Source organism: Euprymna scolopes, chromosome 2 (assembly GCF_053919585.1).
Source record: "Euprymna scolopes isolate OS-2025 chromosome 2, ASM5391958v1, whole genome shotgun sequence".
Lineage (NCBI taxonomy): Eukaryota > Metazoa > Mollusca > Cephalopoda > Sepiida > Sepiolidae > Euprymna > Euprymna scolopes.
The window spans coordinates 84,518,431-84,662,609 of NC_136483.1; the positions used below are offsets into that span (position 1 = coordinate 84,518,431).

General features: G+C 34.8%; 2 protein-coding genes and 1 long non-coding RNA gene across 6 annotated transcripts in view; 2 read left to right on the forward strand and 1 right to left on the reverse strand.

Moving 5' to 3' along the window:
• LOC145293200 (uncharacterized) overlaps window positions 1–2,657 on the reverse strand; it is a 9,812-nt gene extending 7,155 nt beyond the window's left edge. The window contains exon 1 of the long non-coding RNA XR_013869682.1: window positions 1,472–2,657. This is a non-coding gene — a long non-coding RNA (uncharacterized LOC145293200). The remainder of the gene's footprint in view (window positions 1–1,471) is intronic.
• A 52,340-nt stretch (window positions 2,658–54,997) lies between these two features.
• Window positions 54,998–117,303, forward strand: LOC145293201 (lysosomal phospholipase A and acyltransferase-like). Of its 4 annotated transcripts, none has more exons than XM_080139725.1 (6): window positions 54,998–55,342; window positions 96,610–96,763; window positions 97,264–97,382; window positions 102,154–102,252; window positions 106,165–106,392; window positions 110,607–117,303. In XM_080139725.1, the coding sequence occupies exons 1-6, from the start codon at window positions 55,270–55,272 to the stop codon at window positions 111,119–111,121; spliced, it is 1,188 nt and encodes a 395-aa protein (XP_079995851.1). In that variant the 5' UTR covers window positions 54,998–55,269; the 3' UTR covers window positions 111,122–117,303. The 4 variants fall into 4 exon arrangements, with proteins under 4 accessions (XP_079995851.1, XP_079995865.1, XP_079995842.1 ...); XM_080139739.1 differs by lacking the exon at window positions 54,998–55,342 and adding an exon at window positions 57,946–58,352; XM_080139716.1 differs by lacking the exon at window positions 54,998–55,342 and adding an exon at window positions 90,513–90,627.
• Window positions 117,304–136,547: 19,244 nt separating this feature from the next.
• LOC145239988 (uncharacterized) overlaps window positions 136,548–144,179 on the forward strand; it is a 104,008-nt gene continuing 96,376 nt past the window's right edge. The window contains exons 1-2 of the mRNA XM_080103571.1: window positions 136,548–137,241; window positions 141,649–141,738. Coding sequence (XP_079959697.1) covers window positions 136,987–137,241; window positions 141,649–141,738 — 345 coding nt within the window. The 5' untranslated portion in view covers window positions 136,548–136,986. The remainder of the gene's footprint in view (window positions 137,242–141,648; window positions 141,739–144,179) is intronic.

Consider the following 144,179-nt stretch of genomic DNA (forward strand, 5'->3'; position numbering starts at 1 on the left):
AACAATAATAACAACAACAATAATAATAACAACAATAATAACAATAATAATAATAACAACAATAATAATAACAATAATAATAACAACAATAATAAAACAATAATAACAACAATAATAATAACAATAATAAAAACAATAATAATAACAATAATAATAATAACAACAATAATAACAACAATAATAACAACAATAACAATAATAACAACAATAATATTAATAACAACAATAATAACAATAATAATAACAATAATAACAACAACAATAACAATAATAATACTAATAACAACAATAATAACAACAACAATAATAATAACAACAATAATAAAAACAATAATAAAAACAATAATAACAACAATAATAATAACAACAATAATAACAACAATAATAAAAACAATAATAATAACAATAATAATAACAACAATAATAAAAACAATAATAATAACAATAATAACAATAATAACAACAACAATAATACTAATAACAACAATAATAACAACAATAATATTAATAAAAACTACAATAATAACAACAATAATAACAACAATAACAATAGTCTATTTGGATAAACGTTCATTTTACATAGTGACATGTATTAGGCAGCTTTTAGAAATTGACTTCCAAGTTAACCTATCTCTGAACATACTGAACAGGTCTTTATTTATCCCTCTTTCTTTCAACTACATTTTTATTACTTCTTTCCATGTTTTCGTTGACCTTTTCCTGTAAACTGGACTTGCTATCTACACTGTTCTACATCTACCCAGGAACTCGCATCCATTCTTTCAACATGTCTATACAATTGAAGCCTCTTGTTCTGCACACATCTCCCTCTACTTTTTTTTTATGACTCTTTTTCATCCCAAACAAGACGTATCGTCACTTGGATGTAAGGATCTGTGTAGGGATGAGACTTTACTGCTTGTTGGGCTTGTCAGGAGTAATTACGTTGAGGGGATATAAGGGGTTGTAGTTCGTCAAAGCATCCACCATTAAAATACTTGCAAAACAGGCAGAGGGATTCAACATTTTGTAGATGGGACAGAGGTTGAAGCTTAGATGACAGTTTGGGATCTATCAGGTTTGCGATTCTCTTTTTAACACTGTCCAGGGTGAGAGACTAGTAGCAGATGCACCAACCCAAATGTGACAACAATACTTCATACATGGGCGAATAGTGACCTTGTAGAGGTACAGGATACCTCCAAGCGTAAGTAACTTTCTAGCACAGTAGAGAGAGAGCCCACTTTTTCTGCAGCAGCCTTGGCAATGCTCTCGATGTATCTGTTCCAACTCATGTTCCCTGTGAACATTAAGCCAAGGAGTTTGAATGAAGTACTTTCAGGTAATGTATCTTTAGCCATAACTATTGGTGGTTGAGAAGGTTTTTTGTAATTATTAAAGGGTCTACTATTTAGGACCATGTCTAATGGGACTGTGGGGAATTGAGCAACAAGATATTTGTTTACATTACATTTAAACTTCTGCATGTTAGGACAATCAAATTTAATACAACCCAGGAAATTTTTATCAATTCTTTCAATGTGCCCATACTATTGAAGCTTCTTATTCTGCAGAAATCTCCTGCTACTGTTCGGATTTAATTTTCCTTTGAGCTCACAATAGTATAGTTATTTTAGTATTTGTTTTTTCTTTTTTTTTTTTTTTTCTTTTTAATTTTTTTGCTCAAAGTAGCCATCTTAGTTATAAGTGTTCTCGTCAATGACATATGCTGAATGTAAAATCCGGTTTCACTTTTTTTGCCTTTGCTTATCAAAGCTGCACCTTTTTTTTTATGGAAAATCTAAGAAAATTAACCCAAACAATTTAAAACCATACAAAATAGGATTTTTGATGATATAATTTAAAACAAAGGAATGTTTTTCTCAATTTTTTTATAAATTTTGTTTGGTTTTTCCTATCCTCAAAATGCATGAGATTTTTTTTGTTTTTGTAATGTGTAGCACGCATTTTATTATGCATTTTATATTATTTGAATTTTTCACACTATTGTTCACATCTTGGATGTTATAATCACAACGTTTTAGCCGATGTAACCTCCTACCCTTTTTAGCTGCATCTTGTTGAACTCAGGAATCTTTATGTTGAACTTGGAATCTGTGCAGAATTTTGACCGGGACCTTTATTTAATTAACAAGGGTAGTTTGTTAATAATTGTATTCTTAGTATCGTACATACTGAAGACTGAACGTTTTACCTCTGAAAATTTGTCACACTTAGAACAAGTTATTATTAACATTTTTATCTGTTGTGCCACAGGTCCTTGTGAACAATTTTAGTTTCTTTTCTAGAACTGTCCATCTGTGGAACACAATGCCATGGAGCTGCTTCCTGGCTGACTATAGCATGGTCATTTTCAAATCTAATATGAATAATTTTCTCTTGAGCCGCCCTCTTCAATAATCTAGCCCTACCCAATTTCCACCTTTACTGATCATATTGTCTCATCATCTATATAACACTTAACCTTTATTCTAACGTGACCTCCAGGCCTTGATAAGCAGTGACCCTCCACCCGAGTAAAAATAAATAACAACAAAAAAAAACTATTCTTGTTTGAAATTCCATACAGATTCTCGAGTTTGCTAAAACACACCTGAAAAAAGCTCAGAAGTTACATCGACCAAAATGTAATACGAAAAACATCTAAGATGAGAACAGTAGTCCAAATAATCCCAATAATATAAATTATCAGTCCTCATCTAAAAAAATCCGAAACATTATACATTTTCTTGTAACTTTTATGGAGTATTTTATTAATTTATTGCATTTAATATTTGGTGAACCCAAAGAATCTTGTGCCTCCCACTATATTTTTTTAGTTTTATCTTTTTTTCAGTTCTTCCAGCAGATTATTATCATATGGACACTAGTCTACAAGATTAACAAAAATAAAAAAATGAAAAAAGTCAATATTTAAATATTTGTAGAGGTACTCAGTTTCTAGTAAATCGATCATCCATTTTATAACAACTCAAAGTTTTTAGGCCACATTTCGCGAATTTTGCCTTTTTTTTTTAAAGAATTTTAGCCTTTTTGTAGATTGTTTTAAAAAGTGAAATTTTTAAAAAGAAAAAAAAAAGGCTAAATTCACGAAATTTGGTCTAATAACATCAAGAGGTTCTAAAATGGGTTACTGATTTTTTGTTTTTTTACAAAGGCGTCACCGCTTATCAAAGTGTGGAGGCCACTCAAGGAGAAGGGTTAATGGGTGTAGAATGGTCAAGGGGAAATATCAGAGTCAACATTAGTAGTGGAAATTTGGTAAATTGGATTACTTAAGGGGATGGCTCATCAAGAATTTGTTCACGTTTAACTTGAAGACAACCATATTGTAGTCAGTTGGAAAGCAGGAAAACAGAACAGAGTTCCACAGGCGTGCACTTCTAAGAAACAAGCTTTGTTCATGGAATCTATGTTTAGGTTTAGGCACAGATAAAGAGTGGGAGAAATTATTGATAGTGGTTTCAGCTAGACGAGTGTTTTTTGTGAAAGTCAGGATGAGGGAGGACCATAGATTGGAGCTCAGATGAGAACTTGCCATGAAAATAATGATAAAGAAGAGACAGGCTCACAACATCTCTTCTCTGAGAAAAAGGTTGCAGGGAAGAGAAAAGAGCATCCCCCACTAAGCTATGAAGTCTATTTTGAACTCTGTCAAGGCAGGCTAAGCTGTTTCTAGCAGATTCTGCCCAGATGTGGCAACAGTACTCCATCCTTGGACATACTTGGCTCTTATACACGTGGAGAACTGCAACAGCAGTGAGATATCTATTGGAGCAGTAGAACAATCCCACCATTTTCCCAGCAGCCCTGACAATGGATTTGATTGATGGATTTGATCTTGTTCCATTTCAGATCAGGAGTAAAGGTCAAGCCCAGAAGCTTGTCAAAACATGGAATCTCCCCAAAATTGATACCAGGCAGGGATCAGAGCGATGATGATGGAAAGATAGAAGCTTGGTTTTAGATGCATTAAAATTAACCAGCCACCTTATTCCCCATTGCACCACGTGGTCAAAATCAGAGGAAAGAGAATTAGAGAGAAGTTGGTTGTTTACTACTTTTGAAGTGCTGCCATAGATAGTAGTGTTGTCAGCATAAGTGTTTACAAATGATCTTAGGATCTGATTTGGGAAATCATTGATGTAGATCAGGAAAAGAGGTGGGTCCAGGATGGACTCCTGATGAACTTCAGCATTAATACTGTGAGCTTCTGATTTCTGCCCATCAACCACTATTCTTATGAACCTATTAGAGTGAGATGATTTAATAATTCAAAAGACATTTCCAGCAATACCATAGCTGGAGATTTTGTGGAGTAAACCTTTATTCCATACCCTATCAAAAGCCTTTGCTATGTCAAGAGCAATTATCCTAGAAAGAAAGCTTTCGTCGAGAGATTTGCTAATCCCATGAGATATAACTGTTAGCACATCTGCTGTAGATCTAGCAGAATGGAAGCCATATTTGCATGTCACTGAGAAGGTTATTTTTTCTGAGGTGGTTGACTACTTCTCTATTTAACACAGATTGTAACAACTTACTCATGACGCACAGGAGACTGATTGGTCTGTATTGAGAGGAAGATGAGCGATCACCTGAATTTTTAAATACGGGACGTACTGATGACGTTTTCCAGGGTGTTGGGGAGCATTTTTCCTTAAGACAATGCTTAAATAGTTTTGTAATTATGGGAGCTAGTTCTGGTTGAAGCTTTATGAGCACTATAATAGGAATGCTATCAGGACCAGCTGTTTTGAATCGAGGTTTTTGATTAGCTTGGCATAAATATTTGTAAGTCGCATAGCATGTTTTCAGATACAGGGAGAAATACAGGGGGTTGGCGGCCCTGATCACATAGGGTAGAATTAGCTGCAAAGTTTTTGACACATTCTTTTCAAACATGGTACACAGAGATAGATCTGATAGAAATTTACAAAAGCTATTCCAGTCATCCATAGAGTATCAACCACTCAGCCATTCTATAGCATTCCTTCCCTCCGTTTTTATTAAAATGTATGGCGAAGACATATATTTTCTACTACTCACGTTTAAATTTAAAAGGAATTAAACATGTCCACCCCGCTGGCTAGGAAAGCTGTCAAACTATAATCCTCTGTAAACATAAAGTCCATAATTAATGCCATGTGGCACTAATGCTTGCACCATATTGAATGTTCCAGGAGCATCTCTTCACTCCCATTGTAGTCGATAAAATTCTCAGCAATCAGCAAAAACAGCAAAAACCAAGGCCCTCTGCCTTATCAACATCGACAAATCATTGTCCCTGGTTTTATAGACAATCCCCATCCTTTCACGGATGGCACCAAAAAGAACTTCAACATCCCAGGTCTTACACCCTTTGTCATTATTGACATTCAATCATACTACTAATATTGGGGAACAAAACAGAAAACCCCTTCTGCACTATCTGTATGTTAGCACTCTAATTTCCAAGATACCTTTTAGCATACAGATTCACTCAGATTTCACCAGATTTGAGAGGCCCCAACCATCCAACAAGTGTCCTAAAAAGGAAATAATCCATGCCCTAACTAAATGAATTTTGTTCTATCACCCCCCCCCCATGGAAGGAACTTAATTGGTCAAAACATGCACCAATTTTTTTTATACACCTCTTTGTAATATTCGAGTGATTGCATTGTGATGGACTTCAACTGCCATCACATTCTCTGCCAATCTGTTTAGGCTCAAAAAATTGATCTTTCAGCCAATTCGCCTTGAAGTGCACATTGACAAGAATAAGTCTGCCTTGTTCGCTGTGTGGAGCAATCAATACTCTGGCCGGTAACCACAGCAAGCTCTTTTTGGCTATCAGCATGCAGAAACACAGATCCCTAATGCAAAGAGATTCCTCGCTCTCTGTCAACCCTACCATTATCGATGGAATCTCAAAAAAGAAAATCCCCAAAAAATGAATCTTCGCAAGTCCCTCCGAAAAAAAAAATTTTGCTAATCGTAACAAAACCCTTCTATTTCCAATTTTAACCTATTGCTGACCTTTGCATCTTATAAACCCGTAATCTGTCTTTTTTCTATTTCCTTTCTTAGAATATGGCTTAAATATTTTGTCTTATTTCTTTTCTTTTTTTCTTAAGTATGCTTACATGTCATAGATCCTTGACTCGCCTCATCTGCACACTACAATGCATACATTATGACAAAAACAAAAAAATTGTACAAAAATGGTGTAAAAATACATACAGTTGTTTACATACAAAAAAATATTCTCGTCAATAAACATTTGGACACAATATTTCACCAAAGTCCTGTTTCACACGAAATAAACAGTTAAAAACAATAAAAAACATAGATCTGTGGATCACAAAATGTCCATGTCAGCAATTTTTGGGGGTCGGTTGAAAAAAATATTTTTTACTTTTCCAACAGAAAATCATAAAACATTTCAACAAATAAAATTTTGAACTCGCTTCTATTATCTAACACATAAAAACGTTCCGATTAATTAGTAACATAAACTTTGCTGGGCGCCACATCATCAGTGCCATCATCATATTAAAGATGCCTGTTTAAACAGGAATCCAGAATTTCTTGAAAAACATCAAAACACAATAAAAACATTCCAACAATAAAAGAACTATGAATTGCACTTCCGTGAGGCTCGTGTGTGTATAGCAATCATCAACATTCAACGATTCTTGTCTTTTTTTTTCGAATACACATATTTCATTAACTCAATCCCAAAATCGAGATCAATTTTTGTTCTATTAGCAAGGCTCGTCCTTTTTTTCTCTTTTTTGTTTATTTTTGTTCTCAGCCGAGTCAAGAAATTCAATTTGCAACAATCTCGGACAATATTTCTGATTAAACAAAACCACACAAAAAGAAAAGTGAACCATGCTTTGAACTGCAGGCCTGCGGTTTTGTTTTTAGTGATGTGTAGCAGAAACAAATAGAACTCTTTTCTTGTGCATCGGTGCCTCCCCTGACTGTGCAATATGGCACATACTGACCAATCAGAGGCATAGCACAGGAATCTTCCTTACCCCCTTAAGGAACTATAACTGCTTCCGTCCCGGACAAGAAAAACTCTTCCCTTTTCTAGCGAGACGTCAAAGAGAGCTGACCTGTTTCCCCCCCCCTCTCTCTCTCTCTCTCTCTCTCTCTCTCTCTCTCTCTCTTTCTCTCTGCCTACATCGGTATCGACTGTCCCCACTTGGGAATAACTACCGGGCACAGGCAGACGACGAGTTCAATCCCAGCTATATCCTAATGGCCTCTCGCCTTACTTCAATAAACCTTTTCCTTGCAAGTTTTACGAAGTCATTTGTTCGTTTATTCAGTAGCTTGTGTTGAAAGATTTATTTTATTAGGGAGTGCCCGAAAAGCATTAACTCCACTCCCTAAAGATGTTATATCTAATCAAAATAAACTTTAAAATTTTCTAAATAACGATGTTGTCAGAATTGAAAGTGATAACATATACTTTCTTTTTTTTCGCCTCTTATTTTGTGTTTAAATGTGTCAGTTCTTTTTCTTTTGCTTTTACTATATGTGTGTTTCTTTTATTTATTTATTTTTTTTTCACTACATTACTGTTTTCTTTGTACGTTTTTTTCTCCTTTTTCCTATGACTTCTTTCTTTTGCGGCATATCACTCCTCTCCCAATTGTGTTTCAAATTATATTTTCGTGTGTGTGAGTGTGTGTGTGCTTTCTTGTTCATTTTAGAAATTTTCTTTTCTTGTCTATTCGTGACTTTTTTTTTCCTTATTTACGTTTAGTGTGGAGTTATTTAAATTATATGTTGTTTTTCTTTCTTTCTAGGATCCTTCTAAACGTTGCGTCTTTTTTTTTTTTTCTTGGTAACCCCATTCTTTCCCTCCTTTTTTTATCAGTGACATAAGGTCACAGTAAAGGCCATAGGCACCAAAAAAGGCGTATGTTGTGTGTGTGTGGGAGAGATATCTATATGTCCATGTATATACTCTGATACTAAATAAACGTACTTGTATATATAGTTGAATTGTACCTGTTTATGTTTGTGATGTATTTACATCTATTATGTATATATAGTTGAACCGTACGTATTTGAATGTGTATTCTAATGTCTGTTGTTGACATTATTACATATAATACATGTAATAACGACATACCTGTTCTGCTATTGTTTCTTCTGAGAGGTTCTTCAGCCATCTTGGGGAGCTGGATTTTGTTTAGCAAAGAAGCTTCAAGACAGACCAAGACGCTCTGTTTTTATAAATGTATTTTATTCCTCCCAGGTATTCGTCATAGCAGAGGAGTGAGCAACGATCTTGGCTTGGGGTGGTTCTTCTAAATTTCCATTCTGTTACTTTTTCCCTCCTCGTAAGGAGATTCATATTAGCCGTCTGTCTCTCTTGACATCTCGAATAAGTGTTTTTTCGAGATAAGTGATTTCTATATTAATCGTACTTTTTATTTTTAGATTCAAATATTAATAACTACATTTTATTTCAGTATTTAATTTATGTATTTCTGTTTTATTAAATGCTAGCTTTTTTCTCGTCCATAAATATTTATTTATCTACCGAGTTGATCTTAAATATTGCATAGACTCAATCCATTATATTATCCTTTTCAGCCCCCACCCCTTAATTCCTGCTTCCATCTTATCTCGCACTTACTTATAACGTCACCAACTAACTTTTGGAGGACCCCCCCCCCCCATCGGCTTTTCTTTTATATCGCAAGTTTCTTAAAACGTGACTAGCTAAAGTTCAGAATAAAATCACGCTTTTCTTTTAAGGTTAATTAAAAAAAAAAAAAGTCTTTAGAACGCTGTTAAACTTAAATTCTTCTCTACAGTTTGCATTTTGGAGACGGGAGTGTTTTTGTTGAGATAAGTGATTTCTATATTAATCGTACTTTTTATTTTTAGATTCAAATATTAATAACTACATTTTATTTCAGTATTTAATTTATGTATTTCTGTTTTATTAAATGCTAGCTTTTTTCTCGCCCATAAATGTTTATTTATCTACCAAGTTGATTGCAAAAATAGATTACGTAATTGTACTCATTTTTAGCTAGTGAGAATCTATCACCATTCTCTCTCTTAAACACGTCTGTTGGACTTTTATTAAATAGAATATTTAATAATTTTTTTTTTTAATGGAGAGTAGAAAACGCATTGTGGATGTGTTATCGGCAGCTCCTGTTACTCTCGCTTCTCCTTATTATTCACTCAGTCCTCATTTTTTAATGAGTGATTTTTCTGACAAAGGGAGAAGAAAAAGCTGTTTTCTAGGTTGGCAGTATTTTGCGCGAACAGTTGGCAGAGATGGCGGAAATTTTCTGTTTCTAAGTCTATCCTTGTAGCCAAGTCACTAGTAAGGGTGCTGGAGGTAAATGTTTTATCTGGGCTGACGTTATCTGCCTGATAGTCAGGGACACGGACCTTGGATTAACCACTAAGGAGGCTGTCCTATCAGCAGGTGAAAAGTACTGGGGCTGCTGTATTGCTATTTGGTGAATGGATTCTGGACCATGCAGTAGCTTCTGGTGGGGCCTCTCAATGCCATATTAGTGGGTAATTGTTACGGCTTTACCTTATCATAAGCTACAAAAAAAAAAAAATTCTTCGTTTCTTTTTCTCTCTTAGTTTCCCCTCTCTGTCCTGTTCTAAGTAAATCTGATGACCTAGTCCACAAATTCCAAAATTTCATCATGACAAGTTTCAAGAAAAAATACACGATTAAACCCGGTTCTCCAACTTCCAACGTAGACCCCTACTACCATGTCTCCTTCTCCAACATCAGGGGTTTACGTTCTAACCTTTCAGAGGTTGATACCCAATTACAGGAGACTAAACCAGACCTTTTATTTTTAAGCGAAACTGGCACTGGACAAACTATTTCCCTAAATGAGTTTGCAATTAAAGGATACTCTAACTTAACATCTAAATCTGACCCCCAAGATCGCTATAGGCATGGAATATGTGCCTATATTAAAGATGGCTTTCCATGTGGTAGGGACATCTTCAGGGAAGATCCTAACTTACCCTATATGTGCTTCCGGGTTGCTTTAGCTCACACTACTGCATTTATATTTACTCTCTATGTCCCCCACAACAGCGGAGTTATTATCTTTAAAAGCATATCTGAGAAAATTGACAAAGTCCTATCTGCTTATCCTTCAGCTAACATTCACGTATGTGGAGACTTCAATGTTCACAACGTCGAATGGTTGACCTACTCAAACAAGACCGACGATGAGGGGAGGTTCTGTCATGATTTCTCCATTGCCTATGACCTCACTCAGATTGTTCATGAACCCACCCATGTGCACGACAATGACGGCCAGTATGCGAGCCTACTAGACCTTTTTCTCACAACTTGCCCTGAACTATGTTCAGTTTCTGTTCTGTTGCCTCTTGGATCTTCCGACCACTCTGTTGTATCAATTAAGATAAAAATGAAATGTAATAAGTCCCCAGACGTACCTCTCCATCGTACAGTATATCGATACACTAAGGCTGACTGGGATAGCTTCCGTACATTTATATCGGATCTACCTCTGCATTCCATGTTTAAAAAGGAGGTGTCCTCTATAGTATCAGACCTGACAGAATGGTTAATTGTAGGTATAGACCGTTTCATACCCTCGAAAAAGTTTCAGCAAAAACCTAACAGCCAGCCATGGTTCTCTCCAAAATGTGCTGCTGCCATTGCGCACAGAAATCACTTTTTCCACTGCTTCTAACGTAATTGATGTATGGGAACTTAAGCCGCTTTCAGGACTGCCAGCAACCATTGTAAGAAAGTAATAAAGAACGCAAGAGAGTTGTATGCTCAATCTGTTAAGTCCAAAGTAGCTGAGCAGCGGCTTGGTTCCCACCAGTTTTGGCAAATCGCAAACAGAATCCTGAACAGAAGCGTGTGCTCTATCCCAACTATCATCAATGGACCTGAGGTAATCTCGTCAGCATCAGACAAAGCCAAACTCTTTGCCAAGAACTTTGCAGCTAATTCTACCCTTTGCGACCAAGGCCGCCAACCCCCAATATTTCCTCCTGTATCAGAAAACACGCTATGTGATATACGTATATCTGTACGTGATGTTGCCAAGCTAATCAAAAACCTTGATTCCAGTAAAGCAACTGGCCCTGACGGTATTCCAATTATAGTACTCAAAAAACTTCAACCTGAACTAGCGCCCATACTTACAAAACTGTTTAAACGTTGTCTTAAGGAGAATAATTTCCCATCTCCCTGGAAAATTTCATCAGTATGTCCTGTATTTAAGAATTCAGGTGATCGGTCATTCCCCTCTCAGTACAGGCCAATAAGTCTCCTGTGTGTCATGAGTAAGTTGCTGGAATCTGTGTTAAATACAGAAGTAATCAACCATCTCAACAAAAATAACCTTCTTAGTGACACTCAATATGGTTTCCGTTCTGCTAGATCTACAGCAGATGTGCTTACAGTTATATCGCATAGGATTAGCAAATCTCTCGATGGAGGCAAACTTTCTAGGGCAATTGCTCTTGACATATCTAAGGCCTTTGATAGGGTATGGCATAAAAGTTTACTTCACAAGATCTCACAAGCTATGGTATAGCTGGAAATGTCTTCTCAATTATTAAATCATTTCTCTCTGATAGGTTCATAAGAGTAGTGGTTGAGGGGCAAAAATCAGAAGCTCTCAGTATTAATGCTGGCGTCCCTCAGGGGTCCATCCTGGGTCCAACTCTTTTCCTGATCTACATTAATAATCTTCCAAATCACATCCTTACATCATTTGTAGACATTTATCTAAGACAGTAAACGATCAAGTTCTCTCTGATTCTCTCTCCTCTGATCTTGAGCATGTGGTACAATGGGGAAAGCAGTGGCTGGTTACTTTTAATGCATCTAAAACCAAGCTTCTCTCTTTACATCATCAACATTCTGATCCCCATCTGGCATCAATTGAAATGAATGGCTTTTGTCTTCAGGAGGCCTCAAGTTTTGACAAGCTTCTGGGCTTGACCACTACTCCTGATCTTAAATGGAACACATACATCAAATCTGTTGCCAAGGCCGCTGGAAAAATGGTGGGATCTTTCTATCGATCCAGTAGATATCTCACTGCTGATGCAATTCTCTATCTATATAAGAGCCAGGTACGTCCAAGGATGGAATACTGTTGCCACATCTGGGCAGGAGCTGCTAGAAAGGACTCGTCCTGCCTTGATAGAGTTCAAAATAGACTTCGTAGCCTCATAGGAGATGTCCTTTTCTCTTCGCTGCAACCTCTATCTCACAGAAGAGATGTTGCGAGTTTGTCTCTACTTTATCGCTATTTTCATGGAAAGTGTTCGACTGAGCTTCAGTCTATGGTCCTCCCTCGCCTAACTTTCACAAGAAGCACTCGTCTAGCTGAAAACACTATCAATAATTCCCCCCACTCTTTATCTGTGCCTAAACCTAAACGTAGATTCCATGAACAAAGCTTCTTTCTTAGAACTGCACGCCTGTGGAATTGTCTTCCGTTTTCCTGCTTTCCCGCTGACTACAATATGGTTGTGTTCAAGTCTAAAGTAAATAAGTTCTTGATGAGCCGTTCCATATAAGTTATCAAATTTTACGAATTTTCATTACTAATGATTACTATATTGTCCAATTTCTACTGTACACTCTTTAACCCTTATCCTTGAGTGGCCTCTTAGCCTTGATAATGTGGTGATGCCTGTGTAAAAAAACAAACAAAAAAAACCTCACCAATGCTTGTGCAGACTGGAACACATGACATGCGACATGTCAACTTCTAATCACCAGTTTGTATCTTCCAGTGCAAACTTGACTGGTCACCGAGCTTGACAAGGTTTTAACAACCTGTCAAAACATGGCAATTCCAACCTCTTGTCCACACAACTATAGCTAGATAAATAATTATATAGACAAATACATAGATAGATAGTTAGATAGATATATAGATCGATAGATAGATAGATAGATAGATAGATAGATAGATAGATAGATATATAGATGGGTACAGAGATAATTGGATAAACAGATAGATAAACAGATAACTCACTGTGTCTACTCGGCCACTCTATAACAAATCTTTTTTTTTTTATAAAGGAATCACAACTTATCAAGGCCCAAAGTCCAGTCGAGGATAAGGGTTGAAGAGTGTACAGTAGACAATTGGACAATAAAGTAATCATTAGTAATGGAAATTCAGTAAATTTGTTAACTTATATGGAACAGCTCACCAAAAACTTGTTTACATTAGACTTGAACACAACCATATTGTAGTCAGCTGGAAAGCAGGAAAACGGAAGACAATTCCATAGGCATGCAGTTCTAAGAAAGAAGCTTTGTTCATAGAATCTACATTTAGGTTTAGGCATAGATAAAGAGTGGGGGGAATTATTGATAGTGTTTTCTGCTAGACGGGTGCTACTTGTGAAAATTTGGCAAGGGGGGCATAGATTGGAGCTCAGTCGAGCACTTGCTATGAAAATAATGATAAAGCAGAGAAAACTCACATCTCTTCTGTGAGAAAGAGGTTGCAGGGAAGAGAAAAGGACATCTCCTATGAGGCTATGAAGTCTATTTTGAACTCTATCAAGGCAAGATAAGTCCTTTCTAGCAGCTCCTGCCCAGATGTGGCAACAGTACTCCATCCTTGGACGTACCTGGCTCTTACATAGGTAGAGAATTGCATCAGCAGTGAGATATCTACTGGATCGATAGAAGGGTCCCACCATTTTTCCAGCGGCCTTGGCAACAGATTTAATGTATGTGTTCCATTTCAGATCAGGAGTAAAGGTTAATCCCAGAAGCTTATCAAAACTTGAGGCCTCCCCAAGACGAGAACCATTCATTTCAATTGATGCCAGATGGGGATCAGAGCGTTGATGTTGTAAAGATAGAAGCTTGGTTTTAGATGCATTAAAAGTAACAAGCCACCTCATTCCCCAAACCTATGAATGATCTAATTTTGGAATATTCTGTAGCAGAAACAAATAGAACGCTTTTCTTGTGCGTCAGTGCCTCCCCGGACTGTGCGATATGGCACATACTGACCAATCAGTGACACAGCACAGGGATCTTCCTTGCCCCCTTAAGGAACTATAACTGCTTCCGTCCCGGACAAGAAAAACTCTTCCTTTTCCAGCGAGACGTCAAGGAGAGCGGACCTGTTTCCTAACTCTCTCTCTCTCTCTCTCTCTCTGCCTACATCGGTATCGACTGTCCCCACTTGGGAATAACTACCGAGTTCTATTCCAGCTATATCTAAATGGCATCTTGCCTTACTTCAATAAACCTTTTCCTCGCAAGTTTTACAAAGTCGTTTGTTCGTTTATTCAGTAGCTTGTGTTGAAACATTTATTTTATTAGGGAGTGCCCGAAAAGCATTAACTCCACTCCCTAAAATTCTCTTCATTTGGGCATACAGCATTTCCTTGCTATTCGCGGGGGCTACGTTCTTTACCGCCACCCCGTGAACAGAAAAAAAGGACACTCTTACTCATTAATACTGTAATTATGTAGTAGTATTGCATACAGTTATGTATTTCACTAACGTAATAATAATATAAACACATTTTAATTTTGTACTGCAACAATATTTTAATTAAAAAGAAACCTAAGTACAGAATACCAGTTTCTTTTTTCGGTTTTACATTCTCCAAATCTTACTGGCAAACGAAATCTCCAGATTTTAAAGAAAAAAAAAAAAAATGCTAGCCAAAATTTACCCGCTATATTCCAAACAAAATCTCCAGATCTAGCAGGAAAACCACAAAATTAACAACATTGGTTTACCAAGTATTTGTTTTTGCGATGTTATGACAAAAGTCCAGCATACTCGTATACGATATGGTTAAGAGCCTAACCCGCACATATATGGGGACTGTGAATGGGGAACCACAAACAGGTGAGGGTATACTGTACTATGAAGATTGCAACAGAGCATGAATGCACATATGTAAATACCGAGCCGTGTGTGAAATGGCGTTACGATAAAAAAAAAAAAGACTATAAAAATAAGAGATGTCACAGCTGTAACGATAAGTCATGCATGGCAGGAGAATGAAGAAATAAATATTGTTGTTACGAAAAAGTGAGTTTGAGTTATTCTTTATCCTGGTCTTCTGTGCGACGTAGACGGCATACAACATGTTGGGTCCTGTGTGTAAACGTGTACAACGGTACAGATTATGAGGTGAGATGTTTCTTACTCTGGAGACTTTAAATGTTGATATATTTTAAACGAAAAATATTTTTTATGGAAATTGCCCTGGACAAGCCATGATGCCACTTGATTTAATGGAGTTAAAAAAACAAAACAAACAACAACGACAAAAAACAAGCACCTCAAGATAAAAACAAAACTAGTTAATGATGAATGTTATATGAATAAATTCCAACACAGAAAACAGCAATTCTTCCACTTTTGTCAGAAAAATCGCTCATAGAATGTGAGGATTGCGCGAGCCTTTTCTAGTCTCACACAAAAACACGCGTTCACATTTCAAGCTATATTTCTTGTCATATACATGCGCGCACACAAACATACGCGCCCACGTCCACACACATACATATATTCACGTTCGCGTACATACACTCACATTCATGTGTATATACACACACGCTAACGTACACACATGTACTCACACACTCGCACACGTACACACACAGATGGACGACATCACTTTCAAAGGAAATCCACACATGTGCAAAAGACACACTGGAAACACCTATAAAAGGAAGAGACAAGTCTTTTCCAACCTTTTCTTTTAGGACCAGCTTTCATAAATAATGATAAAAAATAATGATAAAGCAGAGAAAACTCGCATACCTCAAGCCGCGTACCTCAAGCCATTTACTACTATGTGGGACAAAAGGAAACCAGACAGTACGTACACTCTTTCTCTCTCTATCTACTACTTGTGCCAGAGAACATCACCGCGTAGCTGACGGCTAACATGGCGCACGGTTTAACTGATGTCAACCCTCTATCCTTTGTCTTTGTTTACACGCTGGACTGTCATTCTCATTTCTACTATATTACTCACTTCTTTTCCCACGCGCGAACAAACGATAGTGACCCAAACGTGAGATGAAAACACATTTCCTTTTTCCTTCTACAATACCAGTCCTCTACAAACGATGGTTACACCCGCGCGGACATGAACACATGTTATATCTAAAACATTCATTCTTTCAACAGTAAATAAACGACACGTTTATCTTATCCATCAATTGAGTTTTTGTTTCCTTCAATTCCATTCGTTTCATTATTTTCTTGTTAGGGTATTATTATATCCTGGTCCGCAACAGGACTGAAAGACAGAATAGGGAAGCGAGAGTTATGAGGCTGCTGAAAGTAAACGCAAGATCCACTTTATACTTTCTATTATATATATTATATGTTATATATTATATATTATATATTGGTATCAATATAAAAAGACATCGATACATGTTCTTTTTCACTGCTGACAATTATACTTTGCCTTTGTTCAGGACTATATCTGATTTATGTCTGTTTGTAGAGGTTGTCTTGTTATTTGTTCATCGATGAGTATATTCTGTCTGCATTGTTAGGTACATTTACATCAATGAACGTATGTATGTATGTATGTATGCGTTGTGAATATGGATTATCTCCTCTTTGATAATCCAAACTATAAAAGCTGTGCATTTCCACTTGTCAAGTAGACGTGTAGTAGAATTCTTAATTGAATAAAAGACAGAATCTCTCGTCCTGTTTTCATTACAATTTATTCAATTAAGAATGAAACAATTTATGTGATCAGAGCGATTTACAACAGAAAGCGATTCAGCCGACAAGTGTTGGAAACATTGGCAGGAGAGATTTACAAATTTCATCGAGGTTCTACATTCAGAAAAACTGGGATGAGGTAGAGCTCATAGAGGTGAACTCCTAGTACACTCTGCCGGAGACATATTAGGACTGCGGACAACCCCTGAGGACAGACCAATTCCCCCTGACACTAAGGCCCTCCAGAAAATCAAGACACTGAAATTGCTCGTGACACATTATCTAATGATACTATCTCTGTTGGGGCTCCGTCAGACACTGCAGATGGGCCAACATCTGAATCCCTGACAGATGAAGGACTAGCACCAAAAAACGTGTTCATTAAGAGTCTGGCTCTGATGCAGAATGGATTGCTCCTCTGAGAAGGAAACATTTTGGAGCAAGGTATTTTAGAGCCCACAGACAGGCTCGCACTGAGGAGCCTTTCTGTTTGAGTACGCCAACCCCGAATCATGGACTGCTGAGGCGACCACTGCGAGCTCATAAGGAACCTGGAAATTTAAGTGACTTTCTTCCCTATGAGTGAGAAATTTGGTGAGGGAGAATGTTGTGAATTTGGATTATCTCCTCTTTCATAGTCCAAGCCATAAAAGCTGTGCATTTCCGCTTGTCAAGTAGACGAATAGTCAAATTCTTAATTGAATAAAATTCTTAATTGAATAGAATCTCTCGTCCTGTTTACATTACAGTATGTATGTATATATTTATGTATGTATGTATGTGCATATATCTATATATGTATACAAACCTATAAGGCTGTGTATTTTTTATATGTATGTAAATGTAGAGAGGTCTGCACATGTATGTGGATGTCTTCCTGCTGCATTGATATAAGGTAAGTGCTTGTTTATCTTCGTATGTGTATATTTACGACTGAATAACTGTGTATGTATAAAAGTTGGGGGTTTCCATCTTGAAGAAGCCTTATTACTAAAAACAAAAAAACAAAACAAAAAACAAAGAGGAATAGCTCTTTCTCTCGACCAGCTTGAGGACAGCTCAATTTGTGTGAGTCAAGAAAAATTACCTTCTACAATATAATTTTGCTGGGGAAAATTTAAAGGATTCTTCTTTGGCAACATCAAAACTTATCTTGAAAGCAACAGACTTGTATTTAAAAGATTGAATTTTTGAAGAACAGATGAGACATTCATGTTCGACTTTCTGTCTATCCACCTGTAGCAGCAAGGAGGTGATGTTGTGTCAGTGGTTAACAATGCAGGTTGACAACTTAAGTTCAAACCCATTTTGTTCCACATAAACACTTTCACTTAGGAACGTTGATAACCTTCATGTAGTCCCTCCCGTGTAAGTACCTGATATCATTCTAGAAAGAATTTCTAATAGAATGATATTGGAGAAACGAATTCCAACAAAATCATCATCATCATGAATTATGCTCAACAAACAAACAAACAAACAAACAAACAAACAAACAAACAAACAAACAAGCAGTAGAAGCCATAACGATGTCTGATTGGAGTAAACACTTAATTTCAACTGAGATTTAACCAATCGGAAATATTCTCTTATGCAAGCAGAGTACTGGTTCCCAAGGGTTATGTAAGGGAGTGCACCGGCACTGTTTGACCTCTTTCACCACGAGAAAACCCAGTTATGTAACTGACCACAAAACTCCTCTCTTGGCATGCAAACTAAATCCACATTTAGTCTTGGGCTATCAGTGTTCATACAAAGACTTTACTATTCAAGATGGCGACCTGTTAGCACGTGGACTTACTCTCAATTTTTGACACAAAGACTTACTTCCAAATAACAATATAAACTCTGGCTTTTACCCTTATTTCAACATACAGTCTTTGGAATAACTTTCTCCTATCATCTCGGCTAAGGATTTTAGTCCTCAGGCCCCCAAAATAAACAGAAATTAGACCATTCCTGTAATGATCTGGTCCCTGTTGATTTTGCGGTAGGAGTTTAGTTCTGTGCAGTTCTAGGAGGTCCATCCTCCCATGCTTTTACCTTCTCTTTTTGAGAAGGGGTTAGTTTATTGCTAATCTCCTGAGGTGCCCTTACCGGGGAATCCCAGGCACTTTTTGCAGGTTAGAGTGCCCCTCTTCTGAGGTGCTGACTTCTCAATCCCACTTTCCAACCCTAATGTCTAAGTTCTTGCAGTATGAAGGAACTAAAAACCTTCCCCAACCATATACACTCAGTACCATTTTCTCCATTCAAACATGTGGACATCATAACCTCTCTTCTACTAACACCTGTTCAATACATGTTTAATGAAGATGCCTAATAAAAGATAATATAATATTTTAGAATGAGACTTTGTCTTATATTCAACATTATTGCCAATGTGTAGGTTGCCAACATATATAAGTTAAGATGGTGCTCTGGAAATGACTGGATTCGAACTTGGGATCGTCAGTCCGTGTCATTATAACCCTCTCCCCACTTCGAAATATAAAATACTTCATGAATGGGCATGCCATCCTTGTGGACATATTACAAACAATTTATTATTTAGTTTGTTTTTATGGCATATCAAACCTTTTCTTTATTATTATTTAACACAGAAACACAATGTCAATTTATTTATTATAAACAATTAATTGAATACACGTTTCAATACGATGTATAACAGGACAAATTATTTTACGTGTATATTTCAAGGTGACACTTATCTCTTCATGGGAAATATGCCCAGAAATAAACAATGTATCATTGTCTTCTGTTTTTTTTTTATCTTATGTTATCTCAAGAAAAACATTATTTGCAATTATTTATCAAAAGTGAGATATGAAAAATATGAAATACAGCAAATCAGTACACCAAATGACTTCAATCAATTTCAAAAGTGTTTAGAGAGTGCAAACCTCCGCTAAGGTCTAACAACGTATAGACTTTTTATAAAAAGGAAAAAAATACACCTGGGCCCACGACCACCACCAAGCAGACAAAATGTGGGTTGAATTTAAAAAATATTTTTAGTACTTACTCAAGAGAATGGAGTCCATTCATGCAATTTGAATATTTGCAGAAAAGAACCGTTTCTCTTCAATTTTTGCCTTCACATAAACTCACACAAATAACTGTCCACCGTTTCTTTAATAGTATGGGAAGAATAGGTGGATTATTTCAAGACCAGCAAAACATTCACAAAAAACATTCGTCTATCTACAACCATTGTCAACAATTTCCTCTACTCTCTTTCTGTGCTTAAATTTAAATGCAATGCTTGTCAGCTGACTGCAACATGATTGTTTTCAAGTCTACTGTAAACAAGTTCTTGTTGAACCGTTCTCATAAATAATCAAATTCTACACAATTTCCACTACTACCTGTCATTACAGTGTTGCTTCATCCACCCCCTGACACTCATTAACCCTGGTACTCGAGTGGCCCGTGGGGCTTGATAAGTGGTGATTCGCATGTAAAAAACAAAATATAAAAAGTAGTCTCATAGACTATGCAAAATTCACCTGCATATAGTTGTAGATCATGAAAACTCAAGAAAGTTATTTTTTATAGAAGTAAGAATCTAATGAAAAGCTTAATAAAATTTTTAAAAAAAATGGCAATAAAATCAAAATCAACCTGAGTTTAACATAAATGCTGTGTGTGCTATGAGTCCGAAAATGCAGCAAATACATCTAGCAATATATATATATATATATATATATATATATATATATATATATATATATATATATATATATATATACACACACACACACACACACACACACACACACACACACATATATATATATATATATATATATATATATATATGCTTATTTATTGTTAAATAAACATGTTTACATCCCGCTGCTACAAGCAGCCATTTGTTTCAATCAAACAACAGATATCATCAAGCAGCGACTTGACTATTCAAATGTTCAATGAATAGATTATTCATTTGTTTGATTGAAACAAATGGCTGTTTGTAGCAGCGGGATGTAAACATGTTTATTTAACAATAAATAAGTATTATTAGCTCTTTTTTATTGAGCACTATCTAACAACCTCGTTGAATTCATTAGTTTATTACTTTTGAATAACAAAAACCCGAGTATATATATATATATATATATATAACTCATAACAACAACACAATATGTCATTCCAAAGAGTGCTCAATGCATGAAATAGAGCAATATATCATAAAAAATGCTGAACCACGATTTTGGTCAATAAAGACCAGCAATGGACAAAAAACGCTGGTTGTAATTATTTCGGGGTATCAATGGGATCACTGGATTCAGCGGAACTCACGGACCTTGTAGGCTTGTACATTTTACACAGTCTAACCAATAATATTGATATTGAAGAAGGAACAATAGGACTCTATAGAGATGACGGTATAATGTTCATAAAAAACGCCACCCGTATAAAATGCGATAAAATTAGAAAGATTATACACAAAAAAATGAAAGAATTTGGCCTCAAAGTAGAAATAAATAGTAATTTAAAACAGATAGATTTTTTGGATGTAAGTTTTGACTTGCAAAAAAATAATTATAAACCATATTTAAAAGAAAACACAAGTCATATATATATTAATCCAAAGTCGAATCACCCACCTTCCATCATTAATCATATCCCAGCCTCGATAGAAAGGAGAATTAACAATAATTCATCTAGTGAAGAAGTTTTTAATAGCGATAAAGAAAGATACAATGTAGCATTAAGAAATAGTGGTTTCAAAAACGCAGACATTACATTTGAAAAGAATAGTAATGATGAACGCAACTATAGTAATAATAATAATAATCGTAAAACAAGAAACAGGAAAATAATTTGGTTTCTACCTCCCTTTAATAGTGCTCTTAAAACTGGACTGAGTCGGAAATTTTTGCAATTGCTAGATAGGCACTTTTCCCCAGGTAGTATATTAAATAGTATTTTCAATAGAAATACTATAAAATTGGGTTATAGTTGTTGTGAAAATCTTGAAAGAATTATTAAAAAGCATAATAATAGGATACTAAAAGGCAACAATAGTAAAAATACTGGGGAAATAAATCATAGTGATAAAGATAATAATTATAAAAATACTGAAAAATGTAACTGCAAAATTCCTAGTACTTGTCCCATGAATAATAAATGTTTAATGAAATCAGTAGTTTACCAAGCTAAAATATTTCCTGAAGAAAATCCTAGTGATATAAAATTTTATATAGGTAGTACGCAGGCAACTTTTAAAGCAAGATTCTATGGGCATAAAAGTTCTTTTACTAATCAAAAATACGAAAAAGACACATCATTATCACTTCAATGTTGGAAATTAATAAAGGAGAATAAAACTCCAAAGTTAGAATGGCGGATTATAAGAAGATCGAAAGTATGTAATTCATTACACGCACCGTGCTTTTTATGCCTTCATGAAAAATTAGAAATAACGAATTTTAAAGACCGGGAGAAACTATTGAACATTAAACAGGAAACAACAATTTCCTGTAAACATTTCCAAATGCATTCACCAAAAAAATTATAAGAATATTAACGAATTAATCATACCATCGACTTATATATTGTAATATGCTTTATTATTTATTTCAGGATTTTAAACGCTAAATCTTATTTACTTATTTATTTTAAACGCCAAATATATTTTAAACGCTAAATTTATGTAAAATTGAAATTAATTTTTAACGAAGAATCTATTAATTTTTATAAAAATAATTTTTAGTGAAATTTTTACCGTGAATAATATAATTAGACTTAGTTACTAATATACTTCACCATCTTATAAGAGTAATTTGTATATATATAAATGTTCACGTTTATTTGTATATATGTCGGTACTTTTGTATTATATAGAGAAATAGCGCTAAATTTATAGTTTAGTAATATATGTATATATTTATATCTCGATTTTAAGTGAAAAAAAAAAAACCTCAGTTAAATTTATTGATTACTCTGATATGGGAGTAATAGTTCTAAAAATCCGTATTAACAAAAAAAATAAACGAAAAACAATTATAATTATAATGGTTGGAGCTAGAAAATTTAATGCAAACTTATAATAAATCTGCTTCAGAATTATACCTTGAAAAACCTAACATTATTTTGTGAATAGGTTATATTTGTTTTGACATAGGTTGTTAGTACCCCTCTTTCTTTTTAGAATGGTTCAACCCTGTAAAGTTGAATTTAATATAAAGGGATGATCTTTATTGAAAGTTTCGTGGATGGTTTTTGGCCTGATGAGGTGATTTTCCCTGCTAGGGGGTCATTGAAACACGTTTGCTAATGTGTAGCCAATAGCTCTCCAACAATCAATATATTTCAAGTGTTTGCAAACTATATATATATATATATATATATATATATATATATATATATATATATATATATATATATATATATACACACAATGATGCCAAAAAGAAACTCCACAATTGTCATTTTCAAAAATTGGGAATTTAAGCTAAATTGAATGTTACTGTTTAAACAACCTATACCTCATTTGATTCGCCTTTTATTCCTCTATAATTTTACCTGTTTATATCTGACTTTTAGTTGAAGTTTCCTAGTGTTCACATCAATTTAAAAAAATAACTTCAAATCGAGAAGACAAAAAGAAACTCTGCATCAACAAATAAGCTTAAGACCAGCTTAAAATATCCGCCTTATAGGCAACAAAACATCTCTAATCATGATTGTTGTTGTTCCAAGTTATACAACATAACATTTAGTCCATGTGCCTCGACCTTCTCTCAGTGATCGTCAGGTGCTCATTAATCTCCACCTTTCTGGTTTATCCAATCGAGAAATCGGCCACAGATTGAGATGTGATGAGAAAAATGTTACGAATGACTGTGCAAAAGCACCAAAACACCGGCAGTGTTCGCGATGCTCCTAAATCTAGTCGTCTTAGAGTTACTTCTTACAGGGAAGATAATGCTGTCAAAATCCACAGCCTCAGAAACAGATTTGAAACGGCTCCCCAACTCCAACAGCAGTGTAATCTTGTTAAAAAGTGTTCTCTTTCTACAGTTAAGAACAGATTGAAGGAATTTAATTTGTGAGGCTGCAAGATACAAGATAATGATTTCTGTAAAGAACAGAAAGTGCTGTTTGGACTTCGTCAGATGCAATGAAGATTATGACTCTTCATATTGGTCGAAAGTGATTTTTAGCAATGAAAGTAAGTTCAATAGGGTAGGCAGAGATGGTAGGCAGTACATCCATCGAAGAAAGGACAAAGAATTTAATCCTAGGTGTACAATTTCAGTGCTGCAAGGTGGTGAAGGTTCAGTTTTGATGTAGGGCATTATTAGTGCCAATAGTCTAGGGTCTTGCAAGATCGAATTAATTCAACCAAGTACATTAATATGTTGACTGAGCATTTTCTACCCTACTTTGGCCGGGATTTGGATGATAATCCCATCTTCATGTAGGATAATGCTCCCATTCACACAACTAGCAATGTCAAGAAGGTCCTTGAAGAGCATGATATTCCATGTTTGGATTGGCCTGCACAATCTCCAGATCTCAATCCTATTATGGCATTACATCAAGCAACAGCTACGCAATGATAAAATTTCAAATTAGGAAGAACTTTAGACAAAAATTAAAAAGAAGCGTAATGCCTTTTCATTGGAGTATTGTCACAGACTCATTCAATGAATGCCCAAAAGATTGCAAGCTGTCAAATTGCAGAAGGGCTATGCTACTAAATATTAACTAGTTCATTGTGTTGCTGTTGTATTTGTGTTGCATTAATGTTCTAAAGTTACATTTCATTAACAATTTTCCCTTGTGTGAAATTTCTTTTTGCCATCTTGATTTGAAGTCAATTTTTTAAATTGATGTGAACACTAGGATACTTCCATGAAATATCAAATATGAACAGGTAAAATTATAGAAGAATAAAAGGCGAACAAAATGAGGTATAGGTTGTTTAAACAGTTACATTCAATTTTGCTTAAATTTGAGGTTTTTGAAAAAATGACAAGTGCTGACTTTCTTTTTGGTATCATTATATATATATATATATACATATATATATATATATATATATATATATATATATATATATATATATATATATATATATATATATATATATATATATATATATATATATATATATATCCCCACAACCTCTGGCCTTGATGGAGAGGAAACTAAAATTTGCTGCTATGCTTTCAAATGATCTGAAATAATAGCAAGAGGAGACTTGATTCCAAATATATATATATATATATATATATATATATATATATATAAGAGCATATAGTTAATAAACATGTTTTTAAAAACACTTTGAAAAAGAGTTAAAAACATATTTAATTTGAAAAGGAAACACTAAATAAGTGAATAGTCCTTAATCCGCAGAGTTTCGAAGAAATACTTTCCTTCTCATCAGAGGGTAGAATTTAGCAAAATGTAGGATCAGATTTTGCTTGCAAAAGTATTTGATGAAACTACAAGTTAGTAAAGGATCTTACTTGATAACAAAAAGTGAAACTGAGGGAATAAGGCGGAGAAAAAAGTGATTTCACGTGAATGGATATATATATATATATATATATATTGTTGTAGCCAAATTGAATATTGAAATGTTCATATCTTTAGTTCTATGGGGCAAAACTACATGAAAATTTGCAGGCTTTTTGAAGATTATAATACTATTCTATGGTTACAATTTTAACAGAATTAGTAAAAAAGAACCTATATTTTCAAAACAATAAACTATGTCCAAATTTGCCTACATTTGTATATAGAATGTCTTGGCAAGCCAGCTTTAGTTTTGCTGCGTTGGGATGAATTTTGCTTAGGGGTTTTTTTTTGTTTTTTTTTGCTTGATTACTTAAAATAGTTTTAAATCAAAATGAATTGTTTGGGAGTAATAAAACTCTTATGAAACCCATTTCACTGTAAATCATTTCTGATCAATCCTTAAGCTATAACACTGCCACCTAGATGATCTTGTCTCCTCCACCCATGAAAAAAATTTTATATAGTTTTTTTATATACTAGCAATAACATGTTTCCTCCAATCATGTATTTTGTTAATATATATAATGTAAATGTTGAGTTTCCTAATGAACAATCGGTTGTGACAAATTCTTGTTGACATTCATCGCCTCTCCATATAAAAAGGAGAAAGTAATGCTTGGGAGGATGGTCTCATGGTAATAGAACAGTTACTACACTGTGTTCACTCTCTCAAAGCAGTTGGTAATACCTCAGAGGATGGTAACATGAGCTCAGAACAGATATTATTTTAGCCTCCATTTCCCTTACTTTACACAAACACAGAAAAGGAGGAGGCCAGGCTTGGGATGATGGTATAATGAAAAACAAACATATACTACGCTACTCTCCTCTTGAGCATTGAAAGATAGTACATTAATCTGAAATAGTATTGTAAACTGAAGTGAGTATTAAAAAAAAAAGTAGTGGCATTTATCCTTGGTGGGTTGAGCCAACTTCCTCCAGAGGAGGAAGTTTCTAGGAAATATTAAATTCACAAGCAGTCCTCAGTGGCATGTATATTCTGATCAAGAGAAATGACGACATTAGCTTTTTGCAGTTCATGCAGGAAGGTGTCGATGTCCTATTACATACAGTGCTTGGTATTCTCAGAATAGTCACTCATCTGATATTGGTCAGGTTCAATGTTGCTTAACTTCAATGATTTATCGAGAACCTGTGTGTCAATTTGATTATGCCATAAATTGTAATAGTAAACGGTAGTAAAATAGTACAAGTAATAGAAGTAATAGCAACGTATAGTTTCCAAATCTCCATTATTAATAAATATAATCTGATAGTTTTAGTACTTAATCTCTAGTAATCAAAAGAAATTTGAAAACAGAAGGCTTTAAGATAGAGCGGGCGTGTCATGGTATAACTTAGCCGAAATTTTAAATCAATAACCAGTACAAAATGATCCAACATTTAGCAAAATAGGTGGGATATTCCAGTAATCTCTATACTACAATGAAACCTTTATAGATTGCATAACCACGCCCTCACCTATATTGTTTTCTTTTGTTTTAAACTGTCAACTCCAGTGTTATAATTTCAGAGAATTGATTGTATACGCACCAATGGCCGTGGAATAAACAATAATGAACAAAGTACGAAAAAAAAAAAAAAAAAAAGAAAAGAAGAAAAGAAAGAAAAGAAGTCATCATCACGTGAATAATGTCACATGATATCATGTGTTTAATTTCATAACAATAGCACAAACTTTTTTAGAAATTTTAAGAAATTCGGGTTAATTTCAAATTATTAGTGAATTAGAAAGTTCTTTTTCGTCTTTTTTTTTTTTTACTTTAACTGCAACTTAATATTCACCATAAAATTGACAACTTATATAGATTTTCGGGTATGCTGAAAACGAATATTACATTTAAATTTGGAGCAGACAAGTGGTTTTCTGGATATTAAAACATTTATTATCTAATATAATCTCTTACGTTTGCACCAGCGGCCATAATTTTTCCCAACTGAACAAGTGCTAATTGTGCATGCGTATTACATAACAACCCACCTCCTCTTATTAAGAATGGAGACGGACACAGACATTCATTAAATACTACATTGGAAAACATGTCTTAATATCCAGAAAATAACTCGTCTGCCACAAATTTTAATGTGCATACCCAAAAACCTTTAAAGTCGGCATTTCCAGCATACCCAAAAACCTTTAAAGTCGGCAATTTAAAGGTGACTGTTGAGTTGTAGCTAAAGTAAAAATTTACCGAAATTTCTTTTGCAAAAATATATGAATATTTTAATTGTTTTAACTGAATGATATTTTATATGACTCACTAAAAACGACTTTACTTTATTTTGCTTTTTTGTTAAGTGAAAGACTTGGAGGAATGCCATTGAAGGTAAAGGTCTGAAAGTGAATGTTACTAAAACCAAAGTGATGATAAGTGTTTGAAGCGTTAGGAAGTTCCCAAAAAAGGAAAGTTCCCGAGCTCAGTTTGTGGAAAGGGAGTTGAGTTCAAGTCAATTTTTTTTTATGATACCTGTATTTTGTGATACTTGCAAAAAGTTCAGTCAAATTGCTGATAGGCTGAGAGAGGATAACCGATTTTTGTGCAAGAAGTGTGTGACATGAGAGGACTGATTTATTATGAGATACTAGAGCGTCACCAAACAATCACACTAGTAAAATATTATTTGCGGCTGGGTTCGCTGCTTTATTAGAAAAATGGCCAGAATTACTCAAGAGGAAGGGTGCAATGCTTTAGTATGATAACGCAAGACCTTACACAGAAACGGTCACTCAGGAAAAAATCATGAGTTTCAATTGGAAACGTTTGCCTCACCCGCTGTATTCATCTGATATTGCTCCATCCGACTACAATCTTTTCTGGTCCTTGCACACTCACTTAAGCAATAAAATGTATGAAAATGACAACCGGACATATTGTTCCTAAGCGAACCTGGCATTGAGCTGACCACTTCCCTAGATGAGTTCACAATTAAAGGATACTCTAGCTTAACATCTAAATCTGACCCCCAAAATCGCCATGGGCACGGAATATGTGTCTACATTAAAGATGGCTTTCCGTGTAGTAGGGATATCTCCAGAGAAGACCCTAATTGACCTTATATGTGCTTCCGGGTTGCACTTGCTTACACCACCGCATTTATATTTGCCCTCTATTTCCCCCACAACAGTGGGATTACTATCTTTAAGAGTATATCTGAGAAAATTGACCACATCCTGTCTGCTCATCCTTCGGCTAACATTCACATCTGCTGTGACTTCAATGTTCACAATGTGGAATGGCTGACCCACTCAAACAAGACAGATGATGAGGGGAGGTTCTGTCATGATTTCTCCATTGCTTATGACCTTACTCAGATTGTTTGCGAACCTACCCGTGTGCCCGATACTACCAATAATGTAATAAGTCTTCAGATGTACCTCTCCGCCATCAGTATATCGATACTCTTTGGCTGACTGGGATAGCTTCCATACATTTATATCTGATCTACCTCTGTTTAAAAAGAATGTGTCCTCTATAGTATCAGACCTAACCGAATGGTTAATTGTAGGTAAAGACTGATTCATACCATCCAAAAATTCCAACAAAAACTTAACAGCCAGCCATGGTTCTCCCCAGAATGTGCTGCTGCCATTTGCGCACAGAAATCACTTTTTCCATAACTACCAATGTAATAGATGTACTGAGACTAAAGCTGCTTTTAGGACTGCTAGCAACCACTGTAAAAGAGTAATGAAAAATGCAAGAGAGTTATATGCTCAATCTGTTAAATCCAAAGTAGCTGAGCAGCGACTTGGGTCCCACCAGTTTTGGCAAAAAGCAAATAGGATTCTGAACAGAAGCGTGCATTCTATCCCAACCATTATCAATGGACCTGAGGTCATTTCATCAGCATCAGACAAAACCAAACTATTTACCAAGAGCTTTGCATCTAATTCTACCCTATGCGATCAAAGCCATCAACTCCCCGTATTTCCTTCTATAGCAGACAACATGCTATGCAACATACAAATATCTGTGCATGATGTCGCCAAGCTAATCAAGAACCTTGATTCCAGTAAAGCAACTGACCCTGACGGCATTCCAATTATAGTGTTGAAAAAGCTTCAACCAGAACTTGCCCCCATACTTACAAAACTGTTTAAGCATTGTCTTAAGGAGAATTGCTTCCCAACACACTGGAAAACCCTCATCTATATTTAAGAATTCAGGTGATCGCTCATCTTCTCAGTACGGACTAATAAGTCTCCTGTGCGTCATGAGTAAGTTGCTGGAATCCATATTAAATAAAGAAGTAGTCAACCACCTCAGCAGAAATAACCTTATAGTGACATGTAATATGGTTTCCATTCTGCTAGATCTACAGCAGATGTGCTAACGGTTATATCTCATAGGATTAGTGAATCTCTTGACAAAGGCTTCCTTTCTAGGGAAATTTCTCTTGACATATCGAAGGCCTTCGATAAGTTATGGTATAAAGGCCTACTTCACAAGATTTCCAGCTACGGTATAGCTTAGAAATGTTTTCTCAATTATTAAATTATGTCTCTCTGATGGGCTCATAAGAGTAGTGGTTGATGGGCAGAAATCAGAAGCTCACAGTATTAATGCTGGAGTCCCTCAGGGGTCCATCCTGGGCCCAACTCTCTTCCTGATCTACATCAATGATCTCCCAAAACACATACTTAAATTATTCGTTGACATCTATGCTGATGACATGAACATCTATCGCAACACATCAAAGTTCTCTCTACTTCTCTTTCCTCGAACTTGAGCACATGGTACAATGATGGTGGCTGGTTACGTTTAATGCATCTAAAACCAAGGTTCTATCTTTACATCATCTACGCTCTGATCCCCATCTGGCATCAATTGAAATGGATGGGTCTCGTCTTGAGGAGGCTTCATGTTTTGAAAAGCTTCTGGGATTGACCTTTACTCCTGATCTGAAATGGAACACGTACATCAAATCTGTTGCCAAGGTTGCTGGAAAAATGGTGGGATCCTTCTACCACTCCAATAGATATCTCACTGCTGATGTAATTCTCTATCTATATAAAAGCCAAGTACGTCCAAGGATGGAGTACTGCTGCCACATCTGGGCAGGAGCTGCTAAAAACAGCTTATCCTGCCTTGACAGAGTACAAAATAGACTTCGTAGCTTTGTGGGAGATGCTCTTTTCTCTTCCCTGCAACCTCTCTCCCACAGAAGAGACACTGCAAGCCTATCTTTGTTTTATCATTATTTTCATGGCAAGTGCTCGTCTGAGCTCCAATCTCTGGTCCCCCCCCCTCGCCGATCTTTCACGAAAAACACCCGTCTAGTGGAAATCACTGTCAATAATTTTCCCCACTTTTTATCTGTGCCTAAATCAAAACGTAGATTCCATGAACAAAGCTTCTTTCTTAGAAGTGCACGCCCGTGAAACTTTCTTCCGTTTGCCTGTTTCCCACCTGACTACAATTTGGCTGTCTTCAAGTCCAACATAAACAAATTCCTGATGAACCGCCCCCTTAATTAATCAACTTTATTAAATCTCCATTATTAACGATTATTATCTCATTGATTACTGTACACGCAATAACCCTTATTTCTCAAGTGGCTTCCGGGCCTTGATTCTTCACTTGGACACAGTCCGACTTTATTCTGCCAGTACTGAACAGTATAGGTATCTTTATAATATATATATATATATATATATACATATATATATATATATATATATATACAATGTCCTTGCTATATGATATATATATATATATATATATATACACACACACGAGGGGCGTGCAATAAGTAATGCCCCTGACCCACTTCTAGTTGTCTGATCTAGCTGAAATTTTGCACGTGCAACGATTTTATTTCTACGGGTTATGTGGCAAATTACAGCTCTGAACTAATTGTGGTTTCTGTTTTACAGGTGTTTGAACTGAGTCAGGCATGAAATGGAGCCTGTTGAATGTCGAGCAGTGATCCGGTTTTTGTATTTCAAAGGACGCACACCACAGGAGACTTTTGATGAAATGAAAGAAACTTATGGTGATAATGCCCCATCATATGACCTGTAAAACGCTGGCATCATGAATTCAAACATGGCCGGAAGTCTGTGGAAACAGCTCCCAGTCCTGGTCGCCCCCCCCTCCTTCTGCCATTGATAAGGCATCTGTGTGTCAATTTGAGGCTGCCATTTTGGAAGATCGGTGCATTACTATTCGCCAAATAGCCCAAGATGTCAAGATTAGTACAGGGTCTGTGGGAACTATCATTCATGACCATTTACATATGCATAAGGTGTCTGCCAGATGGATTCCCAGGTTGCTCACACCATTCCAGAAGTGAGAACGCGTTGAGTGCTCCAGGATGAATTTGGAGATGTGCCAAGAAGATGAGTCAACGTTTTTCAAAAGACTGATTACACAGAATGAAACCTGGGTTCATCACTATGATTCAGAGATCAAAGCCCAGTCAATGTAGTGGAAGCACTTGGATTCACCACCTCCAAAGAAGGCAAGGGTGCAGCCCTTCGCTGGCAAGGTCATGCTCACAGTCTTCTGGGACGGAGTAGTGATGACAGATTTCCTGGCAAAGGCAAAAGGTACCACAATTACAGAAGACTATTATGCTTCACTTTTGAGGAAATTAAGGGAAACTATCAAAATCAAGAGGCGAGGCAAGATCAGCAAAGGTACCCTCCTCCTGCAGGATAACGCTCCGGTCCACAACTCGCATGTTGCCAGATCAGAAGCACGGGCGTGTGGTTATGAAATCCTTCCCCATCCTCCCTACTCTCGTAACCTTACACATTCTGACTTTCACCTCTTCCCAGCCATGAAGTTATTTTTGAAAGGAAAGCATTTCCCAGATGATGCAGCCTTGATTTCTGAAGTCACGTCATGGTTGGAGGACCAACCTGGGGTGTTCTACAAAAACGGTCTCCAGAGCTGCATCAAACGATGGGAGAAATGCATAACTCTGGGTGGTAACTTGTAGAGAAAGACTAATAACTGTGCCAAGCTTCGTTGCTCTACTGCTATGGGAAGTGAGTCAGGGGCATTACTTATTGCACGTTCCTCGTGCATATATATATGCCCAGATGTGGCAGCAGTACTCCATCCCGTGCATATATATATATATGCCCAGATGTGGCAGCAGTACTCCATCCTTTCAACCATTTTCGATGTTATTTATTATATAAAAGAGAGGAGAATGGCTTACATTATTATTATTATTATTATTATTATTATTATTATTATTATTATCAATAGATAAAACATGAGAGAGGAATGGGCTAATGGAGGTGAAAGAAAGGTGGAGAAGAGAGGTGTGGTTAAGAAAGGTAGAGAGATGGAAGTTTTAATTTAAAAATGTTATAAACAATTTTTAAACTTCTATTTTTTATAGGCCCTGGGGATGCTGAGCATCCCTGCTAGTTGATATTATAGGCAAGGTGATAATAGTTGATACTATAGGCAAGATAAAGGGTTGTGTAGTAGACTAGTGAATAGATCTGCAGGACGGGTGAACATGACAAAGATAGTAGATTGTATAGGCTACTTTCTTTCTTTTTTTGTTTCTCCATTTGTTCCTCTTCTTCCCTTTTCACCCCTTACTGCTTTTGTATGGAAAGGAATGATATTCACTACAATTCTCCTTGGCCTTCGGGTCAAGATCAAAGTGTAGTAGTTAGAGCTAGGCTTAGAAAGATAGGCAACGAAGCAGTCAATTCTGATGCAGACGTGCGCCGTGAGGTTTCTAGGCGTGGCTCGGACAAATACATTGCAAAAATCAAACATCCGAATGGACGCACCCTGGAATCGACTCGGGAGATCTGCGAGGGGTCTCGAGAACATTTCGAGGAGCGTTTTACGCAGCAGCCCGATCTTCCGGTCCTTGAGTTTAGCGACTATTTGGCCGACTCTCCCCGCCTCGAGGCGGCTAGAGCGGCTAGTTGCAAGGGCCGGGTGACGGAGCGGGAGGTCTTTACTGCGCTGAAGCAGGTCAGCTGTGACAGATCGCCAGGACTTGATGGTCTGCCATACGAACTGTACTTGAGGCTGTCGCCCATGTTTCTGCCTCTTCTGACGGATATGTTCAACCATTGGTTTGCTCAGGGATCCATCCCAGGGCAGGTGACCAAGGGAGTGATCACATTGCTGAAGAAAGGTGACGAGCATGGAGGGGAAGAGTTAGACGACTACAGGCCCATAACTCTGCTAAACACAGAGTTGAAGATTTTGGCCAAGGTCCTGTCGAATCGGCTGCAGGTTGTTATCGACGAGTTGGTTGAACCGGAACAGAACTACGCTGTGAAGGGGAGATCGATTCAGAACAACTTGCACCTGATCCGCATGATCCTAGAGGGGGGAATAGATGACGACACGGAAGCCGCGCTGATAAACTTAGATCAGTCCAAAGCTTTCGATAGGGTCGACCATCGTTTCCTGGCATCTGTCTTAGAGGCCGCCGGTTTTAAACCGGACTTTTGCAAGTGGATCTCCATAATGTATCAACAGCCATGGCTGTCGTGCAAGTCAACGGAAAGCGCTCAAAACCCTTTGTTATCTCTCGGTCGGTTCGTCAGGGTTGTCCGCTGTCGCCCCTGCTTTATGTCCTGGCTTTGGAGCCTCTTCTCCGCAAGCTGAGACATGGGGAGGCAAATTCGGCCCTGCGCGGAATGGCTCTGCCTGGCGGCTCAGCTGCCAAGGTATCCGCGTTCGCCGATGATGTCACGATCTTCGTGTCGGGCTTCAGAGACATTGAGGTCGTGTCGGAGGCACTCACACAGTACGAAAGAATTACAGGGGCCAAGATAAACCGCAACAAGTCGGTAGGACTGCGGTTGGGCGCATGGAGTGGCAACGCAAACCTCCCTGCGCCCTTCAGCTGGACAGATGGCCCGGTCCGGATCCTCGGCGTGTGGTTCGGACTGGGTCTCCAGCTTGACAAGAATTGGTTGGAGGTACGGTCAAAGGTGGAGGCTGCAGTCAATTCGTGGCTTCCTAGGAAACTTTCCTTAAAGGGTAGAGCTGAGGCGTGCGCCACTTACGTCTTTCCTCTCATCCTTTACCGACTGGCCGTACTTCCCCTGCCTGCACAACACCTAAAAGCTCTTGTCGAACTCTTGTCCTCGCTCCTTTGGGACAGAGGAAGACACTGGGTGAGCAGACAGGTCTGTATTCAACGTCCGTGTGAGGGAGGCTTGGGAATGCCGGACTTGAAGTGTCATCGAGATGCTGAGAGGCTGGCCTTCCTGAGCCACTATATGCAGGATGACCAACCGTGGCACCCCGTGGTTACTGCCGCCTTCCCCGACCTCATTCTCGACCCTTCCATCGAGAGCCGTCGCAGGCCGCGGGGAGAATCTGCCTACATGAAAGAGTGCCGAGCCGCGCTAAAACGACTACCAAGGTCCAGTGACCTTGTGACTGCTACCCGTAGGGAACTCCACAGGGATCTAGTGAAGGGGGCCGCTGACGACCCGCTATGCGCGCGTTTGGGGTGGCAGCAGAGTGAGATCCGCTCCGCGTGGAGCTGGGCGCCAGGTTCGAGTCATCTGAACAATTCGGAGTTCTCTCTGACCTGGCGATTGGCCCGAAATGCACTTCCACTCAACAACATACAATGCAGTTCTGGGTTTCTGGAGTTGCCTGATTGTCCCCGTTGTGGGACAACTGCCGTGGAAACTACGGATCACGCTTTCTTCGATTGCCGCGAACTCCGCCAGTACTGGTCGTATGTCAGTGGGGTGACGGCTCGCATCGATCCTGAGCATCCTCGCCCAATTACTGTATCCAATGTTGTGGACAACGTGAGGCCGCCGTGGGACCGGGAAAGACAAATGGTCTACGTTACGATCCTGGCCGTGGCGAGAATGGTGATTTGGACGTCGCGTCTGCAAGGTTGCCGGGGGGTGTTGTCTTTTTCTGATCAAGATTTGATCGCGTTCTTTAAACACCAACTACGGGTGAAGATCAGATGTGATAGAAGAAGGCTGCATCGCGCGGCATTTGACAGAAGATGGATACATGTGGCAAGTCTGTGTGTACGAAGAGGAGCCAAATTTTAATACGTGTTCCCCGCCTAGGTGTGGAACGCGCAGCTCTGTAAAGTTAAATTAAACAAGTAGTCTCTCAGCTAGCTGAGTGTGTGTTCCATCCCTCCCCGATTAGGAAGCCTCCAAGATCCCCATCCCCTCTTACCTGCAATTTTTGTTTTCACCCCTTCCTCTAAATTTTACCCATCTTGGAGAAAAAGAAATACAAACTAACCTCCATCCCTTACCCACAAAAATTTTCTTTTCTCCATTCACCCCCATCTAGAGGGCATCCCCACCTAGAGACTGACCCGCAGAAGCGAGGTTCCTTTTACAAACCTAGTGGAACGGGCAGTCTATCAACTAGACGGGGTTGGGAGGGTCCTACTAATCACCTTTTTATTTTTTCTTCCCCTGCCCTCGACACAAATGAATTATTGTACCATTTTATTGTTATCTTTTTTGTTTTTACTCGTCAATAAAAAATGTTTTAAAAATTGGGAGTTACTAGGACGTCCCACAATATGAAAGGGTGAATGCGGTATTATGGTGAAAGAAGATACTAGCTGGGAGAAACTTTTGACTTTGTTTAGTTCTGGAGTGACAAGGATGACCAACGACCCCCAAAATCCCCCCTTTTGAGTTGGCCATGTGCCTAAGTTTTTTGTTCACCGTTAATTTTACTGTATTTTTTTTTAACATGAATAAAAGATTTAATATCTCAAAGTGTAGTATCTGTTCTTCAGATGCTGCAAGCTATGACTAGCTATGACTAGCAAAGACCAGATGTGGGGGCAACCCCACATGCCTGACCTTTAACCAGCTCCCATTTCCCACCTCTCAGGAGCTGGTCCCCTTTTCCCCTTCCCCCTCCCTTCACTCCTCACATTAAAAATCGGCCTTGTGCCTAATTTGCTCGGTGGGGGAGCAAATAAATACCATCTGTTCTTCAGATGCTGCAGGCTATGACTAGCTATGACTAGCTATGACTAGCAAAGACCAGATGTGGGGGCAACCCCACATGCCTGACCATTAACCAGCTCCCATTTCCCACCTCTCGGGAGCTGGTCCCCTTTTTCCCTTCCCCCTCCCTTCACTCCTCACATTAAAAATTGGCCTTGTGCCTAATTTGCTCGGTGGGGGAGCAAATAAATACCATCTGTTCTTCAGATGCTGCACTTCCATTTCTTGTTCTCTTTCGGTGGAGGAGAAATCCTTCATGACTGAGACAATTTTTATTTTTGTACCTTTTCTCCACGTTAAAAAACGACCCTGGTGTCTAACTCTGTCCTGTGGGGAGGCATTGTAAATAGGTACAATTATTTGCTTTCTCCTAGGTTCACAGTGTTCATCTGTAAACTAAAAAAATAAAAAACAACAAACAAATCATTTCACGTAGACATGTTAACTCCACGTTTTTCAACAAAATGATTTCCGCTCTGTTTGTTCCAAATGATAAACTTAATCAGCCAATTTGAAATGAAATTTTTTTAATTAAAATAGCAAACTTGACAACAAAAAATTAGAGTTCATTTAGCCGACACAACTTTATCTTGACTGTGAAGACGACAATGACGATAACGAACAGAGTACATCTCAAGAAATGTGATTCATATTCGTAACAGTCATAAATAAAAACTTATTTTCTTTCATGCTAGGCAATTTGGTTTCACTAACCAATCAGTTTTCAGAGTGCATTAATTTCAATCTGTTCCATGGAGAACTACTTCAGCTTCTTTGGGAATCATGGTCGGTCAGCAGAGAGAAACCTGAAAGCAACAACGAAAGACGTCTCTTCTCTCTCTTCTTCCCTTATTTATTAGATGCTAAGTATCAACTGTCTTTGCCTGAAGATGACTGCTGAGACCCAAAGAATGTTTTATATTTCCTTTTTTCACTTGGGCACAGTCCCATTTTATTCTCCCTATAATGAATAGTGTAGGTATATATACAGGGTGTCCACAAAGTCTGGCTACATTATGCAGCCAGACTTTGTGGGCACTGTGTAGATTATGCAGCCAGACTTTGTGGGCACCGTGTAGATTATGTAGCCAGACTTTGTGGGCACCGTGTAGATTATGCAGCCAGACTTTGTGGACACCCTGTACATATATATATATATATATATATATATATATATATATATATATATATATGGTAATCATAATTAGTAATAATTAGCGCTATTTACAAGTAAAAACAAAATAGGTTTCAGTCTCCCAAAATTTGTAATAGAACTGTCTACAAGGAACCGTGGCGCAGTGTAGAGTATTTGAAAAATCAATTATAAAAGTAATATTAGGCTGAAGGTTCAATTCTCACCGTGGGCAGCTGAAAAATACAATTGCAAATTACTTAAGGTTTCTATTTAGTCAGGACTGATAGAATGAGAGCATGCTATTCCCGCAAAGTAAATAAAGGGATTTGTTCAAAATTCCGTCCAGTTTACCAGACTTTGACAGAGGATCCATTGACCGAAATGTTGTAAAAATGTCACTCAAGTTGCGAACAGTAGTCCAAAAAATCCAAATTATATGAATAACCAATCCGCATCTCAAAAGTTCAGAAACTAAGTTACTAATTGCTAAAATCTGATAACCCAAAATAGTATTATGAAACTTTGAAACAAACATTTTTCTAATGTCTTTGTTTACGACTACAAGAATTTTTTAACATTCCCAACAAACTTTACCCACTCAAAATATATTTCACATGTCAAATGTCAATATATAAATGCATATATTTCACATATAAAATTGTTAATATATAAATGTTTTATTTACTAACTCTGTTTTCCCTCTTCAATCCACGGTATTTGCTAAATGGTGATCGATCCTTAATCATTCAATATTCATACATGTGTTATGATGTTATGATTTAGATCTCGTTTTGACTTGGGGACGCCGTCATACTGTCTGCCACGTGTCACCGTGACGACCACCACTCAAGTTTCATGATTCCTGACCGCTTTGGGGAGAAACTGACTACGTAGGGATTCACGCTACGATCGCTACCATGGCACCAAAGTCGAGGCACATGATCATGGTTACCTCCACAAAATTACGGGCAAAACGCTTAGATGCCTTACACACCGTAGCGAAAACAACAACCCAAAAGAAACACAGTTTTCTCGACATGGAGGCAATTTCTTCATCACTAACCGTTTGTCTACAACTACGTCCGCGTGCTTGCTATATTTAGCGAAGCCAAGGAAAAGACAGCAAGAGGACCACCAGCCTCGCCATCACCACAACGCTACGGCTGTCGCGACCAATGCTACTACTACTACGACGAAGGCTTCGTCGCGCCTTCTAACAACAACAACTATCGCTATTGACACACGATTATAACCACCAGCACTGCTGCTACTACCATTACCAACGAAGGCTTCGTCGCGCCTTCTAACAACAACAACTATCGCTATTGACACACGATTATAACCAGCACTGCTGCTACTACCATTACCAACGAAGGCTTCGTCGCGTCTTCTAACAATAACAACTATCGCTATTGACACACGATTATAACCAGCACTGCTGCTACTACCATTACCAACGAAGGCTACATCGCGCCTTCTATCAACAACAACTATCGCTATTGACACACGATTATAACCAGCACTGCTGCTACTACCATTACCAACGAAGGCTTCGTCGCGCCTTCTAACAACAACAACTATCGCTATTGACACACGATTATAACCAGACCAGCACTGCTGCTACTACTATTACAAACGAAGGTTTCGTCGTGCCTTATAACCACAATAACAACAACTAACAACAATCTGCCATCTTCACCCCAAGGACAGCTCGTTATTATTCTGTGTTATTTATTAGAAAATAAATTGTTGAGTTCGTTCAAATCTTAATCCTGTGTTGTCTATTCTTTTTGCTTGTCACCATACGCTTCGTAACATAACAACTGGTGTCAGAAGCGTGCGACAGGTAGAATGGACTACTCAGGGTGCACCCGTAACGAACTTCTCAGTTTTATCAGAGACCAGAAATCGGCACTCCTCCAGCTAAAATCGAGTACATCACGACCAGACGAGGCCCTTATCCTCGAAATAAAAGCGGACCTAGAGATTATGCTCTCCACCCTCAAATCGACCACCTTAAACGACACGCCCAAAGCCGATAATAACGACTACAATCTGATGATCAGATTACAGGCCATACACGATTCGGTAAAGGACATAAAAAAGTTCAACCCCGGGAACGATGTTAACCGCTTCATCACGGATGTAAACAAAACATACATGATACATGTCAAGCCGGAAATCAGTACACACCCTAGTATCGAAAAAGAGTTTGTCAGAATCTGCAAACAGCTTCTGAACGAAGGGATATTCCAGCAAATGACGGACTCCCAACACGACACATCTACCTTCGAGCAACTCAAAGCATACCTCATAACGACCCACGGCAGCCAAATGACAAACTTCCAGCACCTCAGCCGGGCTTGGGATTTGCAGCGTCGAGATGGGGAGAGATTGACAGATTTCGCCGGCCGACTGGAAAACACGATTAGAGAGGCTGCAGTACACATAAAGGCAAAATTTAAGTCGGACCACTCACGGGAAATACCTGCAGATACTGTCTTCTCTCTCATGGGTGCAATGCTAATGAGTGAGAAGGTGAAAGCCTGGACACCGAGCTTATACCCACACATCGTCAAAACAATGGATAAGCATTATACGGCGGGTGGGATAGCTAGTGATGTACAGCGGTACATCGACTGTGGTGTCAAAACGGACGATGAAATCAATGATAGTCCCATCGCGTACTACGCAAACAGGCCACAACGATCTGATCAAAGGACCAGGCGAACTGAACACAATGTGAACAGGCAAACTCTCCGCCCACAGGCAAGGAAAGATACCACAACACTGCGCAACACCAAACCCACTGGCACTCGCGGCCATTTTCAGATGCGCAGGGATGATGAACACAATCAGGATGCTGAGATCTGCCAAAACTACATGAAAGGCTATGCATGCTTCCATGGACGCAACTGTCGGTACCGGCACCCACCTCGTGCCCAGGCATATATCGCAACAGATGACAAGGATATGCCACCGGAAGATACTCTCCCCACTACCATGGCCGAGGATTTTCAATACGGACCAGGCGAGATGTGATGGCTCACCCCGTGGTCCAACAGACTCACCATCACATATTTAACTTTCATCAACACTCGGCGCAGAAGTCACCTTTCGTCAACACACATTTCATGATCGAGGGAGCTACGTTCTCGGACATATCTATGTTGGACTCAGGCTGCTCCACTTGCATTATGCCAGTGTCTCGAATACCTGAAGAGGTCAGACGTCGAATAACGCCATCCAACGTGCATGTGAGAGGCATAAACGGCAGCATCCATATCCTTGGCGAACTTAATTGTGGCATCGCCATCGGCAACCACGATTCACCCAGGTTCGACGGGATCAACATGCTGATAACATCCGCTATATCTCCAATCCTGATCGGCCAAAGCATCCTTGGTCACAGCACACTAGACTCCTACACAATCGACCACCAAAAATCAACGATCGAATTCAGACGCACGCTCGCGTCCACTCCGATAACTCACACGGCAGCAATACTACCAGCTCTTACACAGAAGATACCAGCTGATGATACCACATTTGGAGCCCACACCATCGATCATTCCACTAGACTCACACAGCCCAGCCCCAAGACACTAAATGAAAAACTACACTGGCTACAGAGTAATGTGGGTGTGGCATTGCCCAACCATCCAAACCGCGACGAACTGGAGGCCACAGCAGACTTAATCATCCGCTTCGCCGACATCATGGGTACCGAAAAGGGAGAAAAGGGTACCTTCATCAGACCAGTTCGAATACCAACCAATGGCCAATCCCGCTGTCAGAAGCAACACCCAATCGCCCAGGCTCTCGAGGCTGACGTCGATGCTGAAATCATGCACATGGCCGCCAGAGAGATCATCGAACCATGCAAGGACCCCAAGGGTTTTAATAGCCCTGTATTTGCCGTTCGCAAGAAGAACGGGGCAATCCGGGTAGTTGCCAACTTCAAAGCAACACTCAACAAGGTCCTAGTCGATCTCGACCCCTACCCCATACCTACGATTGACCACCTGTTCCACAGAATCAGCGAAGGAAATAAATATTTTGCATCCCTTGATCTTCGCAGTGGCTATTGGCAGATCGCTATCGACGAGCGTGATCGACACAAAACTGCATTCACATGGAAGGGCAAATGCTACCAATACACACGACTCGCCTTTGGTCTCACATCTGCCGGACAAATCTTCTCCCGCTGCATAGCTGAAGCCTTGGCCACTGTTACATCTCGCACCAACATATCCTCGTACATTGACGACAACCTAGTCCACGCCAAAACATTTGAAGGATACATACTGGCACTGGAGCAACTATTCACCGCCCTACGTAAATTTGGACTAAAATTGAATCCGGATAAATGTACCTTCCTCGCGAACGAAGCAAAATTCCTCGGTCGCATCGTAAATAGCAAGGGTTTCAAGGCCGACCCCGAATACGTCCGCGCCATCATGGAAATGAAGCCTCCAACAACAAAAAAGGAACTGTAAGGCCTCATAGGTCGTTTAGTGTGGATACGGCAATTCCTGGAGACACGGGTACAGGAACAAATCAGGTCGGACACATTTTCCAGCATCATGACCCCCATCCATGAACTGAATAGGGCTGGCAAACCATTTGCATGGACTGAGCAGGCGGACAAGGCCTTTAATAAGATAAAGAAACGACTGTCCTCGCCTCCTGTCATTTCATTCCCTGATTTTGATCAACTCTTCACGCTCACCACTGATGCGAGTGACACCGCATGTGGGGCCATCCTAATGCAAGAAGATGACAGGGGAAAGAAGAAGATCATAGCAGTCGCTTCACGCATATTTAACACCACGGAACAAAACTGGTCCACAACTGAACGCGAGGCATACGCAATAAAGTGGGCCATAGCAAAATTCGACTACTTCCTACACAGCCGCCCCTTCGTCATCTTCACCGACCACAGATCACTAACCTATCTGGATCAGCGGGTATTCAACAATGCCAAAATCCGCAGATGGCAGGAAGAGATCGCATGCTATAAATTCGTCCTGGAATTTGTGGAGGGCGAATCCAATGTCTGGGCCGACATGCTCAGCAGAAGTCATGGCCAAAGAAAAAATAACACACCAGCTGACGCCAACCCTGCAGGCAAAACATTCCGAATCCAGGGTTCGGACCTACGTATTTACATCCCATCCTGGTGTATGGACGAAATTGATGGATCAATGCTCATCCCCGAAGCACACACACCTCAGAACACCCGCCACCACAAGAATATTGTGGATGCGTTCTTTGCCTATCACTCTTCATCGACCATCCCCACAAAATACAATTGTGACCATATCAATATCGCTGCTGAGCAATGCACAGACAACACACTGTCGAGAATCATCAAAACCCTCCGGACGAATAACTCCAGCAAAAACTGTAACATCGACCCCGATGACCATCGGGCCCCCATACTCAACAAATACATCCACCAGTTCTACCTGGAGCCCGGCACATCTGTCTTGATGATTAGGGACAACAATCATTCCCCAAAACTGGTCGTACCATACAAACTCCGTCCCAAGTACCTGCATCAGGCCCATGACTGCATCAATCATTCAGGTATCGCCCGCATGCGCGAACATCTATCCGGCTACTGGTGGGAATGCAAGGACCATGACATCAGGACGTATGTCAACTCCTGCGAAACATGTGCCAAGCGGAAGGGTAACTATGGCAAACGTAAGGTCTGGCCCACCGGGCACTGCAAACGTGGAGAAAGACCGTTCGAAATCATCTACATTGATTTCGTCACGATGCCAATTTCAAAGGGGAAACGCTACATCCTAACCATGCTGGACAGTTTCAGTAGACACCTTACGGCTGTGCCGTGTTCCAGAGATCGTGCGATCGATGCTGCCCGTGGAATTTACAGTTTCTTCCTTCGACACCGGGAAATACCACGCATTGTTTCATCCGATCGCGGAACCCACTTCACGGGGGAGGTATACAGGATCTTTTGCCAACTCACATCAATCACGCAGGAATTACATTGTGCCTGGCGACCACAAAGCTCAGGTAACATTGAACGACAGCATCGCACGATGAAAAACGCCATATACATGCTGTGCGAAGATAGAGACTGTGAGTGGACCGACGTCCTCGAATCCGTCATCTCATCAATGAATGCTACCATCAACAGTGCCACTGGAGCGTCACCACACTATATAATCACTGGTCGGCAGCCCAACATTGGTTTGCCAAGATTACCCGACAACAGTATCACAAACCCCAGCCCCACGGCTTACGGCATGCAGGTCAATGCCCTGTTAAGACAAGTTCATCGACACGTCGCGCTGGCCAACAATGAAGCTGACCACGCCCAAGACCCAAATTTAGACAAGGACATGAATAAGGAACCAATACAAGTCGGTGACAAGGTACTAATCCACCGGCCTCAATCAGCTATTGCTCACGCATCTCACCTACCCTGGATCGGTACCTTCGAAGTGGCCAAGACCAACAGCATGGTGATCCAGATAAAAAATGATGATGGCCAGAGTGAATGGGTTCACCGGGCACATGTCCGCCGATTAATACCACGTCCAAAACATTTGTCCCCCAATCTACCTCCTCTACCCTACCCAACTCGTCAATCTACCGAAGAGACAACGCTTCCACCCAAGGCAGGGGCACACAGAGCGTTGCAGGACCCCATATACGTAGAAACCCCTCGACTACCGTCCGGATACAGATCGGACCTGATTCGGAATCGGTCAACACGAGGCCAGCTTCCTAAACGGTTTAAGGATTTCATCATGGGTTGATTCCATTCACACATGCAACTATGACCGCACTGGACAATTCAAGCCAAAATGAGATCTGGGGGAGCTGTTATGATGTTATGATTTAGATCTCGTTTTGACTTGGGGACGCCGTCATACTGTCTGCCACGTGTCACCGTGACGACCACCACTCAAGTTTCATGATTCCTGACCGCTTTGGGGAGAAACTGACTACGTAGGGATTCACGCTACGATCGCTACCATGGCACCAAAGTCGAGGCACATGATCATGGTTACCTCCACAAAATTACGGGCAAAACGCTTAGATGCCTTACACACCGTAGCGAAAACAACAACCCAAAAGAAACACAGTTTTCTCGACATGGAGGCAATTTCTTCATCACTAACCGTTTGTCTACAACTACGTCCGCGTGCTTGCTATATTTAGCGAAGCCAAGGAAAAGACAGCAAGAGGACCACCAGCCTCGCCATCACCACAACGCTACGGCTGTCGCGACCAATGCTACTACTACTACGACGAAGGCTTCGTCGCGCCTTCTAACAACAACAACTATCGCTATTGACACACGATTATAACCACCAGCACTGCTGCTACTACCATTACCAACGAAGGCTTCGTCGCGCCTTCTAACAACAACAACTATCGCTATTGACACACGATTATAACCAGCACTGCTGCTACTACCATTACCAACGAAGGCTTCGTCGCGCCTTCTAACAATAACAACTATCGCTATTGACACACGATTATAACCAGCACTGCTGCTACTACCATTACCAACGAAGGCTACGTCGCGCCTTCTATCAACAACAACTATCGCTATTGACACACGATTATAACCAGCACTGCTGCTACTACCATTACCAACGAAGGCTTCGTCGCGCCTTCTAACAACAACAACTATCGCTATTGACACACGATTATAACCAGACCAGCACTGCTGCTACTACTATTACAAACGAAGGTTTCGTCGTGCCTTATAACCACAATAACAACAACTAACAACAATCTGCCATCTTCACCCCAAGGACAGCTCGTTATTATTCTGTGTTATTTATTAGAAAATAAATTGTTGAGTTCGTTCAAATCTTAATCCTGTGTTGTCTATTCTTTTTGCTTGTCACCATACGCTTCGTAACATAACACATGCTTATCCATTTTTTTCTATTTGTCATTTTATAAAATTATATTAATTGTCAAGAAGGCTCTTTACACCTTCCAAAGATGAGACTACTGTCAATAGCCAAGCCAAGTCAGGAGCTATGCTACAGTTGTTCCTGAATGTCAGTATTGGTACACACGTTAATGACAAAGGAATAGGCAGAGTATACATTACCAAGGCAGCAGTAGTTTTTATGGTGTCAATACCAGAGTTTGAATCTTACATAAGTCTAAAAAATTTTCTTTTAACTGGATACATGTTTTATCGATTACAGGAAAAACATTTGAGAAAATATTTATAAAGATCTACTCTTGTAATATATGCGCACCTCCTCCCAAGTGTATTTTTTTACCTTTTGCAAAATATATGCAAACATTACACGGAAGGGGGGGGGTACAGTCATTTGAACTTTTTTAAAAAGCATCAAATCTCTAATTACATGTCTAGAAATTTTAAAAGAATTGGAATAAGAATTGGTACTTGTATTGGAATTGGGTATTTAGAACAGAATCGATAATTGTATTGGAATCAGGAAAAATTTTAGAATCGTCCCATTACTAGTATTTACCTCCCTTTCAACACAGGAATAGGTGACACAAGGCCGGAAGGTGAGGATAAAAGGTAAGTGTACAAGAGGTGATGCACTCTAATGCTGCAAAAAAATACCCGAGCAGCCCTGTTCACATTCCTTGGTAGAGGCGTCTCAGGTGATTAGCAATAAACTAACTCCTTCTCAAAGCAAGAAGGTAAGGCCTGGGAGGGTAAACCTCCTACCAAAGGCTGGTTTGGTGTTGTGGGAGGTCATGTTGGTGATGTTCTCGATGTATGACCAAACGAAGTAGTCCAGCAGGTTCAGGGGGGGAAGGGGGGGCAGTGAGAGAAAGGTACAAAGTCATAGCACTCCTTCTGAAGCTAAGCTTGGGTCTCTTCAATTTTATTGTGAAAGCATGATGGATGTGTTGGTTTTGAATATTCCAAAGTTCCATCTTGGATCAAATCCAAAGCATTACTTCATACCTTGTTACTTGCAAACGAGAGAATAACCTCCCTAACGTTCTATAATTCCTGTCTATATTTTCATGTTATGCATTTTAATTTGCATGTCATTTGTTTTTTGGGGTTTTTTATTTAAATTTTTAATTCTTAATTTTTATCTTTTTCTTAAAGGAATGTACCAAATATACTCCTTGGTATTTCTGCCATATTGTTCTTTGTCATCAACTTGACGTTTGCAACTTTATCAATGAAAGCCCAACAGGAGCAAAGTGATGTCATCTTGCCCTATGTGTACGCCGGTGTCGCTATCAACGATGGACTTTTCCTGACTGTGGCTACCTCTTTTAGTATTGTCATTGTCAGATTGATGAAAGTCCCAATCACAAAGCGGTCACTTGAAGCAAAGGTGAGTATAGGCTGTCCTTTTTACATCCCTCCCTTAATCCACTCTTTGGATCTTTTCATGTAAGAATTAACTCTAAGATAAACAATAAAACCTTAACCTTTTTTTTTTTTTTACTCATGTTCACCCCTAACAAGGCATGTCGCCACTTGGACATAACGTGCTACTATTTGGGACCATGCCTAAGAAAGATTAACAAGAAGTTTGTTTGCATTACATTCAAACTTCTGCATAACAGTACAGTCAGGGAAGCAGGTAGCAGGAAGGGAATTCCAAAGTTTGGCTGTTTGAGGGAAGAAACTATTAGAGTAGAAAGGGGAAGACTCAGTTAACTGTTTCAGTAGTGAGAATGTAGTTTTTTCTTTTTCTCTTTTTTTTTAAGAATTGCTTGAGTCAGTGCCGAAATATTTCCGCTTTGTTTTCCAAAATTAGAGTTTTGAATGTTAACAATATGTTACAAAGCCAAGCAAAGCGAGCCAAAACTAAATCCATGTGCCATTAGATAGTATTTGATGTTTGCTGGTATTATGTCTTTAAATACACCAAATTCAAATGGGATATTTTTATTTAGCAATAAAGTCAGTTTATTGCTATAGACAATCTTCATGACAGATATAGTATAATGATCGTTGTATACCAAGATTCCTTTGTTACTTTTTTTATGTTGTGCGAGTTTTTTCTTATGCATTCTTTTCTCATTTTCTGCTACAGCCTTCAAATTTCCTCTTGCTCTCATATCAGTCATATTGATATTTCTCTCCTTGTGTTCGACAGATTTCCGCTCTGACTACCCAAATAGTTTTTTTAAACTTCCTCTCTGAAATTCTTTGGCTAAACTAGTTAGCATAACCTCTTGCCTAGTCCTATAACTTATGTCTCTTACTTGCTCCATATAACGAGATTATTTGAGACAACACTAGCTAATTTAACTTTTTGTTTTAGTCTACGGCCCCATTTTGTCTTTTAACTGTTCAGCAACGTTGGTGAGATTACTTGAGACAATTACGGCCCAATTTTGCCTCTTAAGCGTTCAGCCCCCTTTTTGCAAGATTATACAAAACAATTACAGTTGACCCAAAAGGGCCAGGGGCATTACACGTGCCCCCTAACTTAACAGAATATCAACATATTACACAACAATTATCCCATTTTCCCCCTTTTTGTTACATTCCAGTACTATCCCATGGTACTGGGGTTAACCTTTATTTATCTCTGGCAGCCCTCCATCAAATGCAAGCACTGTTTATTCACTTATTACTTCTAATTTCTGCTATTTTCTACTTTTGCTCGGAAACTGAACTATCAAAAGTTCAGTCATTAACTTCTGATGGCTAAATTATGTTCCATACCCAGGAAATTTGATTTGTTACCCAAATTCTGTCAGCAACTTTCACACTGTCTACAGACAAATTCTTCATAATCTGCATCCTCTATTTCTGAATCCAAGGATTGTAAGTTTTTTAAATACTTAATGGACACTTATCTTTCTACACTACAGCAACGCAACTGCTGCATATTTTTTCTCATAAAGAACTCTAGTTTTAGAATTAACAGACCACCACCAAGCAATTTCACTTGCCATTAATTTTAAAATTAAGAATGACTTTAAATATACCTATTATGCGTTTGGTATTATATTTATAAGAATCCAAGTAGAAAAAACACAAAATATAAAAGCATCCGACATGGTTTAAAAACTTACAAATAAAAAATTATAAGCCCCACAGCAGAGTCCATAATAAGAATTTGACGTGTCTTTTTTTTTTTAAACCTTAGTAATCGTAAAATAAAAAACTGTAGTATTCTTAGCCAAGAATTGATCCTTGAACAGTTCAAATACTAATTTACAAGAATAAAATGTGTTAATTTCTACACGTTTAATTCTAACATCTTTTTAAAATCTAATAAGCTATTTGCCTTGTTAACTGAGCATGGAACATTGTCCATTATATTAAATAATCGAGTCATAATGCTAGAACTTTTATTTAACATTAAAGATAATATTCATATTGACCTAAGGTCGCTACAAAACATGTTTTAGCAACGAAAAATATGACCAATAAAATAGGAGAAAATTTGAAAGTGAAAGTAAGAGAAAAAAAAAACGAACAATATCACTTACAACCCGGTTTACAGCTTACAATTTATTTTTTTCAAGTTTTCTCTCTCAGTTTGGTTAGTTCTTTCTTTCTCAAAGTTTCCATCTCAGCTTTGTTTGTTCTTGTCTCCTTTCTTTGCGACTGCATTCTTTCATGGTAACCTTTTTCTTCTTTTCTTCCATATTTAACCGTTTTTTGGAAAATTTTGTATGACATAGAATGCACGTTCACATACACGTTAATATATAGACACTAAGGATCCAACACATTGTAGCAGAGTACATCGTAAGGAATATAGGACAAGTAATAACTTGATTCCTTTTTTTTTGTAACAACGACATTTATTTCCTGAATAAAATGTGATTGTGCTCCTTCTCTCTAACCTGTTTATAGTCTTTTTCTTTTTCCTTACAATTATACTGATTGTTGTTGTTACCTTTTTTATGTTGTACGAATTTTTTTCTTATGCATTTTTTCTCATTTTCTTCTACAATCTTCGATTTCCTCTACCTATCATATAAGTCATATTAATATTTCTCTCCTTGTGTTTGACAGATTTCCACTCCAACTACCCAAATAGTTTTTTAAACTTCCTCTCCAAAATTCTTTGACTAAACTAGTTAGCATAACCTTTTGCCTAGTCCTATAACTAATGCCTCTTAATTGCTCAGTTCCATATAGCTAATCTAACCTTTTGTTTTAGTCTATGGCCCCTTTTGTCTTTTAAATGTTCAGCCATGTTGGCGAGATTACTTGAGACAATTACAATCCATTTTGTATTTTGTACATGGTTTGGTATTTGCATGTAGCCGCCATATGCATGTCCACCCTCTGTTACACTATGAGTAGTTTTTCCTTGACAAACCATGAACATCATTACACTAAGGCTTGTACAAACGGAGATAAAAGGTAATGTCTTGTAATAACCTAATGAATCTCTGAGCAAATTAATGGTTGAAAATATCCTTCAGAACTGGTATAAAAATGTATGATAACATTAAAACCAATTTGTAGGGTAAATCATCAAGTCCTGGTGATTCATTTTAGCTGATTAACTTCAATATCAAAACTTCAACTTTCCAACGAGCTGCTCCAGCTGCATTGATGCATGGGGATTCTATATAAAGACTGCTGGTGCTAGTGGGTGTTAAGATCAACTCCTATATATTATTAGTAAGTAATGAAAACCGTCACATGAAAAGAAAAACAAAGTTTTTTTTTATGACAACGATGAAAAGGTTTATTCAATTACTTATACTGTTTGGTATTGATGTATTTTGTAGTTGTCATTACCCAAAATACACTTAAAAAATTTTTTTTTTTTTTTAGGTGTAACAAATATCTAAAAAAAAAAAAAAATAGGAAAGAAATAAAATAAAATAAAATGCTGGAAAATTTAATCAAAGTCTCGTGAATAAAGACAAAGCATCAATAAACAAAAGGGAGGCAAAATATAAAAAAAGGAGCAAATGAAAACCAAACCCCAAAAGTATATCAATTTAGTCAAGTTTTATTGAAATAAATAAATGCTGAATTGCTTTTATTTCCCAAAGTAAGGCTTAACAATTAACCTCAGGTACGAATTATAAAAATAAAAAATAAAACATACAAAAAAAGGGATCTCTAATTGAGAGACTAATTCTGGAATTAATTTTATTGAATGGAATGACAAAGTTAAATTTAACGTCCAAACTATAGTGACAAATAAAACAGGGAAAAATATATGGTGTCCCTTTTAAAATAGTCATAAAAACATAGTCTTACTTGATTTGTAAAACCTGAAAGAAAAGAAGCATGTTAAAAGGGGTCCTTAAAAAATTTTTTTTCAGTCCTTTTCCTGAGAGGCACTCTCACAATTTTTTAGACCCTTCTGGTTCTAATGTTTTTGTTTTCTTTTTCTTTTAATACAAAAATGTACTGATGAGAAGGCAATTTTGGTGGAAATGTCTTCCAAGATGATCTCTTTCTTTAAGAACACATGTGCTGATAAACTGCCTATCTTATCTCACTCTCTGGCAAATTAAATTTCTGTTTCTTACAGAAAAATATCTCAAAATCCAAACGGTTCGTCAACTAGTCCTCTAAGACTAATAATTTCTCAGTTGGTAAAACCTTGTTGCTTTTTAATTAATTGAGATTGAAATTGCAAACGCTTTTCCCTAAAGGAGAAAAATACAGAATATAATATTTAATGTCAAAAACTTTTTTCTTCGCAGAGTTATGGTCAGTACGACCTTCACAGACTGGCAAAACTCGAAAACTGAAGAAAACTAGCAAAAGTCCTTCCTTACCCAACAGAGCATGAAAAGGTGACTGCTGGGATAGTTGATGATGATGATGAAAATGATGTCAGGTCAAGATGTGTAGGCATTCTACTTAACAAAGGCAAAAAGAAGATAGAACACATGTGGTTATTTTCTGAAGGGAAAAGAAAATGGCCGTTAAAACATATAAGCGTTTTGCGTTCGTATATATGTCATTGCATATGAAAACAGTAGTTTGAAATAACTTGTTAAAAAAATTCATTCTTATTCGATATGGTGATTTTCCATGCTGAGAATTTAGGTGCATGACCCACACAAAGTCATGTCGGTGATTTAACGTCACACAAGAACGGAGTCGGACAATGATTTTGTTTACTTGTAGAACTGCATCCATGACTGATTTGATTTATATGCACAAAAACTTATATATCTGTGTTCTAGAATATTCTAGACTATTTGTTGTATCACTACGTGTGAAATGCAACATAGTTCCTTTATAACATGCGTGCAGATGGGTCAATTATGATACATGTGTGCATGTTGAAAATGGTGATTGCTATGAAATGTCTCTGCCATAGATTTGTTCCAGCTGTATATAGCACTCATACTACATTACTGTCTTCCTAGACAAAAAGTCGATATAAGAAGAAGGAATAAGATTAGTGCTAGTTGATGGCAGTCTAAAAGAAAAGTGATGTCATCAATTTTTGAGTTGTGTGGTCGCCTGGGTATGATGAATTGTGTAGAGCTTTGTTCTTTTTTTTCTTTTCTTACTTGAGTTGAGAAACCAAAGCATAGTGTTGTCTATCCAAATAGGCAGAATTTTAACCAAATGGAAGCATAGCCAAATTCAATAACACTGTGATGTTTCACATTTTTGGGTGCACGAGTGTTCTGCTCCTTTGATATCATTTGGTGATTCTTCAATCATGGTCCGCATACTACAGGAGTTATAATTTACTGAATTCTGACGTCATTATTTATTCAGTAACGGTTAATGAAGTGAGTGGTGCTATCGTGCCCAAATAGTCCTCAGCTTCCGGATTCATGTGCGGATTTGAAAAGAGTTCGCGTGCAGCTAAAATGTATGATCATACTTCATCGGCGTGTCCATCAGATTCCGAACTCGTGAGGATCACCAGTGTGGTCTAATGCATTAAATTTTTTTTTAAATGAAGTAATCCACTTTTTTTCTTTTACGAAATTCATAATAAGAAATTTTATGAGAATTGTGTTGGAAGTGCCGAGGTCGCATGATGAATTGATATAAAATGAACAACAGTTATGATCGAGTTTGACAAATTTTTTTTTTTTTTTTTTTTTTACACAGTGGTCACCACTTATCAAGGCCTGGAAGCCACTCAAGGATAAGGGTTATTGCAAGTACATTACGTTAGTGTGGAGATTTGATGAAGTGTTTACTTAAGGGGGCAGTTCATTAGGAATTTGTTAACGTTGGAGTTGAAGACATCCAAGTTGTAGTCAGGTGGGAAGCAGGCAGATGGAAAAGAGTTCCACAGGCGTGCAGTTCTAAGAAAGAAGCTTTGTTCATGGAATCCACGTTTTGATTTAGGTACAGATAAAGAGTGGGGGAAATTTTTCACAGTGGATTCAGCTAGACGGGTGTTTTTCGTGAAAGATTGGCGAGGGGGGACCAGAGATTGGAGTTCAGACGAGCACCTGCCATGGAAATAACGATAAAACAAGGATAGGCTCGCAACGTCTCTTCTGTGGGAGAGAGGTTGCAGGGTAGAGAAAAGGGAATCCCCCACTAAGCCACAAAGTCTATTTTGTACTCTGTCAAGGCATGATAGGCTGTTTTTAGCAGCTCCTGCCCAGATATGGTAGCAGTATTCCATCCTTGGACGTACTTGGCTTTTCTATAGATAGAGAATTGCATCAGTTGTGAGATATCTTCTGGAGCGGTAGAACGATCCCATCATCTTTCCAGCGACCTTGGCAACAGGCTTGATGTACGTGTTCCATTTCATATCAGGAGTAAAGGTCAAACACAGAAGCTTGTCAAAACACGAGGCCTCTACCAGACGAGAGCCATCCATCCCAATTGATGCCAGATGGGGATCAGAGCATTGATGATGTAAGGATAGGAGTTTGGTTTTAGATGCATTAAAGGTAACCAGCCACATCTTCCCCCACTGAACCGTGCGCTCAAGACCAGAGGAGAGAGAATCAGAGAACTTTGTCATTTACAGCCTTTGATTTGTTGCTGTAGATGGTGGTGTCATCAGCATAGATGTCAACGAATGATTTAAGTATGTGTTTAGGGAGGTCATTGATGTAGATCAGGAAGAGAGTTGGGCCCAGGATTGACCCCTGAGGGACTCCAGCATTAATACTGCAGGCCTCTGATTTTTGTGCATTGACCACTACTCTTATGAGCCTATCGGAGAGAAATGATTTAATAATTGAGAAAACATTTCCAGTTATACCGTAGCTGGAAATCTTGTGAAGTAGACCCTTATGCCATACCTTGTCGAAGGCCTTTGATATGTCAAGAGCAATTGCCCTAGAAAGGAAGCCTTTGTCAAGAGATTCACTAATCCTGTGAGATATAATATTAAGTCAAAATGTTCCCAACATTAAGGTTTTGCAACAAGTGTTCATTAGACAGTCTTTGCTAATAAGTGTCTCGTAGAAAAGGCATAAAGTTCACAATTACTGATTTTTATGAACAGAGGGAACACACATGGTTATTTTCTGAAGAGAAAAGAAAATGGTCATTAAAACCTGTAAGCATTTTGCATGCGTGTAGGTGTTCATTACTAGAGCTATGACAAGAGCATATTCTTTTCATTATTTTTACTCTCGAGTATATATCAGTTAATTTCTTATATGTTTTTAGATAGAGTGATGTGGTTCTCTGTTGATTAACTGTGTCTAACTGTGTCGGATATATACTCGAGAGTCAAAACAATGAAAAGAATATCCTCTTGTCACAGTCCGATTCATTACATATGAAAACAGCAGTTCCAAATAACTTGTTGAAAAGAATTCTTGTTCGATAGGGTGATTTTTCATTCTGAGAACTTAGATGCATGACACGCGCGAAGTCATGTTGGTGATTTAACGTCACACAAGGATGGAGAACTGCATCCGTGACTGATTTGATTTACCTGTGCAAAAGCTTATATACCTGACTATTTGTTGTATCACTACGCGTGGTTGCAACAGTTCCTTTATCGCATGTGTGCGGATGGGCCAATTATGATGTTGCATAGTTTTTATTTGCACATACTTCATATGCGTGCGTGTTGAAAACGGTGATTGCTATGAAATATCTCTGCCGAAGATTTGTTCCGGCCAATATATAGCTTGATCACTACAATAAGCCTCTATTTATGATTGCAACAGCTACGCAGTAGGGTGAAGCGACTTGTTTATAAAGATGACGACTATATGTTTTACTGGCCTAATTTTCATTTCGGCATTTCACGTGTACAATTAAACTAAAAAATGAATGTTTTAAATGTTACATTTTTTATTCCCTAAAACATGGTTTAAGTAAAAATAAGTTGTTTGGAAGTAATGTCCAAATCATAATGAACCCCATTTCTAAATAACTTACGTAACTGAAATAGGAATTTTTAAAAGTTACATAATAAATATTTAAATAACGTAGTAATATTTTTTCTTAAACACAACAAATAAGGCTGGGAAAAAGAGATAACAATGAACTGATTTGATAACGAGTAATAATAATAAAAAAAAAACTGTTTGTATATTTTATTAACGTGAAAGCATTCAATCACTGTTATTTTATCTACTTATTTATTAAGTATGTTTATTTCTTTATTTATTCGACATTTATTATCGATTTAGCAGCTGTTGAGAGAGAAAGGAAAAGGAGGATTAACAAAAGAGGGGGACGCTTTTTCTTCAGCTTTATACACAAGGAATATATAAAAAGAGGGGACAGAATTCGCGCGACACCGTTTACGATTGAAATTCAATTTCACGCTTAGTTTTTTTTTTTTTTTTTTTTGAAAGAAACTCGAACGCGCATCTTTTTTCATCTGCTCTTTATTTTCACAAATAATTTGTTTGATTTTCAATTTCGGCGATTCTTCTTCCCGGTTTTTAAAAGAGCGGGCAATAACGAAACATAACAACAAAACAAGCTGAGAAATTTAGCGATGTATTTTTCGATTTTAACTTTCATGCTCTTAAATGTGGCTTTTGTGTTTACGCTAAATCCCATTATTTTTGGTAAGTATTTATTAATTTTTGAAATAGAATCTTCAGTTTGCGTTTTTCGAAGAAAAAATATCTAACCCTTGGAAACTCTCCCAATAAATGTCATGGTGACATTTATATTGGGCGAGTTTTTAGCAGTATTTTGTTTATTTTTCGATTTTTTTTTAAGGCGATTATCGAGACTCCACAGATGACTGTCTCATGTCCGACATTTCGTTCTCGTTCTAACTTTAGCTCGACACTACTGATGTTTCCAAGTAAATAAATGCTTTAAAATAAGGGTAACTTATTGATCCGTGCTGAAATAACGTTATTATTTAAAAGGCCATTCTTAACATGGGGAGGGGAAGGTGTTTTGTACCTATTCTGTACTGTAACCTTACAATTGAATAAAAAAAAACTTTAATTAAACTTGGAAATACGATTTTAAAAAATATCGCGGATCAGTAAGTTAGCACCAAAATAAGACACTAGAAAGTTTTTAGTATCTTGTTTTTAGTAAAAACATATCCAGGTAGGTAGAAGAGTAACTTAGCTTGCCTTTGGAAACATTTGTTTTCTTTATGATCATTTTTTTCGTTTTGTTGTCTATACTGCTAAATGGTCCTGGATATGACCTAAAAAAACTATATCCGATGGTGAGGCCCCACCTTGCGGGCCTTGGGAAGTGTGGAGTAAATTGCCATTGCTCCCAGGTCCACTCTGACCCGGAGTGGTAGTACTTGTTAGGGTCCCAACTATGGGTTAAATAGAATCCGACTTAAAAAACAAATATACTCCATTAAAAATCGTTCCTCAAAATAACTAGATTCGGCATTAAATAACCTGAAAAAGTTGATATGCCGTAAAACAAAAACAACCAACCATATACTGCTAAATGACCAAATGTATTTTAAATTATTAACAAAGAATTAAAATAGCTGATTTGTTTACGAAGAAACCGAAATGTATTCTGGTGGATTTAATTTTAAAATGTATTGTGTAGGCTGGATTTTTATGCTTTAATTTTATTTTACGCCACTGCGTAAATTTTTATTTCAATAAATACTCAATTAATAGCAAATACTAATAATTAGTAAAACCTACAACACGCATACAGACACACAAAAAGTAGTCACACAATTTCAGACATATTTTGGAAAATATATTTATAATTTAACTTCAAATTTCGATTTTTTTTCTTTAGTTGTTATTATTAGAAACCCTGAAAGTGATTTTTATAAGTCTTTAGTTTAAACTGTCTGTTATTTAATAAATAAATAAACAACGTAATTAACTTTAAGTCAAGTATTATGTTTCATCGGTGTTCTTAAAGTATGTGGTGTGGGGGGGGGGCATACATTTTTTAACACGCCCGTCATATAAATGTTGTTCTAAAATATTTAAAGTCTAACCATGTTTTTATAATTAAATAATCGAAAAATATTTTGTACTCGTGCTGAAATAATGTTATTATTTAAAAAGCCATTCTTAACATGGGAGGGGAGGGTGTTTTGTACCTATTCTGTACTTTAACTTTACAATTGAATAAAAAAAAAAACATATAATAAAACTTTAATTAAACTTGGAAATACAATTTAAATAAATAGCGCGGATCGGATCGACGGATCACTGATCCGCCGGATCAGTAAGTGCATTAGCACCAAATATGTAAATGTTAAATTATTTTCGATTATTTAACAATAAAACGTGCTTAAGTAATTTAAGTGAACAGACAGCATGCGAAAAAATAGATATCGAATGGATCATCATTAATATTTAACATGTTTAAGCCGACATTCATTTTAATAGACATACCAAGGTTTTGTGTATGGTATAAAAAAGACACTGGAATCTTAGGAAGATCGCTATAATTCCAGTAATCATAAGAACAATTGGACTGATGAAAAAGAACTTTAAAAACTAGCTAGCAGATATACCCGATAAACTAAGCGCAAGAGAGATCCAAACAATTACACGGTCAGAATCTCTTGATTTGGAATATATAAGACAGCTGGTGACTGAATGTTTGGCATTTATTAGGATGCTTCTGCTTCATCGCCTGCAAACTGATAAGAAAATTGAAAAAATAAATAAAAAAGTAAAACGCAATAAATAAATAAATAAATAAATAAATAAAATATGGTTCTGTTGTAATTGTTGTAATATCTCGTTTATTTTGCTTGTTTTTGTTTTATCTTGCCCATATTTTATTGGATGGCATTGCTTGTTAGTTGGTTCTATTGTATTTCTTGTTTCTGAAATCTAACTCTTTATAATGTATATAAATTTGAACTTAAAAAGCAAGTAAAAACATTACGTTGAACAATGATTGTTTTCTCTAAAACAATTAAATGTTGTTAACGAATCATTCGATTATTAACCTATTTTCCCCCGCTTGCTGTGTACAAAATTGTTAATTCGATTTACTTTACCTGGTTTTATGAATAAATAATTTAAAGTTTATTACATTTTTTTATACGTTAAGAGCGTGTTTCGAAAATTCACTTTTATTTATTTATTTTTTTTTTTTTTAACATTAATTTAGAAGCGCAAATCAAACAATTCTTAATTTTAAAAGTTCAGAAATTACTTTTTTTCTAATACTTATTGATAGTAAGCAAGAGTCGGGGCCCCCCAATCCTTGCTTGTAATTCTATTTCATGACCTCACATAATTTATATTGTTCTTATTTACTTGCTTACCCACGAGAGTAGAGTTACACAAGGTAATGCGGAGAAAAAGAATAAAAATTGTCTCAGCCGTGAAGGATTTCTCCGCCACTAACCGAGAACAAAAAATTGAAGTGTCAGCATCGGAACAGATACTACACTTTGGTCTTGGCCCGAAGAACATCTGGATATTGTTAATCCAATATTTATTTAGTAAAAACTAAAATCAATTTCGATTGTATTCAAACATAAAAATCAAATCCTGAAATTTTCATGAAAACCTAATAAACAAAGCGAGGTTTTCATTTTAAGAGTCACACTTCTTTGTTTACAAAATCATTCGACGGAAGTGACGTCGTACAAAGTTTAAGGTACGGATGATCAACACTATTTTTTTTTTTTTTTTGATAACCAGGTTGGAGGCTATTTGTACAACTAAACTGCAAATCTGCCAAAATAGAACTGTTATAAAAAAATATATATTTATGACCCCCCCCCAATAATGTTTATGAACTGTTTAAAAAAAAAGGGGGGTGGGGGGGTGGGGTTCACCAGCGAGGGAGGGCCCCCATAGCGAAATACGTATCGGCTCCGATGTTGTACGCAGCGCACAGCAGCACGTTCCAGGGAGCGTTCATTAATTTGAAAAGAAAGGAAAGAATTTTGGCGTGTGTAGCCTTGTTTTTTTGGGTTTTTTCACTCGTGTACGTGTACGTCAGCAAAAAAAAAAAAAAAAAAAAAAAAAGAAAAGTGGGTTTTCGTATTCATACTCTTTTGTTACCGAGCTGAAATAACATTTAGAAAGCTATTCTTAACATGAGGGGAGGGGGTGTTTTGTAATTATTTTGTACTTTCACTTTCAAGATATCGTAAAATTTGAATGAAACTTTTGAAACTATTTTTTAAAACATCACGGTAATAAAACTGCATAAGCACCAATATTTTTATTATAAAGGTTATAATTTTGGGTACTTATACAGTTTAATCAAGATATTAAAAAATGAAAATATCAAAAAAAGGTTACATTTCACGTATTCGTTGTGAAACGAAGTTCTCCGGAAAAAAATTTCATTTAATTTCATCAAGTAGTTTTTTTTTTTTTTTTTTTTTTTTTTTTTTACAGCGAAAAAGCAATTTGTTATGATACCGAGCAAAAGCTAGAATTAAAGATGTGAAGGGAGTGTCGGCACTTTACATTGAGTTATTTCCCCGTGGCGTGTTGTTGTTCAGCTTCAGCAAATTTCACAATGGCTGACTTCACCGCACTCTCATAAGAACGTGTTTTTCCGCTGTAAAAACAAAAAAAAAAAAAAAAAAAAAAAAAAGACAAAACAAAAAAAAACTACTCGATCAAATTAAATGAATTTTTTTTCGGAGATCTTCAGTCCAAAACGGATACGTACAATATAACCTTTTTTCATTTTTTAATGTCTTGACTAAACTGTACAAGCTATTCTGTACTTTAACCTTACAATTGAATAAAAAACATATCATAAAACTTTAATTAAACTTGGAAATACGATTTTAAAAAATAGCGCGATCAATAAGTGCATTTAGCACCGTTTTATAATTTATAACAATTACCGAAGTTTCAGTCGGTCTTTATTTGAACTTTTATAACTTATAAAAGTTCAAATAAAGACTGACTAAAACTTCGATAATTCTACACTTTGTCGCCGAAACTGGAGGCGCCATTTTATTTCACGCACTTGCCGTAAAAATCCAAGGGAGAAATCAGTATTTTAAACTATGACCAAAGTTAAAAATAAAAACCCAACTTGCCCGTTAAAAAAGAAGAAAAAACAAAAAACAATAATAAAAAAAGAGGCGCTCGATTTCATTTAAATTTGTTGTTGACCCTTCAAAGTTGCTTTAATTCGAAAAGTTTAAAATTATGGTAGTCATGCACATGCACTTATTGATCCGTGCTGAAATAATAACGTTATTTAAAAAGCCATTCTTAACATGGGGAGGGGGTGTTTTGTACCTATTCTGTACTTTAACCTTACAATTAAAAAAACACATAAAACTTTAAACTTGGAAATACGATTAAAACGCAGATAGCACCGAAATTATTTATTTGTTCGAACAAAAAACTATATTATAAAAATCTAATGTTGATTTCATTACAAAATTGTCAAGAAAAAAAACTTCCTAAAATTTAATTTTTAAAAGATTAAAACGATTAAAATTCCATTATTTCAAAATGTTCCGTTACAACATAGATTTTTTAATTAATTGTATCTAATTTTTTTTTTTTAAATATTAAGTTTTAATATAAACATGGCTAGCAGTGTCAGAAATTTCGTGAAAACTATTGAATAATTCCACCCGCTATCTTTCGAAGCTTATAACTCCTCGAAAAATGTAATTCAAGCCCTATTTTTTTTTTTTTTTTCAATTAAAAGGAGCAAGGACCAAGGTTTCATAAAAAAACAAAAACAAACGTGTTTAAAAAAAAAAAAAAGGTTTTAAACTTCGGACTTTACAGGTAAATTTCTAAAAAAACACTACTTTTTTTTTTGTTTTAAATTTGAATATATTATTTATTGATCTTTTATCTTCAATTTGTGATATATAAAACTTTGGTACATAAATTAATTTACTTTTTAATAGACATTTGAAAATGGGGGGCGTGAATTTAAAAAAAAACGTTTGTCTAAAATATTAAATTTGGTTTATTGGAAAGAGCATAAAATTTCACATTGACCCTGAAAATATCGTAAAAATAGAATAAATAGAAAAATTGATAGATTTTTAAAGTTTAAAAATTGAAAAATACTGAACTCGTAACATTCAATTAATTTTATTACTATTTAAAAAAAAATATTTCTATTACTTTTTATACAATTTTAATAGTTTATTTTGGAAGTATAATCCATAAAGAAAATAAGCAACCCACTTTTAAAAGAGAAAATAAGAGTTTTTTTTATATTTTATTTGTAGTTTCGTGTTAGGGGTGTCAAAAATTCCTACAAAAATTCTGATACACCTAAAACATGGCTCTTGTCAGCTATTTTATCGCCAGATTAAAACCAATTTGAAAATATTATTGCACAATATTAAGCATTTTGTAGGCCCCTTTCATATTTTGTTTGTCTCTTTTTTTCCGAACAAAATATGGAAGCCGGCAGTTACCCATAATAAACACTCGTGAAACCGTATTTGATATTTAATATACAAATGTTTATAATATTATTAATCATTAAACTGTAAATCTTAAACTCTAACAAAATTATAACAAAGATTAATTATTAATTGAAGTTTGAAGAAGATAAACAAAGGTTTAAAAAAAATCATTAAGTCGCTTTTCCATAGTTCGCATAGTTAACACAAATCTGACGTCACGGAATTATGCGTTTTTTTTTTTCACATTCATTTGGCAATGCCTAACGATCAGTGGCTCCCCTACTGTTAGGATATTTAATTTCCGAATTTTGTTTAGCTATCGGCTAAGTTTTAAATTGAATGTTTTCCTGTATCGCGTGATTTGACTTGTATTATGTAATATCATGTATTACATAATGTTCATCTATCGGAGAAATTAGGCGCGCGCAAGTGCGTGCTTATTTTTGTACTTCAGCAAAAGTGCATTATAATAAGCAATGAAAACAAGGGGAGGGGCGTTAAATACAAAGCAAATTCACAACAAATTCGTTTTACCAAACGAAAGGAAATAGATAATAATCTATCGACCTGCATAGCTTTTCAGTTTTTATACTTTTTTGGTATTTTTCCCCCAGATTTTATACCGTTTCCTAGGATGCTGCTGAAAATAGGGATTCGAGGTGGCTGCCGAACACGTGAAGTCGAAAGCTTCTATATAGTGTGCAGAGTATTTTGGAATAATAAACCTAAAACCAGCTTCAGCAAGTTAAGAGTATACAGAGAACGTTTATTAGTTGTATTTTTGTTTAATTTCCAATTTTTCAATTTGAACGTCTGACATCGAACCTTTACATCACGTAAATTATGGCTATTTTTTTTTTTTTTTTTTTTTTACAAACTGTCTAGGATACGGTGCAAAATTTGAAGAAAAAAAAACACTAACAAAATGTGAAAATACTGAAAGGCGATGGAAAATAAAATTTTCTTGCGTTTGGTAAAAATTGTTAGTCCCCCCCCCATTTGTTATTAACTATTGATGCACGCTTGCTAATAAGAGCTTGATTAATCTATTATGTTATTTTTATTTACATGTTGAGGCAACCGCCATAAGTCAAATAGAAATGCATAGCATCAAGAAATCATTGTAAGAGTGTAATAGTCGCAGTAAAGAGTAGTTATACTGAGATGACCAGAAAACGTATTAAGTTGCAGAAATTAGGAATCAGCAAATTCTGGAAAATCTATAATAGGATGTTGAAGAATGAGCAATCAACAATTTCTCTGCTGCTCAACCATCATGATGTTGCCTACACGCCAGCATAGCAACTGATAAAGCTGAACTGCTTGCCCAGTGGTTCACCTTGGAATCCACAAACCACTCCCTTCTAAATTTCCCACTCCAGGCAAAAGCCACACTGATGATCTAATTACCTTTCCCATCTCTGGGATATCATTAAAAACCTTGATCCTCTTCAAAACATGTAGACCTCCTCTCATTTCTACTATCATAATAAAAATGTTTTACTGAGCTGGCCCTTCCCCTCTCCAAATGCTATAACAAATACCTTGCCAAATTTTACTTCCCTGATAGCTAGAACATTGTCTCTGTAGTACCAGTGTTTAAGAATTCTGAAAGAACTAACTCATCTCTAAATTATTGCCCCCATCCTTTTGCTCTTTGGTAACGAGAGTCCATTTTGTTAATATTAAAATTCTCTCTGGCCAACAGTATGTGTTTAAGCAAGGCTATTTTACTTCAGATATCCTAACAGTAATCTCTGAATGTATATACCATATATTGGATAAGGCTCGTGAAGCTAGTAGCACTTGATATATCCAAAGTCTTTGACAAAGTCTGGCATGAAGGTCTTCTCATAAAATTAATTTGTACATTTAATATTGAATAGTAAATTTTAGATCTCTCAAATGTTGAGCATGCCTATAAAGTTAGGAAATGATACAGGTCCAATGCCTTTCAGTAACATTTTTTCACGTTCAAAATTGCTGAAGTATGGTATAAACTGTCTGCATCAGTTGTCAACTGCTGAAACACTGCATCCTTTAAAGATGTCATGCTTCTCAAAATTCACAAAAACTGTTCCTGATGTCCCTTCTTCATACATGTGTATATCAAGACTGATACACTGTTCATTTCCCTTACAATTTTACATCGTCCTGTCGCTTATGCATGAACTTTTCTGGAGTTATAATGCACCTGCACAGCACTGTACACAATGATTTCATTGTTGTTGCTAGCAAATATATGTGATTGGAGGGAGCAGGTTATGGCTAATCTTGGACGATGTTATGACAAATTAACATATATTCTACCGCCCCCTCCTCAAGGAGAAGGTAATTTCTAGGAGGATGATGACAGAACAGATATGACGCTACCCTCATCCCTGAATTGAGCATTAAAAGATAGTATAAAGTGAAATGTAATATTGAGATTGGAAGGCAAGGTGGGGGGTGGGGTGAGAATTACAAAACTAATAAAATAAGCAAGGTCACAGGTTGATAATGATGATGAATCAAAGGATCACCTAGCCCCACTGCCACACCAAACAGGAAGGGGACAGAAAGGGCAAAAAGTGCAGGCTTTCCACCCCACAAAGGCAAAAACGATCGAACCTTCACCTTCCAACCGGCACCGCCAGATGGTTGAGAGGTTTAAAAATTAAATTCTGAAACTATATTTGTGCTGATTTCACAATATGCCACAGCCTTCTATTTTATGTCAAAATATTGGGAGTGGGTGGGGTAGAGTTAAGAATATACCTTCTCCCTCTTGGACACTCCATGTAAAGTCTCACAATATCATCACTTTAATATAAACATATGTTTGCATTTTATTTTATTTATTACTTTCATCGATGTTCATTAGAGAAGAATGAAACTTTTAAAACAATGGAATTTCAAACTATGATAAACACATTTACATATTTATCTTTGATCTTAAACGTTATTTTTGGGGAGGATAAAATAAAAAGACTAAATATATTAACTAACTTAAATGTGAATGCAGTTGTATATTTTTGGAACAAATCAGAAATAATTTTAAACATTTTAAGATGAAATTACATTGAGAAATTGTAACATAAAGCAAGAATTAAGACATTTTGGGGAAATATTTAACGGAATCAGAAACTTAGTATTGTGTGCTCATCATGTATGGTGTGCCATTTTTTTGCATCAACTCTATAGTTTGTCTGCTATCACAGTACTAGGGGCCATTGTACACTGAAAAAGGCCCTAAGAAACGTTATACCTACATGAAACCGACTGATGTCAACCCTTTAAATTGGAGAACAGATATATGACCTTGCCCTGCTCAACACCGGAATTAGAGCACTCACAACACCCTAAATACCAAAAAATAAAATAATAAAAAAACGGATGAAGAACTTGATCTGTATATTCCTATTGTATAAATATCATAAATGTTGTACGCATTGTTTTTCTTTCAGTTGAATTGTGAAGATAATTAAAAAGGAGATTGTCACAAAGCATAACAAATAATAATAATTATGAAGATGTATTTAAAAAAGATGTTGGATGTAATTAAATCTATACTTTTGTTATTTCTAAATTAAATTTGGTTTCTGCAAATCTTTTCTTTATTTATTATTTATTTTTTTTTTTTTGCTGACTTTATTTTGTCTCCTATGTAGTGTAGAATATTTTTCATCTTTTTCTTTACTTTTTAAAATGTTTTCTCTCTTTCTTTCTCTCTCCTGCATACTCTCTCACTCACTTGCGCGTGCATACTCTCCTACATTTGTTTTTGCTATGATGATAATCATAATATAATGATATAATCACTTGTGATGTTTTTAAACTAGATTTCAAAGGTCAGCTGATTTCAAATTGCAGACAAGTAAAGTCAAACTATTTTGTAAATTTCATTACAGATGTTTAAACGATATTTTATTGGTGTCATTTTCAAATCTTGCACTTTGAATTGATAAACAAAACAATAACATTACCCAGATTTTAAATAAGAATAATGAATTAAAATGAAAATGTAGTTAATTTTGAAAGGAATTCTATATTATTTGATCAAAACACATTCCACTCTCCGCTATATTACTTACGTAATCACTCCAACTCAACATTTGTTCTATTTCTCGCTCTCTCATATATATATATATATATATATATATATATATAATGTGTGTGTGTCTTGATAGTTCCTTTAAAACCATATAAAAAAAAATGTCCTTCATTGGAAAATTATTTTGTGAGCATGTCAATTAATCTCCCATATTGCTGAATAGTTTTACTTAGATGAACAAAGAATAATACCAATATTCTTAAAGGGATCATCAGTTGTTTACCATGAAACACTGTTTCGGGGATTTAAAAACAAAACAGTATGTTAAATCACGGCTCTTCAGCAGTGTTGATCAAACACCATTTCCCTCAAAACATATTAACAAAAATATTTTTGATACTGGATCTAGTTTTATTTTTGTTCAGATAAATTTAGGCTAACCGATTCATGTCATTTAAAAAAGTAATTCTTACCTGCATCATCTGTCCCTTTCTCCATAAGTTAATGTGCCTATTTACAAAGTACTATTTTTATATAGTGCTTAGTTGAATCCATTCTACAACTTATCACCCCTTATTTGTTATTAGTTTTATTTTTATATATTTACATTTACTCATACCATCTCTATAATGATTAGTTAATAAAAATAAGCAATATATAAATATATATGTATGTATGTATATATGAAATTAAAAATAATTTAAATTAGTCCTCGTGCGAAAGAGCAGGACACAAAATGTTTTAAATAATAATAATAATAATAATAATAATAATAAAATAACAATAACAAAGACTTTCACTGGTGAGGACTACTATTGACAGTAACCAGTTATACAGTCCTTTTGAAATTTTCATCTTTATCTTTATCGTTATGTACTGAATCATTGTTAATGAAACCTATATGAAATATGTTCCTTATTAAATTTTAAAGATTTTTCTATTCTGAAAGAAGTTTAAAAAAATTTAATCTAAAAAAGTTATTTTAAAGTTTTTGTTAAAAAAATTCAGATTTTCTTATTATTCAGACCTGTATTACAAAGAGAGGGTTGCAAAAATGAGTTGTGATGTGAGGAGAAACACAAACTGAAATAGAAAGAAAAAGAGTTTTAAAATATAATCTTAAAAAGATAAGATACAAGTTAGAAAAGCATATCTTTCATCTAGCAATTAATGATAAAGATACAAAATTTTCAATGATTTTTTTTTAAAAGTGCAACAGAATGTACATTACATAAAATAAATCCAAGGTAATTTTTTGATTCAATTTAAATTAAATTTTTATACCTTACTTTGTAAAATTTATAAAAGTGCACTTTGAACATAAATAAATTTCAAATTGAATCGTGTACCTTTATTTTTAAAGCCTATAGTAAAAACATTTTGTTTAACAATTTTCATGCCTTGAATGAAATGCGTTTCTAACTTGTATATACATTTTTACACATCATCCTATATATATTGTTCATACATTTTAAGATATATTATACATTACTCATGAGGATATTTTCTAATCTACTTTGGTTAATTTGATATGATTAAAAAGCATCAGGATGCCGAGTAAATGCTTTAACTTCTTATTTTATTTATTTGTTTTTTCTTAACCTTGTTTAATCATTCTTATTACTAAACTAGATACTGAGAGGAGAAAATCTGTCAAATGTAGGATAATACGAGCTATTCTTAAATTCTGACATAATACTACCGTAAAACATGTGTATATGGCATGTGCTATTTTTATGTGGCATACAGACTATTTTAAAGGGGAAGGAGTTTCTTTTATTGAACATTTTATAAATAAATATTCCATCCTCAATTTTTATATCTATAAATCTGCAGCCATGATAATTGTTTTAGATCTGTCATTTAAAAGACCATATATATATTCTAGTCTATGTAAATAGATGTGCCCAGAAAAGTGTAGGATCTAAACCCATAGGAATGCTTATATTTTGAACAAATATTTTATTTCCTATTTGAAAGTAACTATATTCAATAAGATGACTTGTATTTTTAAACTACCTTTGGAAACACTAGTCTTAGCATTTTTTGTTTTAGACCAGAAGGCTTTGGATCTTAAAAAGTCTACGTATTTACCTTTATAGCCTGCAAAAGTTAGTTCATTTAGAACTAATTTAAATGATGTTGAAGCATTTCTCCTAACAAACACCCCGGATATCTTAGCACTAAGTGAGACTAACCTACACTCCTCCATCCCCTCTAACTACTTTAACATGCCTGGATATCTCCCATTCTGCCGTAAGGACTCTGACAGACATATGCACGGGCTTGGAGTATATATTCGAAACATCTTCCTCCTGACTAGAGAAAGAAAACTAGAATCGGACGATCAAGCCTTTATGTGCTTTAGACTTAACAGGCAACATAATATTAGTTACTTTTATTTTCTCTACCACTCTCCCACGACCCAGGACTGTATCCTGATAAACAAAGTCTCTGACAGCATAGATACAGCACTTTCCCTCGACACTAGCGCACAAGTTCATGTATTTGGTGACTTCAATGTCCACCACAGTAACTGGCTTGGATTCTCTAATTACAGACGCAGCTGGTACCACAACACATAGCTTCTCTATATCTCATTTCCTATCACAGACGGTTACGTTTCTAACCCGTTTCCCTGACCAGCAAGAGCAACACGCATCACTTTTAGATCTGTTTCTGACCACAGTTCCTGATGATTGTGTTACTAATGCTCACAGCCCACTTGGGAATGCTGATCATGTAGTGATAATAGTTAAAATCACCCTAAACTCTAGAGCCAAAATGGAAGAGCCATTGCTCAAAACAACGAGATATTATAAAAAGGCCGACTGGGAAGCCATCAGGGATCTCATTAAAGATGCTCCATGGCGAAATATCTTTTCATTTCCTGCTGAACAGTGCGCAAATGAGACCACTGAATGGTTCAAAACAGCAATTGAAGCACATGTCCCCACGCTGAAATTTTATAGCAATCCCACTCTCCCCAATGGTTTACTTCCACATGTGCAGCTGCCATCGCGCAAAGGCAGCACGCGTACCACAGATTTAACTGACATAAATCCAGTTCAAACAGACAGAAGTATATAGAAGCCAGAAGTAACTGTAAGAAAGAAATAGCAACAGCTAAGAGAGAATTTACTGAAACATCCCCAAAATGCATCGAAGCTCAGAAATTAGGAACCCGTGACTTCTGGAAAATCTACAACAGTGTAGTAAATAATGGGCAATCAACAATTCCCCCACTATCCAACAATCATGAAGTTGTTTGCTCAGCAACCGAGAAGGCTAACATGCTTGCCAGTCGGTTTGCCTCCAACTCCACACTAGACCCTGCTAACCACCCAGCCCAGACTTTCCTTTACGGACAGACACCACACTTGATGATCTGAAAATCACCCCTTCTCAGGTGCATGCCATTATAAAAAACTTGACACTGCAAAAGCATGTGGACCTGATTTCATCCCGGCTGTGCTATTAAAAAAGTGCTCTGCCGAAGTAGCTCCAATCCTCTCCAAACTTTACAACAAATGCCTTAATGAATCTTGCTTTACTGCCTGCTGGAAAACTGCTTCTGTAGTAGCAGTTTTCAAGAATTCTGGCAAAAGAACTGACCCAGCAAATTACTGCCCCATTAGCCTTTTCCCACTTTTTGCCAAAATATTTGAGTCCATAATTAACCAAGCTCTAGTCCATCACCTTACAGATGCTAAACTTCTTACCAACCAACAATATGGATTTAGGCAAGCCCGTTTCACAGCAGACATTCTAACTGTAATCTCTGAGCGTATATACCATTCATTTTACAAAGCAGGGGAGGGTAGAGCAGTAGCTCTAGATATATCTAAGGCTTTTGACAGGGTATGGCATGAAGGTCTTCTCAGGAAAATTAGATCATTCGATATCACTGGAAGAATACTTAACATAATTAAATCCTTCTTAGATAAGAGAAAAATCCAGGTTGTCCTCGGTGGCCGTACATCTAAACAATATGATATAAATGCGGGAGTGCCTCAGGGGTGTATCCTTGGACCTCTATTATTCCTAATATTCATAAATGACCTCCCTGACAAAATTGTCAGTGAGATAGGTATATATGCTGAGGACACCATGCTCTATAACAGACACGACAGGAAAACAAATGAACACATATCTAAAGAAATGGCAGAAACACTAGAAAATGACCTCCAATCTATAGTGGAATGGGGACAAAAATGGATGGTCACATTCAATGCTGCCAAGACTAAACTTGTTTCCTTCAATAACGACAAGGAACCTTCTCTACCACCAATAGCAATGGGCAAAGACTCTTTATCTGAAAGCACATCTTTTAAACTCCTCGGCCTAACGTTCACAGGAAACATGAGTTGGAACAATTACATTGAGAGCATTGCCAGGACCACTGCAAAAAAGATAGGTTCTCTCTACCGTGCTAGAAAGCTACTGACTCCTGAAAGTATGCTGTACCTCTATAAGCCTCCATTTGCCCATGTATGGAGTATTGTTGTCATATTTGGGCCGGTGTATCTGCTCCTAGTCTGACTCCTAGACAAGGTTCAAAAGAACCGCCAACCTAATAGGTCCTGAACTATCATCCAAGTTTCAGCCTCTGTCCCATCAACGCAATGTAGCATCCCTCTGCCTGTTCTACAAGTACTTTAATGGTGTATGTTCCGATGAGCTGCAAGCACTTGTACCCCCGCTATGTAAATACTCCCGACAAACCTGACAAGCAGTACAATCCCACCCTTTCACAGTAGAGATCCCTAGATGTAAGAGAGCCTTCTACTCCTGTAGTTTCTTCCCCAGAACCGCTAGACTTTGGTACTCCCTGCCAGGTTCCTGCTTCCCCAACTGTCCTGACATGCAGAAGTTCAAGTGTAACGTGAACCGGCATCTTGCTGCTCAACTCCCCACCTAGTACCCTTGTAGCCTGTGCCCCTAATAGTAGCCTTCTACATCAAAGTGGCAATGTGCCTTGTTTGGGATGAAAATGTAATAAAAAAAAGATCTACAGTATTATTTAATTCTTTAATCAGTTCTTTATGTGGTATTTTTGTATATAAAGTACTAAAAGCAGGCGATGCTATGGATTTAGCTTTTTTTTTTCTTTTTTTTTTTTTTCATAAATTTTCAAATTATTACATAAATCCCCGGGTAATTACCGGGTATATTTTTTCTAAAATGTTTTCCTTATAATGTATTGCAAATTGAAAGACAACAAAATGTTTTAGATTTTAAACAAAGCCAAATTGTATCGATTCGTCGTTAGTGTACAACATGCTACTTGAAAGTTTTCATAAACAGTTGAAAATAGTCGACGATTGGGAGGTAAAATGAGAAAACGATGTAAGAACAAAATATTAACCTCCTCCCCATTGTTACAAATTTCTAAATAATAATGTTACTATTTAGAAAACCATTTTTAACATGGAGAGGGCGTTTGGCTTCATTAACTATCATGTGCCTTCCTTCTATAAATGTTTAAATTTTATTTTAATTATATAAATTTAGTGGGTTATTAAATTGATTTGCTGTAAAAAAACAAAGAGATACAAATAATAACTAGTGGGACCTGTAGACATTCCACAGGGGACTCATTCATATGTAATATATTGATGTTGGTATTCATGGCATAAATAGAGATGCTCTGATATTATGGTAACTCTTGTTAAAACTGCAAGAGTATTTATCTAATCTAGCAAGGACGCCCGGCCTAGCCAAGTGTTTAAGTATATATTATATGATATTTTAATTCTTGCAGATTTTGTATATATTATTATAATGTTCTATTGATTTTTATATATTATGAAGTTGCGATTCCAAAAATAAAAAAATACATCCATATGACTTTGGTACATCATCTTGACTTCCTTCAGCTATACTTGAAACCAAAACTTATGAAGAATTCTTGGTACAATTATTTATCATAAGAAATGGTAATCCATGATTAAACAATAGTCACTCGGATGTAATCGTGACACACAAAATAAATAACACACATGATATTGTAGTAATATATAGTATTATTAAGTCATAAAAACCACGCCCCTTTCCTACTATCAACCCTAAGTATGGTTGGCAATACGAAAAATATAGCAATTACGTGTGATTTTATGATTTTGCTGATCGGCCTTGGAATTAGTGGTGAAAATTACTTAACTGCTTAAAAAAGTTATAATGTACCGAAATGGGATCAGTTTACATTATATTTATATGTACATTCTAAATTCTAAAATAATGTTTCAGTGTGCTCACACATAATCGCCTAAAAAAAGTAGAATCTCATATGTTTTGGGTATTTTAAATGTAAATGAAAGCTTTTTTTCTTTTTTTTTTTTTTAAGTTAAACTTCTCAATGTTTGCTCTTCCAAAGTTTTGATAAACTTTGTGAGATTTTCATCTATATTTTCACTTGTGCCAAAACCAAACAAAATATAAGGAAACATGAAATATTTCAGATGTGGTGATCATACAAAACCAGGACTAGAAAAAAAAAATCTAAGCATGTTAAATCTTTGATATTAAAGTCCAAGTCTCTAATAGACACCATGTGGCCATTTATCAAATAAGTGGGGAAAAGTGATATTGAATAGGCAAGTGAACTCTAGAATATTTACTTTGCTTACAATAAAAACTAATAAAAACAAATTAAATTAGGTTTGGAGAGTCTGAGGATTTTCTTGTGTCCAAAAAGGTGCCATAAAACTTTAATTATTTCAGAAGCTGATGACAAATATCCCAACATACAGCTGGCACTAACAAAATTTAAGACCCCCCCCCAAAGAACATTTAAAATTTGTTAATCTGTATGAACTCTCTCAGATGAGGGTACATAGACATTTTAGTGAATAGATGCTAAACGATTACAAAGGCAATAGGAAAGTTATAAATGACCAATAAATAAAATAAATTGAACTCTGCTAAGCAATGTTAAATCTGTAAATGAGATTTATAACTCCTTCTGTGGCCGTTCTCAATCTTACGTTCTTCTAATAAAAAAAAATAAAAAATTTTTTAATTGTGCTTGTTTTTTTTTTTATTTAAAAATTTTAAAGAATCGGTTATGAATCAGAAAGTAGACTTTAATTTTTTCGATGCCGATTCTGATACCCCAAAAAGTTCAGATTCTGATTAATCGGCCCAACACTACTGGATACGCATTATTTACCACCCCAAAAATTTATATTTCTATAGAATTTCCTTTTCTGGTGGAAATTATTCATTTGATTAATAGTTAGTTTAAATACTTTAGTTATATACTTAATGGCTCCGTGATGCACATCTTGGAACCTGTGCTAACTGTTTATTTATTTATTTTTTTTTTTTTGTGTGTGTGCATTTTAGGTAACCAATGCACACATGGAAGTTTTTATTATTTTTATCGTCTAATTTTAATCAAAATTTTTCGCAATTAATGCTGTTATTTAGAACCAATACTATCGATTTCGTTATTACTAAATTTATAAGTATCTGAACCTTTGCCAATAATTCCTACTTCTAACAATAAGCGTTGTATACAGTACCTTTTATATTTAAAAAGCTATATTATTTGCTGCTTTATCAATGGGAACAATTACAAACTTATTTTTGAAGCATTTGAAGTTCCATAAGTATTTGTGAATTTCTAAGAAGATTAGTTTTTTTTTTTTTTTTTTTTTTTTTTTTTTTTTTTTTTTTTTAGGATGCTTAAATTTTTTTAAACGTTCAATCTTTTTATGTACGAATTGTACCATTATTTTTCCATGCGTCAAACGTAGACTAATAATTTTTTTTTTTTTTACCATGGACATAAAACTATCTAATGCTTTTTTTACTTTTACGCATTTAGTGTAATTTAGGCATTTAAGCATTCTATAGATTGAACCTTTACTCAGGAGTTTTCTTAATTTAGAATTTTTTTTTTTACTACCTTTAGTTTTTCTATAATTATATGTCCTATGTTATTACAGAAAGACGTTTTAACATTCACATTCTGGAATATTGCTATTATCATTTATATTTATATTCCCTGGCGTTTCTTTATAATTAAAAGCTTTATTTCGTATGGTTTGCCCTGGCTTATATGTAACTATTGGATGCTGTTCCTTTATTTTAAGTTCATTTGATAATGATTGTATGACTATTGGATTATTAAATATTTTAGGTAAATTTATATTGTCGAATCCTTTATTTTCATACAAAAGTACAGACATTTCGAGATTTATATTTTTCATTATACCCCCAACCGGTGGCTTATATAATTTTGTACCGATTATATCCATAATATACTAATACCATTGAGCGAATTTGTTGTTATATATAATGTAAACATATATACACAAGGAGAGGAAAAGAGAGAGTGCGATTTTTATGGAAATTGTTCCAGACAAAGCATGAAGCCACTTGATGTAACAATCTAAAATAATACTACTTCAAATTCAAAAACTAAACAATAAGTATTAGATAAATTTTGATAAACAAAAAAACAAAAAAAAACGGCAATTCTTCCCCCTTTGTTAGAAACATTGTTAATGGAATGTAAAGACTAAAGAACAAAATAAAGGAAGCTAGAGTTACAAGACTACCATAAATAAACCCAAAGTTCACTTTCGACTCTTATATTATGAGGAAAATAAATTCTGGAGTACAAAAGTTTCAATTATACAAGTTCCATCTTCATATATCTTCAACTTTTTTAATTAAAAAAAAAAAAAAAAAAAAAAAATAGGATGCTTTACTTTTGGATCGACCTGCATATATTATATATTCACAGGTACTTGTTTTGTCATGTCTATAAGTCATCAACATGGCTAGACTTAGTAAGATTTGAAAAAAACCTCGATTACTAATATATATATATATATATATATATATATATATATATATATATATAATGTAACTCTTGCTCCAACCTTACAGCTAATTAAAGAAAAAAATAGAGTAAATATTAATTCTAGCATTTTTTTAAGTATTAAATTCATAAATGAGGAACATCTAAACAGTTGTATTTTATAGCTATGAAAAAGTACCTTGCAACAAACTTATGTAGAAATGGACCTTTTCTTAATGTGTGTGTGTGGGGGGGGATAATTACTTGTCTACACATACTCGAAGGAAGGTAATATTTGATATGAAAAATATATGTACCTTTTCAATAACCTTATCGCTAATGATAAGGTTAATGAAAAGTCTTGTTGGTAATACGAAAAAGGGTGGAAAGTTCACATGAGCATGTGTGCAACAAAACCAGTAAAAGTCACTTTAAAAGTTAATTTCATGCCAAAATGAGTTTGTAGACACTCCCTCATGAATTAAAGTGCCCCGGGCAACAGAAAATAAACCTACCCCCCACCTTAAAAGGAGATGGTAATGTCTGTTTGGTAGATGGCGTCCCATTATCATAGTAGCTATTATGAATTTTAAATAACTCACAAATGTTTATTTATATCCTAAGAGTAACCTTAAGTCTGAGTGGCAATAAAAATAGAAATGGTGCACACAACGGAATATTTAAAAGTCAATGTATAGTCATAAGTACTTGTTAAATTTCTCTGAGTAGTAATAATACATTCTAATAGCAGGTTATGTTTACGTTTCCATTTATATGACTGTAAGTTCGAATAAGCAGCTACAACAGTTTTCCTCACAGTGGTGACTGTGAAATTGCTATGATTTGGTGGACTATACAACAGGTGAAAAATGATTGGTTAAAGTGCATTCTATTATTTTGAGAATGCAGAAGGATGTTTGCTTTTTATTTTAAATTGCTCTGTAATGTTATTAACCATGCCTTGACAGAGTACAAAATAGACTTCATGGTTTGGTGGGGGATGCCCTTTTCTCTTCCCTGCAGCCTCTCTCCCACAGAAGAGACGTTGCGAGCCTATCTTTGTTTTATTGTTATTTCCATGGCAAGTGCTCGTCTGAGCTCCAATCTCCCCCCCCCCCCTCGCCAATCTTTCACGAGAAACACCCGTCTGGCTGAAACTACTGTCAATAATTTTCCCCATTCATTCTGTGGCTAAATCCAAACGTAAATTCCATGAGCAGAGCTTCTTTCTCAGAAGTGCATGATTGTGGAACTCTCTTCCGTTCGCCTGTTTCCCACCTGACTACAACTTGGATGTCTTCAAATCCAACATAAACAAATTCCTGACAAACCGCCCCCTTAAGACTCTCTATCAAATCTCCAATACTAATGATTACTACAATACTATCTCATTGATTACTGTACATGCAATAACCCTTATCCCTGAGTGGCCTCCGGGCCTTGATAAGTGGTGACTCCCATGTAAAAAAAAAAAAAAAAAAAAAATGCCAAAAGCAAAACAAGTTAAATGCAATTGGTGTTGACCGGCAATAAGATATTTTTTGTTATGTGTAAAGTAATATTTGTAATGTGATGGAAACAAAAAGAAAATAGGATTGTGTTTGTCAGAATGTTTGTAGTGATTATCAATTGTGTTACTGTCTCAGGTAGAATTCTGTTAAGAAATAAGTGAACTTTGCTGCCTTAATCCGATATGTCTAGAATATAACGTTTCATCACAGTATGTGTAAACCCATGAAAATTGATACTTGAATACGAAAAATGGAAAGTTAAATACATAGCTTAATATAGTCGGTGTGATCTAGGATTCATTTTCTTAATTTTTTTTATCATATGCGTTGAAAAATATTGAGCAAATTTATTAAAAAAAATATTGAAAAGTATGAATAATGAAAGTGACTGTTAATGAATGATTCTAATATCTCTAAAAGATGCTGTGTTAGTGTGTGTGTTTGTGTATGTGTTTTATAATGAAGTCACCACTTATCAAGGCCCCGAGGCCACTCGAGAATAAGGGTTCATGAGTGTACAGTAGTCAATGGGACAATATCTTAGTAATTCTTTGAATATCAATCTAATTTTCTTCTATCAATCCAAAATGTCAAAGAAAGTATTTGGAATAGACAATAAAAACATCCCTTCCTCTCCTTCAAATGAAATTGTAACAATTTATGTCTAATAGTTATTTATTAGCAGGAACGATGAGTCAGATGTGACAAAAGCTCTGGCTTTATGTGAGGTAGGTCTTTAGTACCACAAGAGTATCTAAGGCAGATAATATTAGTATCTATAAAATTGTCTGATCAGATTCATTGACATGCCCCAGTAGAGGCACCTCGATCAGATACCATACCATAATGATGGGAGTTAGGCCTTTCACTGTTCCCAAAAAGAGGATGTAATTTGGAGGAAGGTAACCTGAGTACTGAATGGAAAACAATACTCACACTGTGCTCTGTTCCTAGTTGAAGATGACGTTTTAATTTTAAAGTTGGCATTTTTGAAGGGTAGGGTTAGGTCTTTTTAGGCTCTTTGGATTAAAGTTGGACTTTTTTTTCTTTTTTTTTTTGTCATTTTGACTCCATATCAAGACAAAATTCTGAAATTACATTTTTTTATTTTTTTTACCTTACTGAGAAATTAGAACATGTTTTTTTTTCCACTGCCTTCAGGCTGAAATTAAAGTCTAATATTTTTTCTGTCCTCGGTCAAGGAAGGAGAAAACTTCTAGACTGAGACAATTTCTATTTTTTTGATACAATCCTTTTTGGTGAATCTGAATTCCGTCCTTTTGCCCTCCATATTAAAAACTAACCTTGTGTCTAACTTCGTGGGAGAAATAGAGAAAATGTTTTATTTTAAAAAACTATTGGTTTTTAAACAAGCTTTTGAAAATTTATTTTATACACCTTGATTTTTTAGACTTGCGCACATGCACGCACACACACATACAGGGCCAGGATGGCCCACTTAAAAATAGCCCAGAAAATATGTAGTAGAGAGGAGGAACATTCTTTTATTTAAATTATTAGGTTGGTACAAAAAGAATGTTGCTTTTTGACATTCAACTTCAAAAGATCATAATTCCTTTCATAATAAACTTTATTAATTGGAATAATAACCATTAGAATCAACGCATTTTTGCCAACGAGAAACAAGTTTATTTATCTCATTAGCATAAAAATCTGGAATTCTGGAAGCGATGAAGGCATTGAAGACCGATTCGGCATCATCTCGGCTTTTGAAGCATTTTTCGTGCAGGAAGTTGTCAAGATGCTTGAAAAAGTGATAATCGGTGGGCGAGAGGTTTGGTGAATATGACGGATGAGTAGCCCAATTTGCTCAGCTTCTGCAAGGTCAGTTGAGCAACATACAGCAAGTATTATCATGGAGGAGAATTGGTCAATATGAAGGGACTAAATCTCGGGCACATGTTGGAGCTTCTGGTGCATTTTGTCAATTTGTCGGCAGTACTTTTCGGCCATAATCATTTTGCCCAGATTTAAAAAGCTGTAATGACCAACTGTAGACCACCAAACAGTCACCATAACCTTTTTTTTTTTTTTTTTTTTTTGGTGCAATTTGGGCTTCAGGAAATGTTGTGGAGCTTCTCTGGCATCCAACCACTGTGCCAAATATCGCCAGTTGTCGTAGAGGAATAAATTCTCCTCATGTCACAATCCGCTTGAGAAATGGGTAGTTTTTGCTGCGCAGATGGAGTGTAGAAGACACCTCAAAACGACGATTTTTTAAATTATTATTCAATCCATGCGGCACTCATTTATCCAACTTTTTTGATTTCCTTATTTGCTTTAAATAGTGAACAACTGTTGAATGGTTGACCTCGAATTCAACAGCAACTTCTCATGTGGTTTTGCAAGGATCGGCTTCAATTAAGGCTTTCAAATGTTCGTTAACAACCGCATTGGCTGACAGTAACTGTCTTCATTTCGAAGCTTTTGTCACCATTGCAAAATTTCTTGAACCACCATTGTGCCACAGGTTTGTTAGTGGTTCCTAAGCCAAACACATCATTATCACGAGCTGTCTCTGCAGCTTTTTGACTTAGTTTGAACTGGAACAAGAAAATCATGCGAATTTGAATTTTGTTCATGCTGTCGAAAAGCCTGCAAAAAATGAAGAGATTGAGAACGGTAATGAATAACACGACCCAATAGTGAAAAATGTGCTTCAAAATTATATATAACATGGCTATATATATATATCAATGAATTAATTCCAAAATCATATATAAAAGTAACATATATGAGAAAAAGATATTGTTTTTGTACCAACCTATTACCTGTAGCATTGTTTAAATTACCTGTAGCATTGTTTAAATTACCTGTAGCATTGTTTAAATTACCTGTAGCGTTGTTTAAATTACCTGTAGCGTTGTTTAAATTACCTGTAGTGTTGTTTAAATTACCTGTAGCGTTGTTTAAATTACCTGTAGCGTTGTTTAAATTACCTGTAGCGTTGTTTAAATTACCTGTAGCGTTGTTTAAATTACCTGTAGCGTTGTTTAAATTACATGTGTTATAAAAGATGCTAGAAGTACTCCTTGTTGACATCTATGCATTTCTGGGCACGTTTAACGTTTGCAGATACTGCCTGTATATGTTCTCTGGTGATTCTTCTGGTAGCGTTCGTAATGTTCTCCTTTAGTTGATCCAGATTGTGAGGATTATTTGCATAAACTTTTTGTTTTAAAGTTCTCCAAAGATAAGTCACGTAATGGCAAGCCTGGGGAACGTGGTGGCCATAACCCTTTGCTTATTGTTCTCTCTTCCGTAAACATGTCATGAACTCGTGTCAGTGATCTGTGAGACGTGTGGCATGTAGTGCCATCTTGTTGGAACAAGAATTGCATTTTATCTTGTAGCGACAGTTGGTCATTAAGTGAAAGATTAGAGATCGGGCTACTGTTAAGTGGGCTGCTTAATCTGAAAAAAAAAAAATTTGATTAGAAAAAGATTAGAGATCGAGCTATTTTTAAATGGACCACCCTGTGTATGTATGTGTGTGTGTGTGTGTGTATGTATATATATATATATATATATATATATATATATATTCCACTGCCTTATGGGCCAAGGTTCTTTGAACCAAAAGCTAAGGGTGAGGTAACCCGGACAGAAACCTCCAGAGGAGCTTAGGCCCTGTCAGCTGCGGCATACACGACCCACCGGCATGTGGAGTATGCTCTGGTGCCCAGCAACCTAAGTCCCAGTCATGGATCAAATGGCATGGTAGGTGGAGAGGGCTCCCATAAGCCGTGGTGAAGGCAATCTCTCTAGAAGAAAAACCCTGATATAAAACCTGCAGCGACTGCTGCTTCCAATGATGTTGACTTGCTCTTCTTTTTGATTCAATGTGGCAGTTATTTAGAGAGTGGGATTATCTCAGTGCAAAGTCTTTCCTCACTATAAAAAGCTTCAAGCGCAGGCATTACTTGATAGGTAATGGAATACACATTTTACCATCAGTGTGTATCTCGATAACAAAAAGGCTGGCTGTAGGCTGAAATGGCAAACGGACATTCAATGAGGACTGATGCAGATATGGGTGTAAATGGCAATAAAGGCCCTGGAACTTCCAAGGTCTGGCCTGGTAGGGGTTCAGGGCACCACAGCTTGGACCCAGCCATCAGTGGATGTGCTGGACTATATAGAAGCTTCATAGAGGTGGCCGTCTGGCACATGCTGCTAGTTGCGCTGATGTTTGCATCATTTGAGACAGAGATATATGAAGTATATTAAATAATGGCAATACTCGAGAATGAGTTGCTGCCATCATATATAATATAATATAATATATATATATATATATATATGTATATATATATATCTCAAACATCGTTATAAATAACAAAGCTTCTGCTGGATTATACCCTATTTTATTTGAAAAAAGATTTTTTTTGATTTTAAAATGCTTAACATAATACAATTTTATCCTGTGATGCCAATTCTGGCATCATAAAATTTAAATTATTAACATCTTTCCTTGAACAGTGTGAAAATGTTCTCCTGATGTCTGACTCCATACGCCTATTTCAGTCAGTTCCCTTTTTAAAATTTTCTTTTCTCTAGCTTTTTTGTTCATTTGCTTTTTCACCTAATAATGATTTGACAAAGAATCGAAAACGATTGTGATACATATAGAATTTATATTCCTTTTTTTTTAATAATTTTTTTTATTTTAACACAAAAAAAGATTAAGAAAAATTGAAAATAAAGAAACAAAGCAGAAACTTTGTTATTTTTAACGTTTGCTTAAATGAAAAATTGCTGGCTAAAGACAGACAGACACACACACACACACACACACACACACACACACACACACACACACACACACACACACACACACACACTGCTTTTATTATAGTGTTGAGATTTAATTCTTGAAATTGTTTATGGGTTTGGCTAGTTGTAACTATTGAGTTTTTTAGACTGAGTCGCTGCTTATGATATTGTGGTTGTCCTGGTTTGCGGGAGTCAAGTTGTGAAAAAAAGACAAGACACAGACACGTGTTAATTACAGCTTGATTGCCATTAATCTGACTAGTAAGCCTGATTTTATTTGCTGCATATGCTTAATGTAAGAACTCTTTGGGATTATGTCCTTTTAATTGTAAACATTACACTTATCAAGGTGCAAAGGCCACTTAAGGATAAATAGGAGTAATAAGTTTGTCAGATTGACAATAGATTGATAATTGGAAATAGCAGTTGAATGGACAGAATTTTACTATTTAAGAGGGCGATGCCATAAGAATCTACATAATATTCTGATTGTTCTTCCTTAGTCTGTATGTCATCCATTGTAAAAGGACTTCAAAAAGAGCCAAATTCGCGAAATTTGGCTTTAAAAAGGCCAATTTGGAAACCCTGAACAAGAATATGAGTGACCTCCCTTTGATGTAGCCCTCATTATCGAATATCATAATATATGATGATTGTTGTAATGGTGTGAGAAAGAACCTGTAGTAATTTTGACATGTAGCAACTCTTTACCGAAGAAAGTCAGCAAAGCATTGCAGAAAAAAGGGAACGTTTGAAAGAAGTAGGGGGGGGGGAAATAGGAACATTGTCTGCCAAGAGGTGCTGAACTAGAGGGTTTAAATTAAAGATTGTTTCTTACAAGGTGGTTTTATTTTCATTGAACTATGTAGCACAATATTACTTTCTGAGTATTTATTAATTTATCTCGTGTGGGTCAGTTAATTAAAATACAATGAACAATATAATAGAAATGTTAATAAACTTATATTTGCTGCATTTTATTGGTTGTTCTTTACCAAAAAACTTTTTTCGTTATTCAGAAAAATATCAGCTTTATGAAAATATTTGTTGAATAAATGTTTTTATCATTCTGTGGAATTTTCACGGGTCCTGCTAGTTTGTTAATATAGGATTTGAAGATGTCCATGTTGTAGTCACCTGGAAAGCAGCCCTGTAATATTGTATTCCACAGACAGCTAGTTTTTGACCCTTAACCCCCCCCCCCAATGGCTTGAAACACTTTTATTTATTTACTAGTTTAAATATATTTTAATTAAGGCATATTTTGTATTACAGAGCCAATTCCCTATTGAACATTGTATCTAATATATAGTTGTGAGTTCAAAAGTTCAAAAAAAAAATATTTGTTACCGTAAGCTAGAGCCAAAACATATAACGCTTCAGCTGCATTCCCTACCGTTTGAGCTAATGACAGATAAGATTTTAAATTAAACCAGTTCAAACTATGAATTTGCACATGCACAAAAGTAATAAAAATATATCTGCAAGTTGAAATGAACATTTTTGCATTTCAACTTGCCAACATATTTCTGTATGTTAACCATCCATCCAAACAAAGATTTTACTTGTTATAAACTATCCTTGTTGTATGATTTCTATTTCCTGTTAATTTTAGTGTTATTTGACCAGTAGTTGAAGAGTTTATCGGTTAAATATTTTTACACACACATGCATACATCTACTGTTTTATTTATATAAATTTATGTAACATAATTGTCTTTAAGATTAACAAATGTTTTTGTATTTTATCTCTTCTCGATTTAATTTCTGTTTACAAAAAAAAAAAAATCTTAAGCTGTCTTTTATATGAAGTGGAAAAAATTTGAACCAAAAGGTATTTTTAAAAATTTTTTTTAAAGATCTAAACTGACAGTAAGACACGTGGATTGTGTAATAACATTTTCTATTGGATTAAGCAAACATTAATCTGTGATAATTGTTATAAATGGAGTAGGATGGGTGAAGGTTGAGGGTGGGTTGCGAGATCAAGTTTCTTTCCCTCTCCCAAAACAAAACAAACCTGTCAATCAATTCATTAATGTTGGCTTTGACTTTTGCAAGAGAAATGAACTTGTATAGGGCGACCCCAGAAATGCCACCTGTGATGGTTAAGTCTAGCAGTTCAGATTGGAATTGGAATGACAATAGGTGAGATCCTGAATGTGCTTCACATTGACCAGAACCTCTCCCCTCTCTTAAAAATTGGGGGGGGGGGGCTATCTCCAAACTGTTTACCAAAACACTTAATTAACCTAAATCAGAGCAATGCCAAGAGAGGAGTGTATCAGTTATTGACAATTTTGAACATCATATCCCGGTGTTTATCACCATACAATGAAGAAACAAACCGATCAACGCTTCTCATTAAATGGCATTAAAACAAAGACTATTGGACATTCATGACTGAAAATTAGTGGAAAAGTCGGGCAGAAGGTTAGCGTGTGTGTTCTTTTGTGTGTCACGCTTTCCGGGAAATTTCATTGGTTGAAATTCAAGAATACACACGCTATCGTATTAATATACAGATTATACTAAATGTAAGTTAATGGATTTGGTGAGTGTTTAATGAGATCCCAGGCATAATCTCCTTTTTGAGTAGTGGGGAATGATAGTCTGACGTGTTTACTTCTAGTGATGACTTCATGTTAAAAAAGATGCGTATAATATAAAAAAAGATGCGTATAATATAAAAAGATGTTCTGTTAAAAAAGATGCGTATAATATATTTATGATGTACTACATTGACATAAGATGTCATATTCCAAATATCACATGGATGTACTGGTACTGCTGCTTCCAAAAATCAGGTAAATGGATTAGTGCACGTTAGGAGCTTATTTGCAACATTCAAAAATTCACGTAAATATATCAAGTAATCCTGAGTTCATATTTCCGTCCTTAATGTCCTCATGGCAGTTTACGATTTAAACATTATTTTATTTCATGTATATTTTTACCAGTGGGGTGGCGGACATGAAGTTAGTCCCAGGATTGGATGAGTTAAGTGCAAATATATACTAGCAAAATACCCAGCATTGTCCAGGATTGAATGAGATAGGTGGAAAACATATAGTAGCAGAATACCCAGCATCGCCCGGGATCAAATAAGACAGGTGGAAGATGTATATACTATCAGAATATGCGGCGTCACCCGGGATTAGAGAAAATAGGTGAAACATATATACTATGAGAATACCCGGAACTGATTGATGTGTTTCTAATGAAATAATCAGCCCAGGCTATATATCAGTTATTATTTTAGTAAGGGGGGGGATAATGTGGGTCAAAATTATGAAAAATGATTGCTGAAATTAGTAACATGTCCAAGAATTATGAAAAAATGATGAAATGTGAGTTAATTGATAATCAACCCAGGCAATATATCAAATTTTTTATTTTAGTAAGGGAGGGGGGGGGCGATAATGTGGGTTTAAATTATGAAAAATGACTGTTGAAATTAGTAACATAGCCAAGAATTATGAAAAATGATGAAATGTGAGTTAATTGATTGGTGTGTTTGTAATGAAATAATCAGCCCAGGCAATATATAAAAGTTATTATTTTAGTAAGGGGTGGGCGATACAGTTTTAACAAAAAGGCTAGAATAATATAGTGGTGTTTTCATTTATGGTGAATGCCCACAGAATGCCCAGCAGCAATATAGGAAATATGCCGCTGTGGAGTTTCCACAGGTCCCGCGAGTCTATATATTAATACCATAGTACCTTTTAATGTAAGTAAATATATTACGGCTTGTAGCAACCTTTCTAGGGCAATTGCTCTTGACATATCAAAAGCCTTTGATAGGGTATGGCATAAAGGTTTACTTCACAAGATCTCCAGCTATGGTATAGCTGGAAATGTCTTCTCAATTATTAAATCATTTCTCTCTGATAGGTTCAGAAGAGTAGTAGTTGATGGGCAAAAATCAGAAGTTCACAGTATTAATGCTGAAGTCCCTCAGGGGTCCATCCTGGGCCCAACTCTTTTCCTGATCTACATTAATGATCTTCCAAATCACATCCTTACATCATTCGTAGACATTTTTGCTGACGACACTACCATCTATGGTAGCACATCTAAGACAGTAAACGACCACGTTCTCTCCGATTCTCTCTCCTCTGATCTTGATCACGTAGTACAATGGGGAAAGGAGTGGCTGGTTACTTTTAATGCATCTAAAACCAAGCTTCTATCTTTACATCATCAACGTTCTGATCCCCATCTGGCATCAATTAAAATGAATGGCTCTCGTCTTGGAGGTCTCAAGTTTTGACAGGCTTATGGGCTTGACCGTTACTCCTGATCTTAAATAGAATACATACATCAAATCTGTTGCCAAGGCCGCTGGAAAAATGATCAGATCCTCCTATCGATCCAGTAGATATCTCACTGCTGATGCAATTCTCTATTTACATAAGAGCCAGATACGTCCAAGTATGGAATACTGTTGCCACATATGGGCAGGAGCTGCTAGAAAAGACTTGTCCTGCCTTGATAGGGTTCAAAATAGACTTTGTGGCCTGGTGGGAGATGTCCTTTTCTCTTCCCTGCAACCTCTATCTCACAGAAGAGATGTTGCGAGTTTGTCTCTGATGTATCGTTATTTTCATGGACAGTGTTCGAATGAGCTTCAATCTATGGTCCCCCCTCGCCAAACTTTCACAAGAAACACTCGTCTAGCTGAAAACACTATCAATAATTCCCCCCCACTCTTTATCTGTGCCTAAACCTAAACATAGATTCCATGAACAAAGCTTCTTTCTTAGAACTGCACGCCTGTGGAATTGTCTTCCATTTTCCTGCTTTTCAGCTGTCTATAATATGGTTGTCTTCAAGTCCAACGTGAACAAGTTTCTGATGAGCCGTTCCACTTAAGTTAACAAATTTACCGAACTTCCATTACTATCGATTACTATATTGTCCTTTTGACTGCTGTACACTCTTTAACCCTTATCCTTGAGTGGCCTATCGGCCTTGATAAGTGGTGACGCCTATGTAAAAAAAAAACAACAAAAAATCAGGCATAGACTAAAGTTAAATGATTGGATTGATTATTCCCCTTTTCTCCTATTTTTATTTTTTTAAATTTTTTTCTGACTTTGACTGTTCCTGAGTTCCGGGTGGTCACTTGGTACATGCTTGCAAAAAGGTTGCCGTTTTGATAAAGACCACATGTCGAAGAGTCCCATTCCATCAGATTATCCTACGTTGTTTAAACCATGAGTGCAATTGTCCCATGTTGATCATATTTGTGTCACTGAGGAGCAGAGGTCATTTTCAAGCAAGAAAAATAAATAACAATTTCACTATTGTTCTTTTTATATAAAAAAAATATAATTATTTGAATAAATTTTTTTTCAATGTTAAATTAGGGAAGAAATAAACTATGATTGTATTTTCTATTTAAAGTGTTTTGGATTGGCGTTTGGTTCTTAAGTTCTCAAATTCTGGACAATAGTTGGTGACAACAATCCAAAGTCTGAGGGCTATTTAAGAAAAACACTGATTCCTTTGACAAGAAGAAGCAAATTGCTAGCTTGTGTTTTACTTCCGCTTATATTGATGATTTTTATGGCACCTTCTTCCTTCCCTTTGCATATAGAAATTCTAAATTAATAACTTTTCTCTTTTCTTTCATCTGTTTCTCAAACCAGAGAAATGTTTGTTACCAGATTCTATAAAATATCTTTGGTATTTTTTTTTTTACAACCTGCCCCAGCGTAGTATAAACACTCCCAACCACCCCATGTTAAGAACGGCTTTTGGAATAAAGACGCCCCCCCCCCCTCCAACCTCTCCATGTTAAGAATAGCTTTTGAGGTTGGGGAGTGTTTATTCCTCTTAACAAAATGGTAGGATCCTACCGCCCCAGAAGATATCTCACTGCTGATGCAATTCTCTATCTATATAAAAGCCAAGTATGTCCAAGGATAGAGTACTGCTGCCACATCTGGGCAGGAGCTGCTAAAAACAGCCTATCCTGCCTTGACAGAGTACAAAATAGACTTCGTGGGGGATGCCCTTTTCTCTTCCCTGCAACCTCTCTCCCACAGGAGAGACATTGCGAGCCTATCTTTGTTTTATCATTATTTTCATGGCAAGTATTCGTCCGAGCTCCAATCCCTGGTCCCCCCCCTTGCCAATCTTCCACGAAAAACACCTGTCTAGTTGAAACCACTGTCAATAATTCTCACCACTCTTTATGTGTGCCAAAATCAAAACGTAGATTCCATGAACAAAGCTTCTTTCTTAGAAGTGCAAGCCTGTGGAACTCTGTTACGTTTGCCTGTTTCCCACCTGACTACAACCTGGATGTCTTCAAGTCCAACATAAACAAATTCCTGATGAACCGCCCCCTTAAGTAAGACACTTTATCAAATCTCAACACTAACATACTGTACATGCAATAACCCTTATCCCGGAGTGGCTTCCGTGGTGACCACCTTTTTTAAAAAGAAAAAAAAAAAAAAAAAAAACATGGGGAGGTTGGGGATGTTAATAATACAGTGGGACACGTCGTAAAAAATTTACCATATCTTTTGACAGTTTTATTTATAGCACTGTTCACTGACCTCGGTGACATGAACTGCAAAAAATTCCAGCAGGGTTACAAGTCATACTTGTTATTGAATACCTCTATTCCTGGGAAATAGTTATATTTGTATTTCTTGCTATATTTGATCATCATTATAGAGCTTTACTCCATCTCGGTATCTGTCATTGTGCAGTGTCCAAGACATCTCTCAGGTCTGCATCAGCTCATGCCTCATTCGGAACAATCTTATAAGGATGTGTGCAGTGGTTTTGTACATAGGTACCGCAGGAACCCTGAGCGTCCTGTACATAGCCCCACTTGTGCCAATTGTCTTGTATTAGCAACCTTCGTTTGAACCCGGTTGAGTGTTGCTCATTGTTACCGAGAGAGTTTAGATACTATTCAATTGAAAACTTGTTGCTATTTAACCTGCAATTGTGGAGGGTCAGTGTTCATATCGTTTATAGTGATATTTTCAGTGTAAGTGAATGTAATGGGTTTGATTGCTTGTTTCAAATGGGTTTCCTCATCTTGATTGTTACCGCTTTCAATGTTTTATTCATTGTAGTCTTTCCGACCTTTAGGTCAGTGATCTTGAAATTTTCAAATGGGCCAGTTTTTTTTTTTTTTTTGCTTTTTATTCACTTGGGTAGTTTTCTTACTTTGATGTCTTTTAGATATCTAGTATAATTTGAATAAAAAATTTATTTTTCAATTTCTTTGCAGAATTGAACTCTGAATTGTTTTTTTGTTTCTTTCTAATACTGACTACAGTTAATATATAAAGTAAAGCTAATCTAATTTTAGATTTTTTAACATTATAGATGAGCACATGACTTAAATATTTAATTCTGTTTTGATATAAACATCTGCTTTTAATCAGAGTATGTTCTTTTAAAAAAAAGCAAAGTGTATTTCCAATTGATTTCATCACTGTAAGTACAACTAGCATATATTTTTCTGTTTATATGAAGTTAGATATATGTATATAGGATTCACTCCAAATTAATTGACCAATAATTAATTTTGTAATGCAACTACTAGGCATAAGTGATCGTAATATGGGCTATATTGAGTTTGATTTAAAAAAAATTTTTTTTTTAAAATGGGGGTGGAAGCTCTTCATGAAAATTCAGATATCTATAATTTTTATGAAAACCTGTCAATAGGTATTAGACTTTAATGAACTCTAGATATGTTTTAGTATCATTAAATCTTAATTTTGATGTTCATAATGGACATTAAATTTGTTCAAAACTGTTCTATTTGAGGAATTAATTTTACCCATCCTGGGACGGGTAATTGTGCGCGCGGGTTTAAATTCCAGTGACCAAAGTTCAGTCGTTACTCATGTTTCAAAACAAGACCCAAGGATGTTAGATCATGCAAAAAGTTCAAAGATAAAATCAAAAACTGTCAACACCCATGTGAAATCCCCCCTCACACACACCGTTAATAGGATGACTGATTTCCCTCTCAAAATTTATTACTTATGGATTTATTTATTTAAAAAGTTTGTGTTCCTAAATATAACCATCTTCAGTAAACTACAGAAAATGGTTCTAATCAAATTTTATACAAATTTGTTGTGTTGAAAAGTAATATTTCAAGTTTACTTAAAACAAAGGAGTAACATTTTGATATTTTCAAATTTTGTTATTTTTTGAACTGAAGGAGTCTTAACGACAATTTTTTAATGACTAGATCAAAATTGAGTTTGATTTACCAAATCTCCACCACAAACGGTTACTACATAACTGTCCCAATAACTACCACACACACACACACACACACACACACACACACACACACACACACACACACACACACACACACACACACACACACACACACACACACTAACCCTTATCCTCGAGTAGCCCCAGGGCCTTTATATGTGGTGGCCACTTTGTAAAAAAATAAAATAAAACAATTATCTTCTTGCTGATTACATTAATTCAGCATCACTTCAATGTAAACTTCTATAATTGTAGCTATTTACAGGTTTTTTTTTTGTTTTTTTTTTCAAAAGCTGCAAAAATTCTACACACTAACAAGTGTGCATAATATCAGAATCGTTACACCATTTGTAGACTGGATATTTTTAATCCTGAATCCTGATTTAGTTATCCAGGTGACTGTTCAATTTGTTTGATTCAAAAGTAAGTTTTGAAACATGCATCTATCTCGTTGTTCAACTCCCCTCAGTTCCCTGCTAGGTGCAATTCTAAACAGTTGTCCCTTACATCCAGGTGGCAATAAGCCTTGTTTGGGGTGAAAATAAATTTAAAGAACATGCCTACACCTAAAAAAAAAAAAAAAAAAAAAAAAAAAAAAATTGTTTTTACTAAAACTTGAAATATTACAGTTATGCACAACATGGCCGCACAAGAAACATAATTTGGTCATAAGAGGTCAGCGTCTTTTCTGCGTCTTCCCCATATTGTAAGAAATATTCCCAAATCATGGAGGTTGCTGTTATCAAAGCACATCAGATCTTTCAAATTTGAAAAAAAAGATCAAGTGTTAAAATCAAAATTTCAAATTTGATTGAACCTGTCAAGATCATAGATCTAAGGCTTCATTGGCTATAATATGGGCCAAGCAGAGTTTCTATGGCGAACAAAACTGAAGTTATTGCCAAAAATATGACTTTCACCATGACCTTTGACCTAGATACCTTAAAATTAACTGTTTTAACTTGGACTATGACTAAGTTTGGTGACAATTGGTCAAGCAATATGGACTCTAGGCTGTATACAGTGACAAACCAAGAAACTTGACTGAAAACCTAATCTTGGCAAAAGTTTAAAAAGAAAAAGAAAGTCATTTACTATAGTTACTAAGGATTGTTATCTCAAAACACCTCAAACTAAAAAAAAAAAAAAAAAAAAAAAAAAAAAATTAACCGCCAAAATATATTTTAGACTGTTATTCTCAATTTGATAGTTATATTTGTGTTGGTCACCGTAACCTCTGACCTTCAGATATATCTTTTTGAACTTGGGGAAATCTATATGGAATTTTGAATCTAACCTTTTATTAAATCCGAGGGGGAGGGGAGAGATGAAGGAACAAGAACAATATAATCGCGTGGATTAAATAAAAGGTTTAGTTTGAAATTCTGTTGGTGCCTGAATTTGACATGCATCCTAAAATTTGAAAAGATGCACTTGAAGAAGGTCATAGATTACATTGTCTGAAACGTTGTGAAAATAACTAAGAGAAGAATAATGGTGCAAGTTATCAATTGTCATCTAAAGCAAAAAAAAAAATTCTAAAAATTTGTTTTTAATGTTTGAATGAACAAGTGTTGTCACATCACACAATACGCACCACTGATGTGTATATAAATGTCTACCTATTTATCTCCCCTTATCTATTCTAGCACCACTTTAGGTTAGAATAGGTCAATAAAATCTCTGTAATGATTCACTCGGCGCCGTTCCCTTCACCAGGATGTTCATTATCTGTCATCAGGGAAGGGGGGCACCTCTTGTAAATTTAACCAGTCAGCAAAAGAGTCACAACTGCTTTTTTTTTCTTTTTTTTCTTTTTTCTTTTATACTCTCAGGCATAAGGTTCAGTTTTAACATTTAGGGGAAAATCCGGCTCTCCCAAAAGTGTCATTCTGTAGTATGTTCATTATTGCTGAAAATTTATATCCGGCTCAAAATTATCGTTTTAGAGAGGTTGAGGGTTGTTAGAAGAAATTACTGGAATTTAATGTTTTGCAGTAGAACTCCGGGATACTGTGGCCCTAGGATATGTTTTTTTTTTTCATGTTACAATGTGGAATACAATGTTTTTCTGTCCCCTGGTTACGGTATTTGTCCCGCCTTACAGTATTATTTATAATGTTATTTTATTATGTACACGTGTACTGTATTTTATTACTAATTTTTAATGTTATATCCCAGGTTCTACTGTATATAAAAAAAAATCAATATACTCAACTTCTAGAAATTTTACTGAATTATGTTATTTGGATATGAATGTAACTGTTTTCATTTTAACTTGGAAAAAATATTGTTTGTTGCCCCATACAAGGCATGAAGCCACTTAATGTGAGGAGCTAATAAAAAAATATTACTTCAAGATCAAAAACTAACTGATAAGTATTAGATGGATAGCTTTTAACCCAGAAAATAACAATTTTCCCCTTTTTGTCAAAAATATTGCTCATGAAATGTAAGGATAAAATAAAAGAAGCGGGGGTGGGGTGAATGCTCTTACTGAGAGAAAAATCAATGCCAATTCCAAGGTTCTTGGCGTTATCTTAGATGTTTTCTTTATCATTATTAAGCAACAATTATTATATATATATATTTTTATTTTTAATAAAAAATCAGAATGTCTACAATTAAAAAAAAATATTTATTGATTATTTATTTTTTTGCTAGAGAAAGGAATAATTTCTAAGGTACTATATGGGCCAAGAATTAAGTAATTCAAAGGGTTTCCAAAATTGTGAAAATTTTGGAAATGGCTAGGATGAAAAGGATGAAAAACTCTTATATCATCCATATGTACTCAAAATGCACCCCTATGTCTCAAATCTATGGGTTTGAACAGCACAAATAGCTTTATAAATCAAAATATATTTTTAATATACATTTTTGTTATTTTAATCATTAGTTTGGGTTCCAGTCTTCTCATTCACAAAAGGTCAAAATATTTTAAAGAAAATGACTTTGATCTATTTTTTTCCACATAGTTTTTAGATGTGTGTCATTTAGCCATATTTGATATCAAATTTTAATATTTTCCCACCACCTAACATGCTGTGCATTGTGGACAGAGTAAAGAAGTAAACAGTATCATCCATTCAGTACTTTTCATAAATGAGGACATCTTTGGTTATGGGCATAAACCAACCCCATCTCTTTCTCTCTGAAGTCCCATAGCCTGTTGAATTCCTCTTCCGATTCTTAGTCTCAAACCAAAGAATCTTTTTTTATTTTTTACATGGAGGTCACTACTTATCAAGGCCCAGAAGCCACTCGGGATAAGGGTTATTGCGTGTACAGTAATCAATGGGATAGTGTTGTAGTATTCGTTAGTATTGGAGATTTGATAAAGTGTCATTTCTTAAAGGGGTGGTTCATCAGGAATTTGTTTATGTTCGACTTGAAGACTTCCAAGTTGAAGTCAGGTGGGAAACAGGAAAGCGGTAGAGTTCCACAGGCGTGCAGTTCTAAGAAAGAAGCTTTGTTCATGGAATCTACGTTTTGATTTAGGCACAGATAAAGAGTGGGGAAAATTATTGACAATGGTTTCAGCTAGACGGGTGTTTATCATAAAAGATTGGTGAGGGGGGACCAGAGATTGGAGCTCAGACGAGCACTTGCCATGGAAATAACGATAAAACAAAGATAGGCTTGCAATGTCTCTTCTGTGGGAGAGAGGTTGCAGGGAAGAGAAAAGAGCATCCCCCACTAAGCCACGCAGTCTATTTTGTACTGTCAAGGCAGGATAGGCTGTTTTTAGCAGCTCCTGCCCAGATGTGGCAGTATTACTCCATCTTTGGATATACTTGGCTTTTATATAGATAGAGAATTGCATCAGTAGTGAGTTATCTTTTGGAGTGGTAGAAGGATCCCACCATTTCTCCCAGCGACCTTGGCAACAGATTTGATGTATGTGTTCCATTTCAGATCAGGAGTAAAGGTCAAGCCCAGAAGCTTATCAAAACATGGGGCCTCCCCTAGACGAGAGCCATCCATTTCAATTGATGCCAGATGGGGATCAGAGCGTTGATGATGTAAAGATAGGAGCTTGGTTTTAGATGTATCAAAGGTAACCAGCCACCTCTTCCCCCACTGTACCATGCGCTCAAGATCAGAGGAGAGAGAATCAGAACTTTGTCATTTACAGCCTTTGAAGTGTTGCTATAGATGGCCGTGTCATCAGCATAGATGTCAATGAATGATTTAAGTATGTGTTTTGGGAGATCATTGATGTAGATCAGGAAGAGAGTTGGGCCCAGGATGGACCCCTGAGGGACTTCAGCATTAATACTGCAGGCCTCTGATTTCTGCCCATCAACCACTACTCTTATGAGCCTATCAGAGAGAAATGATTTAATGATTGAGAAAACATTTCCAGTTATACCGTAGCTGGAAATCTTGTGAAGTAGGCCTTTATGTCATACCTTATCGAAGGCCTTTGATATATCAAGAACAATTGCCCTAGAAAGGAAGCCTTTGTTGAGAGATTTGCTAATCCTGTAGACCTAGCAGAACGGAAACCATATTACATGTCACTAAGAAGGTTATTTCTCCTGAGGTGGTTGACTATTTCTCTATTTAATATGGATTCCAGCAACTTACTCATGACACATAGGAGACTTATTGGTCTGTACTGAGAGGGAGATGACTTATTACCTGAATTCTTAAATACAGGGCATACTGATGAGGTTTTCCAGGGTGTTGGAAAGCACTTCTCCTTAAGGCAACGCTTAAACAATTTTGTAAGTATGGGGGGCAAGTTCTGGTTGAAGCTTTTTTAACATTATAATTGGAATGCTGTCAGGGCCAGTTGCTTTACTGGAATCAAGGTTCTTGATTAGCTTGGCGACCTCATGCACAGATATTTGTATGCTACCTAGCATGTTGTGTGTTATAGGAGGAAATACGGGGAGTTGATGGCCTTCGTCGCATAGAGGTAGAATTAGCTGCAAAGTTCTTGACAAATAGTTTGGCCTTGTCTGATGCTGACGAGATGACCTCTGGTCCATTGATAATGGTTGGAATTGAACGCACGCTTCTGTTCAGGATCTTATTTGTTATCTTTTTATGGTATCGTTTTTTATATTTTTTTTAGCCATCTCTGCACTTATCTATATATATAATAAAAAGCAAAATGTGTGTATGTCCATCAAAGGCTTTTGGAGGTGGGGGGGGTAACTTTTTCTTAGAATCTTTTGTATGCTACCTAGATTATAATATGTACAATTTACGAAAGGGGGTGGTGTGTATCTTTTATTTTACACGCTATTTTTGCGATATATATTTACTCTCTGCATGTTTCTTTGGCTTTATCGTATATAAGCGAAACTGAACCGTAGCAAAATTAGCCTCCCTGGCACTCGTGCTCGGAACATCCAGAAAGCAACAAAGTTTGATCAATGCGGCCAAAATTCGTCATATCAGACAATTGCTATTCAGTATGACACTCCCCTTTAAATGGGGGAGCTGGTTTTGAGAGAAACAAACAACATATGCAGAAACTGGTTTGCAGCCAAAGTTAAGTGCGTCTCATTTCCTATGGCGTGATGGTTGACCTCATTTAATTCACGTGCCTGTCACATCACTTTTTAAATGTTTGACTTTTTAATCGTTTCATTTCACACATTTTCAGTTCTCTGCCAGCGTAGTGTGGCGGTAAGTCATCAGCCTATTAACCTCAAGGGCGGGTTTGAGCCTACCTACCTACCAAAACCTTTTTTTCTTTTACACCTCCAAACATCCGGGCAATGCCGGGCACCTCCGCTTGTCTATAATATAAATCTCAATTGTCGGTTTGTGTGAATATATGTATGTATGTTTTGACAAATGCGATGGATTCTGACGATATCGGTATCATTTTAAAGTTCGACATCTCAGATGACAAATTTCGAAAAATTGACCCAAAACATCAATTCCTACACCCTCAACTGAGCAGTTTTCTACAAGGAGAGGTCGGTTTTTGCGTTGACATTTTTGCAAAGTCATAATCTCGATTGGATTGACTACCCTTAATTTCAACACTCAGGACTTTTGGTTGCGCGATGGCCATATCAGCTAAGGCATCACTTTTTTTTACCTTTTTCTACTTCACCTTATGAGTTCGAACTTGCCTGCCTACTAAAAAATTTTTAACACCTCTCTCCACCCAAACTGCCTATTGTTGTTTTGATTCATCTCCCCCAATACTACCACTTTTTTATAATCCCCCGCCCCCAGGGATTCTTTACTACATCACCTACACACACTCGGCGAATGCCAGGCATCTCCACTACTGTTGTTTAACCCCCCCCCCTTCCAGGTTCCTTACCACACCACCTTCACACACCCGGGCACCCCCACTAGTTTCAAATATAGCAACAATTTATAAAATTTACGTATTGCTTTATCTAAGTTATCCTAGAGCTAAATTTTGTATTCTCGGAACCTTTCTTCATCACCAATATACTTTACACCAACAAATCTCAGCTTGAATGTTTTTTCTTATCTGTGAAATACTCAACTCCTTTTCCTCACAAATGCATTCCTCTTAAAGCAGCTCTTCCCCTAAGAAAAATTAATGCCATATATAAAAATATGTCCAGCTACAAACAGGAGTTCTTTCCCTTTTTTTTTTTTTTTTTTTTTTTTTACAATACTCACGCTTAACATGCGAAATCCGTGTGCTGATACTGCTGTGAATAGTTTCTTCTATTAAATTTCCATTTCAATGCACTTGCTCAAACCATTTTATTTGTTAGCAAGGAGGAGCGGGGGGGGGGAAGCTTTATGGGTGTTTTTAATACCAGAGAGTTATGATCATTGCTGGGTTAATGTTCATCATTATCATATTCAGTTTAATGTCCATTTTACATACTGACATGTTGAAAAGACTTTTCTAAATTGACTTCCAAATTAATCTATCTCGGCTCAGATCTTTATTTAACCCTCGTTTTCTCAAATCCATCGTTATCACTTATTTTTTTCCCCCATGTTTTCCTTGGCCGTCTCCTATTAACTGACCCTGCTAGCTCAACTGTTCTACATTTGCTAACCCAAGAACTCTTATCCATTCTTTCATTATGATAATTTTAACAAAATCTTCTCTTCTGCACACATCTTTTTACACTGTCCAGATCAAATCTTTCTCTAAGGTCATTAGATGTAAGTCTTTCACACTGACATTACATGTAGATCATTCCATTCTCGTATCATTTCTCATCACACCTCCTCAACCCCAACCCGGCCAGGTTTTACTTTTATACATCATCACGTTTCGTTTCGTATGCATACCTCTCTGTCAAAAGTGGTAACGCTCTGATGCTTAGTTCTTTGAACTTGCTCCATCCACCCCTAACCTGCTATTAGATTTGGGTGTGAGTATGAATACTATCCTCTGACCTCTCAATATGGATAAAACAATAGGATGGACTGAACTCGAGAGGGTAACATTTTTTTTTCTATCTTCACTCTTTTTCTCTTCTATCCCTGTTGGTATTTCCTCTTTTCTTCTTTTATATTTCTACTTTCTCCCTCTCTTCTCCTTTTCCCTTTTTTTTTTTTTTTTTTATCAGTCATAAATGAAAATACACGTAATCTTATTGACTTAAACAAAATGTGCACTCTTATCTTGATAACAAAAATGTTATACGCATTGAATTGTTTTTACCATTACAGTAATTGAGCCATGTGATAATCAAGTGACAACCACTCTCTAATTCTCCTGTTATCTTACTACTACTTATTCTTCTTGTGGTCCATCATGAGTCATGACCAGCAACATTATGAAAATAAATAAATAAATAAAAACTTGTCTCTCCTTCTCTCCGTCCCGGCTCTCTCCGTCCCGGCTCTCTCCGTCCCATCTCAGTCTATCTGTTTGTGTGTGTGTGTCTCTCTCTGCTAGTGACAATATTTATGGCTGCTCGAATATTCTTATTTCCATGTTCCAACATTTCAACTGTTCCAGTCTCTGGGTTTTTGCACATGTATATTATTATAACCAATTACTAAATGATGTTTGATTCTTGGTTTTAATTTGAGAAATTTTTTTCATTTGTTTGGAATCTTTTAAAAAATGTTTTCTTGTTTCATTGTTTCAGTTCCTGGAGATGGTGGCAGTCAGATTAAAGCAAGATTGAACAAAAGTACATCAACAGCTGTTTACTGTGAGAAACATACGCAATACTATTACACACTATGGCTTGATTTGAGTCAGATCTCTTTAGCACAAAATTGCTTTGTTGACAACATGAGGTAAGATCAAAACTCTAAAGTTATGTCCTAATTTTTGTTTCATCACGGTCTTATCCTCTTTTTATTTGATCAATCAAGTTTTCTACAATGTCATTTAATATTCTGCATTTATTATTGTCCCCCCCCCCTCTGACAAAGGAGGGATTTGGCCTAGTAATTAACTCCCATTTGTTTGCAGTTTTCTCAATAATCACACCTTAGATTTTTTTGAAATTTTACACAAACATTAGTTATGGTGAAAGTAAATTTTTGACACAACAGAATTTCCAGAATAACTCTGATTGCTCCCCTAGGAGATATTATAAGGATAAAATTGCCTCCAAATCTTTCCTTCATTCATTTGTTCACACTTTTTTTCAGTAACCACGCTGTGGATATTTTTGAAATTTTACACAAACATTAGTTGTGGTGAAAGTAAATTTTTCATTCATGGAGAGGAACCCTGCATGCTCGGCTTGTTTTTTTATTTTATTATTAATTTTTTTTTGTTCTCATTTCAGGTTGGTATATAATACCACCACCCATCAGACCCTTGATTCACCTGGAGTATCTATCCAGGTGCCAGGCTTTGGCAACACGGATACTGTAGAATTTCTTGACCCTGGACGAGAACAGTTCAGTTAGTATCAAGACTAGTTCATTTATTAATGGAAAGCTTTAATCATTGCATGTATATTTTATGTTGAGGAAACGTTTGTGCTTATTACTCAAAATTAAAGAATTGGGCAGTTTGGAAGTTCGGCTTCGTCTCACTATGGTCTATTTTAATCAATGCAACATTTTATAGAGGGTTAATGATTTGATTTGTTCAAAGTTGAAGAAGCCTGTCAAGAATTTTCCATTAAAACTCAAAGATGCACGAAATCCTAAAGTTTGCAGGTTGTTGGCAGATGGTGGACAATGATTATATTTGGATTTTTTTTACTATTGTTCTCATCTTGAGTGCTATTGTCGCAATGTTTCAGCTGATATAACCTCTGTTATTCAGGTGTTTCTTGTTGAACTTGGAAATTTTTCTGTCTAACTTAGGGATCTGAACATGCTCTTGTTCCATCAGCCATGACCAGGTAGAAGTCTTAAGTAATTCAAATGATGAGCAGTTTGATAGAATGGAAGCATAATAATGGTTCCATTCCAAATTCTGTGCAGACTCCAGTTCGGCAAGAAACACCTGAAGTAGGTTGGAAGTTACATCGGCTGAAACCTTGAAAATAACCATTAAGATGAGAACAGTAGTCCAAATAATCTAAATAACTTATTAATCCTCATCTAAAAAAATTCAGAAACATTTTTATTTTGAAAATACTTTTTTTTTTTTTTTAATGCAGTCTAAATAAATTTTAGCATACAAACTTGTTCCTCAGCATATATATATATATATATATACACACACACACACACACACAAGGTTAGTGGGAGAGAACCCCAGCACAAGGCTCAACTATCAATAAAATTAAAAGATAAGAGCCTACTATTTAATTATAGATCAGAACAACATTGATACCGTTGTAAAGAAAACAAATTATAGGTCCCCTTTGTATTTGAAACCAACCGTATCAATGTCGTTCTGATCTTCTGTTATATATATATATATATATATATATATATATATATATATATATATATATATACTTATGATACAAAAGTATGTATTTGAAAATTAAACTTTTTTTTTTTTTTTTTTTTTTTTTTTACTCCAAGGCATATTGTTTAAAAAGGCTAGATGTGACATACGCCAGATTTATATGGGGACTAGAGTGGGGAGTTGGGAAGCAAGAGGTTTGTTTGCATTTAAATTTCTGTATGTTGGTACGGTTGAGAGCAGGAAAGGAATTCCAGAGGCAAGCAGTTTAAGCAAAGGTACTATTAGAGCAAAAAAAGATCTTTCATTTTCTAGGGATCCCTAGAGTAAAAGGGTGGAATTTTACTGCTTATCGTGTAGGTTAATGGGTATTTTCACTGACGACTTACAAATCAATGTACATCTGGGCTGGTGCATCTGCCACTATACTCTTCCTCCTAGATAGGGTTCAAAAAAGAGTCGCCAACCTAATAGGTCCAGCCCTGTCAGACAAACTTCAACCGCAATCTCCTTATTGAAATGTAGTATACCTGTGCCTGTTTTACAAGTATCTTAATAGTAAGTGCTCAAAGTACTAGTACCCCCTCCACATAAATACCCCCCTCCGACAAACCAGACAAGTAACAAAATTCCAGCCCTACAGTGTAGAGATCACCAGATGCCATAAATCCTTCTGCTCAAAGAGATTCTTCCCTCAAGCTGCTAGACTTTGAAATCCCCTCCCATGCCCCTGTTTCCTTGACTGTACTGACATGCAGAAGTTCAATGTAATATGAACAGACATCTTGCTGCCCAACTCCCTACATAGTATCCCGGCAAATTTGGTTCCTATTAGTAACCCCTTATGACTTAATGGCACTGTGCCTTGTTTAGAATGAATAAACAGTAAAAAAAAAAAAATGCAGCAAGTTCATTGGAGCACATTCTGTGGAATTATTTGTAAAACAAGCATAGATATGCAATGATGTCGCTGAGACTAAAGTTTGACAGATAATGCAGAACCTATAAGATTATTCTTTAGAGACTTTTAACTTGTCCAAAACGGAGAGGCTGGTAGTTCGTACATCAGCCGAAATATGGCGACAGTGCTCCATGCATGAGCAAAAGATGATAAAGGCCGACGTTTCAGTTTTAGGACAGTTTGGGGTTTGGCATTCTAGCCATTGTAGGGATGTACTGGAATTTCTTCAGTCGATTGTATGTTCATATTTATAGGATGATTTAGTTTCTGTTTTCAAATCTCTAGCAGTTCTTCATCTTTGGATAGAGAGTGACGGAGCAAAATTGCTGTCAAAACTTTTTCTTGTCTTCAATTTTTTCATAGCAACTCGTTTTTCTAATTAGTACGTGATGTTCATTACCGGATTGCTTGAGTGTTTCCGCTCTACTGATGACTTTTTGTTTTGCATCAGCGGAGGCAGTTCATAAATTATTTGGGGCATCCTTTACAAAGTGTGAGAAACCTGAATAAAATGTTTAGAAAATGAATTTGTGTCTTTTGTGTGATCTGTCGTAGGTTGGAATGAAAACATGAAGAAAAAATTTGTTGTTAGAACTTTGATTACTAATGATGAATTATGCTAATTTTTTTTTTTTTCATTCCCAATTGAATGAGGAATGAGAATTCATTTTTATTATTTATTAGCGGGGGTGCTTGGCGTTGCCCGGAGTGTTTAGGTGTGTGTGTTGGGGGGGGGTGTAAATCAAAACAAAACGATGTAATAACCCTGTTTAAATATTATAAAAAAAAAAAACAATGTTAAAACTTCTAAAAAATCTGAAAAAAAAAAATACAGCGAACGTGATGGAAAAAAAAAAAAAACAATTAAAAACACAAATGTGATGCTATATGAATGGTCCGGCATTGCCCAGGTGTTTAAAAAGATTAAAAAAAAAAAAAATAACAGTTTTGGGGGAGGGAAGTAGGCTCGAACCCGAATCCTTGAGTCGAGAGTGAAAAAAAAAGTGTAATGCCTTACCTCAATGCTATGAAGGTAGATGAATGAGGATAGATGAAAGTTAATGATTAAAAAGGGAATTGACAGGTGTGTAAATTTAATGAGGTCAAACATCAATCCCGTAGTTAAGTTTGGGGGGGGAAACCAGCTCCACATAAAAAATGGGGGTGTCCCAATGAAAAGCAATTGTCTGATATGACGGTTTTCACCGTGTTGATCAAAGCTGATTTGCTTTCTGGACATTCCTTGCGTGAAAGCCAAGGAACACACACCGTTTCAATTTAACATTTTCGCTTTTATACTGAAAAGCCAAACAAACATGCGTAGACTATCGCGAAAATAGCGTGTAAAAGTCGCCAAAATTAAAGATACATGCGAACTTGTTTCATAAATCATAGATGTTATAATCTAGGTACCATATAAAAGGTTCTAAGAAACAGTAACCACTCCGAGCGCCCCCCCCCCTCCAAAAGCCTTTGCCGGACATACACAAAAAATGCGCACACTAATACACATTTTGCCTTTATATATATATATATATATATATATATATATATATATATATATAATCTTTTAATTAAACGAAAAAGTTAACTTTAAGATTGTGTGTGCGTGCACGTTTTTTTTTTCAATTGTGATTTTGTTTGTTGGATTATTTATAACGTTTTGACTTTGAACACCGATTTAAGATTGTATTAGGATGCTTCTATCAGAATCACAAGGATCATCTGATTATCCTGGAGGGATGATGGATAACATATGTAGAATTGTGAAGCAAGGATTGCGTAATCTCTGACCACACCTCTCCTGACTTAGTCGGCACTGCTTGTTTCCAGTGGCAAGGGGAAATCCATGACAACTGGAAACAATGCCGAGATAAGTAGCTGGGTATTCTGAAAATAGTCACTCATTTTAGTACAGACCAGGCTCAACGATGCTTAACTTTAGAGATCTAATGAGAACCTGTGTGTCAACGTGATTATGCCATATTAAATTTATTGTTGCTACACATATTCTACTTGCTAAACTGTTTGATTACCTTGCTCTTGAAATTTCTTGAACAGGCTTACAACCCTAATATGGGCACATGTTTTTATGTTCATTGTAACTTACCCCAATCAATTAATAACCCTTCCAATTATCGTAAATAAATGCTTGTTAAGATAATATTAGACCGACTTAAAAACTCAGGAGAGATGAATAAAATAAAAAAAAAATTATAGCTTACTAGCAGAGTGCCCCACATTGCCGGGTCAAAAGTATGATATTTTAATTTATGCAGATTTCGTATTTGTTATCATAAAGCCAATTCTCTATTGATTAATATATTGTACCCAATATATAGTATTGATTCCAAAAGTAAACAAACAAAAAAATGACTAGTGTGCCATCAGTTAGAATCGAAACCAAAACATTTAGCACTCCAATCTTAATTGTTACTATTTGAACTGTCATCAGACTGATAAGAAATAGTTCAAAATGAACCGACTTTAACGTATAAGTGTATATTTGCACATGTGTACAAGAGCATTTGAAGTCTACTTATGCATGCAAAGTTCCAAATTTTTTTCAATTTGACTCCTTAGCAGGTGTTTTTACTAGCTAAAAACCCATAATAGAACAATCCACAAAAATACAATCACCCCACACCACTCTGCAACTTTGTGTCTCTGAGGAGATGCACTTTGAAAAGATAGATACAGATAGACGAACATAATGAGTTTTATAAATTAGATTTATGTCTTTTTGTAATTGAAAAAAAAGAAATTCATTTTCATAAATGCTACTGTAAGATGGATACTACTGTTATTTTATGCAACGTCTTTCACAAGATTTTTTGTTTTTTGCAGCCACTTATTATTACCACATTATTGAACGATTAACAAAGGAAGGTTATATAAGAAACTTATCCCTGCGAGGTGCACCTTATGACTTCCGGCGATCACCAAGTAAGTAATGTAATTTGATATTCTTAAAGATTTTTCCAGAAACTAAGTACTATAAAATGCTTAATTTGTGATAATACACATTTCAAAAAAAATTATTATATAAAAAAAATGTTTTAGTTGTCAACACATCTCTGTAAGTTTGTCCAACTGCAGTTTAAAATTAATTTTTTTTTTTTTTTGTGCAATATGGAAAGAGTATTTTTGGTGTGATGTGCTCATGTTAGAATGAGCATTTGAAGAGATTAAATTGATGTAGAATGATCTGTGAGACGTGTGTTGACATAGAAAGGAAATTTCAATATAGACCAATGTTAGCGATTTAACGAATGTATTCAAGGAAGTAATATAAGAAAACAGGTATAAGATATAGAGAATATGGCAACATAAGCTAATCTAGTTTAACCTCTTGGCTTTGGTCTATCAAACAGGACAGACAGACAGACTGGAAAACTGGTCTATCAAACAGGACAGACCATGTTGTGAAAGACCATCCCCTCCTTCTCTGGAAACTGCAGGGAATACGAAGAATGTAATATTACTAAAGCTTAATGATCTCTTAACTGCTACATTGGTTTGGCCATGTTGAGAGTAATGAAAATATGGGGATCTTGAGGAGGCTGAAGGAAAGTGGGATGATCCAAGAAAACTTAGATGCAAATCATCAACAAAGATCTTACTGGAATTTGAATGGAATGATTCTCGTAATTGTCAAACTTGGAGACTGGGATTGCAATTTTTTTGCTCAGCTTGATTTTGTTGTTGGCATTTTTTTTTTCCCTCCTTTCCCGGATTCTTTCTAGAATCAGGTACTTACAGTTGGGACTATATGAAGATTGTCCAAAATCAATAAGTGAAAATGTTCTTATAGAACCCAGGTTGTCATTCAGTACCGTTATCCACTTCAACTTCTCCCTAAAACAAAAATAAATGAGATTAAGATCTTTTTTTTTTCTTTTTTTTTTTTTTATACATCTATAATTATCAGTCTCCTGAGGCTAAAAAATCATAGTTAAAGCAAAGTCGATCAGATTAAGGTTTTTGTTCTGTTTTAGACTTGTTGCTGGTAACTGATTCTTCCAAGATTGTTGTCTGGCTGGATTGTTAATTACAATCAAACAACTGACAATTTTTATGTAGACCATTTTGCTCTTTATTACATTTCACGTCTAAATCCTTCCCGATTCATTACTGAAGTATTGTCAAAAAAACTCTCTCGCTTTCCAATTCATGTGATTCTCTTAACTTTGCTTCTGTCTATGCAATTCTCATGAATGTTAAATTTAGCCTTTAGCTTTTGACTGTTACCTTTCCAAGATTTATTCAAGGTCGCTCAGTAATTTCTTAACATGTGCATTACAGCTTCATGTTTCTCATTGTGCCATTCTCTTCTGTCATAAAATGTCTTTGCAAATTTTGTATCATAAATTCATTGTTTTTGTAATCCATGTTTGCATCACTTGTTACCAGAGTTCAATTAATGACAACCAAGTTTCACTAGCTGTTCCTGATAGTTCCTTGTATCCTCATAAGAATTCCTTCAGTTCTCTTTTGATTGCTGTTTCTTTGTCTAGACATCATTGTCTAAGCCATCCTAGCGGTCTGCATTTGATTTTGGTACTCCACGCTTCTTGTTGGGTCTTTTTATATAATTAGGAGGTTGTTAATTTTCTTTTGCTATTGCATACCCAGTATAACCTGTAAGAATTTTCTGTCTATTTTATTGCTTGGCTTAATGGTAAGAGTCGACAATTCACTGTTATAAAGGGAAATAATCCACATGTATAAACATCACGTATTTAAATTACTTGGACTACTTTTCTAACCTTAAGTATTAAAAGTTAGAAAAGCATTTCATCCAAGGCATGAAAATTGTTAAACAAAATGTTTTTACTATAGACTTTAAAAATAAAGGTACACGATTCAGTTTGAAATTTATTTCTCTTCAAAGTGCACTTTTATAAATTTTACAAAGTAAGATATAAAAATTTAATTTAAATTGAATAAAAAAATTATCTTGGATTTATTTTATGTCTGTTGCACTTTAAAAAAAAAAATCATTGAAAATTTTATATCTATATCATTAATTGCTAGATGAAAGATAATGTTTTTAAAGTGCACCAAAATTTACATTACATAAAATAAATCCAAGGTAATTTTTTGATTCAATTTAAATTAAATGTTTATACCTTACTTTGTAAAATTTATAAAAGTGCACTTTGAAGAGATATAAATTTCAAATTGAATCTTGTACCTTTATTTTTAAAGCCTATAGTAAAAACATTTTGTTTGACAATTTTCATGCCTTGGATGAAATACTTTTCTAACGAATCTTATCTTTTTAAGATTATATTTTAAAACTCTTCTTCTCTCTGTTTCAGTTTGTATTTCTCCTCACACCACAACTCATTTTTGCAACCCCCTCTTTGTATTATTACAGGTCTGAATATTCTCTCTGTTTCAGTTTGTATTTCTCCTCACACCACAACTCATTTTTTGCAACCCTCTCTTTGTAACACAGGTCTAAATAATGAGAAAATCTGAATTTTTTTAGCAAAAACTTTAAAATAACTTTATTAGATTAATGTTTTTTAAACTTTTTTCAGAATAGAAAATCTTTAAAATTTAATAAGGAACATATTTCATATAGGTTTCATTAACAAATATTCAGTACATAACGAGAAAAATAGAGATGAAAATTTCAAAAGGATTGTATAACTGGTTACGGTCAGTAGTAGTCCTCGCCAGCAAAAGTCTTTGTTATTATTTTATTATTATTTAAAACATTTTGTGTCCTCCTCTTTTGTGCGAGGATTAATTTTCTCAATATTTTTGGTCTGTGTAACCTCTGATCTTCTCGGATGTATCTTGTCGAACACTGGAAACCTTTCTGTTGATCTTTGGAATCTGCATGCAATTTTGAACAGAACCCCTTATTTAATACATGGTGATAGCATTAGTTTTAATGATATTCCTCATTTCATTATCACATTTTCTTGATTAAAATAATTCATGATAAATGATATTAAGCAAAAATTTTTCTCCCATTTTTTTTTCTTTTTTCTGGAGATGGGGCATCCTACCGGATACTTTCACCTGCCATTTCAGAGACTTCACCAGAGAGATCTTTGAGAATTATAACTGTTATGGAATAAACTGATGTATCCATTTTAAGAATAGTGGATTTACGCAGAGACAATAAATAGTTGCATCTAAACATTGATGTAACCAATTCATGGCAGTTATGCTAGAACCATGACATGTACTTTTGTTGCATACTTTTGTCACATACTTTTGTTAATATACTTTTTATTGATTATACCACCGTGTTTGTCTTCATTGTTACTGAATTGCAATACTACAATACTTTTTATGCACAATTGTTTCTATCTCTTTTGCACTTTGTTCACCGAGTATATTGACCAGTTATTGTAATTTTTATTTATTAGCTCATTTGCTTCTATTAGTATGTGTTTGTGTACACATATCAGTTTAAGACCAAGTTTTCTAATTAATGAAATTTTATTTTTCTTGATGTCTGAAAATGATCTTTTTTCCATTTCTCTGAGTTTTTCTTTCTATAAAAACTTGCCACATTTAAAGGAATTACTTTCAAAGAAAATTGGTTGAATTTTAGGTCAGATGGTGAAGTTTAAATGTTGGAAGCTTTTGTGGAAGATCTTGTGAAATTGTTGAGTTTCTTGAAAGATGTTTTGATTTGTGGTGTGTCCTAAAAACTCAATGGAGAGCTAATTCTGTTAGGAATAGCCATCCAACAGATGCTAGAATGTAAAATGGATGTAGAACCGAATATGATGATGAGTGATATAAGTTCATTTTTACTTATTATTTATTTAGTTTTATTTATTAATAATTTGGTTGTTTCAAGTAATTGTTAATCTCAATCTTTTTTAGATGAATTTCAAGACTATTTTCTTAAATTGAAGAATTTGATCTTGGAGACGTATAAAGCAAACAACAACAGCCGAGTGATTCTAATCGGGCACAGTATGGGATCACCAACGATGCTATACTTTCTCAACAAACAGAGCCAAGCTTGGAAAGACAAGTACATCCGTTCTTTGGTCACTATCTCTGGAGTCTGGGGTGGCGCACTGAAAACCCTTCGTTTGATGGCCTCAGGTAAGGACATAGAAAAAGACAAATGGGAAGAGCAAAGAGAGCTAACTGATTACGAGACTATTCCTCTCTTGTATAGACGTAATAACTTTGAGAATGTCAATGATAAATTCAATTCAATTTCAAAAGCTAAATCTACACATTTACATATATATATAAGATAATAAAAAGTTCAATCTGTGAAAGTGTGTGTGTGTACATTTCCCTACACAATAGCTCTGTCAATTTTCAGTCTACAGACTCAAAATTTGATATAGGGTATGGATATTTGGGAAAATCATTTTCGGACAGAAATTTGGTTACGGGGTCAAAGTTCAACGATTTAATCTTTGAGAACTCTACCAAACTCCTCCGCCAATTTTAGGTATAAACAATTGAAATTTTGGATATAGGTTCCTTGGACAGGGATCTAACTTGATTTGAGCCCAAAAAATAAATGTTAAGGGATCATAATAGGGGTCAAAGTTAAAAAAAAATTTGACCTCTGCGGTCTCTACCAAATTACTCAGACAATTTCTGGTCTAAACATTTGAAATTTTACATAAAGGGTATTCAGAGATAGGGCAAGCTTTTTAATCGGTTGGGGTCGAAAATTTGAGCTACCAATATATATATATATGTATGTATGTTTGCATGTCTGCCTAAAACTTTTGACAGAAGCGACGGATTTTCACAAGATCAGTATCGTTTTGAAGCTCGACCCTTCAGACGACAAATATCGAAAAATTGGCTAAAAAACATTAATTCTTCACTTTCAACTGGGCACTTTTCTACAGGGAGAGGTTGCTTTTTTTCACCAATATTTTCAAGTCATCCCCTCTTTTCGATTGTCTAGCCTTAATTTAAATCTGTCATTTCTAGTTTGGTGGTGGTCGTAACAGCAAAGAAGTCACATTTTTTTCCCCCTTCGCGGTACAGGTTCAAGCCTGCCTTCCTACTACCAATTCTTTTTTTTTTTTTAATGCTCAACACGCATCTCCAAACACCCGAGCAACGCCGGGCACCCATGCTAATATATTACAGAAATTAAAAAACAAAAAATTGATGATGAAAATAAAAATTGAATAAATTATAATATTTATTAATCCATCAAAAATTCAAACAAATTATAAAGAAAAATATCTTTAACCCATGGATTTTCAAAGATCAAACCTTTTTAAAAAAAGAAAAATGTATCTCTGATTGGTGTAAATTTGAAAATATTAAAATATATAAAAAAAACCCAACTTTTTTGTGAACTGAAAGGTATTACAGATTACAACTTCATTAATTGATTAATTATTTGATTTTTACTTTAACTCTTTTATTCTATTCTAGTAGCATTGTTCGTGATCCCGTACTGTGCCTCATTAGAATTAAATAGAATAAGAGTCAAAGCAAAAATCAAATAATTAATACATTAATGAAGTTGTACTCTGTAATGTCCAGAAGTTTTTTCTTGTTTTTTTTTTTTTACTTTGTTATATATAATTCCAGGTTAAGAATATTCAAAGATAAAGAGCAATGAATTTAAAAATATAATAGTGCTCAGTAATAAAGAACAAGGTATTGGGTATGTGTACATGTTTGTATATTTCTTTGTAGAAAATTCATACTTAAACTATTCAACCAATCATTATCAGTTTAAAACACAACTACTAGATGCAAACATGGGTAATATGGGATTTAGCTAATTCCAAAGGAGATGGGATCCCTTCATGAAAATTCAGATACCTTGGACTTGTGTGAAATTTTAACAATAAGTGTTACGAGGGGCATGCAATAATAATGCCCCTGGCCCACTTCCCATTGTAGTAGAGCAACGAAACATGGCACAGTTATTAGTCTTTCTCTACATAGGAACCACCCAGAGTTATGTATTTCTCCCTTTGTTTGATGCAGCTCTGGAGACCGTTTTTGTAGAACACCCCAGGTTGGTCCTCCAACCACGACGTGACTTCAGAAATAAAGGCTGCATCATCTGGGAAATGCTTTCCTTTCAAAAAGGCTGGGAAGAGGTGAAAGTCAGAGGGTGCAAGGTCAGGAGAGTAGGGAGGATGGGGCAGGATTTCATAACCACACGCCCGTGCTTCTGATCTGGCGACATGAGAGTTGTGGACGGGAGTGTTGTCCTGCAGGAGGAGGGTACCTTTGCTGATCTTGCCCCGCCTCTTGATTTTGATAGCTTCCCTTAATTTCCTCAAAAGTGAAGCATAATAGGCTCCTGTAATTGTGGTACCCTTTGCCAGGAAATCTGTCATCACTACTCTGTCCTGGTCCCAGAAGACTGAGCATGACCTTGCCAGTGGAGGGCTGCACCCTTGCCTTCTTTGGAGGTGGTGAGTCCAAGTGCTTCCTCTGCATTGACTGGGTTTTGGTCTCTGGATCATAGTGATGGATCCAGGTTTCATCCTCTGTAATCAGTCTTTTGAAAAACTTTGGCGCATCTCCAAATTCATCCTCGAGCACTTGACGCGTTCTCTCTTCTGGAATGGTGTGAGCAACATGGGAATCCATCTGGCAGACACCTTATGCATATGCAAATGGTCATGAATGATAGTTTCCACAGACCCTGTACTAATCTTGACATATTGGGTTATTTGCCGAATAGTAATGCGCCGATCTTCCAAAATAGCAGCCTCAACTTGATGGACAGATGCCTCATCAAGGGGGGGGGGAGCGACCAGGTCTGGGAGCTGTTTCCACAGACTTCCGGCCATGTTTGAATTCACGATGCCAGCATTTTACATCATATGATGGGGCATTATCACCATAAGTTTCTTTCATCAAAAGTCTCCTGTGGTGTGCGTCCTTTCAAATACAAAAACCGGATCACTGCTCGATATTCAACAGGCTCCATTTCACACCTGACTCCGCTCAAACACCTGTAAAACAGAAACTACAGTTATTTCAGAATTGTAATTTGCCACATAACCCGTAGATATATAAATCATTGCATATGCAAAATTTCAGCTAGATCAGACAACTGGAAGTGGGTCACGGGCATTACTTATTGCACACCCCTCCTAGATATCAATTAATATTCAAATTTCAGTTTCTCTGGAGTATTCAAAAGGGTTTTTACGGAATATAATATGGGCACAGACTTCTATTTGATAACTTAAATATGTCAAATTTGTATTGAATTTGATTTGTAGTTATAAAACAACAATCAAGCAGTCTTATTTGAATTTCAACTAAGACCAGTTAATTTTTTAGAATCAAAATTATGAATGGATTTTGATAAATATTTAAATAAATATTCTAGACGTAACATTTACTATCACTGTACATTGATTTTAATCTTTGTAAAGGGATATAAAAATGGTTCAAAACTGTTCGTCTAGTACATAGATAAACAAAGATAAAAATTCAGGTTAAATCAAAATATTTTTGTCATTTCTCACCAGCTGTTTCACCTAATAGAAATATTTTAATTTACAAAATCAAAATAATAGCTTCCAGAGGCTCCTCAAGAGAAACAAAACCCAAAATTTTATAAATATAAGCATTTTTTTATGCCTTATCTTTCCATTTACTAATTCAAATATCTCAAAATTATGATGTCTTCCATCCGATCTAAATAGAAAGTTGTAGATCAAAAATGGCATTTTAAAAATATTTATTTGTACTTCATCCATTAATAAGATCCTGAAAAAAAATATGATCTCAAAATCTCCATTAAATCAAAACATGACAGTTAAATGTTTCCAGTCAGTAATAATTATCTCCCCTTGAAGACGTTAGATGTTTTAAACTAGATTTTGAAATATTTAGAATTTGATTTGCATATTTTTTTATATAAGAAAAGTAAATGTGCATGCGTCTGGCTTGCTTCAATAGTCATGCATGCAAAATCGATTTTTTATGTGCAAAGAACGAAAGGTTTAATCTTAATAATGACTGGTAATAATAATAATAAAAAGCATCAAATTTCTTTCAGTTTTAATATAGACACAAACATAATACTATGGTATCATTATTAGTATTATCTAATAACTATTAATGTATGATATGAAGAATAGGAAAGGAAGAGTTTTGTCTTTGGTCTTGCCAGCTAGTTTTGAATTAAATTGTAAAAGCAATATTGAATGGGGTGAAGAGTTAGTATTATATATTTTGATATATTAAGATTTTTTTTATACATAAGATTCTTGACTGAAATGAGAAAGGCATTAGTAATTTCATTCATTAAATAGATCTTTGGAATTTAAAGCATTTTTCTTTTTTAATTGCAGGTGACAACTTGGGTATATTTGTGGTGAAACCACATCTTGTCCGCAAATACCAACGCAGTGCCACTTCAACTGCTTGGCTAATGCCATATGATACGTTCTGGAAACCTGACGAAGTACTTGTCAGCCAGCCGAAACGTAACTACACTGTAAACGACTACAAACAATTCTTTGACGATATAAATTATCCTATCGGCTATATGATGCGGAAGGACACGGAGAATCTTGTGAAAAAGCTGACCCCACCCGGTGTGGAAATGTTTTGTATCCATGGCGTCAACGTATCAACCCCTGAAAAGCTGGTCTTCACCACAGGTTTTCCTGATGAACAGCCAGATGTGAAGAATGGACCCGGAGATGGGACAGTCAATCTACGGAGCTTGTTGGGATGTCTCCGGTGGCAAAAGCAACAGATTCAACCTGTACACCATTATACCATTCCAAATCAGAAACATCTAGAAATCTTAAAATCTAAAAAATTAATTGACTACATTGTTGAAAAGGTTGTTGGCCGTTGAGGCGCTGGAGCTTTATTCTTTTTTTTTTTTTTTCTGGTGAAGTAGGAAGTTGACAGTGTTGATATAAAGCAATTAAGCCCAACAAAGAAACTGTGGTATTATAAATGAGAGATAAATATATTTGGAAATTTATTTTATTTTATTTTATTTTTTTTTTTTTTCCATCTATTGCTGATTGGTGATGTTTAAAAAAAAACACCTCCCCACTCCCCAAAAAATCCTGGCAGTATTTTATTGTGCATATTATTATCATATAATTATTTTTATTATGAGAAATTTTTTATTTTTTGTTAAAAAAAAAAATTATGATCTATTGAGAAAAGTATTTGTATAGATTCTTTTTAAGCACGTATTAAAAACAAACCGGTGTATAACCTCACGCCCTCTTCCCAAGTCGTTTTCCTGTAACTACTGCAGTCTGTATTGTAGTGGCACTTGTCTATTATCATGGTATGTAATGTGGATATTTTCACTCTGGCAACAGAACAAAAACATACTGCAATCGTGTAATGCTAGGTGGTATGCAATACTTTCCTAAGTATTGTAACATTAAAAAAAAAATAGCACTGACAGCTACAATTCTTTCTGGCTGATCACCTCGGTCAAAATCTGTTAGTCTGTCTGTCTCTTGACTCTTAATTCCTTTTCCCTGTTGGAAATTACACATCCCTTCCCCATCAGCTGCTTATCATACCATTAGGAGTTCTCTAATCTTCTCACTGCAATGAGAAGGTTTCAATTTCAATTTCCAAAGATCTGTTTGGATAACACGCCTTATGTAAGCCTGTTGAAGTAATGTTTATTTGTTGCTTGTTGAGAATCCCCCACCCCTATGAAAAACAAAGATAAAAAAAAATCTTTGTTTATTTAGAATTATACTTATTAAAAAAAAACAAAAAAACTACAGAAAAATCTTTATGGTGTACGTATTTGTTACAGAATGAAAATGTAATCTAAAAAGCATGTAAATTCATCAAGTATTTATTTATTTATTTTTTAAGAAAATGAAATTTTACAAGCTTAACGGGAAAGCTGCTGGGTGCCAGGTTTTAAATATTGGCAAAATTCAAAGGTGACAATTCAATTTGACTACAGAGATTGTTTGTGTTGAAAATGACTAAAGCTTTTTAATTGGTAAAAATTGTAGAATGTGATTATCTTAGATGTTAAAAAATTACTTGATCAACTTGTATAATTTTCAGAATATGACATCTTTGTTCTGTGATGAGTAAATATATATAAAGGTTTTTCTGTATCTTTTTTAATCAAGTGTAATTCATATCTTTGTGTGTACCCATGATGGACAAAAAATATCGCATAAGTTGATCACGTAGTTTTATTTTTATAAAGAATCATTTTTCAGCAAATTTGAGTTTTTCCAAAGTCTTCTCCTCGCCCCCATGTTAAGAGTGGCTTTTTTAAAATCTTGCAAGTTTGAATTATTTGGAGTTGTCTCCTTTGGACCGTTTTCAAGATGGTGTCGCGAGATTGTCACTCATTGTTTACTTATAAAATTTGATTTTCTTACTTAGAAAAAAATAAAACTACTTGATCAATTTGTGATTTTTGGTATATAATTTTCTTTTTTTTTTTTTTTTTTTTCTTTCTTATCACCAGTATGTATTTTCATTTGGGGAAAACACTAAACAAGCACTGTTCTTACGGAAGTGATTTTTCATTTCCAGCTTATATTTAAAGACCTCTACCATCACTGTTAATTTTAATTCTCACCTGAGATAAACCTTGCTTGTATTACACCAGTTGTGTAAGCTTAGATGTTTTGTTTTTATATTTTCAATTAAATTTTTAAATTTGATCAAAAGCAAGTGAAAAAAAAAAGTTTGAGGTTCATATTGATCGATTTAACCTTACAACTTGTCTTTGTCATTTCCAAAGATAAATAGAAGTTTTGAATTAAAGAGTTTGTCATTTGAAATACTGATTTCCCTCCCCCCCCCTTCAATACATATATGGTCTCTCAAAGTTTTACTATCTGCCTTGCATTATCAATATTGTTTGCTCCATGGATTCAGTGTTAATGCTACAGCAGTCTGGATAATTCTTGGATAGCTAGACATGGAAAAAGATTTATGGCTTTTATCATATTGATATAAAGATTAGATCTATTCAATTAAAAATGACTGATTCAAATCCTGTAACTTCGCTATACTTCCTTGAAAATGACTAGTACAGGTTGAAAGTTTAAATACTTAAAATATCATTTTGAACAAACTTGCATGCGTTTTTGATTTCAAAACAAGGTGGAGTATACACCAACTTGAAAAAGTTATATATATATATATATATATATATATATATATATATATATATATATATATATAAATAAATAAAAATAGCACTGTTTTTAATACATGCTTACAGGAAGAATTCCAGCATATATATATATATATATATATATCTATATATATATGTATGTTTTTTTGTTTTGTTTTTTTCTCATATACATGCAAAATAAGTTCAGAAGAGAATCGCTATTTGAACAATTTTCATGTGACATTGTATGACTAAAAAATTAATATTGACTTGAAATAGATGTAAGCAACTTAAATACATTTTAGTATGTTCTTTATTTGGAATATGATTTGAAAATAATTTAAATATTTAAAATATATATAATATTAGGACTTTACCAAATAGAATGCACTCTTTTGTGATGCAGCCAAGGAGTGGAGGTCTCCTTTATTATTCAGTCGTGGGGAGGCAAGTAAATATGGACTTATTTGAAAATAATGGAGTGAGAGCTGCTGGACGGATAAAGTCGTGTGTGTCTATACATGTGAATATATATATATATATATATATATATATATATATATATAGATTCCTCAAAGTTTTACTATCTGCCTTGCATTATCAATATTGTTTGCTCCATGAACCCAGTATTGATGCCACAGCAACCTGGATAATTTTTGGATAGCTTGACATGGAAAAAGATAACAACAATCACTTGATTTAAAAATGAACTCTTTGCAATATCCACTCATTAACTAAATATTTTTTCTAGTTAAAATCGTGAGACAGAACATAAGGAGCCTAATATTTCTATGGATTTTACACAAGAGCTCTTCTCTTCTAATTTCTAAGTGGTGACTGACTATATTTGAAATATCTGCTGTGTTTTGACTAAAATTAAACCATTACCCTTGCATTGGGTTGATATGTGAATCTTGAGGGTGAAGTTCCAACTATTTTAGTATAATAGGACATCCTGTATAATTTTGAGCCCCTCCCTCTCCTAAATGTTTTATTGATGACTTTAGTTTGGTATCAACCATTTTGAGGATCCATTCATAGATGAGTATATTGTAGCAAAAATGTAATTACCAGAATAGATTTGATTAAGTAAAATTTATTACTTTTGCTTATTGATCCTTTCATTTAATTCCTTTTGATAGTTTTTAATGTCTGGATCAATAATCATCAATGTATTCAATTTACATTATGTGGCATAATTGAAAGTACTCGGTGTTAAACAATTGTTTCTTTGTTAATAATTTTAAAACTGATCAAAAGAATTGAAAAAAAATAAAAGATTAATAGGCAAAATTTGTTTCTTTCTTATTTAATATCATTGGAATATACATGTTATCATGTTTTGATTCTTGAAGTCAAACCCAAATAACATTTAAGTTAAATCAAACTTTGCTTCTAACTAGCCAATTTTCATGTGTTGATGTAATAACCTACTTGGTTCCAATTTACATTTAAAAGTACTTAGTTCAACCCAGATAACTGTTAATATGAAACATTTTTAAAATCTAAAAATAAAATCGGCAAGGGGGACAACTCGTTTTAATTTGAAAAATGAAATAGAAAGTAGTCTACCATAAGTTTACAAAATATGCAAGCAAAAAAAAAAAAAATTAATTAAACAAAACTAAAATGACTTTACTGCATCCTGGTCAACCACGGGTCTGTGCAATGAGTAGACAATGAAATTTAAATGAATGATGTTATGTGCGTTTATAGTCAGCTTTAAAAAATTGTATTAATATAGAAAAATTTTGCAATATCAATGAATATATATTACTGTTAAAAATAAAAATTGAGCCCTATGTTTTCCGCCGCCTTCAAGAAAAAATAAAAAAATATTGTTCACCAGTTTTTTCTGTTTTTGTGAAGCTTTTGAAAAATGCATTTAGCTTTGCAACATTTGCAAATGGTATGTTCATGGGGTGGGGGGGAGAAATTTGTGTAAACTGATACAAACGAGAATATTTTTAGCTTTCAAATGTTTTAAAAAAAATTGTAAATGATGCATTTAAATATTTTTTTCACTCATTCTTATTTTTCTAATTGACAATTATCTGAAAAATTTTAATAAGTTTATTTCTAATTAAAGATTGTTTATTTTTTTAATTAATTTCGATTTCATTTTTAATTTTTGCCTTCATTTTTTTTATCCATTTAGAATTGAAAAATAATTTGTTAAATGCAGGTGTCTCAGAATTCACTTAAGAGTAAGAATTTTTTTCCCGGTATTATTGTAGCACCTATTTAGTTGCCTCTCTATAACAAGGGTAAAGTTGGACACAAGGTTGGTTTTTGTGTGAAAGATATCCAGTAACTCCAAGAACCATTCTGGATGCAAAAAAAAAAAAAATTATTTACTTATAATTATTAAGCCCCTTTAAGAATACTTAAGGATGTGTACTGTCTGGAAAGTATAAAGTAAGAGGCAGTCAACTAGCATTTATGCATTGTTCATGATTTCCTGTCGATCAAATATGGATTGTCTAATGTCCATGCCCAAATCGAGCATAGTTCCTAATTCCTTTAATTCTTGTGGTAATTGTTTGATGGCCCAGAAGTAGAGGCTAAGCAAATGGTGTCAAAGGTGGCTTTGTGGCTGGATTCAAATCTCCTGACGGACAAGAATTGCCATCCTACATTGATGATTGTGTAATTTAAACCTCTAGTGTCTGTAGGTATAAAAGAATAATTATTATTTAATTGTGTATAATACTGATATTTATATTTGGTTGTTTGAAATTCCCACTCTCTTCTCTTGTATGACTGAATAGCTTAATATTAAGATGAAAATTAGGATAAAAGAAATCAGGTTTTAAAATGCACTATTAAGGAAGTAGAATGTAAGCTTGTATAGATCTATCGATTGCAAGATGCTTAAAAAATAAATGTTTGATGTTTGCACTATGTTTCTAGATAACAGGCTGTTAGAAAGAGAATACTTAATTATAAAGCGACTTTTCAGACCACTTGTATTTTTAATGTGGGAAGTAAATTTTAAATTGGAAACAAAAACATGAACTAATGAAGATTATTTGGACTAATGAGATAAAGAAAAATATAAGTTTAAGTTATTACAAGTTAAAAATGACAACTATCAGGAGGTGCTCTGATAGTTATCTAAGATTATCTCTCTTGAATGTTAATAGACAATTGTCTAAAAAATATGCAAAAAAATATTTTAATATATGAAAATTATTGCCACATTACTGCCCTTAAATTCAACTAAATTATGATTTTTAGATGTATTAACAACAAATTATAATTAAAGGTCCGTATATAGCATAAATTTTTATATAATATATGAAATTATATTACTCTTATTATTCTTAGATCTGTTAAAATGGTAGTTTATAATTAATGGTTCCCATATACTGTTGAATTCTGTGCTAGGTCAGCTAAGAAATTGATAATTCCCCAGTCCTTTTATTCTTCACTGATATTCTGTCTATAATTAGTTCGATTAATCCAAATATCATCCCTCATCTAAGAAAATTTAGAACTAATGAAAATTATTTTTTTAAAATTATGATTGACAAATTAATTTAATTTTTTTTTTTTCATTTAAAATTTTTTTCCTCTTCGTGTTCATTTTTATTAAACTTTTTTTTTTTTTTTCATCTTAACATTTTTCTATATTTACAACAAAAAGCGTTACATGTTTTACTACTGAAAAAAAAAATGTTCTCATTTTTCAATATTTTTCATTTTCAATGTATTTTTTATAAATATTTTATTGCTCAATGTCTGCCACTTTTGTTCTCCCAATTCTGGTACGGCTCTCATTGTTCTTTGCTGCGTCAATTTTGTGGTCATCGGATAATATTTTCTTATTCCTTCCAAGAGAACCATGATCTCCCCTCCCCTCTTATGAAGGTTGTAAATAAAAGTCTCCACAAATTTTCACAAAATTTGTTTTATTTTTTGTTCTTTAAAAACAAATTGATTTATGAAATGAAATATTAAATTTTTTTTTTTTTTTTTTTTTTTTCAAGTTAACTATCAGATCTCTCGTTTGATTTTGTTTAAATTTTTACAGTTATATTTTAACAAATGAATTATTTGATATGAAAATAATTTGGGGTGCTCCTAGATCAGACAGTCTGAAGATACTGACAAACATTAATATTATGTGTTACAGTCATGTTCTGTAAAGGCTAAAACAAAAACAATTTCCTATACAAAAAGCAAACTAAACACCATTAATAAATATTTAAAGATATAAAGAACTTGAAACATTTTTTTTTTTTTTTTTTTTTTTTTTTGCTTTCCAAAATTACTGGATTTGGCATTAAATAACCCAAAAAGGGTTGATATGTCATAAAAATAAAACAAAGATAATCTGGCAGTATTTCATCAGACCAGCTCTGAGAAATGTGAAGATTGTTGTTATACAAAAATAATGATATAAGCTTTATTATTATTATTATTATTATTATTATTATTAATTCATAATCAAGAAGTATTAATGAACACCCTTAATACTGTTAATAATTTGTGGCATTTACTTGTTTTTTCTTTTTAGTTATAATAACAAAATTAGCTTTGGTAGACAGTATTTTCATAATCTCCTTGAGAATTCCACAAGTTGTTTTGAGCCATTCTTTATATATATATATATATATATATATATATATATATATATATATATATATAAAGTATGAGGTAATGATTTCTGGAAAAATCATTTATATAGCATCCAAGAATTCAACATTAATGTCGAATCTATCTACAATCGTTTCTGAGACAATATCATTTTATTTTATTTTATTTTTTTTAAATAAAATCTTTTCATCAGCACAGAGATTGAACACCAAATAGAAAATTCAAATGTATTATCCAAGACTGAAGTGAGGATGGCCAACGTTTATACAGCAAATCATAAAATTTATAGGTTTAAAAAAAAGTGTGTACAATACATGGTACATAGCTGATGATACCTATTTTATTTTTAACAATTTAAGTTAAGGTCCGTTTTATTTTCTTTGTTAGATATCAATATTATATAGTTAAATCCCCTTTTGTAACTGACTTTTCTAGTGGTATGTCAGCTTATGCAAGTGCTAAGTTTGTGATATTTTGAATTTAGTATCCCTAAGAATTTTTATTTTATATTTTTTTATATAAAACTATCTATACTACTATAATTATTTTTGTGCATTGATATTCATATTAAAAACGCTTTTTTTTTAAATTTATTTAAAAAGAAAATATAACTTTAATATATGGGTTATTAAATTGCATTTATCTGCAAAAGATCTAGCTAATTTGCATATTCTGTTAAAGATTCGTTTAATTAAAATGAATTTTTAAAAATGAATAATTCCTTATTTTTTCTGGGTTTTCTTATGGGATCATGTTTAGTTAACTATTATGTGTAATTATATTCATGTAGATATTTTACATAATTTATACTTGTGTAATATTTGCATAAAAAGGTTATAGTAAACACAAACCTTTTCTTTATGTATGCATATATATATATATTTGTTTAAAATTTTGCCTACCAAATTCCTGTAAGTTTTTGGTCTAAAGACAAAACTTCATATATAGGGTATTCGGACCCATGCAAAACATATTTGGCTTTTAGTTGCGGAATATCACTCCAAAAGTGTGAAAATTAAAGAAGAAAAAAAAAGGAATTTGCCAGGTGAAGGTCGAATGACAGCATTACGAATATGCATGCATAACATAATAGCTATTGGTTCATGCTTTAATTTTTAGCCTTGCAGCAAACATGTCTTCATAGCTTAGGCATTAATGTCAAGGTAAAAGTAAATAGTAAGCTAAACGTTTTGGTTTCGATTCTCAGTGGTGGCGCATGTGTCAATATTTTTTACTGTCTAAATCATTTTATATTGGGTCTAATATAATGATATAATAATAAATACGAAATCTGCATTAATCAAAATATCATATTTAAACATATTTTACGACTGGGTAATGCCGGGCAGCCTGCTAGTGTGTGTGTGTGTATATGCATTTTTTTTTTTTTTTTTTTTTTTTTTTTTTTAACGATAAATATGGTTAAATAGCAGCTTTACCTCGAAGCTCGTTTTACTAAGAAAATCACCCATATTTTATTTGGACGAATATAATATTTTTATTTTTAATTATTTTATTTTATTGTTTCAAGGTATTTACCTCTCTTCAGCATAGCTTGACTGTGTCTAGGACTCAAACACCGGACCATGTGTATCACAGTCCGGCACGTTAACTGTTATGCCATGAACTCCTAGATTTTTTTTTACTGTTTATTTTTGTTTATAAAGATTTCTTGTTGTATATATATACTAACTCGGATATAAGAGAGGTATCAGGACCTGCAACTAATTCTCTTATATCCGGGTTTGCTCTATTTTGTTTAGGTACGTATGGGAACACTTTATATAATGCTTTTTACGCACAGAACACTAGTTTATTTAATAGTTATAGATATAAAAAAAATTCAGTCAAAAATTACTTTTTCTGAAAAAGAAGGCAATCATTTTTTGATTGTACAGAAATCTCTTTGTTAACATCATGAACACTTTCAAACAGTCCGTAAAACATTTTCAAAGCACTATCGGGATTACTACTTTTTGCTTCAAAGTAGGCTGTCAGTTTCATTCAATGCAGCCAGAGAATTTGGCATTGGTTTGTCACTTTCAGAAACGTCAGAACTTATGCTTTCAGCATCATCATCTTTGTCAAAATCTTGATCATCCAATTTTATACCACGTGTGATGTCTGTCAGTAAGTTCTCCATAACATTGTGTACTGTCATCGAAGCTGATAAATTCATCAAAATCTGTTTGCTCCATGCCTGATGGAGAAACTTGATCATTTTTGTCGAGTATTTCTTCCACTTCAGCCTGTGATTCAATGACAAAGCCGACCTTTTTAAAACAATTTTGAATTGTTGATGGATTGACCTTAAAAAGTGCTTGTTTCATCAAAACTGATCTGCTTGTCCACTTCGAACAGTGGCACTGGTGGTGTGGCATTGACTGCTGTGATTTGCGTTCGAACAACTTCCCGACGATAATACACTTTGAATGAGAATGATGCCTTGATCCAAAGGTTGAATGAGACTAGTAGTGTTAGGTGGTATGAGTGACAAGTTGATGTTTGACAGATTTGTACTTGGCAGTAAGTTATGACAAGTTGCATTGTCCAAAAACACAATCTTTCGATTCCTCACAATCATTTTTCGATCGAGTTTCAAAATGTCAGTAAACAGCTGACTAATTGTCCAGGCTTTACAATTAGCAAAGTAAGAAAACGGCAAAGTTTTGACATTTTTAAAGCAGCGACGTTTTACTGATTTACCAGCAACTACAGTTTGCTTTTCACTACAGTCCATATTTGCGCACTGAAGCATCGTGAGTCTGTCTTTTCGAACTTTTGTCCCATTTGACTGTTCGTTGCCGACAAATTGCAAAGATCCACACGGCACGGCTTTGTAGAAAAGTCTCATTTCATCACAGTTCTAAATATCTTTTGGATCATATCCACAAAAAGTTGCAACAAAATGTTTGTCCCCCATTCGTTGACAAAACCGTGATTTGCTGACGTTGATTCGCTGTGAAATATTTTGAACAAAACGTTATTAAAAAAATTGTTGTACATTTTATACATTCATGTTAGTTTATTTTTAATCAATTCATGTGTGTGTCATGTTGGTATAGTGGTAACGTCACCAGCTTTGAATGCTAGTTTTGCTTTCGGTTTTGATTCTAGTTAATAGCACCCAAATACATTTTTTTTTCTTCTTTTGAAATCACGACTCTATAATAATATATATGAAATTTGGACAAATTAAAATATCATATTTAAGCATATTTTGCAACTGGGCAAAGCAGCCTACCCTCACCCTGCTAGTGTGTGTGTGTGTGTGTATATATATATATTAATTACACACAAACACTATAGATATTTCTCATTGTATCTCTTGTATGACTTTCTACAAATGAGGGGAGGTGCGAGCACCAAAAGAAAATACAGAATCCAACTCTACTCATCAGTGAAGGTGATCTCATTCTGTTGTTCAGCAAACTAATTTATTCTTGAAATTTAACTGGGCTTGAAAATCTATATCTTGCTATCATATCTGAACTAATAGTCTTTGGAATGTTATAGATTAAGAAACTCTTGCACAAACATCATCCTATGTTCTGGAAATTTCACTCCAATTGGATTCGAAATCAGCATCCCATTCACCTGATGTTATCTAGTTTGGAACTGCATTTGAACAAGTTTGTCTTGTCTTTGAAATGGGATCTTCTCAGTCTGTTATCTCCTTTTGAGTTTTGCCAACTTCCACACAATGCATGAAATGATAATTTTGTGACTCCGACATATTTTCTTAACTCTTGCCATTTATGATAACTGAAGACCATTAAGATTTTAAAACGCTCAGTCCTCATTAAATGATCCAATATTTAAATCATGAAATATATCAACAGGAAGTAAATGCTATATTATTTACATATCGAATTGATTTACTGTTACAAGCAAGCTTTTCTACCTTGAAAGAGTACAAAATCGACTTTACAATCTAGTGTGTAGGGAGGGATGATTTCTTCTGTTCTCTACGGTCAATTTCTGTGTATTATCTATTTATATACAGAATAATCATTGAAACACTGGTTCTGACATTAAGCATCGTTGGGCTTGGTCAGCACTAAAATGGGTGATATCATTTGAAAATATCAGGTACTGTATGTGCTCTCCGCTTATCTTGGCATTTTTTCCATTCCCCCTGGATTTCTTGCCACTGGAATCAAACAGTGCTGAGTTGAGAGAGGAGGGATTAGAAATTGCATAACACTTGCTTCACAATTCAGCATGTCATGCATCATGAGGACCACTTGACCATGCAGGATAATCAGGTGGTCCTCATCATTCCAACAGACAACCATCTACAGCCCTTTCCCCCCACCCCCACAAGAGACATTGCTCGTCTTTCTCTACTCTTCTGTTATTTCCAAGTAAGGTGCTCTATGGAACTTTGAGCTGGAAGATAGTTTAGAAAGAAAAAATTGCAGAATGAGTTCGGTTTGAACCCAGAAAATCTAATAAATTCAAATGGCAAACATAGAAATTGAATAAGTGACACTTAAATGAGGTCATTGGCCAGACCCATACAAAGAAGGAAGAGCAGCTAACCCTTAGATAGCAATAATCCCCCCCCCCCAGTTTTCTTTTTTGGCACCAGAATATCAAAAAATAACATGCCTGGAAAGAATGTTGAGAGCCTGGATATTGCATAGAAAAATTTAATCAAGAGACAGGATAAAGGCTTAATAGAAAAGTCTTGATTGTAATGTTTATAAGTAGGCTGGCATGATTGAGATGTAATAAAGAGGGAAAGGGCAAAGAAATAAAAATTTAACATTGTTTTTATGAAGAAAGCTCCCACCCACCCCAGGCATCTGTTGTTACTCCCAAATCCACTTTGACATGACGTGATCATACCTCTCTATGTTCCAGGTGTGAATTAAATAAAAATTATCGTTTACTTACTTATTTGTTGGGATTTTCCCAACTATATATGGTAACAAAATGTGATGTGGACAAGAAGAAAGGAACACAAACACAAATGAAAGTTATGAAAAAAATTGTATTGAAAGAAAAGAGAGGGAAGAAAGAATGTTTCTTTGCAAAAACAGTTGCGTTTTGCGAAACTTATCTGTAGGATTCGTCCTGTTAACGATGTTTGTTTCCTGTGGAGTTTTGGCGAGATTAAGGAAAAAAAAGGAGCCTCAAGTTTTTGTGTGTTGAAAATCCTCACATGTGTCTGGTGTTGAATGACAGAGAGAGCAGACAGACAGGTGTTGTCCTCAAGGCCCTGATAAGCAAAACAAGTAGAGAATTAGAAAAAAAAAAAAAAACGCTCTCGTGGTGTTGGTGAGGATCTAAAAGGGAAGCCTGTGATTGATTGTTTTTTATCCAATCACAGAGCACCCCGTTAGTGACTCAATATTTTAACAAAATATGTGCCTTGAAAACAAATGAATCTACAAACTATCACATGTATACAAAATGTGTGGTTTTAATCAGAAATGATGTTGCAATATTTTTGTCATGCTAAGAAAATATGCCCACAAAAATTTGGCCAATTTTACCTATAAACAGGGGGTGATAATAATGAACCAATCAGATGCAAGAATCATTTCATAAAATAGACTGACTTCTTCAGTGATAACTTCTCATCTTGATACAAGAAGATCGTTATACTCTGCTGATATTAACTAAATTAATTCTTAACGTGAAAAAGCTTCTCCAATTAGATTTATGCAACCATTAAATTTTTTTTTTTTTTTTTTGTTTGAGACAACTACATTTTTCTATTACAAGAATGACTTTATACTCAAAAGGTTATGAGCCCAGCATGCTTCCACTTTAAAATAAAACTTAACAAAAAAAATGATTGGCTCCTCATAAATATGCCACAAGGTTGAGTTTGCTGAAGAATTATACTGAATAAAAAAGGGTATTTTGTTTTACATCAGCTACAACCCACCGTTCACATTCGAAATGTCGACTCTTATAGGTTTTCAAGTATGCTGACAATGAATATCACAATTAAATTTGGGGCTGATAAATAGTCTACCAGATATGAAAGCATTTGTTATCCAACATAAAAGCTAATGCAATCTCTGGCAGCCATTTTTTTCAATGAATTAGTAATGCGCATACAGAACGGCTTTTGGAATAAATATCTTATGCTTTTTTTTTTCACTGATTTTTTTTTTGTGGGGGGGAGGGAATATTTGCTTTGTTTTCTGCTTCAGTTGCATGTATGCGTATTACTAACTGCTCAGTTTTGAAAACAAAATGGCTGTCAAGGATTACATTAGCTTTTACGTTGGATATCATGTTTTTGTATCTGGTAAACGACTTAATCCCAAATTTAATGGTTATGTTCAGCATACCTGAATAGCTAGAAAAGTCGACATTTCGAATGTGAATGGTGAGTTGTAGTCAATGTAAAAATTTACCTAAAAAACGTTGCTAATATGGTATTTATTTTCATTGCCTGGCCTCCAAGAGAATTCTGCTCTAGCATTGAGACAGCTCACGATTTTTACATCTAATGGTGGGTCAGGAACACCCATTTAAAAAAAACAAAACAAAAAAAAACATACAAAACATTAGTTGTTGCAATACTTTTTGCAAACTAAAAGGGTATGACCAGAATGATTTGGGTGATTCTATTTATAAACAGGGGTGATAAGAACAAACCAGATGCCAGAATCACTTGGTAAAATATGCTGAATCTCTTTGAATTATTATGTGGTAACTTTCCGTCGTGATATGGGGGGGGGGCTATGTTTCTGCTGATTGTGACTTCATTAATTCTTATTCTTGAATGACCTACATTGATAACCTGCTACAGGACATAAAATTGGAAAGTGTTTGGGACCTGCAAACTGTCATGCAAGCTCGAGAGAACTGGAGAAGTTGTGTAGATTCAGTGGTGAAGCATCCTGAAAGACAATGCAGATGAGAAATAATTCTTTACCCGGAAAAGTTTCCCTGATTGGATTTATGCTGCCATTTTTTTTTTTTTTTCTTTTTTCTTTCCTTAGGACACCTACATTTTTCTATTACACTCAAGAAATAACTTAACAATAGATTGACATGGCCTAAAGTTCAACAACTAACCAGTTAATGTAATTGGTTAAACAAGAATTCAATAATCAAAATTAGATAAGACTTTAGGTATTTAGCACATTAATTATTGCTATTCTAAATTATTGAAGACTTGGAATAGTAGATTTATTTTTATTTATTTACATTTTTTTAGCAACCAGATGTTTGGGTTTTTTTCCAAATTGCATGTTCAGTTATCATGAATAAGTAGTGAATAGTGGTTGAAAGAAGCATAAATAGAGGATAATAATTTATGAAAAAGTTGATATTATAGTTGTAAACATACATTAGGCTGTTGCGTGTTTAGTTGGTTGCATATTTGTAATGTATGCAAATAAACTTGCTGCAGGGTAGAAATATTTAACTAATAAAAGAGAAATCACCCAAGATATCGGAAATATCTCTGATTTTGGCTTTGGCCACTCAGAATTTTATTTCTTCCTTGTTCTGGCCTAGATTTGCAAATGAGAAATTTTACCCCAACCAAAGCTAATGAACTTGTGATTTGGTTGGGCTAAGATTTTCCTCATTTTCATATCTAGGTCATTAAGGTGGCTCGTTCTGTTTGTTGCGTTATGATTCTGTACAGTTTGGGGAGGAGGTCCACCCTCCCAGACTTTGTCTTCTCACTCATAAAGAAAGAGTTAGTTTAATGCTAATCACCTGAAATGCCCCTACCGAGAAATACTGATGGAACAACGTAAGCTGGAGAATAAAATGTCGAACGTTGCATGTTCCCCATCTTGTCAGGAGTCGCCAAAATGTAGAATAAAAAGCTGATGAAATCTCATTCTAACATTTAATAAATGGCTTTATTTGTTATCTTCATTAGTAAAAATAAGAAAACGGGTTGTATAGAGAAAGGGTTAGTTGTTGAAAGTGTTCATGTACGGAGATGTAAATCAAAGATTAGACAAGCATGTTGAAAGAAAGAAGAGTTTAGTGGATGCACGTTGAAGTTGGTAGTCACAGCATGCATTCATTGCAAAGTTCATTGGACCTGAGCGAAGTTGCACTCTAACAGAGGGGTGTGCCATCAGCAAGAAAAAGAGAGGATGTTGCCGGTTTAACATTTTATACACTTGATCATGTGACTGAGAGCGGGCTTTTGATTGGACAAGCCAGGAAGGAAGATTTTTTTTCAAAATCTCCAGCCATGAGAATTTGCTTCTGCTTGTATTTGTTGTAAATCTGTCTGTTACAAGGCCTTTTTTTTAGGCTAGAGTGCTTTTCATTTAGAGGGCTGTTTTTTCAAATCCCACTTTTTCAACCTCATGTCAATTTTTCTCACCGTGGGAGGGACTTAAACATGAATGTTTAAGATAGGAGGAAGGGCAACTAGCGGAAACAAAGGGGCGAATAATGTAATTGAGAGAGAGAAGAGGTGAATAAAATACCAAATTATATTTATTGTAAATACATACAATAAGACACAAAACCATTAAAAGTAATTTTGCATTTACCAACCCGTGGTTTCCACAAAGTTTCTTGGATGTGCTCGGCCGTTGATGGGGAAAATTATAATGATAAACAGGAAAAACATGAAAATACAATAACTAAAAATTACAAACATGTATCTAACCCAACTCTAACCTGTGCGATCAAAATTAATTATTTCTTCCAATTTATTAAAAAAATAGTCTTAATAGATTCGCTAAAGCTAAAAACAGACTGCAAGCTTGTTAAAAACTGAGGAACTCTCAGCCAACGTTTCCTGATTATTTTCTCAGCTGCTGAGCGAGCCCACGCCAACTATTGTGGGTTGATAAATGGAGAGGTACCCCACTAAATAAGGAGAAATCTGTTGCTCTTATACTTGGTAATTTCTTATCATAAATAACTTGGCTAGTCTCATTTCTGACAGGAATAGCGTTATTGGACATCAACAAAACAAATAAGGAATAAAAAAATATAAATATACAATAAAGAAATGTCACCAAAGGCAAGATAAGATATTCTTCTACCTACTTGGATAAATTTGTGTTCAAAGCGTTTTAAAGCGTTCTTTGGTTCAAAAGAAACTATGTGTCCATTCTGTTCAGTGTTCAGTCAGAACGACAAAAAAAAAAAAAAAAATGATGTGCATAAGCAATGCACGATAACCCTTGATAATAGCTTTTAAAAAAAATTGAAAATTGAACAAAATACCGGTAAACTAGGTGTATCAGGAGCTGCCATTAAAAATGTTGTATATGAACTTGAATAATTCAACTTACTATCTTTCAAAACTTATAACTACTTGAAAAATGTAATTCAAACCCTAATTTTTTTTTTCAATTAAGGGAGCAAAGACCAAAATTTACAAAAATAACAGGTTTAATAGCAAATTATGCAATATTTGTTTTTTTTAAATCGGTTTTCTTTAAAAAAGATTTAAAGAAAATCAACAAAATTTTACTTACTTCGATTATAAAAAATATATATAAATTCCAAAAAATCATTTACCGATAAAAAATACTATTCAATGGGTACTTCCATCGTTCATCGTTAAAATTTATCCATATTTGTACTTATATTCCATATCCTTTTTAAATAAAATACTTTTTTAAACAAGGATTAAAAAAAAAAAAACGCGAACTCAGATTTTTTTTAACTGTTCAAATAAAGGGAGACAAACGTCTGATTTTATTCGCCTTTATCTTCTGGTGGCTTCAAAGGGAAATAATTAATATCTCTTTCTATTGTGTGCTGTAAACCAAAATTAGTATTTTGGTGCCTCCAGAGGTAAAAAATTAACACATTCACTTATAAGTTTTTGCCTTTATAAAAAAAAAAAAACCCCACTTGACCGATTTTTTTTATTCTTTTAAAGAAATACATGAATTTTGGATTCAATATATTTTGATTCTTCTTTATTGAGTGAATTTTTTTTTAATATCTAAAAAAAGAAAACATTGAATGAAATGGAAAAAATTGTCGTCAGCGTCCAATATGTACTTGAGAATCTAAGCATAACATATGCTTTCACTTTAAAAAATAATATATAAAATAAACGTGTTTTAAAAAAAAAAAAGGTTTTACACTTTGGACTTTATAGGTAAATTTCCACAAAACACTTCTTTTTTTGTTTTAAATTAGAATATTTTATTTATTGATCTTTTATCTTCAATTTGTGATATATAAAACTTTGGTGAGTAAATTAATTATTAAAATTTTAATAGACATTTGAAAATGGGGCGGGGGGTGAATCAAAGAAAAAAACGTTTGTCTAAAATATTATATTTGGTTTATTGGAAAGAGCATAAAATTTCACATTGACCCTGAAAATATCGTAAAAATTGAACCAATAGAACAATGTTAATAGATTTTTATAATTTAAAAAGGATGTGTCCTCTATAGTATTAGACCTGACTGAATGGTTAATTGTAGGTATTGACCATTTCATACCCTCTAAAAAGTTTCAGCAAAAACCTAACAGCCAGCCATGGTTCTCTCCAGAATGTGCTGCTGCCATTGCGCACAGAAATCACTTTTTCCACTGCTTCAAACGTAATAGATGTATGGAAACTAAAGCCTTTTCAGGACTGCCAGCAACCATTGTAAGAAAGTAATAAGGAACGCAAGAGAGTTGTATGCTCAATCTGTTAACTCCAAAGTAGCTGAGCAGCGGCTTGGTTCCCACCAGTTTTGGCAAATAGCAAACAGAATCCTGAACAGAAGCGTGCGCTCCATCCCAACTATTATCAATGGACCTGAGGTAATCTCGTCAGCATCAGACAAAGCCAAACTCTTTGTCAAGAACTTTGCAGCTAATTCTACCCTTTGCGACCAAGGCCGCCAACCCCCAATATTTCCTCCTATATCAGAAAACATGCTATGTGATATACGTATATCTGTACGTGATGTTGCCAAGCTAATCAAAAACTTTGATTCCAGTAAAGCAACTGGCCCTGACGGTATTTCAATTATAGTACTCAAAAAACTTCAACCTGAACTAGCGCCCATACTTACAAAACTGTTTAAACGTTGTCTTAAGGAGAATAGTTTCCCATCTCCCTGGAAAATCTCATCAGTATGCCCTGTATTTATGAATTCAGGTGATCGCTCATCCCCCTCTCAGTACAGGCCAATAAGTCTCCTGTGCGTCATGAGTAAGTTGCTAGAATCTGTGTTAAATACAGAAGTAATCAAACATCTCAACAAAAATAACCTTCTTAGTGACACTCAATATGGTTTCCGTTCTGCTAGATCTACAGCAGATGTGCTTACAGTTATATCGCATAGGATTAGCAAATCTCTCGACGGTGGCAATCTTTCTAGGGCAATTGCTCTTGACATATCTAAAGCCTTTGATAGGGTATGGCATAAAGGTTTACTTCATAAGATCGCTAGTTATGGTATAGCTGGAAATGTCTTCTCAATTATTAAATCATTTCTTTCTGATAGGTTCATAAGAGTAGTAGTTGAGGGGCAAAAGTCAGAAGTTCACAGTATTAATGCCGGTGTCCCTCAGGGGTTCATCCTGGGCCCAACTCTTTTCCTGATCTACATTAATGATCTTCCAAATCACATCCTTACATCATTTGTAGACATTTATGCTGACGACACTACCATTTATGGTTGCACATCTAAGACAGTAAACGACCAAGTTCTCTCCAATTCTCTCTCCTCTGATCTTGAGCATGTAGTACAATGGGGAAAGGAGTGGCTGGTTACTTTTAATGCATCTAAAACCAAGCTTCTCTCTTTACATCATCAACATTCTAATCCACATTTGGCATCAATTGAAATGAATGGCTCTCGTCTTGAGGAGGCCTCAAGTTTTGACAAGCTTCTGGGCTTGACTATTACTCCTGATCTTAAATGGAACACGTACATCAAATCTGTTGCCAAGGCCGCTGGTAAAATGGTGGGATCTTTCTATCGATCCGGTAAATATCTCACTGCTGATGCTATTCTCTATCTATATAAGAGCCAGGTACGTCCAAAGATGGAATACTGTTGCCACATCTGGGCAGGAGCTGCTAGAAAGGACTTGTCCTGCCTTGATAGAGTTCAAAATAGACTTCGTAGCCTCGTAGGAGATGTCCCTTTTCTCTTCGCTGCAACCTCTATCTCACAGAAGAGATGTTGCGAGTTTGTCTCTGATGTATCGTTATTTTCATGGAAAGTGTTCGACTGAGCTTCAATCTATGGTCCCTCCTCGCCAAACTTTCACAAGAAACACTCGTCTAGCTGTAAACACTATCAATAATTTCCCCCACTCTTTATTTGTGCCTAAACCTAAACGTAGATTCCATGAACAAAGCTTCTTTCTTAGAACTGCACGCCTGTGGAATTGTCTTCCGTTTTCCGGCTTTCCGGCTGACTACAATATGGTTGTGTTCAAGTCTAAAGTAAATAAGTTCTTGATGAGCCGTTCCATATAAGTTATCAAATTTACCAAATTTTCATTACTAATGATTACTATATTGTCCAATTTCTACTGTACACTCTTTAACCCTTATCCTTGAGTGGCCTCTGGGCCTTGATAATGTGGTGATGCCTATGTAAAAAAAAAAAAAAAAAAAAAAAAAATTGAAAAATATTAAACTTGTAAAATTCAATTGATTTCATTACGTAAAAAAATGGCTGCATGAAGGCGCACCGGCACTTTGTAAACACTGATTTAAAAAAAATAAAAAAATAATATTTCTATTATTTTTTAAACAACTTTAATAGTTTATTTTGGAAGTATATTCCATAGGGACTGCCAAAATTCACCACAGAATTACCCCACCCTATATGTAACACGATGTAACTTTATTATAAATTAATATTTATCAGTATAACTTTTGTACCATTTAAAAGAAGAAAGGCAAAATAAACCAGTAATAATTTTTTTAAATTTTTTTCATCGAACGAAAATAATGAAATTGCGAGACGAAAATCGTGTTTACATAATTGGCGCTTTAAAATAACGTTCCCATGTAGTAAGCATTCCGAACGTGGAAAACATACCCGTGTTTAATAAATCTAGCAAAAATCAACTAATGGTCAAATTTTCATGAAATTTTCGATATTTATCCATTTTAGAATGAAATTACATATAAAATGCAGTTTCCGTAAAATATATGAGGGAAAATATTTTTTTAGTGCGTGTCACCCCCCTATTTATTTTTTGCGAACATATTTAAATCTATCGAAATTTCTATTTATTATGAAACATAAGAGTTCAAAAAAGTAAAAAATATTTATTTTTTAAAAGTTCAAATAAACGCCTTGAACAAAAATTTACTTTAAGGTTGCAATTAAAAAAATGATATAATTTAATATTATTGTTTTTTTTTTTTAATAGCGTTTTTTTCGAATTAATACTATAATCAGTTGAATTGCCAAGAAAAAGAAACTTCGTAAACATTAATTATTTTTTAAAAGATTAAAACGATTAAAATTCCATTATTTCAAAATGTTCCGTTACAACATAGAATTTTAATTGTGTTGAAATTTTTAAAAAATATTATATCAGCTATTTTGTCACCAGATTAAAACCAATTTGAAAATATTATTGCACAAATATTAAGCATTTTGTAGCCCCCCCCTCATATTTTGTTCGTCTCTTTTTACCGAACAAAATAGGGAAGCCCGTAATTAACCAAAAGAACATTCAGTAAAACCGTATTTCATATTTAATATACAGATGTTTATAATATTATTAATCATTAAACTATGTAAATCTTAAAACCTAACAAAATTATAACAAACATTAATTATTAATTGCAGTTTGAAGAAGATAAACAAAGGTTTTAAAAAATTATTAAGTCGCTTCCGCTTTTCCATAGTTCGTATAGTTAACACAAGTCTGACGTCATGGGAACATGCGCTCCGTTTTTCACATTGTTTTCATATTCCATAAAGAAAATAAACAACACACTTTAAAAAGAGAAATTACGAGGTTTTTTTTTTTTTTTATTTTTTTTTATTCGCAGTTTTGTGTTAGGGGTGTCAAAAATTCCCACATAAATTCTAATACACCACATACACCCAAGAAATGTCACCAATCGTACGAAAATTTAATATTCTATCAGTATTTTGCTTGAATATTTATTTTGTTTGATATTTATATTTCTACCCCACCCTACCCATTTTTTTTTCCTACTCGGCCTTTTGGCTGAGATCAAAGTGTAGTATCTATCCCAAATGCTGCACCTTGAGACCATTGCCCTTGTGGCAATTGGTTATTGGTCCATGTAGGGGCAACCCTATATGGACTACTATCCCCTCCCCCTACACCTTCCATCCCCCTTCCCCTTCACCCCACATAAAAACCGAGCTTGTGTCATATTTTGCTTACGTGGGGAAGCAAATAAATACCTACCCTTTTTTTGACTCGTTAAAAATGCTTAGGTTACTTACTTAGACACATTTTGATGCTTATTCAGATTAGCTTTAATGGCGGCAATTAAAATACATAAAAAAAATCTGTATGATGCACGTACCAGTCACGGAACGAAGATGAAATATTAAAAAAAAAAATGACGTAATTTGATCAAATAATTGTTTTTATTCAAGAAAATAAAATTTTACTCGGAGTGGGGGGGGGGCAGACAACCGACCTACTTATATTTCATTTTTTTTTTATAATGTTGGAAAGACAATCGAAACGTAAGAATTATAACCAAACAATAATTTATTAACATAACGCTTATTTCTTCTACACTTTATCGCCGAAACTGGAGACGCCATTTTATTTCACGCACCTGCCGTAAAATCCAAGGGAGAAATCAGTATTTTACACTATGGCCGAAAACATGTAATAAATAAAAAATTAAACTATATAAATTTTCGGAAAGAACTATGAAAAAAAAAATAAATAAAGAAATTGAAAGAGAACATATATCCGTCATTGTTTAATTAAACATGTTTCGATTCAATTAATAAAAACGGGAAAGTTTTCATGAAACATATTTTTTAATTAAAAACAGGGTACTTGTACAGTTTAGTCAAGACATTAAAAAATGAAAATATCGAAAAAAGTTTAAATTATATGTATCCGTTATGGAACCGAAGTTCTCCGAAAAAAATTTCACTTAATTTCATCAAGTAGTTTTTTTTTTTTTTTTTTTTTACAGCGAAAAAACAATTTGTTATGATACCGAGCAAAATGTTCGATTTTTAGGAAGAAAAGCTAGAATTAAAGATGGGAAGGGTTGTCAGCGCTTTAACTGGAGTTATCTCTCTTTGTCATTTCTAAAATTCAAACAATTTTTTTTAAATCCAAGATGGCGGCCTTCAACGCGCTTTCAAAGAAACTACTTGATGAAATTAAGTGAAATTTTTTTTCAGAGAACTTCGTTCTATAACGTATACATACAATTTAAACTTTTTTTTCGGTATTTTCATTTTTTAATGTCTTGACTAAACTGTATAAGTACCAAAAACAGAAAATGAAATGACATATTATAAGTGTTTAAACTGGGCGAAAGCCATTTGAAAAGCAAAACATTTATTGTATAAAAATTTATCAAAATATAATTGTAAAAACATTTATTGAAAAGTTTGCGTTTGTGCCTAAATTTGTTTTGTAAATTTGAATTTTGCTTTTAATTTATTTTAATTTTACATTGAATTATTTTGATTGTAATTTTCATTTTCACGAAATAAATTATATATCAAGAAAATATAATTTTAATGAAACAATTTTGTAATGAAAGCAACATTGGATTTTTATAAAATAGTTTTTGTTGTTTTTTTTTTTGTTTTTTTTTTCGAACAAATAAATAATTTTAAACATTTTTTTTTTTTTAAATTAAAGCAACTTTGAAGGGTCAACAACAAATTAAATGAAACCGAAAAGTGCCACCGTTTTTTTTTCTTTCTTCTTCCTTTCTTTTCTTAACGGGGAAGTGGGTTGTGTTTTTTTTTTATTTCTAACGTCGACCATAGTTTAAAACACTGATTTCTCTCTTGGATTTTTACGGCAGGTGCGTTAAATAAAATGGCGTCTCCAGTTTCGGCGATAAAGTGTAGAAGTACCCTTTTTAATTTTTAATTTTTCCGAAAATAAACTTATGAAAATTATGAAGACATTTTTTATGGAAGAGTCATTTTAAGTTTAAAAGAATATTAAAATGGCCTCGGCCTTCCGGTAAAAAACGGCAAGTTTGTTTTGGAATATAAAAAAATGGGTTTGTATTACTGTACACATAGATTCGATAAAGTTGTCAACAAAACAAATATATAACAAATAAATATTATCAAAGGCAAGATGTTACTTTTCTGCCAAACTGGATATATTTTTTGTGTTTTTATTCAATGTAACATGTTTATTCAGCTCGAAAAACATATAGTGTTTACCGATGTATTGGAAAATTCCAAATGGCGCCCGAATCTCTCTTTAACACGGTAAGTTTGGGAAAAGGCGTTATAAATAATAAACTAGACAAAATACTATTAAAAACCCACCGAATATATGTCAACCTATGTCACGGTAACATATATTGAGCGAGTTTCTAGCAGTATTTTGTCTAATTTTTTATTTATAACGCCTTTCCCAAACTTACCGTGTTAAAGAGAGAGTCGGGCGCCATTTTGAATTTTCCAATACATCGGGAAACACTGTATATTTTTCGAGCTGAATAAACATGTTACATTGAATAAAAACACAAAAAATATATCCAGTTTGAAAAAAAAGTAACTTATCTTGCCTTTGATAACATTTATTTGTTATATATTTGTTTTTTGACAACTTTATCGAATCTATGTGTACAGTAATACAAACCCAAGTTTTTCTTCATTTTTGTTTATCGCCATTTTTTATGTCCGCTCTTTCATTTGAATGTGTTAAGGTCTTGCTTGCTGCTCGCTTTTTTTTCTTTTGTTTTTTTTTTACAGGGAGGTCACCACTTATCAAGGCCCGGAAGCCACTCAGGGATAAGGGTTATTGTAAGTACAGTACGTTAGTGTGGATATTTAAAATGTCTACTTAAGGGGGCGGTTCATCAGGAATTTGTTTACGTTGGACTTAAAGACATCCAAGTTGTAGTCAGGAGGGAAGCAGGCAGACGGAACAGAGTTCTAAGAAAGAAGCTTTGTTCATGGAATCTACGTTTTGATTTAGGCATAGATAAAGAGTAGGGAAAGTTTTTGACAGTGGATTCAGCTAGATGGGTGTTTTTCGTAAAAGATTGGCGAGGGGGGGGGACCAGAGATTGGAGTTCAGACGAGCACTTGCCATGGAAATAACGATAAAACAAAGATCGACTTGCAACATCTCTTCTGTGGGAGAGAGGTTGCAGGGAAGAGAAAAGGGCACCCCCCATTAAGCCACGAAGTCTATTTTGTACTCTGTCAAGGCAGGATAGGCTGTTTTTAGCAGCTCCTGCCCAGATATGGCAGCAGTATTCCATCCTTGGACGTACTTGGCTTTTATATAGATAGAGAATTGCATCAGTAGTGAGGCATCTTCTGGAGCGGTAGAAGAATCCCACCATCTTTCCAGCGACCTTGGCAATGGACTTGATGTACGTGTTCCATTTCAGATCAGGAGTGAAGGTCAAGCCCAGAAGCTTGTCAAAACATGGGGCTTCTCCTAGACGAGAGCCATCCATTTCAATTGATGCCAGATGGGGATCAGAGCTAATCGTGATAATTCAACGAGTTCCTAAATGAATTCTCAGACACAAAAATCAAGAGATTAGACCATTCCTGTAATAACCTAGTTCCTGTCGATTGTGTTATAATAGTGTTCCTATGCAGTTCTACCCAATCCACGATTACAGGTTTTGCCTTCTCTTTTTGAGAAAGTTTTTTTTTGTTTTTTTACATAGGCATCCCCACTTATCAAGGCCACTCGAGGATTAGGGTTAAAGAGTGTACAGTAGAAATTGCACAATATGGTAATCGTTAATAAATGGAAATTCGGTAAATTTGTTAACAATTGGAACGGCTAATCAAGAACTTGTTTACGTTAGACTTGAAGACAACCATATTGTAGTCAGCTGGAAAGCAGGAAAACGGAAGAAAATTCCACAGGCGTGCAGTTTACAGTTCTAAGAAAGAAGTTTTGTTCATGGAATTTACGTTTAGGTTTAGGCACAGATAAAGAGTGGGGGGGAGCGGAATTATTGATAGTATTTTCAGTTAAACGAGTGTTCGTTGTGAAAGTTTGGCGAGGGGGAGGGGACCATAGACTGAAGCTCAGTCGAACACTTTCCATGAAAATAACGATACAGCAGAGACAAACTCGCAACATCTCTTCTGTGAGATAGAGGTTGTGGGGGTATTACTAATCGCCTGAGGCGCCCTTACCGAGAAATGCCGATGGCGCTGCCCATGCACTTTTTGCAGGTCAGAGTGCCCTTCCTCGGGGGCACCGACTTCTCTATCCTACTTTCCGAGACTGACTTGCAGTGGGAGAGAAATACGTTCTAAATGAATCCAGAACAATATATATTTACTTGAAAATGGACGGCGTCACAAAATCAGTTTTTATCTTTCAAAAGTTGTCAAACGTTACCATCCTTTGTGACATCATTTAATTTTCAAGTAAATACTTTCTTGTAACGACATTATTATTATTCAACAAATGTCAAAATTAAATTTCAGGTTTTTCTTTTGACGTATTTGTTTAAAAAAAAAAAAAAAAAAAACAGGGGAGAGGGGTGTCTCTGTTTACATACAAAATTGATTTACGGTAGCGATATTTTAAAACAACGTCTTCTTTTATTCGTAGAAGTTTGGAGTCACGTATTTTCTTTCCAAATATTTTTTAAAAACAAAGACGCCTTTTAACAAACGAAATTCAATTATTTAAAAACAATCAAACATTGGGGATTATTTCATTTATAAGATGTTTATTTTGTAGCCATATAACAACGATTTAAGTTTTAAACATTTTGTTTTAAATAGGAAACGGTTTTTGTATATTATTAAAACAAACAAAAACACACACACACACACACACACACACACACACACACACACACAAATTTTAACTGAAAAGAGAGGGGGGAAAACCCTTCATTAATAATACGATGCCCCGGCGAAAACGAAGAACCCCAAAGCGGGAAAAATTAGACGAAGAAAAAGGAGCGAAAGATGAAAATAATTTGGTTGCGGGTCTCAATAATTTGAACGTCAGTGATTTGAACCCCGATAATATAACGACGGTGAGGCCGATTGAACCGCAATTGAATGAATCGTGCAAGAAAGATCCGCAAAGATCGTTGGTGTCAGTCAATTCGTCTCAGCAGAAGGAGAAAATTCGCGGTGAAATATTTTCATTTGATGTAAGTTGTAAAAAAAAATTGAAATATAATTTTTAAGTAGATTAAATTTTACTATTTGCCCCCACAATATCAATACAAAAAATAAAAGTATTTTTAGTGTTAGTACCTTGAGAGGAAAGCTAAGAAACAAACAAATAGGAGGAAGGACTCACTTTGCTTATGACGTAAAATAATCACCCACTTCTTAAGCTATTTTATACTTTTTCTTTTTTTTTTTTTTCTGTCCCGTGGAGAGGCATAGTAAATAGGTACAATGAATGCGACACTTCCATTTCTCGTTCTCTTTCAGTGGAGGAGAAATCCTTCACGACTGAGACAATTTTTATTTTTGTACCTTTTCTCCACGTTAAAAAACGACCCTGGTGTCTAACTCTGTCTCGTGGGGAGGCATTGTAAATAGGTACAAATAGTTACTAATTCTGCTGTCCGTTATGTAGTCAAGAATTGCGTGATCATTTGACTTTAATATTATACAGTAAAATGAACCCCATTTGGCGAGACTGAATTATCTGACGTAGAGGCTGCTATTCCAAATTTGTTGGCCGCCATCATTAGACTGGCCTTTTCGCTTATATCAAACGGATTTAAAGAGCGTTTTTAGTTTAATTTAGACGGCTGTAAATTCGGCCCCCCAAATCAACAGAGATTAGACCGTTCTTGTAATGAACCGAGAAGGGGTAAATACATTGCTAATCGCATGAAGCGCTCTTACCGGGGAATGCCGACGGGCTACCCAGGCACTTTTTGAAGGTTTCAGTGCCTCTCCTTGGGGTGCTGACTTCTCAATCCCTTTTTCCGACCCTGGTGTCTAAGTTCTTGTAGTGGGAGAGAACTAAAACCGATATAAATGATTGGACACTAAAAATAATTAAATTGAAAACTCTGATTCCTCAAGTAATAAGTTAACATTTCCTTTCCAAATTAATAAATTAGTGCATAATAGCAATGAAAGTGACAGTGAAACCTGGTCTAGTTTGCAACACGCACTGGGGCCAGGCCTAACAGACAGGCAAGAAAACATGCACCAACCCTAAGTCCCAATGGCTACACTTTTAACTTGTCTGCTAATGGGACCCTTCCAAATGTAACTAGACACTCACTGGTCGTTGAAAATTACCACTCTAATGTCTAGAGTGTGCAAAACGTTCACGATCCTAAGTCCGTATGGCAATACCTTTAATGTGCTGATTGACCATTGGTTGTCAAGCGCTGTGGTTGAGTTCTTCCCTTGAAAGTGCTCTGGTAATGTCTGATATGCTGCCTCTCTCAGCTGCTGGATAGATCTGGAACAACCGAGTTACTCTCAAATCAAGAAGCAATCAATGATTAATGAAAAATCGGAGATCATTTACTTATCAACAGAAATAATTATTTGCAGAAAATAATTTCATATATAATTTGTACAAAAAGAATTAGTTAAATTCGACGTCCTTTCGGACTGTTTTTTCATGCAAGCATTATAACTCAAATGAAATTCTTACAAATAGCTTTTCAGTCGGGGGAGTAACCCATGAACTTTAAAAGAAAATAAAAGAATATAGGCATGATTACATGAATCCGAAACAGATCAGAAGGGTAGTTGTAATTGTGTTTTATGATATTTATGTATTCTTTGTAAATCAAAGATGGCATAAATATCATAAAATACAATTGCAACTACTCTTGCAATCTTTTTTGATTTAAGTAATCATGCCCCAAATTCTTTTTTTCTTCTCTTTTTAAAGTTAATGAGTTCGTATTCTTCTGTTGAGTCAGGGCGGAAAATATTAAAAACTGGACATAATAATTTTATGAATGTTTCTGCACTACAAAACAAATGCTGTTAAGAATTGAACATTTTAACATGCTAAAAAAAATAAATGGTAAGATTAACATCACCTTAGAATTTTTGTCACATATATATATATATATATATATATATATATATATATATATATATATATATATATATATATATATATAAATAAGGGAGTAGTCACCAACAATGTGTATTTTTTAACATTATTTTATTATTCCGTGTCTTGGTTTTTAATTGAGAATTATGTTTGGATCACACACACACACACACATCCTACCCCACCCTAAAGGAAAAGAGAAAAACACTAGCAGAAAGAGAGAGTTACTACAGCCAGGTCAGCAGCCTGGACAAACCCAATAAAAGAGTAATAAAAATTGAACATGCCAATGAATAATAAACACTTATAAGCCTCCACCCCTTGGAAACACTTCAAATGAACTAAGAAAATTGCCATTTTTACATCTCCAACACATTTGAAAATAATTTCTGACAAGGACGCTTCACAGAACGTCTGAAAAGCGCGTAAAAACGATTTCAATGACTTAAAAGCATTATTACAATGATCCAAACATAATTCTCAATTAAAAACCAAGACACGGAATAATAAAATAATGTTAAAAAATACACATTGTTGGTGACTACTCCCTTATTTAAATATACATCTTTCTTCCGTTGGAATCTCTTAACCCATTTTGTATATATATATATATATATATATATATATATATATATATATATATATATACTGGGTTGGAATCTTCTGATCAACAGTAATTATCACTTTCTACACTGATGATTGCGTAAGAATGGAAACACTAGTGTCGGTAGGTATAAAAATAATTCTTAATATTTATTTAAAATATATAGCTAAAAAGCCCCTTAAAAAATTAAAATTAAACCTTCTTTAGGGAATAAGGAAAAAAAGCTGTTCACTTTACCACAAATACAACATACTGACTTCTCATCATTGAATACTTCCTGATTGTTTATTATGTATGTTCGCTGATTTGGCATATGTAGGCACTTAATTTCCTTAAATTCTTGTTTTGATTGCTAGATATCTTGAGGTAGAATACTGGCCTATGAAGTCAGTGGTGACTTTATGACTGAGTTCAAGTCTCTTGACCAATAGTAATTATGAATTCCTACACTGATGATTACACTAGTGTCTCCAGGTATAAAAATAATTGTTGGTATTCATTTTTTAAAAATAATATATATATATATATATATATATATATATAGATATAGATATAGATATATATATATAGATATATATATATATATAGATATATATATATATAGATATAGATATATATATATATATATAGATATAGATATATATATAGATATAGATATATATATATATATATTATATATATATATATATAGATATAGATATATATATATATTCATATATGATGAAAATAATGGAAATAGTATTCCGACAAAATAGAGAAAATAAAAAGGAACAAACCGTATTATGTGTTCATCAACGTTTCGTCTTTATTTCCAGAGGAAGTCTCGAAATAAAGACGAAACGTTGATGAACACATAATACGGTTTTTTCCTTTTTATTTTCTCTATATTCATATATATATATATATATATATATATATATATATATATATATTCATATATATATATATATTCATATATATATATATATATATATTCATATATATATATATATATATATATATTCATATATATATATTCATATATATATATATATTCATATATATATATATATTCATATATATATATATTCATATATATATATTCATATATATATATATATATTCATATATATATATATTCATATATATATATATATATTCATATATATATATATATTCATATATATACATATATATTCATATATATATTCATATATATATATATATATATTCATATATATATATATATTCATATATATATATATTCATATATATATATATATTCATATATATATATTCATATATATATATTCATATATATATATATTCATATATATATATATTCATATATATATATTCATATATATATATATTCATATATATATATTCATATATATATATTCATATATATATATTCATATATATATATTCATATATATATATATATATTCATATATATATATATTCATATATATATATTCATATATATATTCATATATATATATTCATATATATATATATATTTATATATATATATATTCATATATATATATATATATTCATATATATATATATATTCATATATATATATATATATTCATATATATATATATTCATATATATATATATTCATATATATATATTCATATATATATATTCATATATATATATATATTCATATATATATATATATTCATATATATATATATATTCATATATATATATATTCATATATATATATTCATATATATATATTCATATATATATATTCGTATATATATATATAAAGTTTATAACAAATATATTTTGAAATGAAAATATGTGTAATAACAAGAAATCTCATATGCAAGGATTTTCTTTTTAATTAAAAAGTTTTAAATGTAAATGTATTCATTATAAGCTTCTTTTGCTCAAGATTTTCTGTTTCAGATTTATGAATTATTGGAAAGTAACCAGTGCACAAAACTGTTTCAATCATTGATTGATTCTGGATTCAATGTCAATGTTAAGAGTATTATAGTGAGTATCTTTTCATGTATAGTTATATGCATGGAGTACCATTTCCATTATCTCCTGTATAATAAAATGATTGCAGAAATTCCCCTCTGGACCAAATTATTATAGGTTTGCAATAACACATGCCACATACAAATTCAATATGTCTCGACTATTAGCCATTATCTTATGTAACTTTCTAACACAATTTCAGACTCATTAGGTCGTTATAATAAAATGCTACATTGCATTCTAGGAGTAACACCATCGCAATCGAAACTCTTCAGAGAAACGAGTTCCTATTTTTCCCCATAAGTATTTAGTCCTCCCACCACCATTAGTCAACACTGGAGGGAAATCTACATTTTTGGCTGATATTGCAAGTACACCGATCATAATTGGCCCATAGATAAATAGACATAACATAATCTTTCCGATTCATAAATAATAACGGCTCCCTTGGCATATATTCTTATTGGCTGAGACCTGTCATTTCTCATATTCTGGAATGAAAATATTTCTTATATAAACGAACACTTCAAAAACTTTACAATATGGCGTCGTTCTCTACAGGAGACAATAGTGCTAAAAAAATGATATAAGACCTTAGAATTTGAAAGGTCAAACCTGGAGAACTCATCAACATGGCATTCGAAAACAAAACATTGCGTAAAACGCATCTCTCTCTTTCTCTATTTCTCTCTTTCACTCCCCTTCTCTCTCTTTCAATGAAGATAGAGAGAATTAAATATAATTTAATTTTCTTAAACTGTTGGCGTTTGCATTCTGGGGTCGGCAGATGCCACATAGCATGTGTCTGATTTTAACTGGTTTTATAAAAATATGCTCCTCATTGTTAAATCTTAAATAAATTATATTTTTATAAAAATCCATTTGTTTGCTATTTTTGTACAAGCGTTAAATTCAAGCATGCCATTAATGCTGATGATGGGAAGAAGCCTGTAACAACACAATGAAGAAGGGACCCATGCTAGCCAGTTATAGCCGACGTCATATCGACCCATTTTTGTTGATGTTTTCAACATGTGCCTATTGTTGGATATCATTTATTCCCCCAGGGAGCTGGTTGCGTTCCCAGAACATTTCTCAACCAAGTAACCCTCCCCGGGAAAGCGATAGTACCATACAAATACAGACATATTAACTGCTCATAAACAGATAATTAAAAAAAAGCAAATGCAAACATATTAACCACTCATAAACAGACAATTAAATATTGATAACCTTATTTACTGGAACATACGGGCATAAGTAAAAAAAATATATATACATACCGTCTTTTTCGTCTTTGCTTTCACGTCCGGAACACTCTAAAAAAATGTAAACACAGCAACGGTCTGGGAATATAAACATGCACAAAATACCTACACGCCACTATCTCCTCACAAGATAAAATACCAGTTTTCTTGAGGGTAGATGGGACTCTCTTAAGCCATGGTAAGCACCCTATCTAGTGATGGTGTCACAATAAAAAATACCCTTGATAGCCCTGGCGAAGCATCAAGTATTCAGCTACTGACAAGATTAGTGTAGTGAGTTCAATCTTGACTATGGCTGTGCTGGATGGATGGATGGACTATCTCCTCCCCTGCCCAATTACCAGCCCTGACAAAAAAAAAAAAACTTTTAAGGGTAGCAAGATTTATTTTTTGGTTTTGGAGTGATTATCGAGTGATTACGGGATGCTATATTTGTTTTGTTTTTCTTTGCTTTTTTTTTTTTGCATTTACTATTCCTGTGGACGATTTGATTTACTTTTATATTTTTCACCGATTACCTAGTCTTCAGTTTTAACGTAAATTTCATTGGCTACCGAAACACTTATTTGTTATATATTTGTGTTTTTACCAATTTTGCTTTCTGTGGAGTATTTTATTTAATTTTCTGTTCTGGACTGAATATCGAGACTACACATGTTAATTTTTTTTCTGGGGGGGGGGGGTTAAATTTTTACAATGGCTCCACCTCTACAATTTTCTTTAAAATGAAAACATTTATAGGTTTTCGACTATGTTGATTAAGAGGGGTGGGTATGTTGATAACGAATATCACGGTTACATTTGGAGCAAATATCTCCCTCCCCCCCCCCAAAAAAAAATGGAGTATCTACTCCGAAAGCCGTTCTTAACATTGGGAGGTTGGTGGTGTCTATTCCGAAAGACGTTCTTAACATGACATTACTCAAGGAATATAAAAAAGTGATAATTGTTTTGTTTTACACATCAAAAAAAAAAAGAGGACGTAAAACTGGAGTTTAATTTAATACTATTGGTGGAAGATTTGAAAAGAGGAGGAAGACTTGAACAACAAATGGAAACAGCTAGGACTGCTACCACTGATTTTGATTACTCTAAACAGTTAATATACAGTGAGAATCCCTGACTTTGAAAACTTCTCTTTTCTATTATTATTCTAAGAGACCATTTTTCATAATTTTATTAATT

Coding starts and splice junctions, on each gene's coding strand:
- LOC145293201 (XM_080139716.1), top strand. CDS start 90,528: ATGTTTTGCAGTAGAACTCCGGGATACTGTGGCCCTAGGATATGTTTT. Junction 96,764..97,263: donor TGCTTTGTTGACAACATGAG/GTAAGATCAAAA, acceptor TTCTCATTTCAG/GTTGGTATATAATACCACCA. Junction 102,253..106,164: donor TGACTTCCGGCGATCACCAA/GTAAGTAATGTA, acceptor AATCTTTTTTAG/ATGAATTTCAAGACTATTTT.